At 39.6% G+C, this 144,179-nt stretch overlaps 1 protein-coding gene across 2 annotated transcripts; it reads left to right on the forward strand.

Annotated features, from left to right (window-relative positions):
• Positions 1-5,222: 5,222 nt before the first annotated feature.
• LOC126175777 (uncharacterized) lies at positions 5,223-113,807 on the forward strand. 2 transcript variants are annotated; one of them, XM_049922751.1, is made up of 9 exons: positions 5,223-5,354; positions 5,972-6,214; positions 19,894-20,056; positions 48,908-49,082; positions 51,591-51,847; positions 69,211-69,283; positions 77,821-77,943; positions 88,170-88,266; positions 112,600-113,807. In XM_049922751.1, exons 2-9 carry the CDS (start codon positions 6,000-6,002, stop codon positions 112,649-112,651), a joined length of 1,155 nt encoding a protein of 384 aa, XP_049778708.1. In that variant the 5' UTR covers positions 5,223-5,354; positions 5,972-5,999; the 3' UTR covers positions 112,652-113,807. The 2 variants fall into 2 exon arrangements, with proteins under 2 accessions (XP_049778708.1, XP_049778707.1); XM_049922750.1 differs by lacking the exon at positions 5,223-5,354 and adding an exon at positions 5,481-5,663.
• Positions 113,808-144,179: the final 30,372 nt, after the last annotated feature.

Here is a 144,179-nt window from a genome sequence, read left to right on the forward strand (position 1 = left end):
CGAGCCGCGAGCTGTATTACTGCATGAGCCGAGACCGCAGAGACCAGAGTGACACCTGAGTCGCTTTGCTCAACGCTCTGGCTAGAGTCGAGACGGTGGGGTGAGCGTTGAGCGGGCGAGTTCCGAGGGTGGGGGGAGCGGTGAACTCACCCGCTCCGAGACAAATCGTCCGTTCCCTTGCGAGCATGTTTTTGCAAGTAGTTCCTATGTTATCCGCTAGGTGGCTCTCTGTCCTGTTGCTCACATCAACTGCCCAGAGGGCAGGACGTGCGACTGAAACGATCGCCGACAGAGTGCGATGCGAAGTTAAGCTGCGCCAGACACTGCACACGGCAGACGACGCACAGAGACGGCACGGCATATGTGAAACACAAAATCCAATGGGGCACTGCACAATGCAGGCAGCCAAGGTAGAAGCAGGGCAGAGGCCGTCGCTGGCTGTGTTGTGTGGCGTGCACTGTGCTCTGACCAGCAGAGGTGCTGCTGATATGCTCCGTCTCTCTCTGCCATGGGAAACGTTTGGAGCTACCGTTCTTTTTTTCTGAATCACTGATTGTTCACTCCTTTGAAAGATTCAACTCTATGAATTAGTTCAAGAGCGGATCCCCCATCTCTAGTTAGGGAGCGAGCACATCAACTGGAACTCGCCACTGTGTTCCTCAAACCACTCCATCACATCCCTGGCCTTGTGACATGGTGCATTACCCGTCAGGAAATGTGATCGAATGAAGGGGGTGTATGTGGTCTGCAATCAGTGTATGATACTCCTTGGCCATCATGGCGTCTTGCATGAGCTCCACTGGACCTGTGGATGCCCACATGAATGTTCCCCAAAGCATAATGGAGCTGCCATCAGCTTGTCTCCATCCCTTAGTACAGGTGTCAAGGAGCTGTTCACATTGAAGACAAGCGATTTGTGGCCTTCCATCGGCATGATGAAGAAGGTACTGGGATTCGACAGACCTTGCAATGTTCTGTCACTATGCAAACATCTAGTGCTGATGGTCACATGCCCATTTCAGTCATAATCGCCAATGTCATGGTCTTAACAGCTGCCGACACCCAATATTACGAATGTTCAGAGCACTAAGTGAATAGACACATTGTACTCTGTCCAGCATTAAATTCTGAAGTTAGTTCCGCCAGTTTGCTGCCTGTCCTATTTTACCAGATTATGATTGACATCTGTAATGAGAGGTGGCTGCTCAACCCCGTGACATCAGGACATTTTCACCTTAGTTTAGCCACATTTTGAAGACACCACAGCAATACGCAAACACCCGACCAATCGCGCAGTTTCCAAAATGCTCACATCAAGCCTCCAGGCCATCACAATCTGGTCTCGGTCAAACTCAGACAGATTTTGCACCTTCCCCATCCTACATGCAGACACCATGCTCACAGATACTATATGCATCATGTACGTGTCTGACTAGTAGTCATTCCTTGCCAGGTGACAATGCTATCACCTGGACTGGTTTATATCGACAGCAGGTCGGTCGCCATAATGTTCTGGCTGATCAGTGTATAGCATATCTGCAGGTGTGACTGCCTACTGGGTCCGAGCCTCTTGCAGGAATACAGAGCTCAGCGCAAACAAGTAGGTAAATGAACGGTGTAGGTACTAGCGTGTGACAAGTTGAGAATATGGGTCGGCCAGTAAGCATGTCTGGATGGCGAAGTTGGTTAAGTCAACCGCTTGCATTAAGTGCGAGATCCGAGCTTCCATCCTGGTCCAACAGAAATAATAAACTTTTGCCATCAAATTATTTTGATGCCTGACTGGGGTTAGCACCATTTTTTCCTTCAAAATTACTGCAAATATCATTAAACAGTGTGTAAAAGTAGACTTGATTAGCCTGTCACCCAAAAATTGTGTTGATCAATGAAATTATCACCCAAAATGCGATGGCTGCTTCTCTTTTAAGAAATTTGCCCAAAATTATTTAATTGTCATCTTAAAATATGCATTTGCTCATGCACTATCAAACAATGAAACACATACAATTAAAGGAAAAACATGCATTATTTGAATTCCATCTTTTGTTGTGATGCACTTTATTTTATTTTAAAACAATGCAGAATAGGTTTTTCCAATTCTTTGCTGACCGGCGGAGCTCTGCACCTTGAGGCACTGAGCTAGCAATCCCTGGCTTTTGGGAGGTGAGATGTTTGAATCCATACGCTGGCAACCCTGGAAATGATTTTCTATGATTTCCCATTTATGATTTAGGCAGATGTCATGTTTGGTCCCTTACTACAGGTCACAGTAAATTTATTTCTTTTCCGACAGATTCCAATTCTCTTACAGGGGCAGTCTCTCTGCTTAAATGAAAAGAGCTGCAATGAAGGTGAGCGAAACATGTCCTCAAAGACTCCCAGGCCCCATCACTAAAGGCCATACATTGAAATGCGGCTACCAATCATCATTTTGTACTATGTCTTGTATCTGTACACAAAGATGGCTCATTCATGGAACAGAAATAACCATGTCTTCAAGTTTTACTGCAAAAATGATGTTCTACTGTGAAATGCCTCATTTGTAATATACTTGGGAAGTGAGTCAAACCGTATAACTCTAAAGTATTTGGAAATAAACGCCACATAAATGACAACATATGTTGTACATTCCTGAGGAGTTTATTAGCATCAAAGCCTGTATAACCACGTATGTTTTACATTGATAACGAGTTTATTAGCTTCAAAGCCCGTATAACCATATAAGTCAGAACTTATTTATGAGGTCACATGCTTTAGAAGTCTAGATGAAACTAATACTTTAATTAATGTTAAGGCCTCAAAATTGCATCAAATAGTATTTGTATACTCAGCTGTACTATATAATTTATTCAATCCAACATTAAGATTCTTGTGCTTAGTGATAGTTGACCTTATATTAAAAGACTGAGGTGTATTTTGTTAGCAAACACACAATACAGTATATTCAAATTTTAATTTGATACTGTTGAAAATATACATTGTATTTTTTTTTAAGAAAAGCTTTTCTTGCTTAATTTTATAGGCGAGATACTATATGAAAGCAGATTGTGTACATACAATTAGTATACAAAGAAATGTGGTTTCAGAATAAAATAAAAAATGAGCCTTTTTTTAAATAAATAAAAAAAAGAAGAAAAGAGGTCCTCTTTAACAAATCAGACCCCCCTTCCCCCCTTTTTGACAAAATGTTCAGAAAAAAATGGACACTTCACAAACCGGAAAAACCTAGTATCCCATTACTACAATATTACATCTACATGCATAATTTGCAGTCACACTTAAGTGCCTGGCAGAGGGTTCATCAAACCACCTTCATAATAATTTTCTATTATTCCAAGCATGAACAGCGTGCAGAAAAAAGAACACCTATATCTTTCTCATGAGCTCTGGTTTTCCTTATTTTATTATGATGATCATTTCTCTCTATGAAGGTCGCCGTCAACAAAATATTTTCACATTCTGGGGAGAAAGTTGGGGATTGAAATCTTGTGAGAATATTCCACCTCAACAAAAAACACCTTTGTTTTAATGATGTCCACCCTAAATCCTGTATCACGTCAGTAACTCTCTCTCCCCTATTTCACGATAATACAAAATATGCTGCTCTTCTTTGAACTTTCTCAATGCACTCTGTTAATCCTATCTGGTAAGCGTCCCAGACCGTGCAGCAGTACTTCACAAATGGACAGACAGCGCAGTGTACACACTCTCTGTAGTTGATCTGTTTTATTTTCCAAGTGTTCTGCAAATAAAACACAGTCTTTGGTTTGCTTTGCTACAAAATTTTCTATTTATTCTTTCCAATTTCAGTTGTCCATAATAGTAATTCCTAAGTACTTAACTGAATATACAGCCTTTAGGTTCGACTGATTTACCATGTAACCTAAGTTTAACGGATTCCTTTCAGCACTCGTGTGGATGACATCACACTTTTCATTATTGAGGGACAAATACCAATTTTTGCGCCACGCAGTTATCTTTTTAAATCACTTTGCAATTTGTTTTGATCTTCTGATGACTCTTGAAGTCATTCTTGGGATAGTTTGCATATATTTTCAGGTGTCTGGCAGTTCAACAGTCTTAGTAACAACTGCAGCTGGTCATACATGATACAAATACGTACCTGGGAGCAAAAATTAGTACAGATTTAAAATGTGGTGATCATATACCCTCAGTCATAGGTATTGCAGGTGATAGAATTTGACTCATTGGTCTATGATTGAGACTACTAACAAAACACTCTTGCAACCCATCCTAGAATTTTGCTCAAGTGTATGGGAGCTGTATCAAATAGGAGTAATACTATACTGAATATATACAGAGAACGTAAGCAAGAATGGTTACGGTTTGCTCACCCACAGGAGTGTGTCACAGAGATGTTGAAGAAACTGAACTGGCAGAAACTTTAAAATTTATGCAAATTATCCCAAGAATGCCTTCAAGGGACAGTTTTAAATGATGAATCTAGGAACATACTACAACCCGATACATATACTTCCCAAAGGTATCACAAGGACAAGATTATGTCAATTACAGTGTGCAAAGAGGCATTTTGTTTTCTTACTGCCATCCATACAAGACAGGAATGGAATAAAAGTCTTAGAATATGAAGGCCAGAATACTACTGAAGCAATCTTTGATGTACGATGGTTAAGAGCTGCTTTAGGTATTTTAAAAAGTGGTTGTCACTTTCAGGTTAGGCTACTACAGCTAACAATAGGCTGCTACTCATCTGCTATAGCGCGGAATAATTCATTGGTGAACACGACTGCTTCATTTCCATTAGATAACGGTGTGTGTATGTGCGTTGTTAGTTTGTGAACTTCGAAATTTACTGGCCTACATGTTCACATTTCCTAAAATGATTGTACTGGCTGCCAATGGAAGAGTTGAAAACAGTTATTTGCCGGCTCAACACTTGAAAACTTCGCACATTTCGTACGATGTCATTATTTAAGACATGTCAAGAAATAACTTTAACTCATAGAGTAACGGTGACATTATACTTTACTCTCGCCCTAGATTTCTGATAGGCAGATAAGTATTTTTATGCAGAATATATCATCACAAACAATACGAATTACACACTCCTTCGTACTGTCTTAATTTCGAATTGCCCCAACTTCTTCGTGTACAGATCGATCATCACGCGCTTGCGCTCAACTATCGAACAGAGTCAAGGAGGCTATTCGATATATCAATCAGCTGTTCCTTATACGGGAGGGAACAGTTCAAAAGACATCTTTACGCTCCATTTCCGAAGACAATTCACCTGTTGCCATGGTAACAAGACGCAACTGGTCATCGTAACACACTGGCTTGAATCACCTTCCAAATATTAAGATTGGGTTCGGGTAAGTAAACGAAATAATTTTCTAATCGAAGAGTGCGGAAGAGACATCGAAGTTTGTCTGTAGTCAACCCAAGCCTTGCTTTTTTTTTAATCAGGAGAAAAAAAGTAACATTTGCGTATGGTGTTTGGCAGTGTTTTACGTGAAGTAAATATGTGAGATAGCACAATTAACAGAAAAAAATGCAGTTTTCAGACGATATTCGATAGCAAATGAGTATTTTACATTCGTCAGTGGAAAAAACTGCTGGACTTACTCATCCCCACTACTTTTGATGAGCGTGATTGACTTTTGGTCAAACCTGAATAAGATGTATGACATTAAAATTTAAGTTGTTATTTTATTAAAGTGTATAAAGTTTTTGGTGGTCAAAACGATTTAAAAATGCCATATAAATGGTATTTTGCGTAGTTTTCGCCATAAGGCAACAAATAGATATAAATTACTGTGGTAATGTGATTGTTACTTTTATATTCCATTATAGGTTACTGAGTTTCAGTATCATATTTATTCCGAAGTACACCTTTTATGAATAAATTGCTGAAGGTATAGTAGTTGTTAATTAATTTTTGTTGCGTTGAAACAGCTGCCAGAATTTATAAATGTTTTTTGTTATGCAGACTACCAGGGGAAATTCCCAAAAGTCCGATGGATCTTGCTGAAACCATGAAGAATATAGTTGCAAAGGGAATACAAACTGAGATGGGCCCTCCATTTGCTGGTGCTGGTTATGTGACAGAAAAGTTGTACATGCTGCTTCAATTATATTTGCAAAATAAAGGATGGAATCCATCAGTGGAATTGTTACAGTGCTTCAGCGAATTAAAGGAAGCATCAATGCTACCAAGTGCTGCCTACTTACAGTAAGAACTGTCTTATTTATAATAAATATTTTCCTGAGTTTGTTTTACATTTCAGAATTGAATTTTCATAGATATCTTTCATCACAAAGTTGTTTTCTTAAAATATTCTTTTTTTTAATGGATGATGATGTAAGGAGAACAGGACGATTGCTCCACCTCACACAGACTGCTGGGGGGGAGGGGAGTAGTGTTGCGGAGTACCATCTATCTTCGTCATGCAGTTCAGTAAAATAAACGCATACTTGTGTATTGTGCTTATTATTGAGCATTTACTAAACTAATGACCTACAACACGAATTTTCAGACCAGTTTATACTAACAGCGTGAGATGAACATTTACAAGGAAGGGCAACATGAGTAATCATGGGAGAGCATCATGGAAATGCCAAAAACTGGGAATTGACATGTACAAAAATACATTCTGACTATCACATTCCATATGCAGCTGAAATGAGAAGAGAGTATCTCTGCTATGCGCAGGACAATGGTTTGCAGAGTGTGAATGGATATGTAGAGGTTATCTTGTAATACTGTTCGACTAATACCTGTGGAAAATGTATTATGAAGGAACATGGAATAGTCAGTGTCTGTTTGATGACCTCAGCCAGCAGTTGAGAAAACATTGATCATGAAAGGAACCTGTGTAGGTCTGAGTCCTGGACTTGCACTCAGTCCTGCATCTTTTCAGGTGGATACAGTCTGACATGGACTTGTGGGTTAAGAGTTCAATGAGGTAGGGCAAGAATGTATCAACATAGACTTGGCTTATTAAAGAGTAAAATAAATTTGTTCCCAGTTAAAAGTTTTATATTGCATCATTCACAGCATATCTAATTACCATTCATTGTGTGATGGCTGTTATTCTGTGTAATAACTGTAGTCTGTTTAAAATTATGTGACATTTAATGCCTTGGAACTGAGTTCCCTCAAATATAGCTGTAATCATCATCACAAACTATCCACCATTGCCAAGTTAGAGTAGTGCAAAACAGCTGACACATTGGGAACAAGTGTCATTGAACGATTGGATGATGCATGATCAGCAGTCGTATGCTGGACCCCATAGTGCATCTACTGAAAGTGAACCCCTGCGTTTCACCAACTTTGAGACATAGCATCTGTGGCAGTAGTTACTCTATAGAAAAAAACCTAGGCCATATTTTACAGCTTCTCATGCTCTCTTAAGCAAAATAATGAAAAAAAAATCTTGAGTAATTTTCATTTGGATAATTTGAAGTAAAGTCAGTCAAAAGAAGTGGATGCAAAAAAAGTGAAATTTAGCTTTTTATATCACTGGAAGTAATTGCAGGATAAACGTCGAACTTTTCATGTTGTAACTTACCAGTCAAATGTCTTAGAATACAAAATTTCATTCTCTTACTGCTTCCCAGTAGTTTGCATATTGAGGGTAAAGTTGACGATTTTTATAAAAACACCAGAAAAGGAGTATTTTCAGCCCACTGTACAAAAAAAGTTTTCCACAAACTCTTGTAGGCCTTAAAGCATTTTCATTAGTAAGCCCGTCTTCTAAACCACCAAAAAAAACTAGATTTAGTTTTGCCAAGCAAGCATATAAAGCCCTAAAATACAATGACAGGTTAAGAGGTGCATCGAAAATGCACTTGTATTCCACTACTACTCAAAGTAAGTATGACATTTTTTATTGTGTTATGCAATTGTTTAGTATTCTCCGGTGGTAGGTAATGTAGAAAGTCTTGATGACTAGGAAGTGAGGTCAAGTCAGAAGAATTGGAAAACTTAAAAAACCTGGTGTCTTTTGTCACAACTCATTGTGACATATTTCAGCCTGTTTTTCTGCTATAATAACTATGTAGTTAAACTGGTTATAAACTTCAAAGTTTAATTTTGCATTTCCAAGGCAGTGGACATCATGGTTGTAAAACTGTTGTATAACAGCTGTACCACACATCGTATAAACTGCCTTCAAGTTGTAAACCACTGTCACATTGTGTAAATTTTGGTGAAGTTCATAGCAGTCTGCCTCGCATTCTTTCTGGAGATTGATATTACAGAGAATTTTGAGTACGTCTTTTTTATTGTGCAATACTGTTGATGTGTCAATTTAATTCTAGTTTAAAGTACAGCATATTTTGTGTTCACATAGTTTGCAATTTATGTGGCTCATTAGTATACTGATGAAAAATGATATAAATGTGCTGCTATTTCTTGCCATGCTGGCTTGTCCACTCCTTGTTTCTTTCTAATTATGAAACCCAGCATCTGGACCATTCCATGTCAATTACACACACGCAGTGTACCTTACCATTCTAGATTTTCTTAAATTTATTACACTCATTGTGGCTACTGAGATTAAGAAAATGCCAAATTTCAATTTTTTATTTCAAACCATTTCTTAAATATGGCTATGTAAAATTTTCAAAAACTGTCCAAAAAAATTACTCTAGAAGATGTCCTAATTGAGCCATAGACCTGGGAAAGGAGTTATTTTGCATCATTTTTATGCTCTTTCCAGTGTTATACAACACAACATAGGTTCTAATTAATATTTTTTTTTTTTTTTTTTTTTTTTTTTTTCAAAATACAGATTGAAATTTTGATTAATTTTTTTTCCAGAAAGTACAAAATCTGAAATTTTGATAATATTTCCATAAATACTTAGTTCCATTGTAAATCACGTGGCAAAATATAAATATGGGATGGTGATGGATTCATTGTTAAAAAATATTCCTGACATGGTTTTCACTAATGAAGTTGAACCTTCATTAACCATTACATCTGGGACCATGAGATGGTTGGAAAGCTGTGAATGTCAGATAATAGGAGGACAATGAAATGAGTCATTTACAGAGCTTAAAACAATGTCGTAAATCAAAATTAAGTAAGAAAATTACCCTTATTTGAGGGGGGGGGGGGCAGCAAAAACATAGCTTTCATGTTGCCTTATTCAAGTTAAGACACAGGGGAGTGGCATGGGGCTTTATCTAGCACTACAGTTGCACGGGGTGGTAGTAGGTTCTTGGAATTCGAGTATTTTTTGACAGCCAGGACAAATGCACCAAAAACAATTCTTTAAAGAAATTACCATTCGTCCAAGCACTTTTTTGGGCTGTCGTCCTATGCAAGTGGTGAGGCTGTGGCTAAGGCAGCGTTTTATAGTTTAACCCAGCCTCATCAGTGTTGTATACTTATCAGCTACCAGTTTATTTTCCAATGCTCCCCCCCCCCTCCCCCCCCCCCCAACTAACTCCCTAACAGCACAATCATCATCGGCTGAAAGTTTTTCACCTGAAATAGCAACTTGCCCAACATTATGACGATTTTTACACCAGTGAACCTAGCTTTCACATGTTTCTAATTGGTGACAGGTGTAAAATCAATCGCTAATGCTGGAATGCTATTTGGCGTGGCGCACAGACCAATGATCAAGACACATGGTCGTATAAGCCAAAGAGAGTTAATCAGAGGTTGGATAATCAGGATTCTACCATAGTCCCATTTTTTACCAAACCTACTTTAACAAATAGGAATTTAATTAAAATATACAGAAAGATAACTAAACTATCAGAAATATCAAAATACCATCATCTTAAAACAAAACCAATCAGCATATTCTATAATTAAGTTCAGCTTACTTTAATTTGATACAAAACTAATAGCCTGTTAATTGGTTGAATAAAAATGTTGGACATTGGACCTATAAATGCAAATTTAGATAAGGCATGAAAAAGTTTAATTATTGATGTAATAGCTCTGTTCCATGTTGCTTGGACCAAAACTATTAATTACGTGATGCTTGTTTTTGAGTAATGTGTATCTTAATACAGTTGAATGCAACACAGTAGAAACTAAGAACAATTTCTAAACAACTATCTACAAAATATAAGTTAATACTAACCTGAGGAAAAAGTTTGAGTTGAAATCAGTTTCCCAAAAAATTGTTTTGGGCCTTCACAGATTAAATTTTTAAAAAGCCAGTTTGGTTTGGCTTGCATCACTTTCAACAAGAATATATGTTCTCCTAGCCGGAGTAAATGGATTTACTTTTGTGAGAACATCCATAACTAACACCCACACCACACCCGCATGAGTAGGGTAGGAGAGCAATGTAGATGGTCTACGTGGATAAAGAAATGTTATTTTCGTTTCATTAACTTCTTCACTCAGTTTTGTCATACTCAATGGTGGCATAGAATGATATATCTCGTAATTTCGATTTGTCCAGTGATGTAGTTACCTCCCACTCCCAACTCTGCACATCATATGAAAAGTATTTCACTTTTAGGTGATGTAGAGTTGGGAATGAATGCATGAAATTGACGTGTTCTTTTGGTTGTCAACACTTCTTCAAGCCAGCTTTTTAAGACCATTTTGGAAGCAGCATAATATTCTACAGTGGGATAGGCGGAATATATTTTTGTTGCGTTATCGTTCAAATAGCCTCATAGGGTTTGTATCTGGTTGGTATGGCCTTTGCAAACTTGGACGATCTACCAGTATCTTAATGGAACCCCCTACTCCATCACACGCCCTTCCCATGTGCTGTGGCTGAAAAGTGCCACTCGATTTTTATGTTGAAGTCTTCCTCATGAAGGCAAAGGTTCAGAAAGTTTTTCTTATTTTTGTACTGAGCAGCGGAACATCGGAAAAATAGTAAATCTTTTTTGAAGCTTTTGAAATTTATTTGTTGAATATGAAATTAGCTTCTTTTGAAAGGCATAAACAGCAATTGCATTGTGCTCTAGACAATCAGAAACGATGACAAAGCTCACATACTCAGTTTTGTGTAACTGTTTGTAATTAATAGCAAAAGGGTGTTTAATAATCTGCTGGCTAGTCCAGTGGTAACTGTGAGCTTCATGCTGTAGAAGCATACTGTAATTTTCTTAAAAATCACATGTAACAACAAATTCCAGTTCATTAAGATTTTGTTTTGTGGAGTTAAAAAATACTCTTTGCTGCTCGGCAATGAAGTTGTGCTGAACCAAAGAGGATGTCATGCTACAAAATAAAGCTGTAAAACCTTCAGAAGTTTTCTGTATGATTTTCAGATTACAATGGTCAACAGACAGCCACTGCCAGAACTCGAGTCATTTAATCAGATTTTCATCAAGAGAGACTTGTAAAATTTTACATATTTCAGTTTCTCTTGGGCAATAGTCACAATTTCCCAAGTTGCAATCAGTTGATCATGGGTTGCAAAGCATTTTTGCAATGCATTGCTTGTAATTGTTTAAGTTGCCATTTGTTACTGCTTTTAGTTTTTCATTTTCTGTTATTTTCTTTTTTTGTGTGTGTGTGTTGTTGAGTTGTGTGTACGCATATGGAGTGTGCGCCACTCTGTCCAGCTAATATGCAGTGTTTTGGTCTCAACCCAGCAGTTTTAGAAAAAAACTTCCTGGCAGATTAAAACTGTGTGCCGGACTGAGACTTGAACTCGGTCCGGCACACAGTTTTAATCTGCCAGGAAGTTTCATATAAGCGCACACTCTGCTGCAGAGTGAAAATCTCATTCTGGAGTTTTAGAAAAACCTATTGTTATGGTAGGAAACTTGTCTTTAAAACGCCTGTGAGCTTCTTTAAGGTTGCACAGAATTTTTTTTAATTTCCATTTGGTTCTGTAACCATCAGACAGTCTTTAATACCTGGTTATCTTAATCTTTTTCATAAATTGAATTTACAGGTTTGACAGTTTCTATTGGTAAACATTTCCCTGGTCTTGGGTTTGGACCATAAACTTAACATTTTTTTGCTGAACTGTGTAATTAACAGCATCAAATTCGCACAGTATCCACCTGATGCTCCAATTTTTGTTAAAATTGTGTGACTCATTAGTTTTTTCCTTAACATTTAGAATTAAAAAAAGTTTGTTGTAAGGTTTTGGAGAACAAATTTGTCAATTTCAGTATCATTGTCTGATAAAGGAGCTTCAGCAACAACAAAAAGTTTTTTTTCCGTTGACAAGGATGTGGTTTTTTCCCTTTTTTTTCAGATGGGATCTAGTGTAGTTCTTGAAGTGATGTGTTAAGTGTTCAAACAATCGTTGAAATTGTGGTGAAGTCTGATTCTTCATCTGGAATGATTATCTTATATCCCGAAGAAACTTCATCTTCAACATCTTTATCACTGATTGGCTCTGTATTTTTCAATATTGTTTCATCTTTCCTACGTTTATCACAGATTTTCAATTAATAGTATATTAATTTAAATTGTGTAAAATTAAAGTAAGCAATCAACTGAATTTAATTATACAGTATGCTGATTGGTTTTGTTTTGAGACGATGATATTTTGATATTTCTGTGTTTTATTTTTTATTTTATTTTATTTATTTATTTATTTTTTTTTCCCCTGTCTATATTTTAATTAAATTCATAGTGATTGAAGATAGGTTTGGCGAGAAGGAACTACTAGTGAAAAACAAGTCAGGAATAATTTTTTGTTGATAATGTACCCATCATCATCCCATATTTATATTTTGCCACGTGTTTTACAACAGTACTAAGTTTTTATTGACGTATTTTGAAAATTTTAAATTATGGACTTTTTTGGAAAGAAATAAAATTTTAAAATTATATTTTGAAAAAAAAAATTTAATTAGAACCTACACCATGTTGTATGTCACTGAAAAGAGCATGAAATTGCTGCAAAATGACACCTTTCCCAGCTTTATAGCTCAATTAGGGCAGCTCCTAGAATGATTTTAAAAAAGTCTGTTCCTGCTATTTTGGTCAGTTTTTGTAAAATTTTACGTAGCCATATTTCAGAAACAATCTGAAATAAAAAAACTGAGATCTGTTATTTTTCTTAGCCTCAGCACCCACTATGAATATACCAAATTTTGCAAAATCTGAAATGGCGAGGTAAAAATTTTATTTAAAGTGTGTTGATCTGACGTGGAATGGCTCATCCCCTTAGCTACACCCGATAGTTGTACAACCGCACCCACACAGAATTCCTAGCCTGATGATATGAGGAAAAATCAGAAAGTCTTTGCCCTTTTCCCAGCACTGGACCTTTCCTGGTTTGTGCTAGCCTTATATGCTGGTAGGTCCACCACATGACACTACTGTCAGTTGTTAAAGATGGTGGTTGTGCTTCACTCGTCCACAGCGTTAGAGCAAAGAAGTGTGATTTGTTTTCTATGGGGCTAGGGATAAATGCCCATCAACATCTACATGGAAGTGCAGCCCAAATATGAGGAAAACTGTCTCACTTTGACAACTTTAAGGTGGTGGTGGTGTTGTGAATCCGACAAAGGCTGTGAAGCCATGCATGACAGTGATTGATCAGGGAGGATGTGTTCTTCATTGACTAATAACATTTCCCACGTGGATGCAATGGTGAAAGCAGATTGGAGTGTTCTCATCACAGCAATTTTCCAGGAGCTTGGCATATTTTATGGGACTGCTTACAACTTCGTTCATGGGTCGTTGAGGTGGGTGCCTAAGCAGTTGGATGATAAGATGAAAGGCAAGTGCATGATGTCTTCACTGAATCATCTGGAACGGTAATCCAAGGAGGGTATAGGTTTCCTGGACCCCATTTTTACTGGCAATGAAACATGGATAACTATGGAAATGTCCTGATTTGCCTATGACCAAAAAGTTCCATTCAGCACCATCTGTTGGGAAAGTGATGTTAATGGCATTCTGGGGTAACCATGGGCCACTCCTGCTGGATTTCATGCCACGAGGAGCAACCATCAGTGCCGACAATTGTTGTTCCACACTGTCTAATCTGAGCGCTGCCATCAGACAAAGGTACCAAGGGATTCTCGATGTGGCCAGAGTGATTTTGCTCCACAACAATGTGAAACCACATATGGCAACCAGAGCTGCTGAGAAGCTATGGGTATTTCACTGGGAGATTCTGGACCACCCACCATACAGTCCAGACCTCGCCCGCAGTGATGTCCACGTTTTCAGACCGCTGAAGAAGTTCCAGGCATGATTCACATGTAACGATGAAGCCAAGACAGCAGTCCGCCAGTGGTTCCATAGTCAGTCGGATGAATTCTACCACAGAGGCATCTCAAATTTAGTGCTGTGGTGGGACAAAAGTGTGAACTGGTGTGGGGACTATGTTGAAAAATAATGTAAGGTACATAAAATAGGATGCATATTTGTCATTACCTGTATGTATCTTACTCTGGATAATAAAAAATAAGAGCAAAGACTTTCTGATTTGCCCTCGAAGTGTCTGAGGCCAAAGTTAGAAGAGGTCTCTTGTAAGATCCTAAGCTTGTATTTCCTTCAGTTTATTTGAATTTTCTAGAAGTTTCATTAATTTGCCATAGTATGTATGTGCTATATATACTGCTGGTGAATAATGTCATGGCTGCTGCAGTAACTGCAAGAATGTGCTGTTCCAAAACCCAGTACATCTACTTCTGTTCCAAAACCCAGTACATCTACTTGTCACTCCTAGAAGGCCAATAAAATATGTTTCCTGGGCCATGTGAGTACATAAAGCTTATTAAAGCATCGTTCTGCTTATTAGAAGCCTCTCAGACATTTCCAATCCACCTCTCTGTTTTCATAAATTTGATTTCATTTAAAAAAAGAAGAAATTGAATGAAATTAAGCATTACAAGAAGAGAGGTTTTTAACATGGGTATACTGTAACAGGAAGTATAGAAAATAATCTTGTATTTTTTGCCAACTGATGAAATAATAATTCAGGTCGGCACTATTTCAAATGCTGCTTCACCTTTCCTGCCCAAAATGAGAGACAGGAGTGAAGGAAATATATTAGCATTGGACCTCCAGCCAGGACAATATGCTGCATGCATTTATGAAAAAGGGTGATGAATTGGAAATGTCTGTGGGACTTTTTCTGAGCAGAAGGATGCTTTAATATGCTTTATACACTCACAGGGCCCAACAAATTCATGTTACTGGCCATCGAGGAATGACAAGTACTGGGTTCTGAAACAGCACATTATTACAGTTATTCCAGCATCCTCAGTGACTGTTGGCCGACAGTGTATATAGTATTTATATTCTGTAACAAATTAATGAAATCTGTAAAAAAAATTCAAGTTGCTTGAAGGAAACATAAGCCTAGGATCTTGAAAGAGACCCCTTCTAGCTTTGATCTCTGACACTTAACAAAATGTATCATAAGTATTGAGATCTTGCATAAAGGAACCCTTATCAGGTTTGAGAACATGTGGTAAACGAACCACGCCATGGATGCTATTGCACAGCTGTCAGGTGTGTCCTTGATGGCAATGGGAAAGTTGCACAAGTCACACCAACTCCCAAGAAAGGAAATAATCTGCTGAACTAACTTGCCCATATCACCAGTTCTGATTTGCAGTAGGATTTTGGAACATATGCTGTGTTTGAATTTATTGACAAATACCCAACACAGATTCCAAAAATATAATTCTTATGAAACACACCTAGCTCTATATTCTCTTGAAGTAGTGAGTGCTATTGACAGAGGATGTCAAATTGATTTTTAGATTTCCAGGAGGTTTTAACACTGCTCCTCGTAAGTGACTTCTAATCAAAATGCATGTCTGTGTGGAGTGTAAATGGATTCATGAGTTCCTGTCAGAAAGTTCACAGTTCATAGTAATGGGCAGAAAGTCATAGAGTAAAACAGAAGTAATACCTATAATTTCCCAGGGAAGTGTCTTAGACCCTCTTCTGTTCCTGATCTACATAAACAGTTCAGGTGACAATCTGAGCATCCCTATTACAAGGGGCATTCAGTAGGTAATGCAACACCTTATTTTTTGTTTTTTCCTGACCAATTTCAACTGAAAAAAAAGCAGGTGTTTTTTTTTTTCAAGACTTCGTAGAATATTCCCACTTCGCCCCTATATTTTCATGGCATTCCAGTAGGTGGTGGCACTATACATAGCCTTCAGGATGGCGTTTTTAATTGAGATTCGTTCCAAGTATAGAGCTGTCATTGAGTTTCTTTTGACAGAAAACCTAAGCGTTTCAGATAGTCATAGATGCCTGCAGAATGATTACGAGACCTAGCGGTGAACAGAAGCACGGTGAGTCGTTGTGCAAGGCATCTCTCATCATCACAACTAGGTAGTGCAAACCGGTCTGATCTCCCTCATGCAAACTGACTGCACACAACTGTGACTCATGCAATGTTGCACCATGTGGACACTTCATTCGAGGTGATTGACACATCATAAAGAAACACCTCGCTGCTCAGTTGGATGTCGCTGTTCGTAGTGGTGACACACATCTCCACCTGTTGGAATACTCAAAGATGTGTGCCCGCTGGGTTCCTCGCCATGGTAAAGTGGCATAGGACCATCATATTGAACGGAGATTATGTTGAAAAGCAGGGTTTTGTAGACAAAAAAATGGGGAATGATATTGTACATTGGAATCTTGAATAATACCGACCTGCTTTCAGGGGAAAGATGTGTTTTATTACTATTGGAACACCCCTCATAGATTACTTGCAGATGATGCTGTCACTTACCATCTTGTAAGGTCATTACATGACAGAGACCAGTTGCAGAATGATTCCGACAACATTTGTATGCTAAAAAAAAAGTGGCAACTGACTGTAAATAATGAAAGGTTTGAAGTTATCCACATGAGTACTAAAGAGAATCTGCTAAATTTTGGTTACACAATAAATCGCACAGTCTAAAGGCTGTAAATTCAACTAAATACTTTGTGGTTACATTTACAAATAACCTAAATTGGTACAATCATGTAGATAATGTTTTGGGGAAAGCAAACCAAAGACTGTGATTTATCGGCAGAACACTTGGGAAGTGCAACAGGTCTGCTAAAGAGGCTGCTTACTGCTTGTCCACCTGTTCTACAGTATTGCTCTGCTGCATGGGATCCACATCATGGAGGGCATCAAAAAAGCTCAAAAAAAAGGGTAATGCTTGTTGTGAGTTATCATGAAATAGATGAGTGAGTGCAGGGATATGAGAGACGAATTGGGATAGCAGTCTTTGAAATAAAATTATGGAAAGGATAGTTGCTACTCACCATACTGCGGAAATCTAGAGTTGCAGTTAGGCACAGCAAAAAAAAGGGAGGGGGGGGGGGGTGAGCTTTTAGCCTACAAGGCCCTCGTCAAAAAAACACGCGCGCACACACGCCAAATCATCTCTCACACAAATGACCACATAGGGTGTGTGTGTGGGGGGTGTCTACTTTCAACAAAAGCCTTGTTGGCCGAAAGCTCACTTTGTGACAGCCTTTTTGTTGTGCTTATCTGTGACTCAGCATCTCCACTGTATGGTGAGTAGCAACTATCCTTTTTGTAATATTGTTACATTTCATCCTTGACTTTCCATTGTTTAGTCTCAATTTTCCATTGGTTAATCCTTAAAACAAAGGCATGATTCATTATGGAAGGATCTTCTCATGAAATTTCAATTACCAACTTGCTCATTAAAGTGTAAAAATATTTGGTTGGTGCCCACCTACATAGGGAGAAATGATCATCAAAATAAAAAGAGAAATCAGAGCTGACACGGAAAGATTTAAGAGTTCATTTTTCCCGTGTGCTATTAGAGAATGGAATGGAAGAGAAATAGCTTGAAGGAGGTTTGATTTACCCTCTGCCAGACACTTAACTGTGAACTTCAAAATACTCATGTAGATGTATGAGGATGCTGGTTTTCTGACTTTATAAGAAACGAGAAGTGGATAAGCCACCAAGGACAATAGCAACACATTTATACAATCAGTCATCTTTACACTCTTGTTCCACATGTGGGTAGGTTATTATGTGAAAAGTTTCAAGTTTACCCCCACATAGTCCCAGAGTCATTAAAGATAAAATTTACCTTTTATTTTTTTAAACATCAATTTTTTTGGCTGACATGACTTCAAATTATCAATATGAAAATTGCTCAAGAAATCTTTTATTCATTTTTTTGTGCTTTTGTCTGAGTAACACAGACGTAGTACTCCTACCCATCAAAACGAGATCCTTCCTTCCCCATTCAATTATTCAATTACATGTCTGCTTTTTTTAGGTTGTTGCATGGAGACAGCATTACCAAGGCATTTACACTTTTCACTGTGCTGTTTTTATTAGTCACGATTTTGTACATGAAATAGGTAATAGTGTGTCCTACTCTTAATTTTATTTGCATAATCTGTTACATATGCTATGATGTACTGTTCGTGCGTGTGCTGGAAGAGAGAGCTGTGATAAAAAGATGTACAGTTTGAAAGATGTTAAGAATGGTTGTATTAGAGAGAATGCATGACACTGTAAAACAGACTACTCAAGTGTGTGTAGTTTTGATTGTTGCTGAAAATGATCTGTATTTTTGAAAATTGTTCAAAGTGTGTGTTATTCAGAGGATTATGGAACATGTACTGTGTTCAATCATTATGAAATGCCTCGAAGCAAACAACCTCTTGACATACAACCAGCACATACTCAAAAAATATCATTTTTGTGAAACACAAGTGGCTCTTTATTCACCTGACATAATAAGTGCAACCTGCATGGGATTTCAAGTTGGTTACATATTTCTAGATTTCCAGAATGCTTTTGACACAGTTCCTCACAAGCAATCCTATGGTGTTTCATTTCAGTTGGGCAACTGGATTCTCAATTTCCTGTCAGATAGGTCACTGTTCATAGTAATTGATGTCAAACTATAAAGTGAAACAGGACTGATATCTGGGGTTCATCAAGGAAGTGTTATAAGCCACCAGCTTTTCCTAATTTATATAAATGATTAGAAGACAATCTGAGCAGCTCTCAGATTGTTTGCAGATGACACTGTCATTTTCTGCCTAGTAAAGTTATTAGAACAAATTGCAAAATGTTTCAGACAAGAAATCTTTATTGTGAAAAAGTGGCAGTTGACCCTAAACAGTAAATAGTGGGAGGACCTCCGTATGAGTACTTAAAAAGTCCATTAATTTTCAGTCACTCAATAAATCACAAACAATTTAAAAGATGTTGATTCAATAAGGTACCTAGTGATTACAATTGTGAACAACTTGTTTGTCCTCTTCTGGAATATTGCTGTGCAGTGTGGGGTCCTTAACATATAGGATAGATAGCACATGAGGAATAAGATCGAAGGAGGTCAGCTCATTTTGTATTATCATGAAATAGCAGAGAGAGTATCACAAATATAATATGTGAGTTTTAGTGGCAGTCATTAAAACAAAAGCATATTCTGTTTTGGTGAGATCTTTTCAGAAAATTTCAAGCACTACCTTTCTTCTCTGAAAGCCAAAATATTTTGTTGATTCCTCCCAAACAGGGAGAATGACAGTTGCAATAAAATAATACAAATCTGAGCTTGTGCAGAAATATTTCTGTGTTCATATTTCCCACATGCTGTTTGAGAGTGGAATGGTCTAGAATAGTCTGAAAGTGGTTCTCTGAACCCGCTCCCAAACACTTAAATGACATAGTAATCATTCAGATGTAAAGGAAATAATTATGTGCAGTATTTTGCTTGGGGACACATTGTCTAGCTGCCTGCCAGTTTTATGTAAATGTCACAGATCCAATATTCAGTCCATAAGTCCTTCCATCATTTTTCATGCTTTAACTTTATTTCCCTTATACAGATTTGTTGTGAATGGTTCTATTTTGACAGCTGGTTGTAAGCTGTGGCATTTTAAAACATGAAACAAACTTTTTGTTAGATCGTAAACATTGTGATTTAAATATAATAAAGTGTTTTTAATGTTACCAGTATGTTATTTAATTTTAGGATGATGGCATCTCGTGTGGCACTAGATGCTCAAGGTCGTTTGATATTGAGAGAGAATGGCAAGATAATCCTGCCTTATGAACATTTCGCCAATGCTGTAATGTTGAAGCATATGAATGGGCCACACGGGCTTCATCTTGGATTGGAAGGAACCATCAGAGCTGTAAGTGTTTTAAATCATTTTCAGCGATACACAGTATCATTGCTTTTGGTTTATATTGGACTTTAATGTCCCGTTTCTGACTTATTGTCTACCTACCTAATCAGGTGAAGAATATTTATGTTCCATGATTGAATAAAAATATAAAAAATTATTCCCAAAAATTGAACTTCAGTTGTGTCAAGTTTTATTCTTAGCCCATTTTAATATCCAGTTAATACAAATGGAAAAAAAGCATAAAATAATGATCAAAACTGGATGTTCAGATTGCATTACAGAACTGTTGGAAAATCTTTGCTGCAATACAGTCAGTTGAGTGAATAAAGATAATAGAAATGACATCATTCAGTTTGCAGCACACTTTTACTAATTAGATGTGTGATTGCTGTGAAGAAGAATGAAAGTCTCTTTAAGCTGAGCTGTAATGTTCTATTTACTGTCAATGCCACCTCCCTCTACACTTCCATCCTCAATGCCCATGACCTTGCCACTATGGAACACTACCTTTTTGAACATCCGACTGACTTTAAACCTACAACCTACTTCCAGGTCACTATGACCAGCTGTATCCTCACCTGCAATTATTTCTCATTTGAAGGCTTCACCTACAAACAAATCTATGGTACAGAACCCCTCACTTGGTTCAGATTCACTGGTGACACCTTTGTGATGTGGATCGTAGGTGAGGACACCCTATCCACATTCCTCCAGAACCTCAACACCTTCTTCTCGATTCATTTTACCTGATAATCCTCAACCTAACAAGCCCCTTCTTCAATTTTGACCTCCAGATCAAACATACCAACCACCAACAATATCTCCACTTCCGACAGCAGCTGCCCATTGCATACCAAGGAGTCTCTTCCATGCAGCCTAGCTACCCGTGGTTGTGACATCTGTAGCGACAAGCAGTCTCTATCCAAATATCTGAATGGTGACACTTAGGCCTTCACAGACCAAAGCTACCCTCCCAATCTTGTCCAGAAATAGATCTCCCATGTCTTATCATTCCACTCATCTCCCACCTCCCACATACACACTGTCCGGTCACAAAGGAGCACTCCTCTCATGACTCACCACCCAGGACTGGAGCAACTGAATCACATTCCCTGCCAAAGTTTCAGTTACTTCTCACTATGTCCTGAAATGAGGAATATCCTCTCCAGTATCCTCCCCACCCCTCCCACAGTGGTATTCCACCGTCCCCTGCTCGCAACCACTTGACTTGTGTCTCATATCCCTGGAACAGACTTAGGTACAAATCCTTCCTACACATCATCCCACTTCCACCTACTCAACTGCAGTACTCCATGGACCTGGCTTATTAAGCGGTGTCCTCAGTGATGTATCAATCATCTTTACTCATGGAGCATTGACAGTGGCTTTCGTTTTTCCACTGACAAACCATTTGTATGAATTTCTGGTGGCACAATAGGTTTCTCCCCCACATCTTGGACCTGTTGCTCTTCCATTTGTTTGAACTATGAAATTTCTGGGGATCATCCTCAATAGGAAACTTCCTTGGTCCTCTCATGCGTCATACCTGGCAGACCACTGTATGCGATCCCTCAGTGTTCTATGTGTCCTCATTGGTACTTTGTAGGGTGCAGATCGACCCTCCTCCATTTGTAGTGGACCCTTGTCCATTCGCAACTTAAGACTATGGGTGCTTCTTTTATTCATCTGCGCGTCTGTCCCTCTTACACTGTCTCAAGACTATCCATCATCATGGCATCCATTTGGCCACTGGCACCTTTCACGCTAGCCCAATTGAGAGTTTGTATGCAGAAGTTGCTGAATTATTGGTGTCCTACCACCATGAATTTCTCCTCAGTAGAAATGCATGCCGTTTGTCTGTCACCAAGTGAGGTGGCACAGTGGTAGCACACTGGACTCGCATTCGGGAGGACGACGGTTCAATCCCGCGTCCGGCCATCCTGATTTAGGTTTTCCGTGATTTCCCTAAATCGCTCCAGGCAAATGCTGGGATGGTTCCTTTGAAAGGGCACGGCCGCCTCCCTTCCCCATCCTTCCCTAATCCGATGAGACCGATGACCTCGCTGTTTGGTCTCTTCCCCCAAACAACCAACCAACCAACCGTTTGTCTGCCCTACTTGGCCACCCATCCTATGCCTCCTTCTTCGATGACTCATTTGATCACCAGTGTGCGACATGTTCCTCTTCTCTATTACTGCCTGGAGTTCGCTCTCGGCTCTTGCTCCTGCAGCTTAACTTCACGGTACCTGCAATTTTCTCAGTGGGTGTGAACCCTTCACCGCCTTGGCTTCATGCAGCAGCTTGTGTTCACCTTGGCCTTCATTCGCTTTCTAAGGACACTACTCCACCCTTGCTCTATCACCTTCATGCTTCGCATGGAATTTCATGATAGTACTGTTGTGCACACTGATGGCTCTCGGACTGACCCTGGTGTTGGGTGTGTCTTTGTTATTGGCACCAACATTTTTTGGTATTCGCTTCTGGAACTCTGCTCTCAGTATTTATAGCATAGCTCTTCACCCTGTATTAGGCCACGCAGTACATCTGGCAACACAGGCTTTTCAATTGCATCATCTCTCAATGCCCTTCGAGGCCTCTGTGTGCTGCTCACCGTCCATCCCGTAGTGCAAAGGTCCAAGAAAGCTATCACTGCTCACTCTTGATGGAACCACTATGGCTTTCATGTGGGTTCCTGGTCACATTGGTTTGACAAGAAACGAGGCCACTGACGCTGCTGCCAAGGCTGCAGTCCTCGTACCTCAGCCTGCTAGTTCTGTTAGCAGGTGGTGTCATTTTGGCATCATGACTGGTCCCCCCATTCATAGGAATAAGCTCCGAGCTATTAAGCCTCTCCCAGTGGCTTGGAAAACCTCCTCTCAGCCCTTTCACTGCAAGATCATTTTAATTAGGTTGCGTATTGGGCACTGTCTTTTTAGCCATTACCATGTATTAAGTGGTGCTCCCCACCACTTTGTGATAATTGCACCCAGTTTTTGAGTGTCTGCCATTTCCTTACGGAATGCTCTTTTTTTAACCACTTATGTTCCCGTTTGTGTTTGCTATTTGAGTTGTTGGACGTTTTAGTGAACGACGCGTGGGTTGCCGACTGTGTTTTACTTTTTATACATCATAGCAATATGGCAAAGCTCATTTAATTTTTAGTTCTGGACATCCGTTTCTCTATGACGTATTTTATAAACCTTTCTCTTCGTCCCTGTTTTTAGCTGTCTTGTCTTTTGTTGTTTGGGATTGATGTGTAGTCATTTTGAACTCATTTCTTTGTCTTCGTGTTCTACAGTTTTTCCTTGGGCATCTATGACCCTAGTTGTTTTTGCGCCCTAAAACAAAACAAAACAAACAAACCTACTCCAGTCCTATCGCAGGCATCTCCTACCCCATTAAAGGCAGGGGTACTTGTGAAAGCAGCCGGGTGATCTACAAATTAAGTTGCAATCACTTTGCTGCATTCTGTGCAGGCATGGCAAGCTGTCTGTCCACATGAATGGCCTCCACAAACTATAGCCAACAAACAGCTGAACCACCCAGTTGCTGAACGTGCTGCCCAACATGGCACACTTCACTTTAATGACTGCTTTACAGCCTGCACCATCTAAATACTTCCTATAAAGACTGTCTTTTTTTGAATTGCATGTTTGGGAACTCTCCCTACAACATATCCTTCATTTCTGTAACCTCCTCGGCCTGAACCTTCTCTCCTCTTCCTCTTCCCCTTCACCACCCTCTCTCCCAAGCACAAGTCTCCTGACACTGCACCTAGCAGCCCTATCCTGTCCCTACAACATTCCTGCACACTCCCACAGGCAGCACAGTATCTTCTCATACCCGTACAGTGCTATCCCTCACCCTTCCCACACAATGCATCCTCCTAATGCCCACCACCCACCCTAGTAGATTGCTGCTCATGTCAGACGGAGTCACAGTGAGGCTCCAGCACCCAGAGACAGTGGTAACGTGTGTGTGTGTGTGTGTGTGTGTGTGTGTGTGTGTGTGTTTTTCTATTTTGGAAGAAGAACTTTGTCTGAAAGCTTAATATTTTAGCAGTCTTTTAATTGTGTCTTTCTGTTACTCAACACCGCCTCTGCGTGGTGAGTAGCGTCTGTCCTTCCCATTTTGTTGTTAACGTTCTATTTCTTTTTGATAAGCCAGTTCATTTCTCAATACCTCCAGTATATGATGATTGATTATCTTAACTCCTGTTATTTCTAAACCACATCAGATCTAGCTAAAAGAACACTGCTTGTCAAAAATCACATAGTCCTTTGGCACGTCTTACTGTATAACCTACTGTATGGAGGTAATCAAAGAAAATCGCAGTATTCTGAGGTTGTAGAATTGTCCTGGAGTTGTACAAACCCAGGATGTAAGAGAAAGGTATAAAAAAGTAGATAACAACAACACATACAAGAAAAACTCACCGATACTTCGAAGTCATGGTATAGATTTTACAGCCTGAAACAGAAATCGGATATTGCAGATCTGTGCATGAAATTCAGCTTTTCAGAAGTTAATATAGAGAGATTGTGGTTGGCAGTCTAGAGAAAGAAAGATGTTAGAAGATAGTGTACTGACTGGAGTGGGTTGCAATAGAATAAAAAATATAGGTAGATTTGATAGAAAAACTGTAGTGATTTATGTTACAGAAATCAAATGAAGAAAGTGGCAAGAATAATGAAGAGGAAAAGCCAAATAACAGTAAAGACCAGAAAAGTTGTAACACCAAAGAATGGTATCAAATTAGTTGATATAATTGAAAGAAAATCAGTATAGACATTATGTGTACTTGAATGAACCATCATATCATACCAAAATTGTCTACAGCTCAGAAATCTTTTTTCACCAACATTGTTTTACCACCCCAGATATCTGAGCATACTTCACGAACAGTCTTTTACTTATCAGGATTCAGGAGTGGCTTTCTTGCGCGTCTCTGTTGGACCAAAACCCAGTTAGAAAGGACAAGATGGTGGACCGTTTAGCCTTAGCATAACATTATATTCTGCTAATATATCACTCTGAATCAAATTATGCAGTGAAATGAAATTTTATGACAAATTAAAATTTTCTGCCAGTTCTAAACTTGAACTTTTTTCTTTAGTGGTCATTGTTGTGTAAGCAGGGCTGTCAAGGAACATCTCTGGAGCAACTCAAAACTTCAGTCAGCCACTACCAACCCCTTCTCCCACCCACCCCCTTCCATCTTAACTCTCCAGATATCTCAGATATCATCAAACTAATTAATTTCAATGAGCCATTTAACATTTCCCCCTTTTTAAAGAATGGGCTCACCATAGGGTTAAGTTTGTTTTCCAGTAAAACCAACACAAGAAGTAAATGTGGGCACAGTGAAATACACAAGTGACAGAATGATGAAGGTTTGGCTGAGGACAAGTAGTGGATTGAAGGACTTCATCTAAATATGTGCATCACAGACAGGAAATAAAGAGGAGAACATAGAAGACTGCTGAGAGGAATTTGAGAATGAAATTATGGATGTGGATGTTGATAGTGATGGATGATTTAATGTCTAGGTGGGAAATGAACAGCTAGGGAATGAAGAGATAATTGGTTGTATGAAAACGGGAGAAACAATATAGTGGAGATGCTGAGTCGCAGATAGGCACAACAAAAAGACTCACAATTATAGCTTTCGGCCATTAAGGCCGTTGTCGACAATAGACACACATACGCACACAAACATTGCAGTGTGTGGTTTCAGTTGTCTGAAACTGCAGTCATGTGGGCGAGTTGCATTTGTGTGTGTGTGTGTGTGTGTGTGTGTGTGTGTGTGTGTGTGTGTGTGTGTTGTTGACGAAGGCCTTAATGGCCGAAAGCTATAATTGTAAGTGTGTTTTGTTGTGCCTGTCTGCAACTCAACATCTCCGCTATATGGTGAGTAGGAACTTTCCTTCTCATAATATTGTTACATTCCTGGATTTGAAAATGGGAGAAAGAATGATGAAAAACTGTAGTGAATTATGTTGCAGAAATTATGTGAGTTTTGTAAAATAAATGTATTGACTATTGGTGTATGTGATTCAGTAAGAAAAATAGCCAAAAGATATCAAGATATGGTTGGGGTGAAAGGAGGACGAGGACTACTTCCTGGTGGAAAAGCAAAATCGTTGGGAGTTGATGGGTGTAACTGCATTTCCAGGAGAAGCTTTTCGTGGAGACCATTGAGTAAAGGTGGCAGAGATGAGGATGGGTAAAATGGAAAGAATACAGGCACTAAGGTAGAAGAAAATAAAAGTGTGAAAGCAAGAAGATAGAAAGGTACAGAAAAAGTTTGGTGAGTTGCTTAAGCTTTAAGTCCCAAGTGCTGACTATTGAAATGTGGAAGAGGAACGGGGTAAGTTTGAAGAGACATTTGTAAACTCTGTGGAGAACACCGGTGGCAGGATGTCTGGAAGGATGAAGGATAAGGAGACACCATCAGAGAAATAGCAGGTGAAGGAAGCAGTTAAGAAAAAGAATAACTCATGACAAGAATAGAACAGAGACAAAATTGAAGAAAGCAAATGGAAATACCAGGAAAGCAGAAAGAATTTTAAGGAAGTGGTAGCAGAAGAAATGAGGAAAAGTTGGTGGAATTCATACAAGAGATGGAAAAGGATGTTAATTAGGATAAGAATAAGTCATGTGGAATTAAAAGAAGTAAGAGGAATGAAAGAATTTACACAAAGCTGATGAAAGGAGATGGTGGTGAACTAATACCACAACCAAAGGAGATAAGACAAAGGTGGAAAGAGTACTTTGACAAACTACTAAATGTAAAAATAATTATGAAAAGAGAAGTACAGCGGGAGGATCTGGATGTGAAAAAAAGAGAAAGATAATACAGTATTAGATGCTTAACTAGCAATCAGAAGTATGAAAACGGGAAAGACAGCTTGAATAGATGAAATAAATGTGTAGATTATAAAGGCAACTCTATGTAGTGGGCTGCAATGTTATGTAGATTGCTGAGGTGCATATGTAACAGAACGGTGTGCTCGCAGAATGGGAAAAGTGAACAGTAATTCCAATCTTCAGGAAAGGATACAGAAATGTGTGTGGTAACTATCGAGGGATTACACTTGTATCAAAAGAAGTAAAATAATGAAGAGGATACTGGAAAGGGGATTGAGGGAAAAAGTGGAAGGTCAGTTAGAAGAGGAGCAGTGTGGTTTTTGACATGGTAAATCAATGGTGGGTCCAATCTTTAGCAAGAGATAGTTGATTGAAAGCGACTGGGAGTATGTGAGAGATCTGGAGATTTCTGAACTTAGTAAAGCCATATGTTAGTGTCCCAGAGGAAAGCTTCAGCTGTGTTCAGACCCTAGTTGGAAGAAGTAATTGGTTTTGGAAGGAAATGTGCTTTCACAATAACCCATACTAATGTAAGGAGTCCATAAAAGAAGGTCCTAGTTGTAAATTTTAGTAGTGTCAACTGTAAGCATCGTACAGTGTTAGGAATTCAAGGTCACAATTAAAGAGTTACTCACAGTTTTCAATAAGCTTAAATGCTGGTACTGCTTTGTTGGTTTCCACTTGCAGTGCCACTTACACAAAGTGTCATCTCCTGAACATGGCATTTTGTGTTGCGCAGCTTGCCAAGAGTGACTCTTTAACTTCAGTTCAGTGTGTGTTCCATTTAAAGTTTGTCATCCCCCATGTGACGTAGACATCTTCTGATGGCATAGTCAATTGAAAATGACTGGATGTATGTGTGCAGGGAAAAGCATGTGATGACCAAAACTGTTTGAAGATGATGGTGAAGACTGTGTCATGGCATCTTAACTGATAGTCCTAAGATATCTGTTCAGAAACCAGGTCTTGAGCTTCAATTGCCAAAGACGACAATGTGGGAGGTTTTAAGAGATGTTTACATATGTCTCTATACCAGTTACATTTGGTACTTGCTTTAGAGATAACTTTCTTGATCATGTGTTGTTCAGTGACAAGGCAACTTCTCATCGAAGTGGGAAGGTAAATACCCATAATGTTCTAATCAGGGGTTCAGAACATCTTCGATATCAAAGAGATTCCCCAAAATTAAACATTTCCTGTGTTGTGTCCCATTGTCAAGTATACGACCTCCCCCTCTTTGTTTTTTTGCACTGAAGCTACCGTAACACAGGTGCCTTATTTGAGTATGTTGCAAGAATGGCTCTTTCCGCAAGTAGAAGATGACTTAAACTTTGACAACAAGATGGAGCCCCTCCCCATTGGCATCTTCTTTTGTGGAAGTGGTTGAATGTCGGAAGTCCCTGACTGTTGGATTGCTTGTAATGGTCAGTACAACGGAGCTCTTTGCTGCTGACCTACACATTCACCTGATCTCAAGCCATGCAATTTTTTCCATTGGGGCTTTAAAAAAGACAGTGTCTACATTCTGCCACTACCTAATAATTTGCCAAGGTTGAGACACAGAATTGAAGAGACTGTTGCTTCCTTTGCTCAAGACTTGTTAACCAAATTGTGAGGACAATTGGATTTTATGTTGGATATGTACAGTATGACTAAAGGTGCACATACTGAATATCTGTAGGAAAAAATGGGCTAGTTTACTTTCACTTTGACCTACAATTTGTTGTAAATAGTCTAAATTAAATTATTTTAATATGCCATTGAAACTGGGACATTTGTTGTAGACATCCCATATTATAAATGCAAAAGTAACTCTGCTGATTGCTTTTGCACAACTAAACTGCAAAATCAGTTTAGATGAAATTTTGTATGGAGATAGCTTGAACCCTTTAAAAAAACATAGACTACTGTAGAAAATTTAAAAAAAAAATCACTGAACTTAAAAATTGTTAAAAAAATTTGAATTTATTCGATAATTATTGTATAATGTACAAGGTGAGTCCATAAAATAAGATCTCCAAGGCACTGGAGCTGTGAGGAATGCTTTCACGCAAGCTCTGGCAACACTGACATGTAGCTTGGTTGTCTCCCCTCAAATCCCCACCAACCCGAGTCTACTGCGACACTCAGTCTTGACTGGGCAGCCGTTCGCGATGGAGCTCCCCCTCACTTCTCCTAGCTGCCCTGCAGTGGATTCTTAATCTCCCTGATTCGCTACCCCTGGTGTTAAGAGACAATGCCTCAGTGGCTGACTTAGTATTAGGTTTTATTGATGACCGGGACTTTTACCACTTTGTATAAGAGAGGGCCACTTAACCATATCAGCCCATTGAGGTGTTGGAAGAACACTGTGTTGCCTCCTCTGCTCAGACCAGGCTGTGGCTATCTGGGCTTGGTGATCCATCCCACCCCTTTTATTCTTCCTCCCCCATCTTGTGTGATGTGTATGACTTCTTCATCTTTTGTGTGTCTGTGCTTCTCTTGCCCTGTCAGTGTTGCTAGTCTTTTGTTGGCAGTTTCTGAGTGGTGAGGGATGTATGGCCCCCTCATTGCACGCTGCTTTTGGGGGCTCCCAGCTGCTCCCTGGATGGGGCACATCACCCGCCTTTATTCCTGTATCTCCCTTCCTTCTGTTTTGTCCCTTATCTGGCCTTTGTTGACCTTTGATAGACCTCCGGATTTTCTTCCCCTGGATTTTGTGTGGTAGGTTATCTCTGATGTACAGTCATGTAGAGCTATCTGTTCAAGGAAAACGGGACTGTTGATGATGTGCTACCTTGGTCCCTTTAATCATCCACCCATACTTCTCCTGCCAGATGTGAGTTGCATGCAGTGATTTCTGATTGGAATTTGAAATGTAATTTCAGAGGTTTTCTGCTTTTGCTTATCACTTGTCACCTTCTGCCAGTTCCCATTTTCTATTTTGCACTTCAACCTGTCTAATTCAAGATATACTATTTCTAATTCTGCCTGAAGGGTACAAATCTTTCTTCCCCGTTCTGTGAGTCTCTTGTCTCGACTGCAGAATCTACAGGTCCATGGGAGAGCCCTCATTCACTGGCTTCCCCGCTTTAGTCAACACAATGAAACACCAACCCGCAACCCTGACATGTTTCTCCCATACTAACGAACCTATGGCAACATCCACATTTATCACATGGCACTACTTTTGTGTTTAACAGTAATGGAAATTCCGGGATGGAAGAAACTTAAAATAAAGGAAAGGCAACCACTCACCTAGAGAAGATCAATGCAGGGAGCACAGTAATACATAACAGAAAACAAGCTTTCAAGCACTGCACTTTTTGCCAGCAATAGCTCATACGTATCAACAAAAGCAAAACGAGGATAATGGAATGTAGTCGAATTAAGTCGGGTGATGCTGAGGGAATTAGATTAGGAAATGAGACACTTAAAGTAGTAAAGGAGTTTTGCTATTTGGGGAGCAAAATAACTGATGATGGTCGAAGTAGAGAGGATATAAAATGTAGACTGGCAATGGCAAGGAAAGTGTTTCTGAAGAAGAGAAATTTGTTAACATCGAGTATAGATTTAAGTGTCAGGAAGTCATTTCTGAAAGTATTTGTATGGAGTGTAGCCATGTATGGAAGTGAAACATGGACGGTAAATAGTTTGGACAAGAAGAGAATAGAAGCTTTCGAAATGTGGTGCTACAGAAGAATGCTGAAGATTAGATGGGTAGATCACATAACTAATGTGGAAGTATTGAATAGGATTGGGGAGAAGAGAAGTTTGTGGCACAACTTGACCAGAAGAAGGGATCGGTTGGTAGGACATGTTCTGAGGCATCAAGGGATCACCAATTTAATATTGGAGGGCAGCGTGGAGGGTAAAAATCGTAGGGGGAGACCAAGAGATGAATACACTAAGCAGATTCAGAAGGATGTAGGTTGCAGTAGGTACTGGGAGATGAAGAAGCTTGCACAGGATAGAGTAGCATGGAGAGCTGCATCAAACCAGTCTCAGGACTGAAGACCACAACAACAACAACAGCTCATACATTCGCATACACAACACAGACACCAAAATGCACATTCCCATAGCCACTGCAACCTGGTTGGTTGAGTTAGTTGGTTAGTTAGTTACCTTCCGATGAGTTGCACAGCTAACTTCTAGGCAGCAGGCAGACATGAAACAAAAGAATGTAGACGCCACACAGATATTCGTTGACTGTAAGTTTTATGTACCACAAGACACAAAATGAATGAAAACTAGAAGCCCGATATTTTTTAAAAACAATCTTAAACAGACACTGTCAGGAAGTTATGAAAAGCAGTGCAGTTTATCCAAACCGGCACATTGTGTTCATCAACTGCTGTTGATAATGTCAGACTACTCTGCATGTGCGACTGTCAGCCATGACTGCAAACTGCCAACGTAACATATGTAAATGATATTACACTTTCAGTTTCACATTAAGCATGTTTTTTACATTTTGTGGATGATACAAATATAGGAATAAAAAATAACACAAGTCCTCTTACTGAAAAGGCAACTAATGAGAGATTCGAAAACATCAACAGATGGTTGAAGGCAGATGGATTATCATTTAATTTTGACAAGACTTAGGAAATAGATTTCATTACTTCTCACAAAACTCCAAAGGCTGCTAAAACAAGTTTCTCAAACAATGAAATATAACAAGTAGAACATTACAGACAGATCATAACCTTTGTAGGAAACCCACTGCCTAGAATTAATGAAGCACCTGGGTCAACTATGTGTGCAGCAAACATCATTACTCGTACAGGAGATGATGCATCTTTCCATTCACTAATGACTTATGGAATCATTTTTTGGGGAAATTCGAATTTCAGGGATGGCATTCCATTATACAGAAGTGTGTTACAGGAATCATATCTGTGTTTACCACAGAACTGCAGAAATGCCTTAACAAATCTGTAATTGCAATTCGAGTGTTAGCAGACATAGGCGACATAAAAATGAAAAAGCTTGCATACTTTGCCTACTTTCATTCCATAATGTCATATGGTATAATATTTTGGGGTAACTCTTCAAGTCAAACAAAAGTTTTCAGAATCCAAAAGCGTGTAATATGTATTATTTGTGGAGTAAATTCACGGATGTCCTGTAGAAACCTCTTCAAGTAACTCGGTGAACTAACTACTGCCTCTCAGTATATTTACTCCTTAATGAAATTTGTCCTAAATAATATACCTCTTTTTCCAACAAACAGCTCAGTTCATACATACAATACCAGGAACAAAAATTATCTGCACAAGGACTTAAAAGCACTTACTTTAGTTCAAAAAGGGATCCACTACTCAGGAACAATCATCTTCAATAATTTGCCAGCAAACATAAAAAATTTAATTACAAATACAGATCAGTTTAAAAGGAGCCTGAAAGAGTTACTAGTGGCCAACTTCTTCTACTCCATTGACGAATTTTTTAATAGAAACAAATGATGTATATATTCATACTATTAGTATTGTTTTTTCAGGTTAAAAAAAATTGTCATATGTAGTAACCAAAACCAACTGCGGGAACGCCTTGGACTGTGGATCGGAGCCGCCAGGCGGGGAACCCGCCAGCAGTGAAGCACGCACCACCGGGTAAACACAGGACGAGTCGGGCGACAGACCAACGACAACTGACAACAACCGACCACGACCGACTATGACCGACACAACAAGGAAGAGATAAACAACGGAGGCTTGTGGAAACCACAACACCAAACACAAACAGTAAATCCACTCCGAACCAGAGCCAGGCAAATGTCAACAACGAGCAACGACCAGAATGCAGTACCGCCGAGATAGAAACGAAATCCAAAGGCGAGTACCAGACTGACTGGACTAGGGCAGAGCGGGTCCCTATATACGAAACCGGAGGGAGTGGCTATTGGCCGCTGTCTGCACGTGGCGTAGTAGTGGTGCCCTCGATGCGCGAGAGCCACTGCGTGGAATAGCTGCCGCGGAGGCGGAGCCCTCTATGGGCTGACCACGTCCATTTGTTCTGGCGCGCATTCGACTTCTGCGGTGGAAGGTACTAGATCCCTCCCCCCCAAAATTGGTGCATAGGGGGCAGAAATGCCCCGGACGATGACAAGGCGGGCGGAACGAGGGCACGGGTTGTGAGACGTCTGGAGGGACCACTGGGGGAGGGGAGGGCAGACTGTCTGCGGCATCCAACAAGGTGTCACCAGAGGGCGTCTCTATACCCCGGTGAGGTGGAAGGGGTGTCTGCAGAGCCGGCGAGGAGATGGAAGTTGAAGGGAAGGGCTCCACCTCGAGGGACGTGGGCACCAGGAAGCAGGGAAGGCGGTGGGGGAGGAATCAAGGCAGGGGCCCGAGGGCAGAGTTGGTTATGGTGGTGACGCTCGAGCCCCCTGTGTGTCCGTACGGTCGTCACTTGCCGCCCATGAGCCGCCGTCACCGTAGCGGGCGTCCATGCAGGTGTGCTGCCATAGGAGCAGGCCCACACGGCCATGCCCAGGGCGTAGTGCCGGGAGGGGCGAGAGCGGGGCCCAGAAGGGGATGGTGTCAGCAGGTGGAGGAGGGTCCGAGGTTGTCACCCGTGAAGGAGTTCGGCAGGACTGTGACTGGTCACCGGCGTAGTGCGGTAGGTGCTGAGAAACAAGGTGAGGGCTGAGGTGGTAGCTGACAGCTCCACTGATTTCATCAGCTGCTGTTTGTGAGTGCAGACCAGGCGTTCTGCCGCACCATTGGATGAAGGATGGAAGGGGGGAGAGCGAATGTGTTTGATACCTTTAGCGGAGTAGAAGGTCTAGAACGAGGACGCCATGAATTGGAGCCCGTTATCTGTGACCAACACCAAGGCCTTCAATGGCCAACACCTGGGCCAAGGTGGTGAGGGTGGCATCAGTGGTGGTGGACGCCATGCGGACCACATATGGGTATTTGGAATAGGCATCAATGATGAGGAGCCACATGGAGCCTAAGAAGGGGCCTGCAAAATCGAGATGGATCCTGTCCCACGGTTGGCTGGGTGCGAAAGTTTGTGGAGGACTAGCCTGATGACGCGAACACACTGTGCAACCATGGACCAGGTGCTCAATGTCTCCATTGATCCCTGGCCAATAGACATGTCGTCGAGCCGATGCCTTCATGCGAGACATCCCCCAGTGTCCACGGTGTAATAAGTGCAGGACGCGATGGCTAAAGTCCAGAGGGATGACCACCCAATGGGCGTCCGAGTCCGTGGACAACAGGAGGACGTCCTCCGTCACCGAAAGTCTGTGTGAGACATGACGCCATGGGCTGAAGTCAGTTTTCAAACGTCGGGTAAGTTAGGGAGGCCAACCATGGGTCACATAGTGGAGGACTTGCTGCAAAATGGGGTCCCTGCGCGTGGAAGCGGCGATTTGCGTAGCCATCAGAGGAAATCCATCGAGAGTCTCTCGGCGGGCAGAGTCGATGTGGAAGCACAGGACTTCCTGCTGGTCGAACGCCAGATCGGGTCCTGCTGGGAGACGTGACAAGGCATCTGCATTAGTGTGTTGACTGGTGGTCTTATAGCGGATGGTGTAAGTGTAATTACGCCAGAACAACGCCCAGCACTGAAGACGCTGAGCCGTCCGTTCTGGGAGGTGCGAATGGGGCCCGAAAAGCAACACTAAGGGCTTGTGATCCATGAGGAGGGTGAACTGCGCCCCAAACAGGTAAATGTGAAATTTCTTAACTGCAAAAATAATGGCATGAGCCTCCTTTTTGATCTGAGAGTAATTCCTTTGCGCCGGGGTTAACATCTTGGATGCATATGCCACAGGTTGTTCCAACCCATCCTCATTCCTGTGTGCTAGGACTGCCCCAATGCCATACGCTGAGGCATCGGCTGCCACCACCAAGGGATGATCCGGAGAGAAAGGCGTAAGGCAAAGGGCAGATTTCAGCATCGTCTTCAGGCGGGTGAAAGCCTGATTGCAGGCAGAAGTCCACGTGTAAGGTACCCCTTTGCGATGCAGGCAATTTAGGGGATGCGCGACATGGGCGGCTTGGGGTAAGAACTTTAAGTAATAATTGACTTTCCCCAAAAATACGTGGAGTTCGGATAAGTTTTGTGGACGTGGAAGGGCATCGATGGCTGCGACATTGCGGTCCGAAGGGCGAATGCCATCTTTACTGAGCCAATGTCCTAAGTATTCCACTCCCGGTTGAAAAAAACTGCACTTCTCCAGCCGACAACGTAAACCCGCAGCCTGCAGGGCGTGAAATAAGGTACTGAGGTTGCCCAGATGTTCCTGGCGCATGTGCCCCGTGACTAAGATATCATCGCGGTAATTGACACAAGCTGGTATTGGTTGCGTAAGTTGCTCGTGATACTGCTGGAAAATCGCAGGGGCAGAGGAAATGCCAAACGGAAGACGCTTGTATTTATAGAGACCGAAAGACGTGTTGACGACGACGATGGCCTGCGATTCCTCATCCAACGGCAATTGGTGATAGGCTTCTGCCAGATCAATCTTAGAAAAGTACTCGCCACCTGCCTGTTTAGCGAGAAGGTCTTCCTGTCGAGGAATGGGATAAGTTTCGACCAAAGACTGAGCGTTGACCGTAGCCCCAAAATACCCACAAAGATGAAGCGATCCATTGGGTTTCTTGATGACCACTAAGAGCGTTGCCCAGGCACTCGATTGTACTGGCTCGATAACCCCCGCAGCCTGGAGCCGATCGAGTTCCTGGTTGACGGCCGCACGCAAAGCTACCGGAATAGGCCGAGCCCGACAAAAGCGAGGCCGTGCATTCGGCAGTAAAGTGATGTGTGCCTGGAAATCGGAAGCGCAGCCCAGGTCTGACGAAAACAGAGAGGAAAAGGACGCGCACAGATCGTCTAGGTCCTGAAATGGAACCGTAGTTGAAACGAACTGCACTTCGTCTTGAATCAAAAAGCCAAACCGTGTAAACGCATCTAGTCCAAAAGTGTCCGAAGCCGACGGGTGGTCCACCACAAATAGGGTAAGGGGCAAGGGAACGTTTTTGTAGATGGCCATAACAGAAAACTGCCCACGGAGAGGGATGGAACCGTCGCCATAGGCGGCTGACCTTCGAGAGGGTGGGGACAATTCTGGAGACCCGAGACGTGCATATGTCGTCAGATTGACCAAAGAAACTGTGGCCCCCGTATCGACCTGGAAACGGATATCCTCATTAAAGATGCGTAGGGTGAGGAATAACTTTTGAGCCAATGTGTCGGTCCGAGGGGCGACTGTGTGTAAAGCATGGACGGCTTCCTGTTGGCCTGCAGGGGCGGGTTGAGCAGCTACGACAGACTGCTCGAAGGTGGCCTTCTTTCTCACAGAGCGAACAGGTCTTCCAGCGATGGGGACAGTCAGCTTGAGTGTGGGCCAAGAAGCACTGGGAGCACGACGGGAGGGGGCCACGCGGCCGACGTCAAGGGGCGACCGGCGGTTTGGATGCCATAGAGACGTCAGACAGTGAGGAATCTCGACAGCGGTGCCCTCTGGAGACCGCACCCCGTCGACGGAGGGAAGGAGTGGGTTGGGAAGTGGACTTGACCACTGCCACCTGGGGCCGCGCCATGAGACGTTCGTTTGCCGCCTGAGCAATTTCGAAGGAATGGGCAATACGCAGAATGTCTTCCAACGAGGGGTTGTCCAACTTAAACGCCGCAGTGCGGACCTCTGGATCAGGCTCAGTTGAACGACCACATCCCGAATTAACGAATCTGCATATGATGCCTTGCACTGCTGATTGGTACATGTGAAGTTGCATTTGCGGCTGAGGCCTTGCAAATCCGCCACCCAGGAATGGTAGGACTGACCCGGCTGCTTGTGGTATTGATGGAATTCCAAGCAAGACGCAACCACGTGGTATCGCTGGGAATAATAGTTAGTTAGCAACACACAGATCTCGTGAAAGGAGAGAGCCAAAGGGTCGGCCAACGGTGCCAACTTGCAGAGCAAGAAAAACGTGTCCGGTGAGGCCCAAGACAAGAATAACAACCGCTGCAGAGAGTCATCCGACACCTGAAAAGTTGTGAAATGTTGCTTCAGACGATGCAGGTACGTTTCCCAATCCTCTTTTGCGTCGTTGAACGGTGGGAATGACGGCGGACATGGGAATGTGTCTGAAAGCGGGGCACCTGGGAGAAGAGGTGGGTGGGAATCCCGCTTATTGACCCTGTCCAAGAGCAACTGCAGTGACGTCTGTAAGACCTACAACTGCTGCTGCTGCTGCTGCTGCTGTCGCATGAGCTGTTGCTGTTGCTCTAAGAGAGTGAGCAATTTCTCTTCCATAGGCCAAAACCAACTGCGAGAACGCCTTGGGCTGCGGGTCGGAGCCGCCAGGCGGGGAAGCCGCCGGCGGTGGGGCACGCACCACCGGGTAAACACAGGACGAGTCAGGCGACAGACCAACGACAACTGACAACAACCGACCACGACCGACTATGACCGACACAACAAGGAAGAGATAAACAACGGAGGCTTGTGGAAACCACAACACCAAACACAAACAGTAAATCCACTCCGAACCAGAGCCAGGCAAATGTCAACAACGAGCAACGACCAGAACGCAGTACCGCCGAGATAGAAATGAAATCCAGAGTGAGTACCAGACTGACTGGACTAGGGCAGAGCGGGTCCCTATATACGAAACCGGAGGGAGCGGCTATTGGCCGCTGTCTGCACGTGGCGTAGTAGTGGCGCCCTCGCTGCGCGAGAGCAGCTGCGCGGAATAGCCGCCGCGGAGGCGGAGCCCTCTATGAGCTGACCACGTCCATTTGTTCTGGTGCATGTTCGACTTCCGCGGCGGAAGGTACTAGAACATGTTCCACATCCATGAGGATCTCCTCAACACGGATCTAGGGAACAAAAAACTAATCTAATATAATCTGATCTAATCTCAAGAGCATCATGCACAGACCTTTTCCAAAAACTGGGTATTTTGACAATTAGGATGATTCACAATACACACATTCATTAATGTCCTTTGTCATCACAAATATTTCATTTTTCATAAGAAAAAAACCCTTGCAAGGTTTCATTGAGTTTCTTTAGTACAGAAAGGGGTCAGATACACATGTACACACATTTTTCAGTAACTTACCAGTGCATATCAAATGTCTTGTAAACAAAGTAGTGAAGTTTAAGACTGAATTAAGGAAATTACTGTTGGGAAAGTCCCTCAATTCCATTGAAGAGTAGTTTCAAGAAACTCTAAAATTTAATGTAATATGTTAACATAGAATTAGCACCATAATACAGTAATTCAATGTTATTTCATTGTTTTACATTTTAATTAAATGTGCATCCTTGACTTCTTTCTGCATCGGAGAGACAACTGTCTGTAGGGTCCATGGAATATGACTATTGTCATGTAGCATTTAAGATATTATACAAAAATTACAATATAAACCAGTTATGTGGTAACCTTGAAGCAAAGCAAAGAAGAAAGAATGCAATAGACTGATAAAAATAATTATCTCTAACTTTTATTTAGATGAAGTCACTAATTTGAATAATATGTCTTAATACTGCTTGATAATGTGTCTTAATACTGTGTGGTCCCCCATAAACAAAAATAGGAAAGGTTCAAATAGGGCAGCCCAGAGATAAAATAACACTGTAGAAGGATGCAAAGCGATACACAGATCCATATCATCACATGAAATCAATAACACTTGTAACTAGTGTTATGGTGAGGTAGTAGACAAACTCAAGAATTGCTGAAATCCTGTAGCAAAAAGCTCAGATAACATCCCCAGACCTAGATGGTATATGTACTATGATAATCAAGCATCTTAGTCTGTATATAAAAAGGGAGATGGAAAGATCCCTGGAATTATCACCCTATTACTATTTACTATACCATATCTGTAGTAGAAACTGCCTTCAGAAGAAGAATAGCAAATTTCATAAAGAAAAATATCATATTATATGAGATACATCATGATTTTAAGAATGCAGATCTATGGAAACAACAGTAGAAAACAATTTAGCTTGTGTAGCTGAAGCATTAAATGAACAGAAGAATACGTCTGTTGTAGTCATTGATCTTTGTGAGGCATTGATTGTGTAAGCAAAACAAAAGTAATTAAAACAAAAACTTAGTAATTATGGCATAACTATTATTCATAATATGGGTAAACAATGTAATCGTATGCAGATGACACAGCTCTTATTGAAAGGCACTTAGGATTAAGGATTTAGTTTTTGATCAAGTAAAACCAACCCTAGAAGAATATGCTGAAGCAGTAATTTCATTCTCTAATTTCTCCAGGAATTCCTCAGTGCTCTCTTCTTTCTTTACTGTCTGTGGTGCTTGTACTTGGATATAATCATTCACTACATTACTTGTCCTCAGCTAAATCATCATCATCATGATCATCCTGTCATTTATGTATTCCATTGTGTCCACATATTCTTGTAGAGTTGGTTTTACTATTGCAGCCCCTCCATTTTTGGCTTCTTGTCTACAGCTTCCATAAAGTGTGCATCCTTTCCTCAGTCTCCTCCTTCCTCTTCCCTTCCACTTGATTTTACTAAGACCCACCAGTCATGGTCATCACATTAATAATAACCATCAGTGTCTAGCCATCCACTTCCCATGGTTCACCCAGAACCCCAAGAGCTGCAGGTCACTGCAGGGTATGCCATAACCTTTCCTGAAGCTCCGATTGAAGTATTCCATATGTAGGCTATTATTACAGTGAGCTCACTACTCCCAAAGGCATAGTAAAGCTATTGCCAGCATATATTTAGGCTACCCTGCTCCTAACATCCTACCCATGAACCATGGACCTTGCCGTTGGTGGGGAGGCTTGCGTGCCTCAATGATTCAGATAGCCGTACCGTAGGTGCAACCACAACAGAGGGGTATCTGTTGAGAGGCCAGACAAACATGTGGTTCCTGAAGAGGGGCAGCAGCCTTTTCAGTAGTTGCAGGGGCAACAGTCTGGATGATTGACTTATCTGGCCTTGTAACACTAACCAAATGACCTTGCTGTTCTGGTACTGCGAATGGCTGAAAGCAAGGGGAAACTACAGCCGTAATTTTTCCCGAGGGCATGCAGCTTTACTGTATGATTAAATGATGATGGCGCCCTCTTGGGTAAAATATTCCGGAGGTAAAATAATAACCCATTCGGATCTCCAGGTGGGGACTACTCAGGAGGACGTCGTTATCAGGAGAAAGAAACCTGGTGTTTTACGGATCGGAGCATGGAATGTCAGATCCCTTAATCGGGCAGGTAGGTTAGAAAATTTAAAAAGGGAAATGGATAGGTTAAAGTTAGATATAGTGGGAATTAGTGAAGTTCAGTGGCAGGAGGAACAAGACATTTGGTCAGGTGAATACAGGGTTATAAATACAAAATTAAATAGGGGTAACACAGGAGTAGGTTTAATAATGAATAAAAAAAATAGGAGTACGGGTAAGCTACTACAAACAGCATAGTGAACGCATTATTATTGCCAAGATAGACACGATGCCCATGCCTACTACAGTAGTACAAGTTTATATGCCAACTATCTCTGCAGATGATGAAGAAATTGATGAAATGTATGATGGGATAAAAGGAATTATTCAGGTAGTGAAAGGAGATGAAAATTTAATAGTCTTGGGTGACTAGAATTCGAGAGTAGGAAAAGGGACAGAAGGAAACATAGTAGGTGAATATGGATTGGGGCTAAGAAATGAAAGAGGAAACCGCCTGGTAGAATTTTGCGCTGAGCATAACTTAATCATAGCTAACACTTGGTTCAAGAACCATGAAAGAAGGCTGTATACATGGAAGAATGCTGGAGATACTAAAAGGTATCAGATTGTATTGTATTTTTTATTGGTCCTGTTGTCTACATAGCAGCTTATGCATAAGACATTGGGCAAGTCAAGTTATAAATGTACAGGCTGAAAGTCATTTCAAGGCATACATATTTAAGGTTACAATAATGCACTTTACACGTAAGTATTTATATAACACATTTCATAAATTTAAATATTCTTCAGTGGAGTAAAAGCAGTGCTGCTGTAAATATGTCTTCAGAGATTTTCCAAATGTATTGACCTCTGTGATAGCTTTTATGTTTTCAGGAAGTTTGTTATAAAGCTTAACTCCCATGTGAAAAGTATCTTTTTGGCACAGTGCTGTGCTGATTTGAGTCATATGTAAGTTTCTGTTTTGTCTGGTAAAGTGCTCATCTATATCAGTTTTTTTGCAGTCTCCGGTCCTTGCCTATTACATTTAATTTAAAGAACAAAAGGGTTTCCATAATGTATACACATGGTAATGGAGGAATACTAGATTTCTTAAACAGGGGTTTACAAGAGTCTCTAGGCTTGCACCCAAACAAGATTCTAATGGCCCTTTTTTGTAGTTTAAAAGTGCTATTAGCTGTTTTAGAGTTTCCCCAGAAGGTGACCCCATATCTAAGACGAGAATGAAAGTACGCATGATATGCATTCAATACTGTTTTCTCACTACAGCCTGATTTTAATGAACAAAGAAGGTAACATGTTTTGCTCAGTTCTGCATTGAGATATTCAATATGCTTATTCCATCTGATGTTACTCTGCAGCCCGAGTCCTAAGAACTTGGTTTCAGTATTGTTACCAACTGGTTCATCATTGATAGAGACTGATGGGATAAACATGCCCTTGTTAGGAACATTGTGGAATTTTAGAGCAATGGTTTTCTTACTGTTTATTACAAGCTGACTACTCTGTGCCCAGCTGCTAAGTTGTTTCGTGACCGTGTTTACTGTCTGCTGTAACTGTTCATCGTCGTCTCCTTTTAGTAGAATCGTAGTGTCATCTGCAAATATGATTGTTTTGTGTGCATCAAAATTTAAGCTTAGATCATTTATGTACAGGAGAAACAGAAGGGGGGTCCCAATACTGATCCTTGGGGTACATCACATTTATTTTGTTTATAATTAGATAAGTGATTAGATACAGTTTTTAGTTCAATATTTGTGTGCTTGATGCACACTGCCTCCATACGATTAGTCAGGAAGGAACTGATCCACTTGTCGGACAGACCTCGAATACCATATCTTTCTAGCTTTGATAGCAGAATTTTATGGTCCACCATGTCAAAAGCTTTTGACAAGTCAATAAAGATTCCTATTGTTTCCTGTTTTTTGTCCATCAGGTTTAGGATGGAATTGATGCACTCATAGACAGCAGTTGTCATTGACCTCTTATTTCTGAATCCATGTTGTTCATTACATAGGATGCTGTTTTTATTTATAAATTTCATAAGTTTCTCAAACATAACTTTTTCCAGTACTTTAGAGATGCAGGAGGAAATTGTGATGGGTCTGTAGTTATTTACATTGTCTTTATCCCCCTTTTTGATGTTTTCAACACATCGGGGAAAGTGCCTGCCTGAAGTGAGCAGTCGCATAAGTGTGTGAGTACTTCAATTAGGTTTGATGCGCTCTTCTTTAACATTGTTGCTGGTATACCACCAATACCTGCCGATTTGGAATTTTTTAGTCTTTTTATTGCTTTAGCTACTTCATCTTGTGAAACAGAACTGATGTACATTGATCCTCTACATGCACTTATTTTATATTCATTTGCCTGGGTGCTCTTAAAGTTTGATTGTAACATATTATCAGCAACACCTGTGAAAAAGTTGTTAAATGTGTTGGCTACTTCTAAGGGTTTGTTACTTTTTTATTTTTATGTGATAGTGTTATATTTTTGCAAGGTTGTCTGTATTCTCCACATTCTTTTTTTATAACACTCAACATAGCCTTTGATTTATTAGCTCAATTATAAATGATTTCATCATTATGTATTATTTTTGCTGCTTTTATTGCTTTTCTTAATATTTTGGAGTATTTTTTATAGTATGCGTGTACTACAGGTGAGGAATTTTTTGAGTTACATATTTCATGAAGTAGTCTTTTCTTCGGGCATGAAACCCTTACTCCCTTTGTGATCCAGCTGTTTGTTCTAGAGTTCCCCCGTATGGTTAATGTTTTCAGTGGGAATGCAAGCTCAAAGAAATGGGTTAATGTATCAATGAAAGTGTTGAATTTTTCATTTATAACGTTCATTTTGTACACTCCTAGTCATTTTTTCTTTCTGTAATAAGTTGTTGAAGTAGTTTACATTATGCTGATTGTAACTTTGATATGCTGTTCTGAGAGACATGTTGTTAATAATACTGCCTTGTACTTTTATGCTTAATATTTGAGCAAGATGATCACTAAAACCTGCATTGAAAATTTTTAGTGAAGTGTTGTGTAAACTCTTCTTGACTAGAAACTGATCAAGAGCTGTTTGGCAAGTTTCTGATACTTGGGTAGCTGCTTTTACTTCAGCCTTTAAATTGTAGGTCGTTGCAAGGTTCAAAATGGTCTTCCTATTTCCACTATTCGTAAGGAAGTCAATATTGAAGTCACCACAGATTATTAATTCACAATCCATTTTATTTACTTTATTTAGCATGGACTCCATTATGTTTAATAAAAGTTCAAAATTCCCGGATGGTGATCGGTAAACTGTAGCAATAACCAGGTTGAACTGAGTAATTTTTATAGCTGCAATTTCATAATCCTTTTCGACATTTGCCCTAGTTAAGTCAGGTAGTGTAATAAAATCTACATTATCCTTCGTGTAAATTGCTACCCCACCCTGCTTGCTGTTTTTCCTGCAGTAGTAAGCAGCCAAGACAGATTTGTTTATTTTCGTATTCTGGATTAATTCTGGGTTAATTCTGAGATATGTGTTAATAGTACGTTAATTTCATCGATCTTATTACGCAGGGATTGCATATTATGGTGATAAATTTTTAGTTCGGGCGTATTCACGATTTGGTAATTGGGAATCATATTTACAGCATCACATACCTATAGTTTAAATTAGGAACGTGAGCAGTGTTGTATTTTTGTTCTTCTTTCTTGTTTATTTTGTTTTCCTCGCTGTTATTGGAAGGATGTTCAGCAAGCTGATAGATTGTTCTATCCCTTACAAGTCATTCTATAATTATAACACTAACACGATCACAAACAAACCTTTTCCCTTCATAGTTCAAATGCATTCCATGCTTCGTGTGCAGATTTCGATGCAGCTTGCTTATATCCAGTACATCGCACTTAGCGTATTGGGAACACTGTTTCCTTATTTTAATGTTTGTTTTCCGAATTTCTTTGCTTACACACGAACTATAAATCAGATCATGCCTATGAGGAAGTGTGGCAACTACTGTGTTTCTGCATTTATTAGCCTGTAAAAAATTCTGCAGCGTTTTCACGCAAACCTCAGCTTCATTTTTTGCCACATTGTTTGAATCCATTATACAGACGATAAAGTCATTTTCTTGCATTAATTTCGTCTGAGAGTTAACGTCTACAACATTTTTACATCCCACTCCCGGTTTCACTACACTAGTCACTGAATGAAATAGTGAAGGCAGCAGAGGATCAAGTAGGTAAAAAGACAAGGGCTAGTAGAAATCCTTGGGTAACAGAAGAAATATTGAATTTAATTGATGAAACGAGAAAATATAAAAACACAGTAAATGAAGCAGGCAAAAAGAAATACAAACGTCTCAAAAATGAGATCGACAGAAAGTGTAAAATGGCTAAGCAGGGATGGCTAGAGGACAAATGTAAGGATGTAGAGGCTTATCTCACTAGGGGTAAGATAGATACTGCCTACAGGAAAATTAAAGAGACCTTTGGAGAAAAGAGAGCCACTTGTATGAATATCAAGAGCTCAGATGGAAACCCAGTTCTAAGCAAAGAAGGGAAAGCAGAAAGGTGGAAGGAGTATATAGAGGGTCTATACAAGGGCAATGTACTTGAGGACAATATTATGGAAATGGAACAGGATGTACATGAAGATGAAATGGGAGATATAATACTGCGTGAAGGGTTTGACAGAGCACTGAAAGACCTGAGTCGAAACAAGGCCCCCGGCCCCGGAGTAGACAACATTCCATTAGAACTACTTACGGCCTTGAGAGAGCCAGTCCAGACAAAACTCTACCATCTGGTGAGCAAGATGTATGAGACAGGCGAAATACCCTCAGACTTCAAGAAGAATATAATAATTCCAATCCCAAAGAAAGCAGTTGTTGACAGATGTGAAAATTACCGAACTATCAGTTTAATAAGTCACAGCTGCAAAATACTAATGTGAATTCTTTACAGACAAATGGAAAAATGGGTAGAAGCCGACCTCGGCGAAGATCAGTTTGGATTCCGCAGAAATGTTGGAACACGTGAGGCAATACTGACCCTACGACTTATCTTAGAAGCTAGGTTAAGGAAAGGCAAACCTACATGTCTGGCATTTGTAGACTTAGAGAAAGCTTTTGACAATGTTGAATGGAATACTCTCTTTCAGATTCTAAAGGTGACAGGGGTAAAATACAGGGAGCGAAAAGCTATTAACAATTTGTACAGAAACCAGATGGCAGTTATAAGAGTGAGGGACATGAAAGGGAAGCAGTGGTTGGGAAGGGAGTGAAACAGGGTTGTAGCCTATCCCCGATGTTATTCAATCTGTGTATTGAGCAAGCAATAAAGGAAACAAAAGTTCAGAGTAGGTATTAAAATCCACGGAGAAGAAGTAACAACTTTGAGGTTCACCGATGACATTGTAATTCAGTCAGAGATAGCAAAGAACTTGGAAGAGCAGCTAACCGGAATGGACAGTGTCTTGAAAGGAGGGTATAAGATGAACATCAACAAAAGCAAAACAAGGATAATGGATTGGAATAGTCGAATTAACTTGGGTGATGCTGAGGGAATTAGATTATGAAATGAGACACTTAAAGTAGTAAAGGAGTTTTGCTATTTGGGAAGCAAAATAATTAATGATGGTCGAAGTAGAGAGGATATGAAATGTAGACTGGTAATGGCAAGGAAAGAGTTTCTGAAGAAGAAAAATTTGTTAACATCGAGTATAGATTTAAATTTCAGGAAGTTGTTTCTGAAAGTATTTGTATGGAGTGTAGCCATGTATGGAAGTGAAACGTGGACGATAAATAGTTTAGACAAGAAGAGAATAGAAGCTTTCAAAATGTGGAGCTACAGAAGAATGCTGAAGATTAGATGGGTAGATTACATAACTAATGAGGAGGTATTGAATAGAATTGGGGAGAAGAGGAGCTTGTGGCGCAACTTGACTAGAAGAAGGGATCGGTTGGTGGGACATGTTCTGAGACATCGAGGCATCACCAATTTAGTATTGGAGGGCAGCGTGGAGGGTAAAAATTGTAGAGGGAGACAAAGAGATGAATACACTAAGCAGATTCAGATGGATGTAGGCTGCAGTAGGTACTGGGAGATGAAGAAGCTTGCACAGGATAGAGTAGTTTGGAGAGCTGCATCAAACCAGTCTCAGGAGTGAAGACCACAACAACAACCCCTAACATGGAGAGCAAACACCTTTTATAGCTGCGCCTGTGGAGTGCATGCACTATAGGTAATGTGATACAGAGATAGTTGTTCTGCTTTTTCCAAATTTAGACTGCTGTGTTCTCTTCAGTGTCCAAAAATTCTGACCGTCTTCACCTGTATCCTTGGCAAAAGGCCCTTACGGGACCAGTCTTTTTTTTGACGTGGGTGGTACTCCTCCTCCTCCTCCTCCCTCATTACTTGTAAGGTGAGACCCCAGGCTTGGGAGGGCGGAGGTAATTCCTCACTAGATTAAAATCAAATGACATACGTCTTGAAATTGATTGTAGTTTTGGATTCATACAGGAACATACACTTCATCTGCACATTGTATCAGAGCTGCTGACCATACATTGATTTTACTAATCCACATTACACTTCCCCCGTTGGCTGAAAGTTGTTCCCCCTTCACATTTTTCTGATTAAATCTCCCAAAGCAGATTGAGCCTAACTCCAAGATAATAGTGAAGCAGTTTCTTATCTTGTAGTTTGCCTTTAACAAACGTGTTCATGCATCTCATTCTTTGATGCACATAAGGGAGAAAAGGCTTATTATTTTAGTTGCGTTGGAATAAAACTTCTAAGACTGTAGAGACCTTTTTCTGCTCGCGTATTATATTATGTTGAGTATCAGTTATCTGCTTTTTCCTTGTTACATTATTATTATTGTAATGATTATTTTTGTTGTTTCTTTCTTTCTTTTCTCAGACGTTATGTCTGGTCAAAAATGAAAAGTGACACGGACCTTGATGAAGCGTGACTTCCTTTTAACTGTACGGTATATGTTATATTGCATTTAGGAACTTTCGGGTGATTGAACGTGTATCAATAATTACGGATTTCTGTAGTTGTATATATAAGTTTGGATGTATCTGTATTTCATTGACGTACTGGTGGATATTGTGTGGTATGACTCCTGTAGTTGATAGTACAATTGGTATAATGTCAACTTTATCCTGATGCCACATGTCCTTGACTTCCTCAGCTAGTTGGATGTATTTTTCAATTTTTTCTCCTGTTTTCTTTTGTATATTTGTTGTATTGGGTATGGATATTTCGATTAGTTGTGTTAATTTCTTCTTTTTATTGGTGAGTATGATGTCAGGTTTGTTATGTGGTGGTGTTTTATCTGTTATAATGGTTCTGTTCCAGTATAATTTGTATTCATCATTCTCCAGTACATTTTGTGGTGCATACTTGTATGTGGGAACGTATTGTTTTATAAGTTTATGTTGTAAGGCAAGCTGTTGATGTATTATTTTTGCTACATTGTCATGTCTTCTGGGGTATTCTGTATTTGCTAGTATTGTACATCCGCTTGTGATGTGATCTACTGTTTCTATTTGTTGTTTGCAAAGTCTGCATTTATCTGTTGTGGTATTGGGTTCTTTAATAATATGCTTGCTGTAATATCTGGTGTTTATTGTTTGATCCTGTATTGCAATCATGAATCCTTCCGTCTCACTGTATATATTGCCTTTTCTTAGCCATGTGTTGGATGCGTCTTGATCGATGTGTGGCTGTGTTAGATGACACGGGTGCTTGCCATGTAGTGTTTTCTTTTTCCAATTTACTTTCTTCATATCTGTTGATGTTATGTGTTCTAGAGGGTTGTAGAAGTGGTTATGAAATTTCAGTGGTGTAGCCAATGTATTTATATGTGTGATTGCTTTGTGTATTTTGCTAGTTTCTGCTCGTTCTAGAAAGAATTTTCTTAAATTGTCTACCTGCCCATAATGTAGGTTTTTTATGTCGATGAATCCCCTTCCTCCTTCCTTTCTGCTTAATGTGAATCTTTCTGTTGCTGAATGTATGTGATGTATTCTATATTTGTGGCATTGTGATCATGTAAGTGTATGGAGTGCTTCTAGGTCTGTGTTACTCCATTTCACTACTCCAAATGAGTAGGTCAATATTGGTATAGCATAAGTATTTATAGCTTTTGTCTTGTTTCTTGCTGTCAATTCTGTTTTCAGTATTTTTGTTAGTCTTTGTCTATATCTTTCTTTTAGTTCTTATTTAATATTGGTATTATCTATTCCTATTTTTGTCTGTATCCTAGATATTTATAGGCATCTGTTTTCCATCGCTTCTATGGAGTCACTGTGGTTATCCAATATGTAATCTTCTTGTTTAGTGTGTTTTCCCTTGACTATGCTATTTTTCTTACATTTGTCTGTTCCAAAAGCCATATTTATATCATTGCTGAATACTTCTGTTATCTTTAGTAATTGGTTGAGTTGTTGATTGGTTGCTGCCAGTAGTTTTAGATCATCCATGTATAGTAAATGTGTGATTTTGTGTGGGTATGTTCCAGTAATATTATATCCATAATTTGTATTATTTAGCATGTTGGATAGTGGGTTCAGAGCAAGACAGAACCAGAAAGGACTTAATGAGTCTCCTTGGTATATTATTATTATTATTATTATTATTATTATTATTATTATTATTACTACTACTACTACTACTATTACTATTATTGCTGTTGTTATATCACAAATTTGAGGCAGTAGGGTTTTCTGGTTTCGTTGCATAGGTGTATACAATCACAGTTATTGAAAACTAAAATTTGTTGTTGATAAGGTGCACTCTGGTTGCAGGTAATGGAGTCCTATACAATTGGAAGAGAATGTTTTGGAATGGAGAAAGAATTTATCGTGGATGTGGTCCAGAATTGCCCAAATGCTGCTTGTCGTTATTACAAGAACCAACTTGAACTAACACAGAAGGGCATGCACCTTAGTGCACCTACATACATCCCTGATTCAGCAGGAGGTTTGTATTAGCGGGCTGATATGTGTGCTATTGTCTACAATGTGTGACAAATGGAACAATTTAGTTGGCTACACCAATATCTGTGGCATATACTGCAGCTGTAACACATCTCTTCTCATCCTATACTAATCATAAATAATGTATCTTCATTATCCGTTTTCTGTGAGTTGCTGACAATAGTGTTCTTAACTTTTGATGTAACTGATTGGCATACCCCCTATTGTTCACTTTACTTCAAAGATATGTAGAATACTTCCTGACAGATTAAAAATATTGAGGACTGTGACTCAGAACTGGAACCTTTGCATTTCATGGGCAAGTGCTGTATGACTAACTATCCAAGCACAATTCATGAACCTCTCCCACAGCTTTACTTTCCTCAGTACCTCTCTCCTATGTTCCAAACTTCACAGAAGTTATCCTGCATGCCATGGGATGAGCACTCCTGGAAGAAGGATACTGCGTAGACATGACTTAGTCACAGCCTGTGGGAGTGTTTCCAAAATGGATTTTTACCCAGCAGGAGATGAGGTATTGTTGGAAGTAAAGCTGCGAGAGTGGCAACTCAATTTGTAGAGTGCTTGTCCGCAAAAGGCAAAGGTCCCATTTTCAAGTATTCCAGCACACAGCTTTAATCTGCCAGGAAGTTTGAATAGCACAGTCTCTACTGCATAGTGAAAATTCATCCTAGTATGTATAGTAGTTTGTCAGTTTTTAATATTGTCTTAACGTAAATAGCCTCTTGGATGTAAGGCATATGTTATGTGGCTGCAGTACAGTATTTGGGAATTAAATCTTCAAACTTGAGGAGGTAGTCACCATTGAACATTCAACTTTGGGATTGCAGATCATGAGTAGAAATGGATCAAGTTCAGTAGTATTATGCACAAGCCGTAGACAGGTATGTGCAGAGCAAAGTTGTGAGGATGGGAAAGAGCCACCTTGTTTTGACAGCCATGTTGATAAGCTACTCCAAAAGCAAAGGAAACCTCACAAATCGTTATTGGTTTCATTCTTTACTGAGTGTCTTTAGCTCCATCGTAGTTCCAGAGAAACCTGTTGGTTTCAGGTGTTGTACATGTTCCTCATAAGTCAGCATGTTGTACACAACATTTGAAATTGACTAGTTGCTCTGCAATTACATTGAATCTGAAGATGTTCAGTAAGGAATGAAGCTAGTGATTGATAAATCTGAGAATAGACTGCATTAAAAAAGTTATAAAAATTGAACTGTTTCTATTGATTTTTGAATTGTCATTTATTTTCATAAGTAAAACATTGACTTTAGGTAATACCATGCATATCACTTCAGAGGCTTGTTGCTGCCTTCTCACTCCTTCCTGGAGTGCAGCCTTGTATGGAAGTCAAACATGGGAAATGAGCAGTTCAGACAAAAAGAGAATTGAAGCTTTTTCTGAAATGTGGTGCTACAGAAGAATGTTGAAGATTACATGGCTAGATTGTGTAACTAATGAGAAATCACTGGAAAGAATTGGGCAAAAAAGAAATTTGTGGCATAATGTGACTAAAAGAACTGAGACATCAAGGAATTGTCAATTTATTGTTGGAAGGTCATGTGGGGGATTAAAATTGCAGGAGGAGACCATGAGTTGGGTATAGTGAGCAGGCTCAAATGGATGCAGTAGTTATTTGGAGATGAAAAGATTTGCAGAGGATGGGGTAGTGTAGAGAGCTGCATCAAACTGTCTTCAGACTGGGTTTACACAGGTTAGAATGCTACAACAATGGCCCCAATCATGAGAGAAATAATGAGCTGCCGCAATCATTTAAAAACACAAGTTTTTTGTTTTAGAGAAAATTCTTAGTCAGATTTTGGGACACCTACTCCTTGTCGCTCATGACCAGCTTTGGGTAACCTCTGGCAAGTCTGTATTTCTCACTTGGAGTGCATTTCTCAAAGTTAAAACTTTGCAATGGTGCCAGTGATTGTTATTTCTGTTAGCTCTCACCCCACAGACTCAGACAATGCCAGTTGTATACATCGCTTTTTCTAAAGTGTAGACTTAGCCTTCAGTGTATTAGTTAGTCTGATTGCAAATAAATAGTGTCAATCAGACATTTGAGTATACTTTAGCCTCCTGCTGCAACCATCCTGTGGAATCCCAAAATCTGCACCTCCAATAGATGCCATATGACACTGTGTGGTGCTGATCCAAGCAATCAGCCTGCCTTGGCAGGAAGTTTGTCTTCTGGAATTTGCTCCTAACCACTGAGAAACTGCAGACTGACCTGTAACCACCTGTTTTCTCACAACATGTTTTGCATTGTAGTAAAGATTTTTATTGGACAGTACTCGCATTTTTGTAAGTTACAGTCGTTTTTGAACATAGGGAAAATACATGACTGTAGATTATATTCATTATTTAAACATGTGCTGTTTACAAAGTGTCTAAAGCTAAGGTTCAGATGACTTTTATTTTATATTAATTGAATTGAAATTACACTTAGCAGGTTTATTCTTAAGATTTATTTTCTGTCTCCCTTCAGGTACAAGCCAGTTAAATCCTTCAGTTCAAGAGGCTGCTGCAAATTTACTGAGAAGTGCTGCATATCCAAGTTCAGCAGCAGGAGCAGAATTCGGTGTACCATTACCACTGCATCACCCAGTGGAAATGGGAGCAGATGCTGCAAATAAAAAGGCTCACCACAAGCAGCAAAAAACCTATGAGCAAGTTGATTCAAAATTAGCAGACTTTTTAAGGGCTAATCTTGAAAATCTTGAAGGTTTCTCCAGTGCTAATAAGGTAAGGAAATATCTCTTTCACACACATACTGGTCATTTGATAAATGTCAGTCAGTTAGCATCCAAAAGTGTAAGTATAGAAGGATGAAGTGTGCCATGCTGTTATGTAACAAGTTTTCTCAAGAACTTACCGTGCAGCAATGCTTTTAGGATATATTTTCATTGCTTTAAAATTGACATCCACTCCATTTTACTGTATTCAGAGAATTTCAGCATCAAAGAAATCCCTCTCTGATAGCATATTTTCACAGGTTCCACGGTACCATCAGGCCCAAAACTATTCTGTCTCAGAATGAGTCTCTTCGTAAACAGTTCACAGAATGCTAGTTTAAAGCAAATATTGAATATACAGTGGTGGGTTAATACATCTAGTGTATACCTATTAAACATTAGAAAGCTGGGTTAAGCAACAGAACTGTGTATGGACATAATTCTTAATGGTCTGTCCCCCTCCCCCCAAACAGTTGCAATGTTGAGTTGTTTCTTGGCAGCTGTTGTACGTGATTGATGTCACATACAAATGAATAAATTGTTATTACTTAAAAGAAAAACATTTGGAAAACTTCACAGAGACTTTAGAATGATTATTTTTGATAAATAAACTTACATGTACTAGTGTGAGTCCTGAAAATTTTAGGCTTTTCAGATGCAAATAATAGATTTCAGCTATCAGTTGTCCTTTTTAAATTTTATTGGCAGATCTAGAATTCAGCTAGAAACTAGCCATTCTCGATGCACTGTCGTTTTTGATCAATGCATGTAGTGCCTGTTCATTGGGCTTCATCCACAGTTCATTGCCTACTCAATACTATTCAATGAACTAGGAATGAAGCCCAACCAACAAGCATTACATGCATTGATCAAAAACGATAGTGCATTGAGAATGGCTAGTTTCTAGCTGAAATCTAGGTCTGCCAATAAAATTTAAAAAGGACGACAGATAGCTGAAATCTATTATTTACAAGTCAATATAACAGTTGCTGCATGCAACAGCCTTCTGAATGGAAGGTAACCTGATTTTTCAGATGGATATTACAGGTTTCACCCAACATTAAAGTTGACAAAATTGATAGTATCATGATGAAAGATTGAGATTATTGAGTTGGTAGAAAGTTCAATAGAAAAGGTCAAGCAGTTCTTCATATCCTGTGAGGTGGGTGCCATGTTTGTTGACTCAATATCATATACAGGGTGATCCACTGATAGTGACCAAGCCAAATATCTCACGAAATTAGCACCAGACGAAAAAATAAGAAGAATAAATCTGTTTGAGCGTGATGGGGAAAACAGATGGTGCTATGGATGGCCCACTAGATGGTGCTGCCATAGGTCACATTGATAGAAACTGCAATTTTTTTTTAAAGAGGTACCCCCATTTTTTATTACATATTCGTATAGTATGTAAATAAATATGAAAGTTTGATTTGGAACATTTGTTTTGCTTTGTGATGGATGGTGCTGTAATATTCCAACAAGTATAATATGCCTCATCCATCTAGATGAACAGTTGGTAACAATGTGGTTTTTTAAAATTAAAACACAAAAAGTAGTTACGTTTGGACTTTATTTGTGTTGTTTCAGTGTGATACATTTACTTTTGTAACCTTATCATAAATCATGGGAACTCTGCGTGAGTGACTGTAATAACCTCATTAATGTAATAAATGCTCAAAGTGATGTCCTTCAACTTCAATGCATTTGACAATACGCATAACGAAATTCCTCTCAACAGCAAGTAGGTCACCTTCAGTAATTGTTTATATAAGAATATACAGCCTACAGTTGCAGGTTAACTTTATCGATAAAATTAACTTGCAACTGTAGGCTGTATATTCTTATATAAACAATATCAGTTGCTGTCGCTGCATAAAATGTTAAAAATTATGAAATTCAGTAATTGTCTCACATGCATTGACAATGCACTGACCCATACTTTTTAGGCATTGCCGGTGGATCATCATAACAAATATCTTTCAATTTTCCCCAAAGAAATAAGTCTGGCAATGTAAGCTCAGGTGAACGTGCAGGCTATTATATGGTGCTTCTACGAGCAATCGACCTGTTTTTAAATATTCTATTTAATACCGCTTCAACTGCACGCGTGCTATGTGCCGGACATCCATCATGTTGAAAGTACATTGCCATTGTGTCATGAAGTGGAACATCTTGTATTAGAATTGGTAAAACACTAATTAAGAATGGCATACATTGCACCATTTATATTGCCATCAATAAAATAAGGGCCTATTAGACGTCCTCCCATAATTCCACACCATACATTAACCCACCGGGGTCACTGATGTTCCACTTGTCGCAGCCATCGTGGGTTTTTTGTTGCCCAGTAGCACATATTATGCTGGTTTGCATTACCTCTGTTTGTGAATGACACTTCGTCACTAAATAGAACTCTTGAAAAGAAACCTGTTACTGCCTTGTAATTTATTTTGTGCCCAGTGGCAAAAACTTACACGACATTCAAATTCATCACCATGCAATTCCTGGTGCGTAGAAAAATGGTAAGGGTGAAATGTATGATGATGTACAATTTTCAAAACCAATGTGTTTGAAATTCCCAATTCCCGCTCAGTTTGTCTGCTACAGATGTGCGGATTAGCTCCAACTGTGGCTAAAACACTTATTTGGGCATCTTCATTTGTTGTAGTTCTTGGTTGCATATTCTTCTTTGGCTGAAGACTTCTGGTTTCTTTAAATACATTAACTATCCGATGAAAGGTCCAGGCACTTGGATGCTGTCAGTCAGGATAACGATCAACATACATAACACAAGCGTGTTGGGCATTTTGATCACAATAGCTATAAATAAACACCATCTACCTTTTCTGTGACTGTTAAACATTCCATTTTAACAAGATTATGTATACGCGTAATTATTATGACTAGACAAGCGTATTATGGTACCTAATACAAGTAATGAATTGCGCACAGTGCTCTCAGATGTGTTGCTACATTTGTGAGAAGCGCCACCCATCACAAAGCGAAACAAATGTTCCAACTCAAACATTTCTATTTATTTACATACTAGAGAAGGAAAGCTGCTACTCACCATATAGCAGAGATGCTGAGCCGTGATAGGCACAATAAAAAGGTTCACACAATCATAGCTTTCTGCCATTATGGCCTTTGTCAGCAGTACACACACACACACACACACACACACACACACACACACACACACACACGTGCGCGCAAGCGCAACTTGCACACACATCTGCAGTCTCAGAGAGCTGAAACTACACTGCAAGCAGCAGCACCAGTGCATGATGGGAGTGGCGACTGAGTGGGGGTAAGGAGGAGGAGGCAGGGGCGGGGAGGGGGAGGGATATTATGGTGGTAGTGGCGGACAGTGAAGTGTTGCAGTTTAGTACCTCCGTCCATATCGAACCTACTAACCACCAGCAATACCTCCACTTTGACAGCTGCCACCCATTTCATACCAAGAAGTCCCTTCCGTACAGCCTAGCCACCCATGGTCGTCTCATCTACAGTGACGAGCAGTCCCTCTCTAAATATACTGAGGGTCTCATCCTCCCATCCTTGTACAAAAACATATCTCCTGTGCCTTATCTTTCCAGTCTCCCACCACCTCCCAAAGTACCTCAGTCTAGCCACAGAGGAGCATTCCCCTCGTAAGTCAGTACCATCCGGGACTGGAGCAACTGAATTACGTTCTCTGCCAGGGTTTCGATTACCTCTCGTCGTGCCCTGCAATGAGAAATGTCCTACCCACCCTTCCTACCGTGGTATTCCACCTTCCACCGAACCTAGACTATACAGGGTGTTACAAAAAGGTACGGCCAAACTTTCAGGAAACATTCCTCACACACAAAGAAAGAAAATATGTTATGTGGACATGTGTCCGGAAACGCTTACTTTCCATGTTAGAGCTCATTTTATTACTTCTCTTCAAATCACATTAATCATGGAATGGAAACACACAGTAACAGAACGTACCAGCGTGACTTCAAACACTTTGTTACAGGAAATGTTCAAAATGTCCTCCGTTAGCGAGGATACACGCATCCACCCTCCGTCGCATGGAATCCCTGATGCGCTGATGGAGCCCTGGAGAATGGCGTACTGTATCACAGCCATCCACAATACGAGCACGAAGAGTCTCTACATTTGGTACCGGGGTTGCGTAGACAAGAGCTTTCAAATGCCCCCATAAGTGAAAGTCAAAAGGGTTGAGGTCAGGAGAGCGTGGAGGCCATGGAATTGGTCCGCCTCTACCAATCCATCGGTCACCGAATCTGTTGTTGAGAAGCGTACAAACACTTTGACTGAAATGTGCAGGAGCTCCATCGTGCATGAACCACATGTTGTGTCGTACTTGAAAGGCACTTGTTCTAGCAGCACAGGTAGAGTATCCCGTATGAAATCATGGCGGTGAATCGAGGAAGTACAGTACATACTGACGAAACTAAAATGAGCTCTAACATGGAAATTAAGCGTTTCCAGACACATGTCCACATAACATCTTTTCTTTATTTGTGTGTGAGAAATGTTTCCTGAAAGTTTGGCCGTACCTTTTTGTAACACCCTGTATACTCATCCATCCTTACACAACCCCTGCTCCCAATCCCTTACCTAATGGCTCATATCCTTGTAATAGACCTAGATGCAAGACCTGTCCCATACATCCTCCTACCACCAACTACTCCAGTCTGGTCACTAACATTACCTATCACATCAAAGGCAGGGCTACCTGTGAAACCAGTCGTGATCTACAAGTTAAGCTGCAACCACTGTGCTGCATTCTATGTAGGCATGACAACCAACAAGCTGTTTGTCCGCATGAACAGCCACCGACAAACTGTGGCCAAAAAACAAGTGGACCACCCTGTAGCTGAACACGCTGCCAAACATGATACCCCTCTTCTCAATGACTGCTTCACAGCCTGTGCCATATGGATACTTCCCACCAACACCAGCTTTTCTGAATTGCGCAGGTGGGAACTTTCCCTACAATACATCATACATTCCCATAACCCTCTTGGCCTCAACCTTCGTTAGTCACTATCCTCACCCATCCAGCCCCCTCCCTGTTCCCATTCCAGCACTACACAGCTGTCATTTCACCGCCACACCCAGTCTTTTAATTTCTTTTATTTTTATTTCTCTCCTTTCCGCTACTTACCCTCTCCACCTTCTCTCCTACCCTCCATCTAAACTGCAACACTTTACTGTCCGCCACTCCCACCATACTATCCCTCCCCCTCCCCACCCCAGCCTCCTCCTTAACCCCACCCAGTCGCCACTCCCATCATGCACTGGTGCTGCTGCTCACAGTGTAGTTTTAGCTCTCTGAGACTGCAGATGTGTGTGCAAGCTGTGCTTGCGCGCACGTGTGTGTGTGTGTGTGTGTGTGTGTGTGTGTACTGCTGACAAAGGCGAATCTTTTTATTGTGCCTATCGCGGCTCAGCATCTCCGCTATATGGTGCGCGGCTCAGCATCTCCGCTATATGATGAGTAGCAACTTTCCTTCTCTCGTATTATTTACATACTACAGGAATATGTAATAAAAATGGGGGTACCTATTTTAAAAAAATGCAGTTTCCATCAGTTTGACCTATGACAGCACCATCTAGTGTTCCATCCATAGCCCTATCACGCTCGGAACAGATTTGTTCTTCTTATTTTTTCGTTTGATGCTAATTTCGTGAGATATTTGGCCTGGCCACTGGCATTGGACCACCCTGTATATTCCAGGAAAAACATTTGAAAATTATTTTGGAGGAAGTTGAAGCATAATCTGAAAATTTTCTGGTGTCTTTATGTGGCTGTGGGTGATACATGAATCCTTGATTACATCCCTCAGATGGAACCCCAGTAAAAAATTGGGTTGGGGAAGTTGGAAGGACATTGAAAAAACTGAAATCCATTTTTTAACTGGGAAAAGACTAAGGTATTGTAGTGATTGACTGTTTGGGAAAGAGTAAAACATTGAGAGTAGTTTATTATGCAGCATTATTAGATCGTTGCATAGTGTGTTGGAGCCAAAACAAAGCAGAAGAGAGGTACTTGTGGAAGTAAAGCTGTAATGGTGGGTTTTTAGTTGTGCTACTATAGTTTAGTCAGTAAGATCATTACTCATGAAAGTTGAGATTCCAGGTTGGAGTCTCAGTCTGGCACACTGTTTTCATCTGCTTGAAAGTTTCAAAGCCCACACTCTTCACTGCAGAGCAATAGATTCAATCTGAAAACAGCCCCCTGGGCTGTGGCTAAGCCATTTCTGTGCAGTATCGTTTCATCCAGGAGTGCAAGGTACGCTGAAGAACTTTGAAGTTTTGAAAGTAGGAAGTGGTACTAGTGGTGTAAAGCTGTGAGGGTCACCTACATAGTAAGAGCATTGACAGTAAAATGCGTGGTTCTGGATTTGAGTCCCAGTCTGCACACAGTTTTAATTGCCCAGAAAGTTTCAAAAGTGATGAGATTAGCTTGTAAAAACATTGCTGTTTCACCCAATCAGCGAACGTGCCTACATGCTGGCCATCACGAAACCATAAATGCCGAGCTGACTCCAAATTGTTTTGCATAAGCCATATTACACCTATTTGGTGCCATATGTTTGCCTGTTTCCTTGGTATCCAGCTTTGATCCATACATAGTAGATGGTTATGTCATTCTCTTCTATATTGTTGGGTCTATTTTACTGTTTGTAGAACATGGAGCTCCTCTTTTATGTTACTGTTCTTGTGATCTTCTAATTTGTATGCTACCGAAAGTCTCATTTCCCCACTGTAATTCTCAGTAGTTGTTTCATCATTTAAGTTTATACTTCAGATCCATAGACGGTAAAGGTATGGTTATAATATTATAAAATTAGTATTGTCTCTTTCCAGGGTTTATTCAGGAGCATTCTCTTAATTGTGCCTGACATGTGTAAGTACTTTTGTAGTTTCTTTCCAGGATCATTATCATAAGTATATGAGATATCACAGCCAAATAGGTCTTTTATTTTCCATGTTCTACTGTTATCAAGTTTTCTAGGATGCCCAAAAGTGGCAGCTCCACCACTTAGCCACCCTGGCTACAGGTCAGTTACTTGTAACTGGGGAAATAAATCATTTACCATTCACAGTCACGGAAATAAAAACCAGACAGACTTATTAGGCTTCAAGTATATGGTTATTGAATATGCCCAACATCCTTTTTGCAGGTGTATCCTCTTTCCAGTATTTTATTATTTAATAGGTTTCCTTAAACTTGTAACAGTGGATTCATTAACCAGCACACGTGTATGTAAACAAGAGAATGAACATAGTGGCACAGCTTAAAAACACACAAACACACACCCTCCTGACAGAGGTATGTTGTCTGACAATATTTCTCTGTGGGTATGCTTGTTAAGGGAAAAAAATGTGTGTGTGTGTGTGTGTGTGTGTGTGTGTGTGTGTGTGTGTGTGAGAGAGAGAGAGAGGGGGGGGGGGGTTTACTGGGGAGCACACTAGAGGGTGATATGGGGAATGGATGCAAGTATTCTGCAGAAGATAGTAAGTTCATGTTCTCAGCTATTGTTTTGTGTTCTGTTTTATGTTTCTATCCTGTACTCGTTACTTAAATAATTAATGTAAGTGATGTTTGCATTCCATCCAAGTGTTTCCATGCAGCTTTCATCATTTTTGTTGACATTACTCTACCATATGTTTAGCTAATTGTATGTGAACTAAAACTACATATTTAACACTTTGAATACTGGCCACTAAAAAGCATGTTTGGTCTAGAAAACTGGCCATTTATGCCATTGTTTAAAGTGTCACTGGCATGTATGTAATTGATATATCTTCAATAGTAATAGATACTAAAAACAGACCAAGCATCAAGATTTATTTTTCATTTTTACTTTAGTTCTTTGATAGATGACTAATTTTGAAATAATGATGACAGAAAATATAATTATCCTTCCAAAAACAGTGTGTGAGATGAGTTATTGAGCAATTTCTTCCTCTCGAGTTTCCGTAATTTCTTGCTCAACATATTGCACGGTAAATGTGACATCATAGGAGAATAGCAAAAAAAAAAAAAAAAATGCAAAACCTATTGAGTAAATGCACGAAACTGCAACACATATTGGCTCAGTCATTCGTAACAGGAGCTTTTATTGCATCTAATGTTCCTTTCAAAATAGTTCTATAAATTGACAGCAGAAGGCAGCATCCATCAAGGGGCAGGTGGTGAGACAACTGTACTTTGTTCCCATATGGGTCTCAAATGAGTCCAGTTTTTGAAAGATAGGTGGTTCATGCATCAAGAAAATCGCTATACTCAGGTGCAGACTTTTGAACAAAGTGTTTGTGGCGTGAGCCATCCTCAGGCTTAGTATCCAAAGAGTAAAATGTGACAAATCATATGGTGCTTTTGACTCCTTCTTTTTTCACCAGGCATCATAGTGATTTTACACAAGTCAGCTTCAAGCTCCAGTGTTGTATATGTAAATAGTATTCTCAAAATAAAGTTTTGGATGTTCCTAAATGATATGGTCGCACACATTAATCCATATGTCTAAAAGCTGATACATTATTGTTGCACCAAATGTTATCTTTTCAGCAAACCTATGAGTATGATTTTAAATTCTTTGAAAGTTGTGTTCCATGATTAAATTTTAAATGACTGTTTAATTATACTCATGTTCCTTAAACTGTCAGCAATATTTTAGCAAACTGTGGATACTGAAGCTACTCAGTTGTTGCTAACCACTGTTAAAACATCACAATGTTTGCTTGTTTCACTCGGCAGTGCCATATCCATACTACCATAAACTTTCTCCTAGAGATGTTGTGCAGGGTGATTTGTTCAGTGCTGACTTCATTCGTATTACTGTATCACTCTGGCTTTAGTTCTTATGTGCCAACAGCCTTGCCACAGTGGTTCGCATCGGATCGCTGAAGTTGAACACTGTCGGGTTGTGCTAGTACTTAGATGGGTAATTGTTTGTTCTACTGAGCGCTGTTGGCAAGCGGGATGCACTCAGCTCTTGTGAGGCCAATTGAGGAGCTACTTATCTTAGAAGTAGCAGCTCCAGTCAAGAAAACTGAAAAAGGCCAGGAGAGCAGTGTGCTGACCACATGTCTATCCGCATCCATTGATGCTTGTTGGCAGAGGATGACAGGGCGGTTGGCAGTACTGTTGGACCTGTTCAGGCAGAGGTTTAGTTTTTACGTGTTTGTAGTTCTTCTGTATTATATTGTTGTCATTTGCAGCCAAGCTGTTGTTCCTTAACCATCTTTCTGCTTACTCGGTTGTTGCATAAATTTTCTATTGCATCTCAGTCCATTGTAACATTTTTTAAAAAAGAGTCTGTTATCATTTACCTGCAACATAGGCTCTTCTTCAGTTAAGTGGTTTTGTAAATCATTTGTAAATATGAAGAATAGCATATGAAACAGTGGAAATACCAGGTAGGATTATCAACAATGTAGGATCCGGCCCGAGATGCTGGTGTTGGCAGTCGTGTATGCATGAGGTGTGCTTGCTTGTGTGTATTATCAATGGTGTGTGGTTCTCTTTTGCTGATGAAGGCTGTGGCTGAAACCTTTATGTACATGTCTTTTAATTATGCCTGTCTGCAACTTAATGTGTCTTCTTTCCCACATTGAAGAATAGCTTATGCCTTAATGCAGAACTTTGATGTACTCTGTACCTTGCAAAGCATTCTGTGTTTTCATAGCTCATTTCTGCTTTACACCAACCGATGCAGTGGCACAGTGATAAGATACTAGACTTGTAATCAGTAAGAGAGTGGTTGAAACCCCAAGCCATCCAGATTTACATTTTCTGCAGCTTGCCTAAATCATTTAAGAGTGTGGTAAATGCTGGCATGATTCGTTTGAAAGGATCCAGCCTTTTCCAATCTAAGTTTGTGCTCCATATCTTATGACCATTCTTTGATGTTACATTAATCTTCCTTCTTTCTACCTTACAGTGCATGCTAAAAGAGACATACTTAAAATAGTTGTAAGTGACTCCCTGAAAACATACAAACACAATTTTTTAAATCAGTAAACCATTGTTCGTAACACCAAAAACTTTAAATAATTATACATTTGTCCACAGATCAAGTAATTGTGATAAATGATGTTATGACTAATCTTCAAAAACACCAAGCAGCTGTTTCACTTCACCTGTTGGTTCTGAAATGATTTTGTGCATTAATAAGTAATTTAGTCTGATTCAGAAAACTTTGAGATCAGAGAGATTTTTCTGCCAGCAATATTAACCAGCTGGTAACCTTCCCCCCCCCCCACCCCCCCCCCCCACCCCCACCCCCACCCCCCACTCAGTTTTGTCATGGAAGTTTCCATGAAGAAAGAATGTTTGATATGTTCAGAGGTAAAATTCACAAGCACCAAATCAGGCTTAAGAGGTTTGAGGAAATTAATTTCTGTTGTGTCCTTGCATATGCAACCAATGTTGCTGTGTATCTGAACATCATTGGCAAGCATATCCAACACCAGAAAAAAAATGTAGCACCTTTAAGGACCATGTTCAGTGGCACAAGGGTATAAGATGTGCATCCTGAGAGGTTATAGTGCTGGTGATTTCTTTGTTACTGTCATTGGTGATGAGATGGGACCCTGGAGGTCTGCCTGTGCACCCTCTTTTTTGAATCTGCAAGCAATAACAGTGCTGAGTTTAGGGGTGAAAATAGTGTGAAACATTCATTCTAGGGTACAACCACGCTTCGCCAACAAGTTTGTACTCCGGTTGAATAATTTCAGGCATTTTAATAGGGCTGCATTATGGGGCTGCTGGAAGCTGGAGGGACATATCTGTGGGTTGCTGCACATGTTGGGCACAGTGTATCGGTGGTGTGTCACTGCTTTTTGCAGTGGTCTGTTGCACATTCTCACATTTGTAGACTAGATTCTGGACATCCAGACAGAACAGATGCTTCCTAAGATTCTCACATTGTGAGTTCAGTAGTGACTACCCAAACATCATCCATGGAAGAAATTAGGGCACATGTTGCACATGATTTTTCACCAAGGACCATTGGGAACTGTGTGCTTGTAGGAAGACTAAGATCGCATGTGCCACTGGCCGGCCACCACTGACACCACGACACTGCCGAGCATGGCTACTCTGGTGTCATGAAAGCATTGATTGGAGAGTGGAATCTTGCTTTGTTGTCTTCAGTGATGAGAATAGGTTCAGTCTATTTGTGATAGATGTTCACGTGTACGATGTAGACCAGGCTTTTGGAGTGTGAAGGGGGGAGGGGGCATCAGTCACAACTTGCAGTCACAATGTTTCTGCCGGACAAAATAGCCAGTGCCTGCTACTTTGCACAGGTTGTGCAGTTGTTATCCCTGTGCTACTGCCATATCTTCAAGAGGAAAGTGATGTGCTTTTTCAACAGGACAGTGCCCCTCTACATTTGGCTGCTGAATGCAATGTGCCCTTCACAGTGTACAACAGCTGCCCTGACTGGAAAGATCACCACCCGTCTGTTGCCAATTGAACATGTATGGATCATATGGATGTGGGAACTTACTTGTTCTCCAGAGTCTACTGGAACCATTGCCAAATTGCAGCAGAAGATGTAAGGTGCTTGGGACAGTCTATCACAGGATGCCATTAGACACATTTATGATTGTTTGCATGCAAGAATACACAGGCCTGCATTGCCATCACAGGAGCCGGTGATGAGGGGGGTGGGAGGGGGGTTACTCTGTATATGGATGCAACTGTTTGGTTTGGGCACCGTTTGCTGTGATGTGTGTTTCATTTGGTCTGTATTTGTTATGATTTATTACTACAATGATGAACTTACTTTCACATCACTTCAATAAAATGGCCTGTCCTTGACAGTGTAGCCTTTTTTTGTCTATCAGTGTCCTATGATTTATTGCTGATTACACAAGCAATTATCACATCTCCCCAGCAATATGTCTTGCATGCTCCTAAACACTTCACATGACCTTTCATTGAACAGAGTTTTCTCAGATTTGTTTTTAAAATTCTTCTTGTTAAGCTTTTAAATAAAGTCCTGAGTTACCTCTTTATTATTATTATTTAATAGAAACTTAGAATCAATGATTTACTTGGGCAACTTAAGAACAAATATATGAAAAATAAAAATCTTGATTATATCACTTCAGTGCTGGCAATTGAGTGTAAAGTCACTAAAGAACATCGAGTCCAGTATTTATATCCAGACAGTTTTAGTTTTGGTTGAGATGGTTTCTACTAGATATTGTTTTGAGTTTTTACACATTTAGATATTCAAAAACAAAATTTATGCCTCTGTCTTGTATTGTTGTTTATGCAGTACATTCAAAAATGGATAGCAATAGTTATCCTGAGTCTGACATTGAGTTTAGCAGGCCCGAAAATGATGAAAAATGTTTTATTGGAGACTGTAAGTATGCCTGTTTGGTGAGTGATACATAATAAATACATCTTCTATGCTCCAACTAACTCCTCCAAGATTTCCAAGTGCAAGAAGCCCTGCTGTTCCATTAATGAAAAACTGTACAGAGGATGTCATACCATATGTGATCAATTCATTGACAATGATTGATCAATATCATTGTCACAAGAGACAAGCAGGCACAGTAAAGAGCAACATATTTTCAGTGGAATGACATATCAGCAATGAAATGTGAGTGTTAATGCTTTTGTAGTACCTCAAAGTACTGTGATAAATCCCAACAATCGAGTGTATTTGACAGATTGGACAAAACACCCGATACTTGCTACAGTGATGTTCTGACAAGTGCTGGGTTTTTCTCATTTCTGGATGCTGAAAAAAATGCCTCATTCTTTTTCACAGCTCTGCGTATGATCCTGTGAACCATCCACCAGCAATGCTAAACAAAATTTGACCTTTACTGGAACATCTCAATAACAAATTCAAAAGTTTGTGCCTCCCAGATAGATATATAGAGAGTAATGAGAGTTTGATGTTGTATAAGACAGATTTCAATCTTCCACTAAAAAGGGTAAGATTTGGAATTGAGACATTCTTGGCATGAGAGTCCCATAGTGAGTATGTGTGGTCTTGCATTATATGTGCAAGAAAAGGTATAAAATGTTATGTAATGTATAAAGCCATAACAGATTGTTGTGATATTGATAAAACTTCTTCTGAATAAAGGTCATCCCCTTGCATAACTACTTCACATCTCCTAAATTCATCGACTTGTTTGTTCAGAGAACTGATATGTATGGATTTGGACTGCCATCCAGAAGAGACATGTCTCCATCATTTTTTTGTTAGAAAATTAAGGAGGAGGAAATTATGGGTTTTCAGAAGGTAAAAGTGACAGCAATTTGTTGGAAGGACAAGAAAAAAGTGTATATCTTGACCAGTATTCACAATGCTGAAGTGAAAGCTGTAAACAAAAGACACAATGAGGGGCTGAAGCCAGCAGTAGCCATGGCATTTGACAACACAATAGATGGAGTAGACAAAGTAGATCAGCTCTTAATTATCAACCCACCAATGCGTAAAAGAGGAAAGAGATGTTACAAGAAAAAATTTTTCATCATATCGAACTAACTTTGTGGAACACACAAGTGCCGTTAAGAAAATGAGGTGACAAGAAAAATTCTCTCGAGTTTCATGTTCTTATTGAGAATATTATCTCAAAACACCAGAAAGAGTTCACTTAACAAGCAGCAGGTCACCTGTCTTCAATCAACAGTGCCAGGCAACTGATTCTCCAACCTTGGCCATCATTAATTCCACCCACTGCGAAGAAAAAACATGTAACATGGATTTAGGTGATAAAAAGCTGAGTTTGGGATGGTGATTTGAAGAAGGCAAGAAGGGAATCAAGATACTTTTGTGAAGTATGTGATGTCACACTATACATTGTTTCCTTCTTTCGTACTTACCAGACAGCTACAAATATTTAGAGCCATTGACAAAACTAATGATTAGACTTCATATCTGTACAGAAAGTAAAAAAAAAAAAAAAAAAAAAAAGAGCTTTTAAATTCTAGAAAACTCTGCTCAGTGTATAGTGCATTAGTGTAACTGGGATCTTATTTATGGTGTCCTTTAAAAAATTTGCAACTTGTTATTTTAAGCTGTGAAGGGTACCTATACATTCTATATGCGAGATCATTCATTAAATTATGTTTTTTATTAATAAAAAAATACAGTCCCTTGGAACACACTTTGTAAGCAAAATCCGTATGTTAACAGACTGATAGTATTAAATCAAGAAGTCCATTGCAACTTTCTGACATTTCATCTTCTAATTAGCATTTGTTTAAGACATACTGTCAAACTTCAGTCTGACAAATGAATGTAGAATTGCCTTTTAAATTTTTTGAATATGAAATGTAATTGTGTTATTCATGATTAAGCACTGCATCAACACATACCACCTGTTCTTCAGTCTCTCTTGATGGTAACCAGTTTGGTCCTTCTTTGTAAAGATTCACACATCTTAAACCAAACATTTATTTCCTTATCTCTGTAAGTTGCTTGGATTTGATGATGAACAGTCAGTCGCTGTCATGCCTCACAATACTAAAACCAAATTGCTGCTCAAATGCGATGTTTGAGCACACTTCAATTCTGTTCACCTTTATAAACACCTGCCACCATTTTACTCACATATTTAAAACTTTATTTAGTATGGTTATGTGTTTTGTTCAGAGCACACTGCAAAGTTTGCGTCTTCTGTGCTGCCTTAGACCAGTTATTTTTTTATCTTTTCTTTCCTTGGTTAATTGCCTAAACAGCTCTGTTTTCGTAGAATGCCTTCCCTTGGGTTGTCAAAAAAACTTTTGAATCTTAATCTGGTTGATAATATAGCTTGAAGGTATTTTCCTAGGAATACCTGCAACCATTAAAACACACAAAACCAAATTCCCTACAGTGGGAGGTGAATAAATAACACACTTTCATCTGACATCGTGTAAAAGAGCATCAACACCACACTGTTGCAATTATTCACCAATAAAACTCTGTTTATGGATAATCTATCACACATGACTTTCAATTAGTTTAGAAAAAAAATCTTTGTATTCCCTTAACCTCAAGGTAGGTAGGCCCCTCTCAATCTGGGGTTCTAGTGACCTCTCTCTCTCTCTCTCTCTCTCTCTCTCTCTCTCTCTCTCTCTCTCTCTCTCTCTCTCTCTACTTTCCATTCTTCCCAATTTCTATTTCCATCCTGAGGAAGGAACTTGAAGTTTCAAAAGTTGGGTATAGTTTTTCTTACTTTTGAATGTGTCTTCTGAAGCCATTCTGTCTCCTTGCAATTTTACAGCTTTCTTATTTGAATTTTTCTTTTGATGTAATTAGAGAAAATGCACTTTATTTGCCTCCATCCATAAGAAAGAAACTCTTAACTCCAGTAGTTCATTTTGGTGTTAATTTTTTCATCTTCACTTTGTCATTTAACATGAAAAGCCATTTTATCTCATTCTTGTCAATGTGATACAGGTGTTTATATTTTACTTTTACAGAAATAAAGATTTAGTAACTACCTGTGCTGTTAAGAAATGTATACCAGTTAAGTACCATATTTTAAAGACTATAAGACACATCTTAATTTTTATCAGTTTTTTAAATAAATTTTGCAATTTTTTTCTTAGATTGCAAAGCTAGACTAAAAAATAAAAAAAACTCTTAGTTTATAAAACCGAACTGACACTTAAAATCTCTGAACATCATCATCTGAACTTTCTTCTCCCTCTTCGTCGTCATCATTCTCCTCTTCATATATAAGATGGTCTCCACTGCCATTGAGAGCATTACTTATGTTGAACTTCTTGAAAGATTTAAAAGTAATACCTTCTCTCATTCTAGACCACAACTGTTTCATCCACTGACACATTTGTTTGATTGTAGCTCATTTTAAAGCTCCCTTCAACATGAATTCATGTTGAGTTTCATCCATCATCCATTTGGTTCATTACTCTCTCATGTACACTTTTAATAGTTTGTTTATTGAGATATCAAGATGTTGCAATTGTGAAGTAAGTCCTCCCAGAATGACAGCAAGCCTTGTATTTCCTTTTCTCAATTTCTCTTTCACAAAATTATTCAAATGACTACTAAACTGATTTAGCACAAGAAGAGAACTCTTCTTCAATAAAGCACCTTTCCTTTTCTTCCACTCTCTGCTCATCTCTAATTTCATAGCAGCCTTCTCCATCCCACTCTTGTCATGTACATGAACACCACCACCTGGCAGTATTTCAGAAGATTTTGGCATTGTTTCACACTTGAAAATGATCATTGGATTAAGATGAGCATCATCAGCTTAACATGAAAGGGCAACACTGTAGTGCATTTTTTCATGTTCACTTGTTTTTGTAGTTACAGTTTTAGTACCTTTCATGACAACAGTTCTGTTACTTGATACATCAAATGTCAGAGGAGTGTTGATCATAATCGCTATATGGTTTAGTTCCACACTGGTTTTCTTTCAGTGTTGAATAATAAATATATATTCTCTTTTCATACTCTTGTAGCATTTTCTGAGATATTTTGGTTTTGATTCACATGCTAAGTCAATGGCACTTCAAATCTGTAACACCAACTAAGAACACCCTTAAAGTCTGTTAAGTTCCACTGTAGTGCTAGCTTACGAGCGTGTATTTGAATCATTTTTGTATGAATTCCAGTGCCATTTTGACAGTGTCCTTGAGTCTATTTCAGTATGTCATCTTCTAGTTTTGGCCATTTTGCACTCAGTCCTCTATTTGCACATCTCAGTCCTCTATTTGCACATAGTCTTCCTCATTCTTTTCAGTTCTTACTAGCCTGCGAATCACGAATGGTGTTTTTCTTTCTGTTGGTGGAGGGCCGAAATGCCGCTCTGCGGCTCTTGTTTCCATGTTCTTTTACATATACTGTTACTTTTCAATTTATAGCCCACATCATATGAATACCTTTTATTTTTTTCCATTACAAAATTAGCTATTAACAAAAATATTGAACTGTTACTGATAACGTAAAGCACTTTCAGTTCAAGTTCACTGGCACTGTAGATTGCAATAGCCATGCGAATATATGGCCATTTTTAAGACTGGTGGGAATTTTAAATCAAATCAACTAGATATTTTTATATTAATTTTGAGTACAAGATGCACCTGAATTTTGGAGGCAATTTTCCGAAGAAAAAAGTGCGCCTTATAGTCCATAGAATATGGCAATGTCTCAGTGCTTTTTCATTTGGTCATTTGTGCTTCAATACTTCTCTGAATTTTTACATTTTGGGAGAAATTTTTGCATTTAGTATGTTGTCAAATTTTCATAAGTAAATTTGGAAGTGGTTTATTAAAATGACATTAAGCTTCATTCTTCCTGCAGAGCAGAATACATGAATTATACACTGTCAGATACTTTAGAAGAAATAATTTTGCTTTGTTTTCAGGATCTTCTAGCCCTTCATAATGGAGCTTGGCCCAACAGTGATATGGATAAAAGAACATCCTCTGGTTCTGATGGTAAAATTAAGTATTTTGAATTTTTGTTTACAATTGTGGTAAAGGTACATGAAATGTAGTACCCATTAAATGTAACAAAATGTAGCCAAAATTTGAAAATATTGCTATATTATATATCTGGATGATCTGTAGTATATTATCATGGAAGTGTTCTCAGCAAAGATAGCCCATCTAATTTTAAAATGGCTAAAGAAAGAATATTACTTGTTATTTTAAATGAAATCAGGTACAATTGACGAAAAACATCACCAACTTAACCTCATATTTTAAGGAGAAAAAAGTACATTTGCAAGATATCAGCCCCAGCATTGGTTCCTGAGTGAGTGAAAATTTAGGCCATGATTTTGAAAATATGCAGTTATGGCCTGAAAGTACAGCTTTTAATCATTTGCAGGCACTGATTGTTTGTCACTCACTCTGCCCCACTACAGCTACATAATGCCTGAGTGCAAAGTGCTGTTTAGTGGAGTGAGTAAGAAGTTTGTGTTCATAATGTGGGTGAACCAACAAGTGACAGTGCTTTGTTCATTGTGCCCAAGTGCACAGTTTCTAATCTGTGGCTGATGCCAGAGATCTTTCGGATTTGAACACTTTGTCACGATACTCAAATGCACTGTAAATTAACAAAATGAATGAATGCATCATTAAAGAAGTAGCGTAGTGCTACTTAATTTTTTAACATCACTGTTGTGCATTATTTTCTTTGTATTCAAAAGCTGATGCTGCATTTGTGGGATTTGTGCTACTCTTCAACAAGAATGGCATGATTAAATTGTAAATCGAAAATCAGTACATGGAAAAGATAGATTACTACTTACCATAAAGATGACACGTTGAGATGCAGACAGGCACTACGAAAAGCTTTTGACCAAAAAAATGCATTCTGGTCCAAGCTGCTGGAGTGTTGGTCATGTGTGCATGAGGTATGCTTGTTTGTATGAATAAATGTTTGTGAGTGCTTTCTGAAGAAGATTTGGCCAAAAGCTACTGCGTAAGTGTTCTTTCGTTTTTCATGTTACGATTCAATGTCTCATCTTTACAGTGAGTATCAATCTATCTTTTTCTTATATTTTTGATATTCCAACATGGAATTCCCATCATTTGTATGTTGTTAACTTCATTTCATAATAATTATTCTCTTGTTATGAATATAATAGAGGGAAACATTCCACGTAGGAAAAATATATCTAAAAACAAAGATGATGAGACTTAACCAAACAAAAGCGCTGGCAGGTCGATAGACACACCAACAAACACAAACATACACACAAAATTCTAGCTTTCGCAACCAACGGCTGCTTCGTCAGGAAAGAGGGAAGGACAGGGAAAGACAAAAGGATGTGGGTTTTAAGGGAAAGGGTAAGGAGTCATTCCAATCCCGGGAGCGGAAAGACTTACCTTAGGGGGGAAAAAGGACAGGTATACACTCGCACACACATACATATCCATCCACACATATACAGACACAAGCAGACATATTAAAAGTCAAAGAGTTTGGGCAGAGATGTCAGTTGAGGCGGAAGTGCAGAGGCAAAGATGTTTTGAATGACAGGTGAGGTATGAGTGGCGGCAACTTGAAATTAGCGGAGTTTGAGGCCTGGTGGATAACGGGAAGAGAGGATATATTGAAGGGCAAGTTCCCATCTCCGGAGTTTGGATAGGTTGGTGTTAGTGGGAAGTATCCAGATAACCTGGACGGCGTAACACTGTGCCAAGATGTGCTGGCCATGCACCAAGGCATGTTTAGCCACAGGGTGATCCTCATTACCAACAAACACTGTGAGCCTGTGTCCATTCATGCGAATGGACAGTTTGTTGCTGGTCATTCCCACATAGAATGCATTACAGTGTAGGCAGGTCAGTTGGTAAATCACGTGGGTGCTTTCACACGTGGCTCTGCCTTTGATCGTGTACACCTTCCGGGTTACAGGACTGGAGTAAGTGGTGGTGGGAGGGTGCATGGGACAGGTTTTACACTGGGGGCAGTTACAAGGGTAGGAGCCAGAGGGTAGGGAAGGTGGTTTCGGGATTTCATAGGGATGAACTAAGAGGTTACGAAGGTTAGGTGGACGGCAGAAAGACACTCTTGGTGGAGTGGGGAGGATTTCATTAAGGATGGATCTCATTTCAGGGCAGGATTTGAGGAAGTCGTATCCCTGCTGGAGAGCCACATTCAGAGTCTGATCCAGTTCCAGAAAGTATCCTGTCACAAGTGGGGCACTTTTGTGGTTCTTCTGTGGGAGGTTCTGGGTTTGAGGGGTGAGGAAGTGGCTCTGGTTATTTGCTTCTGTACCAGGTCGGGAGGGTAGTTGCGGGATGCGAAAGCTGTTTTCAGGTTGTTGGTGTAATGGTTCAGGGATTCCGGACTGGAGCAGATTCGTTTGCCACGAATACCTAGGCTGTAGGGAACGGGACATTTGATGTGGAATGGGTGGCAGCTGTCATAATGGAGGTACTGTTGCTTGTTGGTGGGTTTGATGTGGACGGCCGTGTGAAACTGGCCGTTGGACAGGTGGAGGTCAACATCAAGGAAAGTGGCATGGGATTTGGAGTAGGACCAGGTGAATCTGATGGAACCAAAGGAGTTGAGGTTGGAGAGGAAATTCTGGAGTTCTTCTTCACTGTGAGTCCAGATCATGAAGATGTCATCAATAAATCTGTACCAAACTTTGGGTTGGCAGGCCTGGGTAACCAAGAAGGCTTCCTCTAAGCGACCCATGAATAGGTTGTCGTACGAGGGGGCCATCCTGGTACCCATGGCTGTTCCCTTTAATTGTTGGTATGTCTGGCCTTCAAAAGTGAAGAAGTTGTGGGTCAGGATGAAGCTGGCTAAGGTAATGAGGAAAGAGGTTTTAGGTAGGGTGGCAGGTGGTCGGCGTGAAAGGAAGTGCTCCATCGCAGTGAGGCCCTGGACGTGCGGAATATTAGTGTATAAAGAAGTGTAATGGTTACAAGGATGGTTTCTGGGGGTAACAGATTGGGTAAGGATTCCAGGGGTTCGAGAAAGTGGTTGGTGTCTTTGATGAAGTATGGGAGACTGCATGTAATGGGTTGAAGGTGTTGATCTACGTAGGCAGAGATACGTTCTGTGGGGGCTTGGTGACCAGCTACAATGGGGCGGCCGGGATGATTGGGTTTGTGAATTTTAGGAAGAAGGTAGAAGGTAGGGGTGCGGGGTGTCGGTGTGGTCAGGAGGTTGATGGAGTCAGGTGAAAGGTTTTGTAAGGGGCCTAAGGTTCTGAGGATTCCTTGAAGCTCCGCCTGGACATCAGGAATGGGATTACATTGGCAAACTTTGTATGCAGTGTTGTCTGAAAGCTGACGCAGTCCCTCAGCCACATACTCCCGACGATCAAGTACCACAAATCCGGATACCAATCCTCGCTGCGATGGAGCACTTCCTTTCACGTCGACCACCTGCCACCCTACCTAAAACCTCTTTCCTCATTACCTTAGCCAGCTTCATCCTGACCCACAACTTCTTCACTTTTGAAGGCCAGACATACCAACAATTAAAGGGAACAGCCATGGGTACCAGGATGGCCCCCTCGTACGACAACCTATTCATGGGTCGCTTAGAGGAAGCCTTCTTGGTTACCCAGGCCTGCCAACCCAAAGTTTGGTACAGATTTATTGATGACATCTTCATGATCTGGACTCACAGTGAAGAAGAACTCCAGAATTTCCTATCCAACCTCAACTCCATCGGTTCCATCAGATTCACCTGGTCCTACTCCAAATCCCATGCCACTTTCCTTGACGTTGACCTCCACCTGTCCAACGGCCAGTTTCACACGGCCGTCCACATCAAACCCACCAACAAGCAACAGTACCTCCATTATGACAGCTGCCACCCATTCCACATCAAATGTCCCGTTCCCTACAGCCTAGGTATTCGTGGCAAACGAATCTGCTTCAGTCCGGAATCCCTGAACCATTACACCAACAACCTGAAAACAGCTTTCGCATCCCGCAACTACCCTCCCGACCTGGTACAGAAGCAAATAACCAGAGCCACTTCCTCACCCCTCAAACCCAGAACCTCCCACAGAAGAACCACAAAAGTGCCCCACTTGTGACAGGATACTTTCCGGGACTGGATCAGACTCTGAAAGTGGCTCTCCAGCAGGATACAACTTCCTCAAATCCTGCCCTGAAATGAGATCCATCCTTCATGAAATCCTCCCCACTCCACTAAGAGTGTCTTTCTGCCGTCCACCTAACCTTCGTAACCTCTTAGTTCATCCCTATGAAATCCCCAAACCACCTTCCCTACCCTCTGGCTCCTACCCTTGTAATCGCCCCCAGTGTAAAACCTGTCCCATGCACCCTCCCACCACCACTTACTCCAGTCGTGTAACCCGGAAGGTGTACATGATCAAAGGCAGAGCCACGTGTGAAAGCACCCACGTGATTTACCAACTGACCTGCCTACACTGTGACGCATTCTATGTGGGAATGACCAGCAACAAACTGTCCATTCGCATGAATGGACACAGGCAGACAGTGTTTGTTGGTAATGAGGATCACCCTGTGGCTAAAAACATGCCTTGGTGCACGGCCAGCACATCTTGGCACAGTGTTACGCCGTCCAGGTTATCTGGATACTTACCACTAACACCAACCTATCCGAACTCCGGAGATGGGAACTCGCCCTTCAATATATCCTCTCTTCCCGTTATCCACCAGGCCTCAATCTCCGCTAATTTCAAGTTGCCGCCACTCATACCTCACCTGTCATTCAAAACATCTTTGCCTCTGCACTTCCGCCTCAACTGACATCTCTACCCAAACTCTTTGCCTTTTAATATGTCTGCTTGTGTCTGTATATGTGTGGATGGATATGTATGTGTGTGCGAGTGTATACCTGTCCTTTTTTCCCCCTAAGGTAAGTCTTTCCGCTCCCGGGATTGGAATGACTCCTTACCCTCTCCCTTAAAACCCACATCCTTTTGTCTTTCCCTGTCCTTCCCTCTTTCCTGACGAAGCAGCCATTGGTTGCGAAAGCTAGAATTTTGTGTGTATGTTTGTGTTTGTTTGTGTGACTATCGACCTGCCAGCGCTTTTGTTTGGTAAGTCTCATCATCTTTGTTTTTAGATATAATTATTCTCTTGATTAGATACATACATTTTGATTTTCAAGTATTATGTAAGTACTGGTGCAGAATACCAGTATGAGAATATTGTGAAAATTATATTGGACACATATTATGTGTTTGATGTTGATATATTACATACTCATTTGACTTGCCTCTTTTGTGTGTAAAATAACATGTTCTCTGACAAGATTTCAAAAAGCATTGGACACACGGCAATCTCCCCCCTTGTCTACCCTCGCCTTCAACATCCTGTGGGTAGGAAGGCTCTGGTCATCACTCTGTTGTACAATACTTAGTACTGGGGCATTAGGCAGCAGCAATGGGACAGAGCAAATGACAAACAACAGTGTGTGCAAATGTTTAAAAGCTGCAATTTGAGAAGGTCGTAACTGTGTACTATCAGAATTATTGCCCAAATGGTGCTGATATCTTGCAGGTGTGCCTTTTTTTATAAAATTGTAAAGTGACAAAAATGTGATATGAAGTAAGGTAAGAAATTAAAACAGTGATGATGATTAGGTGATCAGCCATACTGAGTGTAATAAATAGAGGGGTTTTGAACAGAGTGACACATACTGTTATTTATGCAGAAATATCCTTTGCTAGTTTGACACACAGTAGCATTGCATTTCTGACCAGTGGGGTAGATGAATGTAGCTATGTTGACAGAACTGTACTGATGTAAGTATGAGGGCATGTTGGCCTTGCCACAGTGACACTGGTTCCCGCCAGATCACCGAAGTTAAGCACTGCCGGGCTGGGTTAGCACTTGGATGGGTGACCATCTGGTCTGCTGAGCGCTGTTGGCAAGCAGGGTGCACTCAGCCCTTGTGAGGCAAACTGAGGAGCTACTTGATTGAGACGTAGCAGCTATGGTCTCGTAAATTGACATAAGGCCAGGAGAGTAGTGTGCTGACCCCATGCCCCTCCATATCTGCATCCAGTGATGCCTGTTAGCTGACGATGATATGGCGGGTGGTCGGTACTGTTGGGCCTTCATGACCTGTTTGGGCGGAGTTTGTTTTATGTTTGAGCTCCTAGTAGAGGTAGCAAGAAGGGTATTATTCCTCTTTCTACGAAGTATTAGCTCAGAATGTGACAACTGCAACTTGTCTTTTACCTCTTTGTAACATTGGAACGTAATAATGGCAATAGAAATCATTAAATGGAGTCACCATTAACCACATGAGACCTACAATTCACAGGCATTGATATTACTGCAATTTAGGAAATATCACAAACACAAGAACAATAAAAAAACAGGGTTTTGTAGTAGTGCAGGCAGTGATGCTTTGAAGCTTTCCATCATGCAGCTTCCTGTAGCATACTGTCATACATTTCATCACTACAATTAAGGCCTAGCTCATACATCATAGTAACTATTAACTGTAATTGAAGCAGACCTTGTCCTAGCACATCCTAAATGAATCAGTTAACAAATCTGCTATCTTGAAAAGGAACGTTATCAACATACGAATATAGTAAACTGTGTGGTCATATGCATTGGCCATGCTGTACAGGAATGACTGGTGGTGTTGCCTACAAAACCTAATATACATATTACTGGGCCACCTTTACATTCATAAAAACCTTACATATGAATAGGATTTATGAGTGCTCTTCTTCCTCAAATCACAATGGGTGTTTCTCTCACCTTACCAAAGTGTATTGCCTTCCACTCGTCATTAGTGTTCACATATTAGTGCTGGTTTTATTTGCTATCTATATGTCTTCAAAAGCTGGAGCATATATTATCATTAACATTAGAACAATATTTTTCACAGAAGAAAGTTCATGACAATTCCAGTTGCAACATTCTATACACCAATCAATATGCAATATTGCCATGTGTGGAGCCCATATTTACAAAAGTGCTTAGTGATTCTTGCCAAGACCAGCAAAGGTTGAGAGTCCCATGACCTGCTAGGTAGCCCTGGATTTTTTTTCCATTGTTATCTGTTTGTATCAATGGTTTTGATGATTTACTTTCTCTGTAGTTCTTTTGGGGATTCTGATATGTGTTGTGCATAATACACAATATTCCTTTATCTGTACACATAGGTGTCACATTACTGTTGTGGCTGCAGGTCCTGCTGAAATATCTTGTTATGAACCAGCCATCCACCTTGGGGTACAGTGATTTAAAGGAGAAACCACAGTACAGTCTTCCTTGGTGAAACAGTTTTGGAAAAAGAGGTTTAGTATTTGGCTTTCTCCCAGTCATTGCAAAACAAATGAATAAATCTCTCCATCACCGTGTTGGACAGTAGGTACAAAATAATGTGTGTATTATGTTAATGAAAATTGTTGAGAGTTGCTTTCCAAAGCTTGTTTATTGTTATTCTGAGACAGGTGGACCATTGGCAGATGTATTATGATGGCAGCGTTTAGTGCGTGTGTCATTACCTGGCAATATATACAATGTGCTGGCAATGAGGCCTTCTGGAGGCACATGCTTAGGGCGAGAGAACATTGGCATGCATAATAGACAAAGATGATGGAGGTGGTGGTGGCTCTGTGGAATCGCTGGCTCTCAATCACCGACACTCCTTGCCTCCAGTAGCAAAATCCTGAGGAATCTTTGAGCTGTAGTGAAGGGTCTTTCGCAAAGGATATCACTAAAGCCACCCATTTTAGGAGGATGTCTCCCGTATCATTCTGCAAAATTTGTCATCAGTCAAATTATTTAACAGCAAGTTTCATAGCTTTTCATGCTAAAAAATACATATGCACTTACCAGACAAGTTTTTCTTGGAAAGCATTCCATTGTTATTGTTTTAGTTTCTCTGGCACCTGCAAGCACTGTGTCAGCTCTTTCATTGAAAAATTGTGTGTATTCTGCAAATTATGAGCGTTCTTTTAGGTAGGCAAAACAGTCTGTGTGTGTGATGATCGCATCTGGTCAGACAATGTGATGACTTTCACGGTCCAGCTCCAGTCTCGCTTTTGGCTCAGGGCCTCCTGTCTTGCATTTGGTGCCCTTTCTGGCCAAAACATTACAAATGTTGGATCTTCATAGTAGAACTTCTTCTATTTCTTCACTGTGTTATTGAAATGTTCTTACTTGATAGTCCTAATAAATCATTGGTTACCTCATTATGCAATACATAGTGATGCCTGTGTGTTCCCGATTAGAATGGCAATTTTTAATGTTGATTCAGCTTCTAAACTGATTAGTAGTAATAGCTCATGTACTTTTCATTAAATAACCATCAGTGGAAATTGATGCAAGGAATCAAACGTAGTCCAGTCAAAAGTATCATGTTCAGAAAAGACACTCAGTGCTTAATAAATGAAGTTAAGGTGATAGTGGTTTTCATGTATCTTGTGTGCTGTGTAGAACTGAAACTGCTTACACATTACCAAATGAACAACCACAATATTTTCATATTTGAGTGTTGTTCTCATTTTTGTATTTCTATTTTGTTTTGTTTTTAGGGGGACAGGAAAAAATAGTCAGGGCATTCACTGAAATAATGAAAAATATGTCTCGAATGAAGACCTGTATTCGACCAGCAATGTGCAAACCATATGGGAAACAGTCTGAAGCACTACAAAAAAGTAAGTATATTTTGGCATGTAGTTAGTAAAATCTGAGTTACAAGCTATCATAACATACAGAAAAGAAATAATGCACATGCTTTCTAATCACTGAAACTAGAACAGCACAGGTTTTAAAGAAAAGGCAAAGTATTTTTAAATTTTTAGAACATCTTCAGAATTAAAGGATAGGTTGAAAAATATATCTGAATAAGACTGTGCCATTCTAAGAACAGATACCAATTAATTTTCATTTCCTTGCTGACTGTAGACAGTGTGACTGTGGAAGAATTTCTGTAGACTGGGTGTTATGAAAAGAAGGTCTCATTTGATGAACTGAATGAATTTTTCTCAGCACCAACAAACGCCTGTGCTGTAGTGAATTATCACCTGCTATAATCCTCAGACTACGTAACTAACCAAGACACTTTCCACATAAAATGCATTATGACAAGTACCACAAGAAAAGCCATAATGAGAATAGCTTCTGAGGTGGTAGGCAACAGGGATATCAAAGTAGCCCTTGTCAGGAATTTTGCAGATAGCCTAGTGCCTGTCTCAAAAGACCTGTTTAATTCTCCTCTCATGAATGGAACATGTCCCACACCACAAGAAATCATAGTCCAGTCTGTCACTGAGACTGAAAACCGAGAGTCATTTTACGATTACCAACCAATGAGCATAGTACCTGGGATATATCATTCATGATCGATTAGTGAACACTAACACAAAAACTATCGCTCCATCTTTTGTAAACACCATAGCACAAACACTGCATTAATTAAGGTAATTAATGACCTCACACAATGATGACCATGACATACATTAATGGTGATGGGGATTGGTAACAATTGACATGTAGCGTTAGTCTTTGACCATCAATACATAATACATAATAATAATCAATAATGAGAACCATTCACTACAGGGGGGTAACAGTTTAATTAAGTAGGGGGGTAAGGTGGGTTGGTGCAAAATGCTGCTCACTTCGCAAGCGTACCAGCTAGCTTTTTAAACACCCAATTGTTTTGTGAACATCACACCCCAAAAATACAGTCTTGACTAATTTGGCTTCTTCCTTACCACATTTGAGCTGGAGCCATATCAACAACTGTAATAGGACTTCTGTTCATGAAATAAACTGCAGTTTAAACTGCATTGCCCCACATTTTGTTTCCAACTTTGGAACCAAACAACATGGATGTTACATTATTTGTAATAGTGAGATTTATTCTTTCTGCCTTATCATGCAGTTGAGGAAACTCTTTAGTTAATCACTGTACTTTTGTTTTTACACTATTCCTTAAAGTCAGATTTTTCCTGTCTTCAGACTGAAATGAGCTTCACTTTCACTTACAAATTTCTTGATGTGTTCATCTGTTTCACCTTTCCTATGTAAAAGATACACTTTTATGACATCAGGGCATGTTAGAAAATATTCTTCATTGAAGTAATTTGGTGGACATACCTTCACCTTATGTCATGTGAATAATCTCAAGGGGTCTCATTGCTGTATGCCTCCCAGTATTGAATGGTTTTCTAACTTCCTTTGCCATGATACATGTTTCACAACAAGGCATTTCATCTTCTGACACAATTTTGTCCACTCCGCCACACGGTTCTGGCATTTTTCCACCAGGTAATTGAAATTAAAATGTGTTGCGACACATTTGGCAACAACACCTGTTACGATTCAACTTCACCAACAAGGTTAGAACACATGAAATTTCACTTTGGAACCTTAATTTTTATATCTTCTTGGCTCTTCACATGTGACATAATTTTCCTTTCATGTTGCATGTGTTCATTACTACCACTGTCTACAACAAACTTGATATCTAAATCAAACAATGGAGAGTCCAGGACAGAACAACATCAATATGGAAAGGATAAGGGAGGTGATATGTTGAGTCATAGAAAGATAAAATGATAAAGACAGCTAAAATATTTAAGCTTTCATGCAAAATTCCTGTTCCAAAGTAGAAAGCACACACATTTACACAAGTAAAACTCTCAAACACATGGACACTGTCTTGGGGCACTGAACCCTGTCTGCAACTGCATCTGATGTGAGCAGCAGGCTACTAGGGTGGTTGGTGGAGGTAAGGTGGCAGCGTGGAGTGGGGAGGGGGAGGGATAGCAGGGAAGGGAGGGAGAAGTGTTAGTGATACCTGAGGGAATGTGCAGGGATGATTTGGAGACAGGATAGGGCTGCTAGGTGAAGCATCAGTAGGCTGTGCTGAGGGAGGGGAGAGGGAAAGAAAAAAGCAGAGTATGGGAAGGGACTTTCAGGTGCTTTGGCAGGATATAAGGCAGGCATAGTACTGGGGAGGGAGCAGAGAAGAGGATAGATAGATGAAGAACAAGGACTAGCAAAGGTAGAGGCTAGAGGGATTGTGGATACGAAGAATACAGGGCTATTACAAATGATTGAAGCGATTTCATAAATTCACTGTAGCTCCATTCATTGACATATGGTCACGACACACTACAGATACGTAGAAAAACTCATAAAGTTTTGTTCGGCTGAAGCCACACTTCAGGTTTCTGCCGCCAGGGTGCTCGAGAGCGCAGTGAGACAAAATGGCGACAGGAGCCGAGAAAGCGTATGTCGTGCTTGAAGTGCACTCACATCAGGCAGTCATAACAGTGCAACGACACTTCAGGACGAAGTTCAACAAAGATCCACCAACTGCTAACTCCATTCGGCGATGGTATGCGCAGTTTAAAGCTTCTGAATGCCTCTGTAAGTGGAAATCAACGGGTCGGCCTGCAGTGAGCGAAGAAACGGTTGAACGTGTGCGGGCAAGTTTCACGTGTAGCCCGCGGAAGTCGACGAATAAAGCAAGCAGGGAGCTAAACGTACCACAGCCGACGGTTTGGAAAATCTTATGGAAAAGGCTAAAGCAGAAGCCTTACCGTTTACAATTGCTACAAGCCCTGACACCCGATGACAAAGTCAAACACTTTGAATTTTCGGCGCGGTTGCAACAGCTCATGGAAGATGATGCGTTCAGTGCGAAACTAGTTTTCAGTGATGAAGCAACATTTTTTCTTAATGGTGAAGTGAACAGACAATGTGCAAATCTGGGCGGTAGAGAATCCTCACGCATTCATACAGCAAATTCGCAATTCACCAAAAGTTAACGTGATTTGTGCAATCTCACGGTTTAAAGTTTACGATCCCTTTTTCTTCTGCGAAAAAAACGTTACAGGACACGTGTATCTGGACATGCTGGAAAATTGGCTCATGCCACAACTGGAGACCGACAGCGCCGACTTCATCTTTCAACAGGATGGTGCTCCACCGCACTTCCATCATGATGTTCGGCATTTCTTAAACAGGAGATTGGAAAACCGATGGATCGGTCGTGGTGGAGATCATGATCAGCAATTCATGTCATGGCCTCCACGCTCTCCCGACTTAACCCCATGTGATTTCTCTCTGTGGGGTTATGTGAAAGATTCAGTGTTTAAACCTCCTCTACCAAGAAACATGCCAGAACTGCGAGCTCGCATCAACGATGCTTTCGAACTCATGGGAGGAACTTAATTATCGGCTTGATGTCTGCCGAATCACTAAAGGGGCACATATCGAACATTTGTGAATGCCTAAAAAAACTTTTTGAGTTTTTGTATGTGTGTGCAAAGCATTGTGAAAATATCTCAAATAATAAAGTTATTGTAGAGCTGTGAAATTGCTTCAATCATTTGTAATAACCCTGTACATTGTAGGCAGGGTTCCAAGTAGTGCAGCTCAGAAAATTTTGTATTAGTAGGAAGAATCCAGATGACATAGACTTTGACAGCAGTCGTTAAGGTGAAGTACATCATATTAGGCAGTGTATCAGCAACTGAGTTGTCAGACTGCCTCTGCACAGTGGTTGCAGCTTATTTTGTAGACCAAATGGCTATTCTCACATGTGGCATTGCCTTTGGTGGGGTAGGAAATGCCCTTCACAGGGCTGGAGTAGGTGGCAGTGAGAGGATGTATGGGACAGGTCTTGCATTTAGGACTGTTGCAGGGATCTGAGTCATGAGGCAAGGTATTGGGAGCAAGAAATGGACAGTGATATTGCATAGGGTTGATTGGTGATGGAATACCTCTGTGGGAGGTGTGGGGATGACATGCCTCTTTTAGGTCACAATGAAAGTTAGTCAAAACACTGGTGGAGATTGTGATTCAGTTGCTCCAGTCCTGGGTGGTACTGAGTCACGAGAGGAGTGCTCCTTCATGTTTGGTCAATGGATATTGGGAGCGGGGGGGGGGGGGGGGGGGGGCAGTAGGTGACTTGAAAGGCAAGGCGTAGGACATTGTTTCTGGGTGAGATTGGGAGGGGTAATTTTGGTCTGTGAGATCCTTGGCACATTTGGAGAGGGCTGCTCATCATTACAAATGCAACAACTAGTGTTGACTAGATTGTATCGAAGGGACCTCTTATCATGGAATGGAAGGGAGCTACCAAAGTGGAGGTATTGTTGGTAGTTGGTAGGTTTGATGTGGGCAGAGGAACTGATGTACCCATCCTTAAGATGGAGATTGACATCAAGGAAGGCAGCATGTTGGATTGAGGAGGACCAGGTGAAGCAAATGGAGGAGAAGGTGTGTTTCTAGGGGTATGCAGATAGGACCTCATTGCCCTCAGCACTTGTCATGAAGACATCAGTGAATCTGAACCATGTTAGGGGTTGGGGTTATGGGCAGTAAGGAAGGATTCCTCTATATTGCCCATGAATTGGCTGGTGTAAAATGGTGCCTTGTGGGTGCCCACTGCTGTGCCACATTTGTTTGTAGGTGTTGCCTTCAGAGGAGAAGTAATTGTGGGTGGGGATATAGTTGGTTATGGTGACTAGAGAAGATGATTGTAGGCCTGGAGTCTACTGGATGTTGGGAAATGTAGTGTTCTGTGGTGGCAAGGTAGAGGGAGATGGCATACATAGTGACAAGCAGGGTGCCAGGTGGTAAAGGAACAGGACCTGTGGAGAGGCAGTAGAGGAATGGTTGGTGTGTCTTATCCAGGGGACTGGGTTACAAGTAATAGGATGAAGGTGTTAGTCCATGAAAGCACAGATTCCCTCTGTGGGGGACAGTAACCAGCCACATTGGAACATCCTGGATGGTTGAATTTATGTACTTTTAAGATGCATGTAGTAGGTAGAAGTGCGGAGAGCAGTGGGGAGAGAAGAGACTAAGGTGAGAGTTTAAGGGATGGACATAGGGATTTGAGGAGGGACTGGAAATTCTGTTGGATTTCAGAAATGGGATCGCTGTGGCAGGATTTATAGGTGGATGTGTCTGATAGCTGACGGAGTCGTTCCTGCAGTTCATTACCACAGTGATGGAGTCTTTGTTGGCATGTAAGATTATATGGTTGGGATCCTTTTTTAAGTGGTGGATTGCGGTTCTTTCTGAGGGTGTAAGGTTGGTTTCCATATTGAGAGATTTGGGGAATGATAGTGGGGCAAGATTTCACGTTAGGAAATTTCTGGAAAGTTGACAGGTATGTTTTGGGGGCAGTGGGGATGGATCACAGTTGGATGGAGGAGTAAATTGAATCTGGCAAGTTTCAGTATTGGATTGAGTCTGACTGATGGGATCGATGGCATGAAAGTGTTTCCACTGTAGGGTCTAGGATAAGGAGAGAAGACCATTAACTAGTCCAGTATTATTTAATTGAGGAGTGGGGCTAAGGGAAAGGCCTTAAGAAAGGACTGATACTTCCACTTTTGGAGGACAGATCCAGGTCTGTGTTGTGGGTCTGAAGTCTTAGTGGAAGGAGGGATTGCTGTCAGAGATGAGTAATTTGCAGATCATTCCATTTTAGGGAATTCCATGAGTCAACAACAATGTGGAAATGGTATGTGAGACTGCATTCTAGCTCAGGGATATGGAAGTTTTTCTGTATTGGCACAGATGGAAGAAGCAAGGATCCATCATAGAGAATAGAAAATACATAAAAATATGTGGGAAATACCACAAAAAGGATTAAACAGATGAAGTACAGTGGGAAAAAATGAAACCTAATTGAGTAAGGCCTATAGTGAAATACAAAATGAACTCAAATCAATGTATAAACAAAATGAGGTCAAAGAGAAAAATAGATAAGAAGACAATAATGGTAGGATGTAGGTAGGTAGGTAGGTAGGTGGTTATGTGTGGTGAGAGGGGCAACAGGTTTAATTGGATTAGGTGAGGCCAGTTTGTGTGAAATTGAATAAGGGAAGAGAATGAGGGAGGGGAGGAATGGGGTGGTTAGGTGCAGGGTGCACCAATGTCTGTGTGGCACAGTAAGGTACAGAAAAACTCACAAGGGTGAAGGGAGATAATGATCAATTTGTAAGGTCCAGGAATATTTATATGAGCAGGAAGAATGTGGATCACAAGATGCTGCAGATACAGATAATAGTAACAAAGGAAAACAGCACTGGATTGTGAGATGGAAGGAAAGCCATTAGGCAAAATCAAACAGTGGAAATTTCAGGATGGAAGAGCAACAATATGGAAAGGAAACACACACACACACACACACACACACACACACACACACACACACACACACACTAGGCCATTGTCTCCAGGGACTGAGGCCCGACTGCGTGAGAACAGGACAGGACGGCACGGCATGGCACAGCACAGCACAGCACAGCTAGAAAAGGAGAAAGGACTTGGCAAGATAGAAAGTGTGTTTAGTGCTGGAGCAGAAGTAGGGAAAGGAGCAGGCAGGTATCATGGTATCTATTTTATCAATTTTCTTTACGTGCTTTTCTGTTGTAAATACTCCTGGGAGGGGGAGAGGGGGGGGAGACTGCCTTTGCTGATTTCTTCATTTTCTCATGTTCCTCTTTGTAATATTTTGCAGCTGGATGATTTGTGTTTTTGCAGTACTGACATAGAGGCAGTCCTTTTATTACCCAACCCCCTCCCAGATGACATTTGCACAGGTAGAGCATTGTGTTTTGTTCTTGTTACTGCTAAGTATCATTTTACTTTCACTGACATAGTGATCTAAACATCCACATTCAAAACACCTCCTAATTTCCCATTGTTTTTATTCTGATGTTTATTCTTGTTGGCTGCAGCTTTGAATGCAATACATGTTTTATCTTTATTTTTCTTCATTTTATCTTCTTTTAGTGACGTGTTGAATAAAGATTTTTCAATGTTTCCTCTTCCTTAACAGTAAAGTCCCAAGCTCTTCCAAATTGTTTATATTCATCTGGTAACTTTGTTATTATCCATGCATCAATGCTATTTTCTCAGTATTCCGCCCCAGGTGATTCAGTCTTGAATGCTAGGGTTTGCACTTTAGCAATAAAGGACATCGTAATTAGATTTATACCACATTCAGAGTTGTAGAACTTTGAAGGCGTATCATACATTTCCATGGATATTTCATGGGTAACAAGTGTTTTTTTTAACATGATATCTATGGCCCTCAAAATGTAGTATTTTGCAAGCGTCTCTTTCTGTTCCCACATAGATATTGCTGGTAAAATATCCAACAAGTCCCTTTACCATGAACATCACATTTATTCTCCATAATCGAAAACTTGTAGCGTCTTTTAATTTGAGAACTCTGTTTAATGCTGTTCCTTCTGCTGATCAAGCCAAAATATAACACACAATGTACAGATCATCTTACTGGGAAAGCCAGTCGTTTTACACTCACAAATTCTCACTTTTCTTACTTTCCCAGATTTCCAGCTGTGCAGTGCCCATAACTTGTCAAGGTATCTGATTGTAAAATCTGGTGATTTTCTTTAATTGTTTCTGACACTACACAGGATTTCTTTTTTTAAAGAACACATAGAAGCACTTAGCTACAAAAAAAGACTGGTTTCATTTTTTATTAAAAAAACAACCAACTGATGTTACCAACTTATTAAAGAAACATTGCTCTTATACCAACTGTGGCCTTACATTAACAGGTACTTATATTTTTGTTGGCTGATGGTTAAGTCAGTTTGTTCTAGAGATGTTACTGGAAGGTAACTCCAAGATTTTCTGTAATAGTATGAATAATGAATAAATAAACAAATAATATACATATTCTGTGAATCATGCAGTACCAGGGTTGCCATAAGTTCTGGAAATCAGGGAATTTCAAACATCTCAGGAAAATTTGGAAAAAAAGAAAAACACTGGAAAATCTTGTTTTCGTCTCAGTAGATGAAATGGTTTGTTTACTGAGATGTCATGCATCGTCGCTGGGTGACACAACTGAGTACATGTACCACTTCCTACTCCCTCATTCTTGCTGCTTCTCCCCTTCCTACCACTCCCCTCAGCTTGCAGTCAGTGCTGCCACCACTTCTTGCCACTAGCCTAGCAGCTGCCAACAAGAGGCAGGGAGGCATGAGGAATGGTTTATTTGGATCTGATTCTCAGAGATTGTCGAAACAGCTGCTGGAGATGGTGGTCATGTGTGCATGAGTTGTATTTGAGTGATTATGTGAATATATGTGTTTGTTTGTGTGTGTGTGTGTGTGTGTGTGTGTGTGTGAGAGAGAGAGAGAGAGAGAGAGAGAGAGAGAGAGAGAGAGAGAGAGTGTGAGAGTGAGAGTGAGAGAGTGAGTGGTAGTGTGCGCGCGCTCGTTTTCTGGCAAAAGCTAAGACTCACAATTTAGTTGTGAAAGTGTGATTGTCTTTTCTGTGCCTGTTTGTGGCTCAGTGACCATCTCTACAGTGGGTTGCTACCTATCCTCATTAGTATAGATTCTCAGAGTATTTGCGCAAGTTATCTGTTGCATGGATTGATCACCACAGTCTCATTGCACCAACATGGTATCTGTGACACATGAATAGCCGGCCATATGAGTGGACTTCCATGATGGGACAAACCCACAGGCCATTTTTGTGGGTATGTTTAACAAATCCGGCCTGCCGATCTCAAGCCCACTTAGCACTTAGCTTCCCCACTAATGTGAAAGCCCTGCAAGCCTCACCGATCTGCCCTCAGGCCGGGTCTGTTTGTGTGTGGCATAATGCGGCTAGTTTTCCTGGTTTATCCAAGGTCCCAGGACAGTGGTGCTCCTTGACAGGCCAGAGGCCACAAGCGATGGGTTTCAGGAATTGCGAGTGTCTCACCACAAGTACATTGTTCAGTGCGGTGTGTTATAGACATTTAATTTGTTCTGGTACATTTTGGCACTTCGAAAATAACTTATATATTAGAAAGTATGGACAATAAAAAGAAGAAAATTGTGGCAGTCACTCGCTGTTTGTATGCTATGTACTCATTTATTTCTCAAAAGAAAAATCAGACAATATCTGTAAAATAATAGACACAGCGCCGTGGGTAATAACTGACAATAACTGAACATAGTAGAACCAATATTTTATTTGTGGTCACCTGTAGTACTGATTTACATAACTCTTCCCTGCCTTATATACTTCTTTCAAGGGGCCTACTGTTTTCTGAAGTTCTTTTTGAAATCAGTGAAGGTATGTTAAATCTGTATTGTAGCTCCAACGAAATGTGTATTTGTGTCACCAAATGTGTTTCCTTTTATTGAAGTAACAATAGTGGTCTTAATGAAACACATGTACCATTTGGCTTGCTTTCTCCCTCAAAATTTGTCTGGTATAAATGCAGAAACTTGTCGATCAGGGAAATACCATGGAATTTCACATGGGGAAGTTTGTGGCACTCCTGAGTACAATTGACTAATGGCCTATCTTAACAGATTGAACTGAAATCAGCATATCTTTTCACTTGTTACTGTTTAATAGATAAACGGCTGATACAGCTCATTACTTTTCATGATTGCTGAACATTTTATGCCACCGTCTTTCAGTGATGCATCATTGGTTTGAGTTATAGCCACACAGTTAATTGTCCCTTTAAACACACACACACACACACACACACACACACACACACACATACATTTCAGTACACTTGAAGCTCTTTAGTCACTATCAAAAATGTGTGTGTGTGTGTGTGTGTGTGTGTGTGTGTGTGTGTGTGTGTCTTTGTACTATCTTTTATCATTTAATAAATGGAGATAATTAGTGATATATGTTGTTCATATTGAAAGTTACAATCTGGTTAACTGCATTACTCCTAGCATAGTGTGTGCACAATTTTTGCATTACACCAGGAAAGTCATATGCTGTTTTTTGGATAATATGTCATGCTGAGTATAATCACATTGGTTAATTGTATGCCTAGAAGAATGTGATATCTTATGTAACGACCATTAAAAATGTACAGTAAAACCATGTATCTTTTCTGGATTTACAGCATTGGTAGATACAATTCAACTTGTTCAGTCTCTTCGCTCTTTTCTACCACCTCCACATATTGCTGTTAGCAGCTGGAAAAATGAAGACAAACACAGGTAGGCAGTACCTAACTTGCTTAATTGAGCTGCGTCCTGTCACTGACAAGGTTCCTAATGAGTGTGGCTTTTCTGTAAAATAAAAATTGGCAGTTGCCATCTTCTTTCAGGTTGTGGGCTAACGCTGTTCAATGTAGAATGCAGGACCATATTTAAACATGCTCTTTTTCAAAATGAAAGTGAAGATATCCTAGTTTGTTGTCCAAATAAGTACTAGGTGATGAACTTGTAAATGAATGAAATATGGCACCCCTTTGCAGTTTAAGTGGTACACTGCATTACAGGTATCTCCACAAGTCAGTTTTAGTATGGTTCATTATGATAAAGTATCAGGAAATGTGATGTTGGTGGCTAAACATCCTTTTGCATTGCTCCCTTGCTTGGGTTTGTTCTTGATTTATGTTTAGATCTGGTATATGTGCACCAAGTTCCTTCACTTCCAATGTAAACTATTTTCAGATGTTGCCCAATAAACTTACACTGAATTCATATTCTACTGTTTGCCAGCTAGCAGTATGCTACAGTTATTTACAAGACCTCGACCAAAATACACTCACAAAAAGGATATTGCTAGTAAAACACTTCTTCCCAAAAACACTATCACCAAACAAGGAAATTCTTAACAACTAAACATAATATAACATGTTTTCATGCACTTCTTTCTTTTAATCATTTATGAAACTGTCACTAGGTGCTGCTACTTATGTTACCCTACTGTAATCCACTCTAGTAAGACATTTATAAACTTAGTGGGCCCTTTCTACAGTGGATGGAACTGTGAATGACAAAGAAAAAAGATTTTCAGCACTATCAAAACATTAATATTAAATGTTGATCAATGGCGTATCAAAATATAATAGAGATATACAGAGACAGGGTTTGATAGAAAAGGTGCAGCAGCTCTGATTACACACTTTAATTGTGCGTAGCAGAACATGAAAATTGAGTGGAGGATGGTAGATGACCATTAGGCTCAAAGAACAGAGGCTTCAGGAGGCTACATTTAGCTAACCAAAATTTCAAGATGCAGCTGTAAGCACTCCCTAGAAGTACAATAATATTGCACAATTTTTCCTGATTTGCAATAATATTAAACATCTAGGGGTATGCAGTACTATTGAGACCATCAAGAACTTCCAAAATATTTTGCGTTTCCTGAAAACGCTGTGCTGTCTGTGGACAGTATTGATAATATCCCTGCCAGTCTCCCGCATGGTACAAACTGTGGATATCATTGTGTATTCACTGTTTGTTGTTGTTATGATGTAGAAAATAAGTTCAAAACAAGATGAAAAAGTATTGTGATTAGTGAGTAGCAAAGTGTATGAATGAATAACTGCTAGCATTGCAGGATGTTAGGGTAGACGAGTACAAAAAAGAAATTTTAAGAATTGATTGCATGATTTGTTGGGGAAAAAAAATTGCAGAAAAGCTAGGAAGGACAATATTTTTTGAAAAAAAAAAATCAGTGCACAATTACGAATAAATGTCCATATAGACATTTATGTGTGTGTTTACATTACCCACCCGGATCTAATAGTTTAGCACACATATTACTGCAAGACATGTTTCCACATCTGTGTACCAAATACTGTCAAGTGAAACTGCACGTGTAAATTTTAAGTTTTTGAAAGAATTGCTTGTAGCAAGGTATTCAAGTGCAATAGAAAAGCACTGACTTGTTGGAGTTACATCTCCCATTGAAATATTTTGACCATGGAATTAGAGTGTCAGCAAAATTTTAACCGGTAGGAGGAAGAGGGTGAAGTTTATTTTTTATGTAAATGAGTTGGTCAGGTTTGAGGCGCATCATGCCTCAGGAACTAAATTTTATAGGCTACACATAAAGCAATTATACCCCAGAGAACTGATGATTATCCACTCAGTATTTGTTACGTATACATTACTTTGATACTGTACTTAAAACAACAAACATAAGAATATACAGCAGTTGCTAAAACCATATTATTGTCTCACTGTGATCAGCCACTTAGTGCTACATCATACTCCAGATTCCAAATGTTTGGGGGGGGGGGGGGGGGGCAGGGGACAAAGTACCGAAGTGCACTCATTTTCAGTAATCTATCAAGCATTTTACCATCAACAGACAAATAGTGTTATGATAATCTTTTTGTTTTGTTCAACCTCAGTTCTCAACAAATTTTCGTGAGTGATCATTGACGCTCCTTGGCCCAATTACTCATCCCCCCTTTTTATCTGCTTGCAACAAAGTAGAGCAATTATCGCAGCAGCAGTGTTTTTGTAATCATCACTCCAATCCACACTATCACTGAACAGTGTGGGGAGAATGTCAATAATATTGCACAATGTTGTATACAGTATAAGTGACCATCTAGGGCGACTTTAAGGCTGGCTACTGGCTGTTCGAAAAACATCATTTGATAACAACAGTCCTACAAATGTGTACTGATGTTATTTAAATCCATGTGGGAAGTATTCGAAATTCATCCTGATAATTTAAATTCTGAATCCATTATTGAGACATACATTAGAGTGTATCTTTTGGTGCAGCTCCACCTCAGAACCTTTAACTACGAGCTGCATCTGAATACTGGTAAAGGCAGAAGGGGCCAGCAGAAATCATGAAACTAAAGTTTATCATGTTGTTGTTGTTGTTGTTGTTGTTGTTGTTGTGGTCTTAAGTCCTGAGACTGGTTTGATGTAGCTCTCCATGCTACTCTATCCTGTGCAAGCCTCTTCATCTCCCAGTACCTACTGCAACCTACATCCTTCTGAATCTGCTTAGTGTATTCATCTCTTGGCCTCCCTCTACGATTTTTACTCTCCACGCTGCCCTCCAGTACTAAATTCGTGATCCCTTGATGCCTCAGAACATGTCCTACCAATCGATCCCTTCTTCTTGTCAAGCTGTGCCACAAACTCCTCTTCTCCCCAATTCTATTCAATACCTCCTCATTAGTTATGTGATCCACCCATCTAATCTTCAGCATTCTTCTGTAGCACCACATTTCGAAAGCTTCTATTCTCTTCTTGTCTAAACTATTTATCGTCCATGTTTCACTTCCATACATGGCTACACTCCATACAAATACTTTCAGAAACGACTTCCTGACCCTTAAATCAATACTCGATGTTAACAAATTTCTCTTCTTCAGAAACGCTTTCCTTGCCATTGCCAGTCTACATTTTATATCCTCTCTACTTCTTCCATCATCAGTTATTTTGCTCCCCAAATAGCAAAACTCCTTCACTACTTTAAGTGTCTCATTTCCTAATCTAATACCCTCAGCATCACCGACTTAATTCGACTACATTCCATCATCCTCGTTTTGCTTTTGTTGGTGTTCATCTTATACCCTCCTTTCAAGACACTGTCCATTCCGTTCAACTGCTCTTCCAAGTCCTTTGCTGTCTCTGACAGAATTACAATGTCATCGGCGAACCTCAAAGTTTTTATTTCTTCTCCATGGATTTTAATACCTACTCCAAACTTTTCTTTCGTTTCTTTACTGCTTGCTCAATATACAGACTGAATAGCATCGGGGATAGGCTACAACCCTGTTTCACTCCCTTCCCAACCACTGCTTCCCTTTCATGTCCCTCGACTCTTATAACTGCCATCTGCTTTCTGTGCAAATTGTAAATAACCTTTTGCTCCCTGTATTTTACCCCTGCCACCTTCAGAATTTGAAAGAGAGTATTCCAGTCAACATTGTCAAAAGCTTTCTCTAAGTCTACAAACGCTAGAAACGTATGTTTGCCTTTCCTTAATCTTTCTTCTAAGATAAGTCGTAGGGTTAGTATTGCCTCACGTGTTCCAACATTTCTACGGAATCCAAACTGATCTTCCCCGAGGTCGGCTTCTACTAGTTTTTCCATTCGTCTGTAAAGAATTCGCATTAGTATTTTGAAGCTGTGACTAATTAAACTGATAGTTCGGTAAATTTCACATCTATCAACACCTGCTTTCTTTGGGATTCGAATTATTATATTCTTCATGAAGTCTGAGGGTATTTCGCCTGTCTCATACATCTTGCTCGCCAGATGGTAGAGTTTTGTCAGTACTGGGTCTCCCAAGGCTGTCAGTAGTTCTAATGGAATGTTGTCTACTCCCGGGGCCTTGTTTCGACTGAGGTCTTTCAGTGTTCTGTCGAACTCTTCACGCAGTATCATATCTCCCATTTCATCTCCATCTACACCCTCTTCCACTTCCATGATATTGTCCTCAAGAACATCGCCCCTGTATAGACCCTCTATATACTCCTTCCACCTTTCTGCTTTCCCTTCTTTGCTTAGAACTGGGTTTCCATCTGAGCTCTTGATATTCATGCAAGTGGTTCTCTTTTCTCCAAAGTTATCTTTAATTTTCCTGTAGGCAGTATCTATCTTACCCCTAGTGAGATAAGCCTCTGCATCCTTACATTTGTCCTCTAGCCATCCCTGCTTAGCCTTTTTGCACTTCCTGCCGATCTCATTTTTGAGACGTTTGTATTCCTTTTTGCCTGCTTCACTTACTGCATTTTTGTATTTTCTTCTTTCATCAATTAAATTCAGTATCTCTTCTGTTACCCAAGGATTTCTACTAGCCCTCGTCTTTTTACCTACTTGATCCTCTGCTGCCTTCACTATTTCATTCCTCAAAGCTACCCATTCTTCTTCTACTGTATTTCTTTCCCCCATTCCTGTCAATTGTTCCCTTATGCTCTCCCTGAAACACTGTACAACATCTGGTTCTTTCAGTTTATCCAGGTCCCATCTCCTTAAATTCACACCTTTTTGCAGTTTCTTCAGTTTTAATCTACAGTTCATAACCAATAGATTGTGGTCAGAGTCCACATCTGCCCCTGGAAATGTCTTACAATTTAAAATCTGGTTCCTAAATCTCTGTCTTACCATTATATAATCTATCTGAAACCTTTTAGTATCTCCAGGGTTCCTCCATGTATCTTCTTTCATGATTCTTGAACCAAGTGTTAGCTATGATTAAGTTATGCTCTGTGCAAAATTCTACCAGGCGGCTTCCTCTTTCATTTCTTAACCCCAATTCATATTCACCTCCTACGTTTCCTTCTCTCCCTTTTCCTACACTCGAATTCCAGTCACCCATGACTATTAAATTTTCATCTCCCTTCACTACCTGAATAATTTCTTTTATCTCACCATACATTTCATCAACTTCTTCATCATCTGCAGAGCTAGTTGGCATATAAACTTGTATTACTGTGGCAGCTATGGGCTTCGTGTCTATCTTGGCCACAATAATGCGTTCACTATGCTGTTTGTAGTAGCTTACCCGCACTCCTGTTTTTTTATTCATTATTAAACCTACTCCTGCATTACCCCTATTTGATTTTGTATTTATAACCCTGTATTCACCTGACCAAAAGTCTTGTTCCTCCTGCCACCGAACTTCACTAATTCCCACTATATCTAACTTTAACCTATCCATTTCCCTTTTTAAATATTCTAACCTACCTACCTGATTCAGGGATCTGACATTCCACGCTCTGATCCGTAGAACGCCAGTTTTCTTTCTCCTGATAACGATGTCCTCCTGAGTAGTCCCCACCCGGAGATCCGAATGGGGGACTATTTTACCTCTGGGATATTTTACCCAAGAGGACGCCATCATCATTTAATCATACAGTAAAGCTGCATGACCTCGGGAAAAATTACGGCTGTAGTTTCCCTTTGCTTTCAGCCGTTCGCAGTACCAAAACAGCAAGGCCGTTTTGGTTATTGTTACTGGGCCAGATCAGTCAATCATCCAGACTGTTGCCCCTGCAACTACTGGAAAGGCTGCTGCCCCTCTTCAGGAACCACATGTTTGTCTGGCCTCTCAACAGATACCCCTCCATTGTGGTTGCACCTACGGTACAGCTATCTGTATCATTGATGCACGCAAGCCTCCCCACCAACGGCAAGGTCCATGGTTCATGGGGGGAGAAGTTTATCATTGCCATTGATAATTGATGCTGAAACAAATACTAACAAAGAGATAGAGGGGCTGGCCAGTACTTACCTCAGCTCAGTACAGCCGATAGATACACATAAAACAGAACCAAAGATCTTTGGCTTCCCTCTGACAACCATGCCTCCATCCTTGCTACCCTCCCTGTTTTCCTTTCCCTGTTGCTTCATAACCTGGGTTGTGAGTAACTGAATCTCCTTTCCCTTCTTCCCTTTCTTTCCCCTCTCTCCTCCCCGATGAAGGAACATTTGTTCCGAAAGCTAGGAACATAAATTTTCGGTTCTGTTTTATATGTATCTGTCGGCTGTACTGAGCTGAGGTAAGTACTGGCCAGCCCCTCTATCTCTTTGTTAGTATTTGTTTCACATCTTTATATGAGATTTTCCATTAATCATAATTGATGCTGATGCTGACAGAGTGCATCAGATATACAGCTATTACTTATTTGCCTAAAAGTCTGTGAAATGGTAGAAGAAACTTTTTCCTATTTGTTGTGTTCATGGTCAAATAGCTTTATTTTCTGTAAAGAGACTGGAGGCAGAGAAGTGTCATTGATTTTAGGTTTTATGCTCATAGGATATGTAAGAAAAAGAATGAGGAATGGCTGAAAGCAAAATTCCAAGAGACAGAAGAACTAAAGAAACAGAGTTAGACAAGGAAATTATGTCATGAAATAGGAAAGACGAGGAAAAATTTCCAAGCAACACAAAATGCCTTTAAAAATACATATGGTAAGACCAAAAAATATTGCAGAGTTGAGCAGAATATTTTGAAGATATGCTCAGTGCCAACTCAGACCAGGTTCAAGACATTTACAAGAACAGGAGGAGGATATAGAGGGAGAAAAGGGAAGTAGTGAATAGATCAACTATGCAAGAAATGGAGTCAATGATATGTAAATTGATAAATAACTGTGCACTTGGCGAAGATGGGATAGTGTCAGAAGTTATAAAAATATATAAATACCTGTGCTAATAGATAATATATGGGAAAATGAAAGGATACCAGAAAACTGGAGTAATGTACACTTTATATTAGAAAGGAGAAGAATTAGCTATTAAAAATTTCAGAGCCATAACTGTAGTGAATATAGCGTGCAAGATATTTCCACTGTGCTGAACGAAAGGATAAAAATGTGCACTGAAAGTATCCACACACAACGCAAGTGTAATTTAAAATTTTCCCGGCAAACTAAATATTCAAAAAGATTTCGGGCTTGCAGCCGGTCGTCGTTTGCTTCCATCCATGATATTTCCACTGGACAACTGCTAGCCATCCTCAGGTGAGCCATCGAAGACTGACGAAGACGCCCTCCGTTACGCAATATATAGCATGCAGCGAGTATTCCGTGGATGCGTCAAAATCATATTAACAGACGAACCAAACCACCCGCCAGCAGCGCCCTCGCTGGTGGAACTGCAGAACTCAGCTGTCTTCAACGTTGTCAATTGCCACACCCATCTTAGGTGCAGAGCATTAGAGATGATGGAGTTCCACGCATTATCTAGCTGGTAGCCATTGTCACGGTTCATAAGATTGTCTGTCATGCGAATTTCCACTGATTCTTTTATGACAGAGTCCCAAAAGGATGGTGCTGTGGCCAAAATTGTTGTCTTGTCATACTCCATTGAGTGTCCAGTGGAAATGAAATGCTCAGCAATTGCAGACTTGCTAGGTTGCAAAAGGCGAGTACAGTGTTGATGTTAAGTGCAACGTTCTTCTACTGTTCGCAATGTTTGTCCTATATATGGCATGCCACACTGACAAGGTATTTTATAAATTCCCGCCTTCCGCAATACCAGATCATCTTTCACTGATCCCAGCAGGTCGGAAATCTTCGATGGTGGACAGAAAATCACTTCCACTTCGAAACTGTGGAGGATTCTTGCAATTTTGAAGGAAATGTTGCCAACAAAGGAAAGAAAAGCTAAAGATTTAGTAGGTGTGCTCTCTTCTTTCTCCACTCCCTGTTTCTTTGGCTTAATTGCAAGTGCCTTGCTAATTTGCCTTGTAGAATATCCATTCTCTTTGAAAACCCTCTTCAGGTGGGCAAGCTCTTCAGGCAAACTATCTGCATCTGACACTACATGAGCTCTGTGTACCAGTGTTTTAAGTACACTCATTGTTTGCGATGGGTGATGGCAGTTGGACGAATTTAAATACAAATCAGTATGTGTGGCCTTTCAATAAACTGAATACCCCAGAGAGCCATCAGTCTTCTGTCTAACTAGCACATCCAAGAAAGGTAGGCAACCATTTTTCTCTAATTCCGTGGTAAACCAAATGTTCTCATGAATGGAGTTGAGGTGATCTAAAAACTCCATTAATTTTTCTTCTCCATGAGGCCACACTACGAAAGAGTCATCCACGTACCTCCAAAAAACAGTTGGTTTGAGGGCTGCTGATTCAAGTGCTCTCTCCTCAAAATCATCCATAAAAAGGTTGGCCACCAAGGGAGACAAGTGGCTACCCATGGCAACGCCGTCAGTCTGTTGAAAATATTCTTGGTTGAACATAAAATATGTTGAGGAGAGGGCGTGGCGAAACAGAGCAGTGATTCCCACCTGAAACTTATTGCCAATCAGTGCCAGGGAGTCTGCGAGGGGTACCCTTGTATAAAGAGACACCACGTCAAAACTAACTAAAAGATCAGAAGTACTTAGGCGTAGAGCCCCCAGTCTGTTGATAAAATTGGCCGAGTTTCGTACGTGGTGTGGACATTTGCCTACAAATGGACTCAGCAAGGATGCAAGATGTTTGGCTAAATCGTACGTGGGGGCACCAATATTGCTCACTATTGGCCATAAGGGTAGTCTGTCTTTATGTAACTTTGGAAGGCCATAGAATCTTGGGGGTACACTGCCATGAGGTCTGAAGTGTTTGATCATCTCTGGAGGCAACAAGGAAGAATTCAGGAGTGTAGATGTCTTCCGTTGCACACGTCCTGTCGGATCGTTATCAATCTTCCTGTAGGCAGAATCACTTAGTAGACTGTCATCTTATCCACATACAAACTGCAAGGTAACAGTACAGTTAAACTGGCTTTATTGGCCTTCAGTACCACAACGTCCTCCGCAGAAAGGGCTGCACTGCGAAATCTCCAAGAAGATCCTGACGTTGTAGTACTGAAGGCCGATAAAGGCAGTTTAACTGTACTGTTACCTCGCAGTTTGTATGTGAATAAGATGTACAGTCTACATTCTGCCTACAGGAAGATTGATAACAATCCTACAGGACGTGTGCTACGGAAGACATCTACACTCCTGAATTCTTCCTTGTTGCCTCCAGAAACGATCAACCGCTTAAGATCTCATGGCAGCATACCCCCAAGACTCTATGGCCTTCCAAAGTTACATAAAGACAGACTACCCTTATGGCCAATAGTGAGCAATATTGGTGCCCCTACTTACGATTTAGCCAAACATATTGCATCCTTGCTGAGGCCATTTGTAGGCTAATGTCCACACCACATACGAAACTCGGCTGATTTTATCAATAGACTGGGGGCTCTCCGCCTAAGTACTTCTGATCTTTTAGTTAGTTTTGACGTGGTGTCTCTTTTTACAAGGGTACCCTTCGCAGACTCCCTGGCACTGATTGGCAAGTTTCAGGTGGGAGTCACTGCTTTGTTTCACCATGCGCTGTCCTCAACATATTTTATGTTCAACCAAGAATATTTTGAACAGACTGACGGCGTCACCATGGGTAGCCCTTTGTCTCCCTTGGTGGCCAACCTTTTCATGGAGGATTTTGAGGAGAGAGCACTTTAATCAACAGCCCTCAAATCAACTGTTTTTGGGGGTACGTGGATGACACTTTCGTAGTGTGGCCTCATGGAGAAGAAAAATTAATGGAGTTTTTAGATCACCTCAGCTCCATTCATAAGAACATTTGGTTTACCATGGAATTAGAGAAAAATGGTTGCCTACCTTTCTTGGATGTGCTAGTTAGACAGAAGACTGATGGCTCTCTGGGGCATTCAGTTTATTGAAAGGCCACACATACTGATTTGTATTTAAATTCGTCCAACTGCCATCACCCATCGCAAACAATGAGTGTACTTAAAACACTGGTACACAGAGCTCATGTAGTGTCAGATGCAGAATGTTTGCCTGCAGAGCTTGCCCGCCTGAAAAGGGTTTTCAAAGAGAATGGATATTCTACAAGGCAAATTAGCCAAGGCACTTGCAATTAAGCCAAAGAAACAGGGAGTGGAGAAAGAAGAGAGCACACCTACTAAATCTTTAGCTTTTCTTTCCTTTGTTGGCAACATTTCTTTCAAAATTGCAAGAATCCTCCACGGTTTCGAAGTGAAAATGATTTTCCGTCCACCATTGATGATTTCCGACCTGCTGGGATCAGTGAAAGATGATCTGGTATTGCGGAAGGCGGGAATTTGTAAAATACCTTGTCAGTGTGGCACGTCATATGTAGGACAAACATTGCGAACAGTAGAAGAACGTTGCACTGAACATCAACACTGTACTCGCCATTTGCAACCTAGCAAGTCTGCAATTGCTGAGCGTTTCATTTCCACTGGACACTCAATGGAGTATGACAAGACAACAATTTTGGCCACAGCACCATCCTTTTGGGACTCTGTCATAAAAGAATCAGTGGAAATTCGCATGACAGACAATCTTATGAACCGTGACAATGGCTACCAGCTATATAATGCGTGGAACCCCATCATTTCTAAGATCTGCTCCAGACGAAGACGTCAGAGTACTCCGATGGCCGCAGCAATTGATAACGTCGAAGACAGCTGAGTTCTGCAGTAACACCAGCGAGGGCACTGCTGGCGGGCGGTGTGGTTCGTCTGTTAATATGATTTTGACGCATGCGCAGAATACTCGCTACACGCTATATATTGTGGAACGGAGGGCGTCTTTGTCAGTCTTCGATGGCTCACCTGAGGATGGCTGGCAGTTGTCCAGTCGAAATATCGTGGATGGAAGCTAACAACAACTGGCTGCAAGCCTGAAATCTTTTTGAATAACACAAGTGTTTCTAGCCAAATAGAAGCACTTCTTACTAGCTGTTTGTTACTAGACAATGGAAAATTTTTATGTATGTGACATGAGATATCCATTTCTGTTTGTTAAATTTAAACAAGGTCTACTTTGTATAAAACACTAAAAGAATTGGGCATTTGAGACAAGCTAAGAAAGTTAGTTGTGTTAACAATGAGGGACACGAAGGTGAGAGCATTGTCCAACAGCTTTAACGAAATAGCTTGATAACAACAGTCGTATTCAAAATTCATCCTGCTCTCTCTTTTAACTTAACACTGCATAATATGATACAAAAAATATCTACATCTACATGGATACTCTTCAAATCACATTTAAATGACTGGCAGAAGGTTCATCGAAATAGGTATAGTAATGATGAAATCCAGTCAGATATGTGCATATGCAAATGATATTACAATTGTGGCAAGAGATGGAAAGACAATTAAAGAAAGATATGGAATAATGGATGCAGGAGGAGCAAATTTGGACTCACTGTAATTGAAAGCAAAGCAAAACAAAATATGTGCTACTGTTCAGTTCTAAGGATAGAAGAAAACAGAAGGCCCCTAATGGATGTTTTAAACCTGTCAGCAGCTTCCACTATCTAGGTGTCCTTTTAAACAGCATCAGAGAAAGAATATAAGCAGGAAATAGTGTGTATTATGCAGACTTACAGTTACTTAAGAATTCTCAGATTACAAGAACAATCAAGTTAAGAATATACTATTCCTTTGTATGACAAACTGTTATGTCTGTGTCAGAAACGTGAATGGTGACAGAAGCAGATACAAACAACCTATGGGCATTTGAAAGACAAAGCCTGCAAAACATATGTGGGCCTGTGTGAGAGGCAGAGGACTGGAGAGAAGCTACTGGGTGGTTATAACTAAAGTGCAGCTATTCACGGAGATCCATTATGGGCTGTGATTATCATATGGCAGCAATGCTTGGTAGATATTCTAATGTGTTAATGCAGAACCGATTTACAATGGAAAAAAATTAGTCCCAAATTTGGCCACCAGGTACAAACCTGGCACAGTGAATGCAAGAAAGATGTGTAGGAACATTCCCATGGGAATGGGATGTGGGCAGAAAAATTCAAACAAGTAAGAAAGACATAATCTTGATTTTATTATTAACCCTTTTGGTTCCACGTGATTTTCAAGGTATCAGCTGAAAAGTGCCAGCCGATTTTGTAGTGAATTGCAGAAGTTTGTTAAACTTGCCATAAAATCTGAACCGTGTCTTGTAGAACTGTAATTTTTTTTTCTTCTATAGCTAGTACCTTCAGCTACAGGAATATGAGCAGAGTACACCATTAGGTCTCATACTTCTAAGGAAAACAATATTTGTATTAGAGTTTTTGCACGGGAAAAATCAAGACTTTGGTTTTAAGTCATATTTAGCCACATGTAATATAATTGAACTTAAAATCTGCGTTCATGCTATTAATCTACATAGTATTCTGAACAATATAACAACTGTTTGTGTGTTCCTTTCACATATTTTAGAAAATAATGCACCCAGAAAAACTGATGCGAGAAATGGGCAAAACATCTATAATTTTGCCACTAGTTCCAACAGAAAATAACATAATACCAATCAAGTTTTAGGATCATTTATTGACACATAAATGTTGACCAACACATTTGGGATGTAATTCCTTCTTACAGAGTACACACATTATTCTTGATCGTCACGTCGAATCTTTTGTAGAGCACACAACACAGACTCGCTCCTTCTTTCCCGGTAGCATTTCTACCCTCACTGTGAGTGTGTGTGTGTGTGTGTGTGGGGGGGGGGGGGGGGGTTGCATTTGCACTTGATGTAGTGGGTGCTACGTTTTGTAACTTGAACCACTCCTGGGACAACGTGCAGATGATTTTGCTGTTGAATTTCAGACGTGTGAGTGGTTTCTCAGACGAAGATAGATTTTCTTTATAAAGAATGTAAGCATCTTCCTCCATATTGTGCCAGTGAGGAAGGTTCCCATGGAATACTGTTTTTCCACTACCGGAATTGACGTTAAGAAATTGTCACAGAAAATGTGGTACCCCTTGTTCATGTAATTACCAAGAGCAAGTAATTTTGTAATAACTACATAGCCTAATTCGAGCTCTCTTACCTCCACTGTGTCAGCTTCACATCTTGCTCGATGGTACACATAAAATTCAAGGCAGTAGTTCACCACAGAATCACATAGCATCCAGAACTTTACACCCCATCTGTGGTGATGTTTATTAGGGAGATACTGGATGAGTTGAGAATGAGTTTTAGAGCCAGCAATGCTTTCGTTAACACTCAGCTGTTGATGAGATGTATAATGGTGACGAAACACATTATTGGCAATGTTCAGCATAATATCAAACTTTGCAGTGGGGTCATACGCTGGATGACCAGGAGGGTGCAATTTTGTATTGTCTGTCAAGTGGAAAAATTTTAGGAGCAACTGAAATCTGTTACGCGAAAACATTCGGGAAAACCAAAAATTATTGGTTCCTTTATGAGTCCCATATTTAGTTTTACTGCCACAAAAGCATTCATTTCTGGAACTGAGGTAGGATACCACTTTCTCACACGAGAGTTCACTGATAAGTTTACATTTGCTTTGAGAAATTGTTGAGCATATCAGTTTGTTTCTGTTGTGATTATCGTAAACATTTCCAATTGGCATAGCATTTATTGGTACCTGTTTGGGGCCTGGTAATTCCGAAAACGTGAAGCGGTGAGGAGCAGGATTGTCCAACTCATCAGTTCCAGTTTCAGCAAACGTGTCACTGGGCGCAGTCAATTCTTCAACATCGTCTTCATCGCTGCTGGGTGCAGATTCGGCTATTGATGACTCACATGATGAGATATCACCACTGGACCACTCATAGATCGATCCACTGTCTGAAAAACCTGCAAAATCGTTCTCACTTTCACTACTTTCCGTGGTATACATCGCACGAAAATGAGACTTCTTCCTTGGCAACGCTATAGTACCTTCGAAATGAATGAAAAACAACCTTGTTTTTGGAACTCGAAAATATCGATTATTGGCATCGACAATCGAAACAAAGTACTTGATGACTATCTTTCGACCTGTGTTTGTCTGGACGACATCAGTATACCACGATCTGTGCCTTGGTTTGAAAGAAAAGTGCATGTGAATGGCAGTATGATTAGATCGTACACGGCACTTTTCACACGTACGGCATGATCCAATTAAATCGTATTTGGCACTAAAAGGGTTAACTTCCATTTACACAATTATATACTTAACATGGTGTCTGTTCTTTCAGACATGTCCAAAAGAACGGACACCATGTAAGTATACAGGGTGGTCCATTGATAGTGACTGAGCCAAATATCTCACAAAATAAGCATCAAACGAAAAAAATTACAAAGAACAAAACTCGTCTAGCTTGAAGAGGGAAACCAGATGGTGCTATGGCCCGCTAGATGGCTCTGCAATAGGTCAAACGGATATCAACAGCGTTCTTTTTTTTTTTTTTTTTTTTTTTTTTTTTTTTTTTTTTTTTAATAGGAACCCCCATTTTTTATTACAAATTCGTGTAGTACATAAAGAAATATGAATGTTTTAGTTGGACCACTTTTTTCGCTTTGTGATAGATGGCACTGTAATAGTCACAAACGTATAAGTACGTGGTATCACGTAACATTCCACCAGTGCGGACAATATTTGCTTCATGATACATTGCCTGTGTTAAAATGGACCGTTTACCAATTGCGGAGAAGGTCGATATCGTGCTGATGTATGGCTATTGTGATCAGAATGCCCAAAGGGTGTGTGCTATGTATGCTGTTCGTTACCGTGGACAAAATAATCCGAGTGTCTGGACTGCTCGCCAGACGGTTGCGTTATTTAAGGAAACAGGAAGTGTTCAGCCACATGTGAAACGTCAACCACGACCTGCAACAAATGATGATGACCAAGTAGGTGTTTTAGCTGCTGACGCAGCTAATCCGCACATCAGTAGCAGACAAACTGTGCGAGAATCGGGAATCTCAAAAATGTCGGTGTTGAGAATGCTACAGCAACATCGATTGCACCCGTACCATATTTCTATGCACCAGGAATTGCGTGGCGATGACTTTGAACATCGTGTACAGTTCTGCCACTGGGCACAAGAGAAATTACGGGACGATGACAGATTTTTTGCACATGTTCTATTTAGCGACGAAGTATCATTCACCAACAGCGGTAACGTGAACCGGCATAATATGCACTATTGGGCAACGGAAAATCCACGATGGCTGCAACAAGTGGAACATCGGCGACCGTGGCATGTTAATGTATGGTGCGGCATTATAAGAGGAAGGATAATTGCACCCATTTTATCAGTGGCAATCTAAATGGTGCAATGTATGCTGATTTCCTACGTAATGTTCTACCAATGTTACTACAAGATGTTTCACTGCATGATGGAATGGCGATGTACTTCCAACGTGATGGATGTCCGGCACATAGCTCGCTTACGGTTGAAGCGGTATTGCATAGCATATTTCATGACAGGTGGATTGGTCGTCGAAGCTCCATACCATGGCCCACACGTTCACTGGATCTGATGTCCCCGGATTTCTTTCTGTGGGGAAAGTTGAAGGATATTTGCTATCGTGATCCACCGACAATGCCTGACAACATGCGTCAGTGCACTGTCAACGCATGTGCGAACATTACGGAAGGCAAACTACTCACTGTTGAGAGGAATGTCGTCACACGTATTGCCAAATTCATTGAGGTTGACGGACATCATTTTGAGCATTTACTGCATTAATGTGGTATTTATAAGTAATCACACTGTAACAGCATGCGTTCTCAGAAATGATAAGTTCACAAAGGTACATGTATCACATTGGAACAACTAAAATAAAATGTTCAAGCATACCTACGTTCTGTATTTTAATTTAAAAAACCTGTTACCAACATCCAGACATCGTAGTACAGTTGACAGGTCCTATAGATGTATTCTCTTAAAAAAAAAGAACAGACCAAGAATAGAAGTGCTTATGAATCCACACCAACATCCAGACATCGTAGTACAGTTGACAGGTCCTATAGGTGTATTCTCTTAAAAAAAAAAAAAGAACAGACCGAGAATAGAGGTGCTTATGAATCCACACCAGACAGTCACTTACAGTGACTGGTAACTGCAATGGCTCTTCATGCACAATATGTGGTTTAACAGTATCCTGAAGTCTCAGTTCTGTGTATTCATTGCACCCTGTAGTGTAAAATGTGCCTTGTCATTCCATAAAATTTTGTCCAGCCACATGTCATCAACTTCAATGAGTGTTGCTTGCAGCTCATGAGGTTTCAGTTACTGCACTGTCCGGATCCTCTACAGGTGCTAGTATAAAATACACTGCAAAACTTTGCATACTGTTGACCATGAGACTACCTGGGGCACATGCTGCATGGTCAAATACAGAAACAGCAACCTCACAAATAACAGGACGCCTTCCAGGTGCCACATCAAGCTCACCTGTGCTTTCAAATTTCATTATCACCTGCTTTAAAACATTCAATGACATCTGGTCTCTCCTCGGATCTTTCAGTCAGCTCTCCTCAGAACTTTCAGTTGGCAGTACACTCTCAGTGCAGCACTGAAATTGCTTTGATTTCACTATAATTACATTTAATGGACATGTGCTCATCTTTTATTTACCAATGTAAACTTGTTTTTACTGAATATGACCTGCTCCCACGATTATTTATTGATCTATTACAAGATGGTAATTTTACATCTGGCATTTCATGAGGAGCCAATATTTTTCTTAATTTATGGCCAACTTTGAGCTTGACAACATGTTAAGTGTCCTGCAATATATGTTAAAGACACAAAATCAAATACTTGAAAATGACTTAAAAGGCCAAATCCTGGGTTTTACCGAAATAAACAATAAAACAATCGAATGGTGGTGTGTTCCTTTAAAAAATATTGTATGACAGTTGCTCAGCAACATCAAAAACTGTTCACATAAAACAATGTGACTATGAATCCGTGGCCTATAGTCTCGATAGGTATAATGTTCACTCAGATTATGGCTTGTCAAATAACATTGTGGCTGTCATCCCGTCGTACAAACAGTGTACGGTATCAGATTTGCACTAGTGTCCACAATTAGAACACTCTGTTTCCATTGTAAATCGGTTAAGTATTAATGCAGTAGCATATCTACCAGCTTTCACAGCCATATGATAATTACAGCCATATTGAACCTCCATGAGTAGCTGCACTTTAACTGTAACCATCTGGTACAAGCATGAAATACAAGAGCTTATACAAGGTAACATACAGTAAATTTTATCAAATTTCAAAGAGCATGCTGATTAGGACATGTGGAGAGGATGGCAAATGACAGGACAACCAAACGAATAATGGAAGGGCGAGTGTACTGCACCAGAAGGAAGGACCAACCCGGAGCTAGATGGCCGACAGTATATGGCCAGTCTTATCAAGACAGAGATCTGATGGTGGAAAAGAAAAGTGAAGAAGAGAGATATTTGGAGGCAGATTGTTAAGAAGACCAGCACCCGTCAGGACTGAAGTACCGAAGAAGAAGAAGAAGAAGAAGAAGAAGAAGAAGAAGAAGAAGACTTTATGTAGTGGTGAAGAAATTCTATGAAATCACTGTAAAATCTGTTATGATCAAGGGAAGAAAGACTGATAAGACTGTGACAGAAGGCAGTGTAGGGAATGCGACCTTGGTCCTTGTGTACCATGGTGTCTCAAGAATGTCAGATAAAAATAAATATTATGTCTGTCTGAAATATTTATTTGTGTGTTTCTTTTTTGTGACTTAAGACTGAATAACAGTCCTTTGCCTGATTTGAAGAAAACAAAGCTTTTTCTATTTACAATTTTCGTTGTCACTTGTTATAATATTGCTAAATCTGTATTGTATCTATTTCTCCTCTTGTAAGTGCTACAACAAACAAATCCATATATCTTCTTTAATTTAGTAATACTGTATAATACTGGCCACATATTAAACCAGATGTAGAATTCAGCTCATTTTCCATCAACAAACTCTCATTTTAGAAATGTTGTTCAACCCTTAAAGAGCCCCTTTCCTCTTTCACCAAGTGCCTGCTCTGCATCCCTGAGGCACCAGTTAAATACAGGGTGACAATTATTGAACTATATGGGAAAAAAGTAAATTAGTTACAAACTATGGTGTGCAACACTTTATTCAACATCTAAACTTCACTACAGATGTCTGGATTTAGGTTATGACATGTTCGATTTTTATTGTTTTATTGTTTATTGTTTATTCGAGTATAGATTTAAGTGTCAGGAAGTCATTTCTGAAAGTATTTGTATGGAGTGTAGCCTTGTATGGAAGTGAAACATGGACAGTAAATAGTTTGGACAAGAAGAGAATAGAAGCTTTCGAAATGTGGTGCTACAGGAGAATGCTGAAGATTAGATGGGTAGATCACATAACTAATGAGGAAGTATTGAATAGAATTGGGGAGAAGAGAAGTTTGTGGCACAACTTGACCAGAAGAAGGGATTGGTTGGTAGGACATGTTCTGAGGCATCAAGGGATCACCAATTTAGTATTGGAGGGCAGCGTGGAGGGTAAAAATCGTAGGGGGAGACCAAGAGATGAATACACTAAGCAGATTCAGAAGGATGTAGGTTGCAGTAGGTACTGGGAGATGAAGAAACTTGCACAGGATAGAGTAGCATGGAGAGCTGCATCAAACCAGTCTCAGGACTGAAGACCACAACAACAATAACATGTTCGATCTACCTGCCATAATTGGCGATGATGTGGCACAAATGAATAGCGAAATTCTGCATTACTTGCTGAAGTGTTGGAACGTCGGTGCTGTTTTCGGCTCAGCAATGCCTTTGGTGTTATTGCTATACATCTTGTCGTTAATATAGCCCCACAAAAAGGAGTGGTGTGTGTTCAGATCCAGAGAATATGGCGGCCAATCGAGGCCCATGCCAGTGGCCTCTGGATACCCCAGAGCCAGAACATAGCCCCCAAAGTGCTCCTCCAGAACATCAAATGCTCTCCTGCTTTGATGGAGTCTAGCTCCGCCTTGCATGCCATCGAGGAATATCGTACAGATTATTTCGTGAGTGGACATTGCACACCACACAGTCACACATTGAGGGTGAAGAGACTTCTTGATCGTGAAATGCAGATTCTCAGTCCCCCCAAATGCGCTGATTTTGCTTATTGACAAAACCATCCAAATGAAAGTGAGTGTTGTCGCTAAACCATACATGCATTCACATACTAATTCCCATCATCCTCCATGTCCAACCATGCAGTTTGAACATCCTAACACAAACCGTTCAGAAGTTATGATGATTTTATTCCATATAGTTCAATAAATGTCACCCTGTATATTTGGTGCTACCTCTTCATTTTACATCAATAATTTTCAAACCAGATGCTGATGTCAGTGGAGTCTTTTTATATACAGCAATTAGGGGAAAAAAGGTAATTGATGAGAAGCAAGAGAAGTACACAAAGAGTAAAACTGCACTGAAGTGACTTAAATAAGCCAAGTGTGACTGCAGAACTACGTTTTCCATGTGCCTGAAAAAACCTAATAAATGGTGTGTGTGACCAGGTTTGACGTATGGCAATGCAATATGTGATGGAAAAACAAAAACTATTTGAAAACTGTTGATTGCTCATAGGGCACTGGAGAGACGCATGTTGGGAATTATTAGCATTGATGAGAAAATAAACAAATAGATCAGGGAAGAAACAGAAGCGGAAGATGCGATTGTTACTGAAATGAAAATGAAATGGAAGTGATCAAGACATGTAGCCAGGCAAATGGATTCTAGCTCGATTCAGAACGTTGTTTGCTGTATTCCAAGAGTTAAGGAAGAAAAGAGATGACGACATATTGGAAGATGTGTAGATGACATTAGGTAACATGCAGGAGCGGAATGAAGGTACATTGGTATAGACCATAATGCATGGGAAAGTTTAAATATTCAGTAGTGGATGTCAAATTGAGTGGGGGTGGTTGTGGTTGTGGTTGTGGTTGTGGTGGTCTGTGGATTTTACTAAGCATAGCTTATATTTCAATAGGACTGAGAAATGGTGGTTGCTTAAGTTCATAACTGTTAATACATCATAGTAGCTGGACTCCCTCTTCGACAGACTTACTGTGGCAAAGAAGTGATTTAATATTGTGTAATGGACTGAGTGACCTGAAGAAGTGGATTCAGGTGCCTGATGAGACTTTTTCCGTGATGAAGTGTAGGTGTTGTGTATTAACTGTTACCATATTGTAAAGATTGTGTGTAAAATGTGCCATTGTGAATGGCAAAGGGAGGAACCATAATCTGGTTCAGACACATTGTCTTTTACTCCAAAAAAACACTTGGGAGGCCCATTGGACGTAACTTCAGTGTGATGTTCAGATCACTATCACTGCATTGATTTCCCCTACATATGTAGATATTTCTCTAGTAGCAGAGCTAGCCCATTTTAGGATGAAAGTATGAGGTGTCTCCGCTTCATAGAGATTCCTCTGACAGCAGTTGTCCAGTCTTTCCTGTTACTCTTCCCATTTCCTAAAGCTCACCAGTCCTTTTCCTTCATCCCTCTTCCGTTTCCTTCAACTCTTCTGCTTGAATAGGTAGCCACTGGCTCCAAAAGCTTGCACATTTCTGCATGTTTAAGATGTTTTCTCATGCCTCTGCTTGGTGAGTAGACTTTTTATCTATCCATACTATATATTCAGTAACTGTCCAGCTACAGATAAAGACAAAGCCTTTTAGATGGTGAGGACTAAATTGGTAAAGATAGGAGAGAGAGGAAGAAAAAGGTTATGAAATGAGTTAATGAGTGCTATCAGCAATTCTTTTCATCTAAGATGTGTACGTGACAGGTAGGAGGATTTCAGGAAAAGTTGGAGAAATTCAACTGACTTCTTTGTTGAGTGACACGCTACTCTTAAGAACACCACAAGGAAAAATGAGAGGATGGAGTAATGCTTTTACGGGATACCAATGGAGAGACAAGACTGGGATTTCTGCATGTAGCACAAGTCAGTGGTGGTGAAAGTAGAACTTTATTTCAGTTCTGCCAGTGGTGTGTTTTACAACAGCCCATTCTGCATTGGGTACTCTGTGTTACATTACCTGCTATCCCCAATTCCATTCTAGAACTAGATATAAATCTGCAGAACATTTTCGGAACATACATTGTTTGCACAAACTAGGGATACCAACATATTGTGTGGCTTAAGGCCAAAATATATAATGAAAATACATTTCTTGCTCTGCTTTTAACAAAATTCTGTTTTTGGAGTAAGGTCCTGGCCCATTCAGACCCTGCTCTTGAAACATTGAAAGCATCACTGTATGATAGTACAAAATGGAAAGCCCCAGAAATGCATGAGTACCAATCATATACTGAAAACAAGAAACCTAAGCCAGTTCTGTTCCAAATTGGAGAGACATCACATAATTTTTCATTTATCATAACAGTGATTCCATTACTTCCCCTTACGTATTGTAATAATTTCTTAGTAACTTTGATTAAGGTTCAAGAATCTAGCTATCATAAATTTAATGAGTGCACTAGCTACAATCTGAAGATGTGTGGGTATGAGCTTCATTTTGTAGTCTATCTCATCAACTTCAATTGATGCTAAAGATTGTGGAGCAATGAGTGGAAAGAAAGCCATCTGTGTGTCTTTTCAAGTAGAATTTTTGAATTTCTAGTCTCTCACAATTACAAAACAGAAACATCATGCTCCATTTTGATGATTAACTGAAATGGGTACCATATCTGTAGGATCTTTAGGTTAGATCTTGAAATACATAGAATAGGGGAGGTGGTAAACTATTTGGATTTAACCATCCCTGCCTTTGTGCAGAAAATGTGGTGCCATCACAAATTATTTGGTGTCCACTACTGTCCCTGAAAGAATTTACATCTTCATTAAGGATAAGCCACATATTTACGTTAAATTATACAGTGTAAGAAAAGTCCTGCAGCCTACAGTCTTAAATGAAATTTTATTTTGTTCTAACCCTGAATACTATTTTTAAGGAAACAAACATTGACTTTTGTAAGCAGGAAAACACAGGTGTCTACTTTATAATTTTTGCTGACTGTGTGCTCAGGATTTCATTTCTCAGTGAGTAAATCTTATTTAGATGAAAGAACACTCATTTACAGTGGATTGGTGGCACAAGCATACGGTGTTTGTAACATACTGCTTCACATTTTGTTTAGAATGTTTCATTTGTTCACAGGAGAATACCATTGTGTACAGCCACATCACGTGCTGCTGCTGCTACTACTACTACTACTACTACTACTACCACTACTTCCACCACTACCACTACTGTAGTATTAGTAGTAGTACTAGTTCGAGGTGCATTCAAGTTCTAAGGCCTCCGATTTTTTTTCTCCGGACTGGAAAGAGATAGAAACATGCGCATTGTTTTAAAATGAGGCCGCGTTCATTGTTAATACATCCCAAAGATGGCAGCACCGTACGGCAGATGGAATTTTACTGCCAGTGGCGAGAACGAGAACTGTTTTAAATACTTATAATAGTGATGTTTTCCTTACTTGAATAGCGTGCAATCATTCGTTTTCTGAATTTGCGTGGTGTGAAACCAATTGAAATTCATTGACAATTGAAGGAGACGTGGTGATGGAGTTATGGATGTGTCGAAAGTGCGTTCATGGGTGCGACAGTTTAATGAAGGCAGAACATCGTGTGACAACAAACCGAAACAACTGCAGGCTCGCACAAGCCGGTCTAACAACATGATCGAGAAAGTGGAGAGAATTGTTTTGGGGGATCGCCGAATGACTGTTGAACAGATCGCCTCCAGAGTTGGCATTTCTGTGGGTTCTGTGCACACAATCCTGCATGATGACCTGAAAATGCGAAAAGTGTCATCCAGGTGGGTGCCACGAATGCTGACGGATGACCACATGGCTGCCCGTATGGCATGTTGCCAAGCAATGTTGACGCGCAACGACAGCATGAATGGGACTTTCTTTTCGTCGGTTGTGACAATGAATGAGACGTGGATGCCATTTTTGAATCCAGAAACAAAGCGCCAGTCAGCTCAATGGAAGCACACAGATTCACCGCCACCAAAAAAATTTTGGGTAACCGCCAGTGCTGAAAAAATGATGGTGACCATGTTCTGGGACAGCGAGGGCGTAATCCTTACCCATTGCGTTCCAAAGGGCACTACGGTAACAGGTGCATCCTACGAAAATGTTTTGAAGAACAAATTCCTTCCTGCACTGCAACAAAAACATCCGGGGAGGGCTGCGCGTGTGCTGTTTCACCAAGACAACGCACCCGCACATCGAGCTAACGTTACGCAACAGTTTCTTCGTGATAACTTTGAAGTGATTCCTCATGCTCCCTACTCACCTGACCTGGCTCCTAGTGACTTTTGGCTTTCTCCAACAATGAAAGACACTCTCCGTGGCCACACATTCACCAGCCGTGCTGCTATTGCCTCAGCGATTTTCCAGTGGTCAAAACAGACTCCTAAAGAAGCCTTCGCTGCTGCCATGGAATCATGGCGTCAGCGTTGTGAAAAATGTGTACGTCTGCAGGGCAATTACGTTGAGAAGTAACGCCAGTTTCATCAATTTCGGGTGAGTAGTTACTTAGAAAAAAAATTGGAGGCCTTAGAACTTGAATGCACCTAGTAGTAGTAGCATGTAATGTGACTGTTTGTAATAACGTATTACTAATTTTGTGTTTTGATCTTCCAAAATTGTGTGTTACATTTAGTTCTTTCATTGTTGTAAAAGCTGCAGCCTGATGTTTCTGTTCATTCCAAGCACTGTAAAAGTGGCTTTCACATTTTACAGTGACTGAATATTTCCAGTTTTTCACATACTTACATCTCACTGATTTTATTTAGTACATAAATGAATTACCTACTTGGTTTTCAAATTATTAGATTTCTCAGTTACTACTACTACTAGTAGTAACTACAAAATCTAATTTGAAAACCAAATAGGTAATTCATTTATGTACTAAATAAAATCAGTGAGACAAAAGTATGTGAAAAACTGGAAATATTCTGCCACATTAAAATGTGAAAGTCATAAGACAAACTTAGAATAGTTCAGAGAGATGTGCAAGTTAGGCCTGTAGATGGTAATGAAAGAAACGAGTGAGAATTTCCATATGTGATATTTCTGTAGTATTTGACAGAAGCTGTGTAAGAAGACCACTATCCAGAATATATTTTGTTGAAGTTCTGTGAAATTAATTTTGAATAATTGTTTAATAAATGAGGAAAAGCATTGTTTGTCATTGCTTTTGCCTGTTATTGTTATATTCAATTTTCTTAGTATTGGTTTTTAAAATTTCAGGAAAACTAGTATGGAGGATCTCTGTGATTCAACAGTTCGCAAGATTGACTGATATGATCTGTCATTGAGCCCAATGCGTGCTGAAGCCATAGATGCAGACAATATTCTAGTCAGACCAAAGACTATAGATGAATGAAGGAAATATCTGTGATAGTCAAAAACCTTGAAAAGGCATGTAATGTGACTGTACGTAATAACATATTTCTAATTTTGTTTTTTGAACTTCCAGGATAGTGTGTTACATTTAGTTCTTTCATTGTTGTAAAAGCTACAGCCTGATGTTTCTGTTCATTCCAAGCACTTTAAAAGTGACAAAATCACATTATTAGTGAATCAGTTACTTTTTTGTTCTGTCACATGGCTGTGATAGTGGTCAGCTTTATGTTTGTGTTATTGTCATTTGAACTAAATTGAATCTGTTATATAGTTTATATTCAGAAGATGTTGTAGAGCTCAATGTATTTTTTTGTCAGATGTATATATATCATTATGTGATTTCCTTCTAATTTTTGTAAAATGATATGCACAAGATAATTTTTTTTTAACATTGTGTTATTAAGTAGCACTGAGAAAAATCTTTCTTACAATGTTATTTGAGTTACATTTGAAGTATGAGAGTGAAATAGAAACAATGAATAATTGTCTGGCCATAAGAAGCATACATTTTCAAAACTCGTGTTTCACGTAAAGGTGTATTAAGATCGTCATTTGTGTTTGTGTACGTATATTACCTGAATTCTTTGTATCAAAAGGTGTGTGAGTTAAAGTGATAAAGAGTATCTGGAATACTGTTGATGCCTTTTGTAACTCTGCTGTAGAGTGAGGTGAATTAATGTGATTTTTTTTTTTTTTTTTAGGAAAGAAATACTGTATTCGTAAGTGTTTCATACAAATTCATATTGTACTTGTAGAGTATTTTCTTGCATTTAAGACATCTGTTAAGCAAAATAATATATTGTCAGTAAGTTAAAGATACTTTTGTAGTTACACAGTTCGGTTTTTAAACAAGAAGCACACAACGAATGCCCATGGTACACTGCCAGTTCAATTTACAGATTTTGAATTCACATTTCCCCATGATTGTACACTTTGCCGAACATTCTCGTTGTTTCTAATTTCTCATCCCGATTGCAAACTGCACTGTTACTGCTTATGTCTCTAATGAAGTTGTGTAGAACAAGTATTTTACCACATCTGACTGATTTTTTTTTTTTAAAAAAAGATGCATTCCTGCTCAGGTGATGTGTACTCATTTCACCCTTGAGTAACTGTAATACCATTAACTGAAGATTTGTAGACAAAGATAGACACAATATGTGAATGATCATACATGCCCAAAGAGATGTATTTATTATATTTTTCATGTGGCAGTTTATTTCTTCAAAACTGGCAACAGCTGTGTGTACAGATGTACACACTCAGGAAGTTCAGTTTATATACATACCACTTAAAGTTGGCACCTTGTGTGTTGAAAAATGCCTGTTGTTTGTCTAAAAATTTCAAATGTGTACTAACTATTCTGTTTTCTAGATTTGGTGCAATTTTTAATTATTATTGGATATATTACAATTGAAAAATGAGCTATAATATTTTTTATGAAATGAAATGCATACTTCTTCCCATTTTCAAAATTACCTTGAAGTATGACTTTACCTCTAGATATATTTTTATATGGCTTTGGTAGATAATTAGGGCAAAAGCTTGTCTGTTTTTTCATTATCTGTGATTTTATATTGTTTTAGAATTCTTTTATATGGCATTGGACAATATGTGCAATGGGAAGACAGTTGTTTCTGTGGAAAAAGCTGCATAAAATGTTTAGAAATTGGCTGTTCATCATTGTATAATGCAGATAGTTATGGAAAAGTTTCTCAGGGAAGTAATTTGATAGTAATTTTTTATGACCTTTATATGAGAATCACTTCCCGTACAGCTTTCAGTATGTAATTTCATCACAAAATGTATACATTACATTTTATTTCGTGTTGTGCACTCACGTATCACATATTGATAGTCTTACAACCACTTTTTCAGAAGGTTTTCCAGCATCAAGCTATTGTCATTCAGAATGTGAAAACTGCATGTGTGTTCAGATTATGGACGTTTCTTGGATTGTTACATGATGCTGTTATGACAAGGTACTGACTGTTGAAAGCAGGAACTTTTTGAAACATTAACTAGTTATTTAAATTTATTTTGGGAGTATTGCAGCATGGACTATCCAAAGCTTTTCCTTACTTTGCTGAGCCTTTAATCAGAGATATTGTTTCAGTGGGTTGTTAAACACTCCAGCAATACTAACCAAAAATATGTCAATTTATATCATAACATAATATAAAAATGTAAGTTAATATTTAAAACAACTGCCAATGATAGTGAAATCTTGCACTTATGTGTCGCATAAAGTCACCAATAACAACATTATCATCTCTTAGTTTAGCTTTCAATAATTGTACTCTCTTACTCTTTTCTTGAAAATTTTATTATTTTTAAATTTAACATTCCAGTCCTATAAATCTTGCTGATTCCTGTTACTTAAATGGATGTTTCTGCTAGCCAGATATGTTCTTATGTGTTTACTTAAGAAACAGAGAATACATTATCTGGTTGACTTCTTTTTCCCCCTGTTTAAAAGACATGTGAGTCTCATTTTTATCTGTAGATAATGATAGAAGCTGAAGAAATGTATTAAAATTTGTGCCATGGTCAGGACTTGAACCCAGGTCTCTTGCTTTCTAGGCAGATGTGTTTTACACCACCATAGCAGAATAAGTAACACAGGTGCATGGGCCACACTAGTCCAGTGCCCTCCTTAACACAAACTTTAGTTAATGTCTTCAGCCTATTTTCCCCTTCTTAAATTGTCAGTATTACCGAGGCTCTCCAGTATTGGAATAGACCCCAGCTTTGTACATAATGGGGAAGTCCTGCCTGTGCTTCAGGCATAGGTGATCTGTAGATCTGATGTAATTAAATTTTCCTTGAGACATTCAAGTCTCAACTTCATCTACGATAGTGATAGAAACTGAAAAAATGAATTAAAATTTGTGCCACTTACGTTATAAACTGTGGTGCAATTCCAGTACTGGAGAGCCTTGGTAATATTGATAATTTAAGAAGGGGAAAATAGGCTGAAGGGATGAATTGAAGTTTGTGTTAAGGAGAGCATTGGACTAGGGTAGTCCATGCACCTGTGTTGCTTCTACTGGCTGGCACATCTGCTCAGTAAGCAGGAGATGAGGTTCAAGCCCTGGGTGTGGCACCAATTTTAATTCAGTTCCTGAGCTTCTATCATTATAGTATAGTTAATTTAATTACAGCTATTAGCCAAAAACCATAAAACATAATTTTCTGCACTATTTTATCCCTAAAAGTCACATGACTTGAAGTAAATTTGGTGTACTATATATTGAAGCTTTGTTAACGACCATGATGCCTAAGGATGTGTTTGAGCTCCTATAAATACTGAGTCAACACACATTGACAAAATAAAGATTTTTGTTTAAACGTTACTGTTCAGTGTTTCCCAATCTTTCAAAGGTCGTCACCGCTTAATGAGATCAGTTGTCAATCAGTGTGCCAACTAAGTGCAGCACTAACTAAATTTGAGATAAACAAAACAGATTGTGATCATGATTACTGACGAATAATATTTTGTTTATGTTCAAACTATTATATTCACATATTGTTGAACAAAAAAATTGTGTGTCAGTGCTGCAATTGGTATTACTTATTTCTCACCAGAAAACTATTAGGTTTGCGCTGAGCCACTGCATATCCTGCAAGGCACAAAATTCATTGGGTTACTCACTTTTGTTTTCATTGCTACCATAGTTGAAAGTCCACTTTCAGTAAATGGAATCAGAATTCTTATGGTTTTTTTATGGTAATGAGTACTGGCTATTAGATTTTTTCCAAAATGGTGTCATTTCCATCAAGACATGCTTTCTGTGTGTTGTCTTTGTGGAATCCAAGAAATAGCACTTGTTTCATGTATAAATGAACAATGTTCATTGTTGCTAAATTGTCAGTTTGTGAAAAAAGTGGGAAATCTATTTTGTGCTGTTAAAATATTTACCGTATTTTTTGCAAGTTGAGGTTAGTCATAATAATTGTCCAAAGAATTCCACAAGGCACATTGTATTATTTTGGCTCTGTTGGAGAGTGGAGAACTTACTAACAAAATAGTGATAACTCGGTCATGTAATTAGATGTGCCATGTCAACAACTCACCAAAGGCAGTAAGTTGTTGTCATCACTGTCTGTGGACAACATTCAAAAAGTGTTTTGCATGCAACAGTATATTCCATCCTGGATTTTCCATTGTTTCATTTTGCATACAACTATTTTATAAACTGTAGTTTCCACTTTGTGGGACAATAATCATCATATCAGAAATTTTTTGGGAAGTATTGGTTACTTATATACAGTGCTTGATTTGTGATGGTATGGGCCAATATGTCATACAGTTACGTCTAATGAAAAAACAGGATTGAAATAATGCTTCAAGGTGTCTAAATTAAAATAGCGGAACCTCTTTGTTTACAAATCAAGCACTGCTTATAAATATGAGATTCTTATTAAATAGTGATGAGAAAAAATGATTATTTAAAAATAACTTGGTTAAGTGACACATTCAAAATGAAACCTGTTTTACAAAATTGTTAAGGCTTTTGTGGCCACTTGTTGACAAACTGCCTATTGGCTTCTGTATCGGGTTCTTCGGCCGACGTTCATCTAATGATTTTTCTGACGTTTCGCCAGCACGAGTGGCTGGCATTGTCAAAGCTTCACCCTCCATTGCCGGTGGTGAACTGGTGCTGGCGAAACGTCAGAAAAATCATTAGATGAACGTCGGCCGAAGAACCCGATACAGAAGCCAATAGGCAGTTTGTTGAAACCTGTTTTGTTTTTACCTCTCACAAAAGTTTCATTTTACACCTTACCTCCCAGGAGATAATTGGTATTACGTTGGGAATGACTGATCTAGAACATATGTATTTCAGTTGGCTCTGTATTCATATTTCTCATACTTATGGAGACAATATATTATGCAGAAATTGTTATTGGTAAGATGTATTCAATTTTTCTGCAGCAGATATGTTTCCATTGCCATTGACAATTCCCTTCTATGGCATTTTTGTCTTTGTCACTAGTACAAGTTGCTGTTATAAGTTTTCCTTTATCCCAATCTTTTTCCATGGGTTTTATACAAAACAACTGCAATGAATAGGCCAGTTGACTTACATTAATACAGATAAAATAGTTAGAAAGCTCCAAATTGATTTTACAAACATAAATTCAGGAAGTTGAAACTGCCTTCAAAAATATCTGACAAATAACAATTTTGAACAATCTGCTGTAGCTCTGGACTTGTTTATTTTTCCCTCCCCCCAGAACAAATGTTCCATCAATTTCCATAAAAATTACAGTTTTAATTATGTACATCAATAAGCAAATGTAGTCATTGCTATTAAATTGGTAATCGTTTTGTTAGGAGGGTAAACAAATGTCAGAAGAGTGTTAATAATGCAAAGGGAAGTTTATGTGGGTGGTTCTATATTATGTCCAGTTAATCATTCAGAGTGTGATTTTAACTCAGTTTTATACTAACTTATGTACGGCTCTCTATTTCTGTAGCAAGCTGAGTGGTCCTTTTCTCCCCTATTGTACCTTGTAATTTCTGTCAGTGTCTATTTTATATGAGAACTGTAAAATATATCCATATGACTGTTTCTTGATGAACAAGGATAAATGAATACAGCATAAAGTGTTAGCTGATGAAAGTAGTACCCTGATTTTATACCATTAAATAGTGTCCTTTTAAGTCTCATATCCCCTTGTTGGTTGTCATTTTTATGGAAGAGTGTGTGTGTGTGTGTGTGTGTGTGTGTGTGTGTGTGTGTGTGTACTGACCTTGTGGAAAAAAGAGAGTTATACACCAAAAGAAAAATTTAAATGTCTTTGATAACATGAAAACTTCTACAACTCTTTAACTCATAATGTCGTAAAACTTTCAAACATTTCTGTAGTAATTTAGGGTAGAGAGTGTATAGGTTAAACTGCAGTTTTTTTCTCCAGGAGTCCACGGGTATCAGCCACAGACTGAATTACAGCCTTTTACTGTATTAACTACCATGTTGCAAATGGCACCATAAACTGCAAAAACATTTGGTTTTATTTGTTGCAGTCATCGCTGGAGAATTTGAGGAAAAAGGGCTATTACTTTACCACTAAATTCAAAGTTATTAGTAAACCATAATGATTAGTGTATCAGGAGATCATTTTATAATCTGCATAGTTACACAATAATATTATAATACTGGATGGTCGCATATGCTTTACATATATACTCACGAAGTTTCAGCTGAAAACTTGTCACTTTCCATGACTCAACACAAGCGCAGTTTTAAGAGAATATATATGTTACTGCATTTAAAACAGTAGTGTTAATGGTACTATGCCCTTTTCAAGGTTGGCCTAATGTCATCTAAAGAATTTTTAGAATTGGTAGGTTAATTTAAAGTGTTAGTTATAATTAATGACTTATTAAAAAAACTTAAGCTTTGGAAAATTTTTCCTTTCTTCCTCAAAATGTGAAATAGTGTCTGCTCTGTGTAATTTCAACCCAGAGCTTTTGAAGAAGCATTTAATGCATAAGCATCACATGCAACCTTGTTACATCTTACTATCCAGTTTGTTAAGTAGGGGATTATTGAACTTCCTACAGTTTTTATTTACTATTTTGGTTAACCAGCAGCTGTTATATGCCTCTCTGCATTTTGGGAATTGTCAGTGACTCAAATTAAAATGCTGACTTTAGACTCAAGTCTAAAGTGCTCACCACAAAAGGAAAGAAAACTTATTCTTCCATTTTTACAGGCAGTGTTAATGCTAATGGGAAAGAAGAGATGACATGTTAAAAAGTTTTCATGGTTACAGTAAGTAATTAAAGACTCAAAGTCAAAAATTAGGCCTTGAGAAGAGAACATAATGGCTGAAATATTTCATGGTGATAGAGATTTATCTGATAAGTAAATTAATAACTAAATAATGTGAATGAAGCAATTGCCTTGTCAGAGACAATCTCTCCTCAACAAGACAAGATGTAGAAGATGAAACTAAAGAAATGCGAGGGGAAAAACGAGAGTGATACAAAGATGATAGGTGACTCTGATCAAAATAAAAAATGGTAATAAAAGCAATGAGTGTCTTTGAAAATGTAGTATTTAAGTTCTTTTTTCTATCTTATTTACCTTTCCTTCTATTTGTCTTCTGAAATCTACAACATTCACGTATTATGATTTTCGGCCATTTTCATCCTAATACCATTAGATTTTATAGAATAATATTGTTTTTACATTCTTTTTTTTTTTTGTTAGACATGTGTTCAGGAGTAGTAGGGTTTCAAATACCTCTCTGGCAATCCAGATTTAGGTTTTCAAAACCTGTTAACATGAGACCAGAATGATTGTTTCATAAAGGGCTTGTTCTTTTTCTCCCCATTTTGGGTGCTGAATTTATTGTGGTGTTAACTCTGTAATACCTATATGTTTTATTTGAATAATGTGCTGAAAAGTGATATATTTCATCTATTAGTTAATCCCATGAGTACTAAATCCATTTGCTTATTACTATTTTAGACATAGTTCATATTTTGAAACAATTATAACTAATAAAATGGAGAAAGGTAGCCATGATCAGAAAACACTGCTTCAGTAATAATGGTGCTATTCTTTGTCTTTTATTTTGGTTTTGACAAAAATTTTATCATAGTGTAATCAAAAAACTGAAATAACTTAACATTGAATGTATAAAATGAAACAAAAAAAGCCAATTATGCATTACAACAAACTGTATCCTATTTGAATTACGTACCGTTTTAGCTACCTGTTGGCCCAATAAATAGAAAATGTGTGTGGATAAAATCCACATAAAGACTTGGACTGCTCAGACAGGCCTACCTTCATAGTCTTTCCTTCATAGTCTTTATAAGAGATTTCAGTGTAAATTATGTCATCTCATATTTTGTCTGTAGTTTCATAATGAATATAACTTTTAGTTTATGCTTAACTAAATGTTAGTAGTTGTTCTATAATACACTTTGTTTCAAATAATTAATAGCTTGAAGATTAATGGTATCAATAATACTCTTAAAATCATTCTGCCACTCTTAATTTACAGTGTGCAATTTCTGAAATTGTCTCGTGCAAACATTAACAAAGAAGGACTTCTCCTGTGAACAATGGCATGACACAAACAATAACACAACATACAATACCCATAAAAATAAAATATATTTGTCAACATAAAAATGATTTTTGTCATGATGTTACAAAGGACAGTAAGTTTCAGAGGAAGGTGAGGAACTTTCTGCAATTAAGAATATTCTGCAGCTTACAGAATTTCATCTGTGTAAAATTTATCACACTTTTATATCATTGATGTTAAAATGGTCTATAACAATTATACTCAATATCAAGCTATTTTAATAAACAACTTTTTCTGCAAATAAAAGGAAAAAAAATGGTACAAGTTATACAAATATTGCACTGTGACTTTTCCCTGAAAATTGTTTCTTTAAGTTACTTTATTGTACAAATAATATTAATGTATGTGTAGAATTGAATATTTAGAAGCTATGGTAGTAACAATAAATTCTGAGTGTGGTGAAGTGAAGGAGGTCAAAGTTGTGAGCACACACCGCTCTCTCTCTCTCTCTCTCTCTCTCTCTCTCTCTCACACACACACACACACACACACACACACACACAGAGAGAGAGAGAGAGAGAGAGAGAGAGAGAGAGAGAGAGAGAGAGAGAGAGAGAGAGAGAGTATGGCAAGCAGTTCTATCATGATACAGTGACTGACGCTTTGTCTTGGTGATTTGCAATCCTGCAAAATTAAATATTGCAATAAATATATATTTTAGACTAAGAGGAACCTGCCCATATTCACTACCAGTATTTCATTCTGTATGCAGTAGTGAAAGACACTCCACAAAATATATTGTTATTGATTCAGTTGTGACGGAAGACTTTCTAATATTACAGAGAAATTATAAGAAATTCAGTTAAATGATTTCCAGACTTCATTTTCACATCTTATGTGCTTCATTTTCATTCTGTCTTATTTTTGCCTATTGGGCTATTTATCTCTGCTATTACCAGCCCTGATTTCCACTGTAAGTTTCATATTATCTGTAACTTTCTGTTTTCTTTTCTAGGTTTGTATCAATCTGTTGTTCGTTATCTAAGCAATATTTCATATTAGTCCAGATGGAAAATTTTTGACTACTTTTCTGGTAACCCAATTTTATTATTTTATCGCTATAAGATCACTACTGGATTCAATTTGTTACTTAAATGTAGCAAATAACTTCAGAAATATTTACATTTTTCAAAGACTATACGCAACACAAAGTTCTCAGGAGTCAGTATATCTCTGCGAGGTCATAACCTTCTTCACTTATCTACACATATACTTTTAAACTCAAATTTTGTAATTTTCTTATATGTCCTTGGAGAGTAGTTACACAAATTGATACTGTGTATAGAAATGTTAAAAGTGGCCTGTAACTCATCTGAGGATAACAGCATTCTTTATATTTACCTTTGGATATGCAATTAATGTTAGCTTAAGGCCTATTGTTTTTAATGTTTACTCTGGTTGGTACAAACTAATGTGTATTAATTTTTGTGCATTGTTGATACATGTCTGTTTTCATTGTTCTTGTAGTCTCATTCAGATTATATATGTAGTCAATTAAATATTCAGATATTCAAAATATTTGTCTTTCTGAAATATTCAGGGCCTTTTTACTTGCCACAGAGTTTGCCAATTTAGTAGAAGGTAATGTGAGCTAAGTGACATAGCTTGTGCTCAGTTGTAGCTCAGAGTTTTGTGCATTATTTCATTATATTTATTGTTACTAGTGTGTGCAGTTATGATACATTTAAAAGATAACTTTGCCAGGATTGTTGTCCAAAGAACTACTTCATCTTCTCTTTAGGTGTTTCTTCATTAAGATCTGTTGTTGTGAGTGCCAGTAAGGAGTTATTATTTATTATGAGAAGTGTTCACACAAATTCTCACTCTTAATGTTGTTAAACTTAAGTCTTATTGTTTCATTGTGAATTGTAATGTAATGCAAGTGATGGTTTAACCAAATGCTTACAATGTTACCTGATAACATTTATTTTACCTCCCAGAGGTAAAAATTGAATACTGCTTATATGGAGTTATTTTGTACACCCAAATGTAAATATCAATTGCGAATTTGTAAGTGTGGTGCATTTTAAGAAATGATTGGATTGTAATCGTTATAATTGTCAACAATTACATTTGTTGTTATTTTAATGATGAAAATCCTGCAAACAGGGTTTAAGTGTGTTGCCTTGTACTAAAATCTCTTTATAAATAATTGAATAAATGCTCATTATTCTACTTGTCTATCTCGTCCATGAAATGAAGACTTTTCGGATGTATTGAGTGAATCAGTTCTGAAACAAAGGAATTGCTATGTCTACTGTCTGTTGCATCAGTAGACTTAGTCTTTTTTAGTAATCTCCTTGTGTAAAGATACAATATGTCATTTTTACACCACTGAATGAAATTGAAAGTAGTCTGTTTGTACTTCATATTCGTTTTTATTGTATTGAGAAATAATATATACATATATATATTTGTATACTTAGTTTTCATGCATCTGTTAAGTTCACATATATGAAATAAATGTCACTTCTAAATATTTAATAGGTGTTATATATCACATAAAAATTTTTGACAGTAACTTCATTATACATAAAATATATTTTATGTGAAATGAAATGTTTTGTCTGTAGTTTGTAAAGAGCTTCTTGGAGTTATGTACACAGTTTATGTATCAACAGAGAATAAAAAAATTAAGACTATCGATTAGTTTTGTTAATTTAAGGAACTGCTCCTTCATACAAGGTATTTTGAGAAAAGGGCTACAAATGCAAAATGTGACTTGGCTAAGAACTGAGCGGGGCAGAAGGCTCTTAATTACATGATAGTGAGGGTTAAGGGGACTTACCGGGGTCGATTCTAATATCCATTGTAGACACATCATCCAGCCGTTAACCATTAAGTAACCATTTTGATGTATCACCTTACGGTGAACAAATTTGGATGACCTACTTGGACAGCAAGCAACTTGATCTCTGTTATCAACATTCTAGACTGAAAGCATTACAGGTCATAGATTGAACAACAGCTAAATGACAATACTGACTTGAGGGCTCTGCTGGCAAGTGATTAATAAGGTGAGCTGGTCTTGTTGATCCCTGGTTCTCAGATTTAGAAGCAGCCGAAGTTGGGATGGAACTGCTGCAAACATAGTGTTGCCAAGGTTTGGCACCATTCACATATCACACAAAACTCTTGCGCACCATCGCCAGTGTTCAGAAAGGCCCTACTACCATGTGCAAATTCCTGAGAAAGTCATCCAGAGTGAAAGAATATTGGGTATAAAGGAATGGGGGAACTCTGGCAATAGCTTCACACCATTGGGCACGACGAGCTAATCATAGACCTATATCTTACAGCACTAAGCGGTTGATTAATCAATTCATTTATTCATTCATATACTATGTTTTCATTATGAAGAATATATGTCGAACGAGTCAAGTTGTATAGGCAGATGCAGCTTGAAGTGGTATTCCTCAAGTTATGGATTATAACTGAATCAACAACTCCATAAATGATCTGTCACCCTAATACTATTCTTAATAATTTTTTACCATCATTATCTTTTTATATGGTTGCCTTTCTCGAATTTTCTTGGTGCAGTGAACCTGCTATGGAGTGCCACCAAATCTTGCTGTGAGATTTGTTATCCATCTCTAGAGGGTTGAGGGCTGGAAGTGAATCTCAGACCAGAAGAGAATAACATTTTTCTTCAGCTTTCACTATTTGTGGGCATTGACAGTGCAGGCAGAGCCTCTTGTTCTCTGCCTTCCAAAAACTGCCAAGCCACAATGCCAAAACATAAGTGATCCCTTCATAGCAGTGGAGATTACCATTACCTGTCACACCTTGGTGATGTTCTGTACTTGCTCACTCTGTACAATCACCAAAGATGCACACATAGTGGAAAGTTCTTTAAATGGTAACTACCTAAACAACGTTCCCACATAAGCATCTTTCATATGATTTCAAAAAAAGAAGTGGAACAATGCCATACCACAGAACCCCCCCACTAAGATGCAAGATGTTCTGTAAGATAACTTACTTAACTGATTACAATTCAAGTTTCTTGTGCTGGCCATTTTCACAGTAGCTGTATATAAATTATTGTAGTTCAAAAGAAAAATGTCTTTTGCATGCTGCACATAAAGTTTTTTTTTTTTTCCTTATGCACTTTTCATATTAGAAAATGGCAGTTAAATTGCTACACATTGAAAACAGTGATCACAAGGAAAAGTGCAAATTCTCAACTAGTTTACCATCTGAGAGAAATCAGATTTGACTTAAAAATAATGAATTGGATGCTGATCTGATACCCATGTCTTGTAACTAAGGCAAAATGTGTCTGGGTGCACAAGATAGATCAAAAAACTTAATGAGCAGCATGCAAAATGTGTTTTTCTTTTGAACTACTGTAATTTAATTACAAGCCTGCTATAAACTTTAACTTTTTGTTAAATTATTATCAAAGTAGATCTCTGAAGACCAATCTGAATATTATTCCTTTACAGTACAAAACATACGCGAGTCAGTTCAGTCTTTTCAGTTTATAATTACTAGGTTCCACAGTGATTGCATTTCCATTTTGGTTATGTTTTAGCAGGTATTTGTGCTTACTTAGTCAAAGATAAAGTGATTTTTTCATAGTCTTCTTTCTTTATCCTTTTCCAGTTTCTTAGACCACTATTGCCGTCCAATTGCTCTGAAATTACATTGTTAGATTTTCATAGATGGAGAAAATCCATCAGAGATTGGTCCTATTTGACCAGCCATGATCAGTATTTCATTGCTCTTACTCAAAGGTAACCAGATTTACACTGTCTTTCAATCTTATATAACACCACCAAGTTCTCAAATTTATTGAGATAGAGAAGGTTTGTCTTTTATTTACCATAAGGAGTTACGTGCTGAAATTTTAATGTACACCACTCTGCTTGATCTTGGATCTCTGGTTTGTTGTAAGTCAAACATGTACAGAAACAATAATTCCAAGAATCAATCATTGCCCAGGTTAAGTGTCTCAATCTTTCACTACTTTGGATAACACTTCAACAGTGTGGCTGATTGACACATTACAGCTTCATACCTATATGAGAGCAGTGCTCTTTCTCTCTCTCTCTCTCTCTCTCTCTCTTTACCAAGCCTTCTCTTCCATGTTACTTGTTCTGCATTTGTTATCTCTTATATTTTCATATCATTTATGCACTAATTCCATCTACTGTGGCAGCAGCAAAGCAGCTTGTTTTCCACGCTACCTCCTTATGTTAGTGTGTCACAATCTCCTTTAGAGTTTTGTAGCCATTGGTCTGTAAGTCAGTGTTCACACTGTGAAACATATGTATTTGATTGTGAGTATCTCTGTACTTAATAGCTTATATTGCCTAAACTCCCCTCTAAAATGTGTAAAATACCCTGTCTTCATATGAGGAAAGGAAAGGTAGAAAATCTTACATACAAAAGCACATTTGTTTCACTCAGATAAAGCTTGAAATTTCCAGAACAAAATTTTTCACTCTGCAGTCGAGTGTGCACTGATATGAAACTTTCTGACAGATTAAAACTGTGTGCCAGACTGAGACTCAAACTCACGACCTTTGCCTTTCATGGGCAAGTACTCTAACATCTGCGCTACCGAGGCATAACTAACAATCTGTCCCCACAGCATTGATTATGCCAGTATCTCGTCTCCTACCTGCCAAACTTCACATAAGCTCCTGTGAACCTTACAGAACTAACATTTCTGGAAGGAAGGGTATTGTGGAGACTTGGCTTAACCACAGCCTGGGGGTTATTTCCAGAACGCAGAGCATTTGCCCACAAAAGGCAAAGGTCCTGAGTTCACGTCTCGATCCGGCACACAGTTTTAATTTGTCAGGAAGTTTCGTATCAGCGCACACTCCACTGCAGAGTGAAAAATTTCATTCTAGAAACACTCCCAGGCTGTGGGTAAGCTATGTCTGTGCAATATCCTTTCTTCCAGGATTGCTAGTTCTGTAAGGTTTGCAGGAGAGCTTCTGTGAAGTTTGGCAGATAGGAGATGAGGTACTGGTGGAATTAAGGCTGTGAGGACGGGTCATGAATTGTGCTTGGGTAGTTCAGATGGTAGAGCATTTGCCCGCGAAAGGCAAAGGTCCAGAATTCGAGTCTCGGTCCGGCACACAGTTTTAATCTGTCAGGAAGTTTCAAAGTTTGAAATTGTTACATATGTTCTTTATACTCAAATAATAGCCTCTTCTTTTTACATTCTTGTTTCAGACAAGGTCATTTTGCTTACTTTTACTGAAATAAAATTAGTACCAGTATCTTATCGTCGGTTAATCTCATTCTGTTCAAGGTAAATAACTCCTAGCAATAGTCTTCATGAGTTTGTTGCTGGATCACGTTGTGCAAATTCCACAACATTTCCTCGGAGCAACTGTCCAACATCTTCAGATGATTCAACCTTGCTGTTGGCTAGGTACGACTGATGGTATTCGTATGTCAACGCCCCATTTGTAGAAAATGTGCACGAAGAATGCACAGGCATGGAAATCACGCATGCGCAATGATTTGTAGACAGATGGTGCCATACTCAGACGCCCTCTGCCAAAAATCACAAGGCGGCTCTCCTGCGCCTATGCTATACTACCAGTGCAACCATATGTTACTCGCTAAAAAACTGTACTAGACCAATGTTATGACAGGTCCACTGTCAAAAAAATCTTGATTTTTGCATCATGATTTATCTAATAGCAGCCAATGCAGGGTTCCAGGCTGTGCTCAGTTGAAATCCCGGCACCCCTGTTGATGAGATTTTATCGGCTGTACGGATATGTACTTCTTCCTTAATGACGCGGTCCCAGAAAGATGGTGCTGGGGATAAAACGTCCATCTTTTCATCTTTTCTGGTTGACGAAAACATGTACAACACTAATGTTCATTGCAGCATTCTTGTACTGTGTGACATGTCTGACCTACATGTGTTGCTCCACATTGACAAGGAATCCTGTACACACATTTCCTCTGTCCAAGATCATCCTTAACTGAACCCAACAGGTTTCTCAGTTTTGCAGATGGTTGAAAAACACACGTAATGCCTACCTTCCAAGGACTCTTCTGATTCTTGATAACATGGGACCAAAATATGGCAAAAAAGCCAAAGTGGTGGGTGTCTTCGTATCTTCATTCTGGAGCAGACCTGAATATGTCAGACAGTTGCTCCAAGGAAATATTGTGGAATTTGCATAACATGATCCGGTGGCAAACCTGTGAAGACTATTTACAACATATCAACCGGGAAAGCTTTAAGGGTCACACCTCCCAGCACTGCTTCAAGCCTACGTGAAGGGTGCCATACACATCGCTATCATAAATCTTTAACACTTATTATATCCATTTAATGTTCAATTCTAATAAAGTGAATAACAGGTGTAATACACAGCAACACTTTAGCACCCACGACAAATTTGTACAGCACTAAGCTTATGCTCTGATGCTGAACCATTGATTATACCGGGTGATTGTAATAAAACTGACGGTGTTCCGAGTGGTGCAGTGTGGACAGTATAAATTGCAGGATGCTGAAACAGCGAAGTATGTTAATTAATTGGTGCACTTGTGGAGTATGCTGAAAAAAAGTAATAATTCTGTGTTCTGCCATCAGAAGAACCTATGGTGCTGTAAGTCGTCAGAATGTGATGTGGATGCAGGAAAAGACAAGGAATTATCAAACATTTGATAACGGTGGCTCTCTCACATTTCTTAGGATATGATCACAAGCTACAACCTGAGTTCATCATGGTCTCCCGACTTGGCAATATGCTGTGCTTGTAACATCGTGTGGTGACAGTTGCAGTATATCCAGTGTAACCAAAGTGATATATCATCTTATGCTATACTTCAGATCAGGAAGAGTTTGGATACATCTCTAAAAGATACGATCTTTCAGATATCCCCACAACCAGAAGTGACTTGAATTTAGGTCGGGCGATGTGGAAGGTCACATATCTCAAAACTGCATAGAGATTGTGCATTTGTTACTGAATGATTCTCAATGCACATCTTTCATCTGCCAAGTGACCTTTGATGTACCCTATCTTGCATGAAGATAGTAGTGTGAACATAGTTACGTTCTTGCAAAGCTGGAGTCACGTGTTGCACAAGGAGGTCCTTATAACATGTAGATGTCATTGTACACCTATCAAGCCACGGGGCGAGGGGGGGGGGGGGGGGCAAGAAGGATACTAGGACTGAAAGAGCTTATGAAACCACACCAAACAGTCATAAACTGAATGAAGTGTCTGTTCCTGCAAAATATGTGGTGGAGTAGAGCCTGATATGCAACAGTTTTGTGCATTCAGCACTGTGCAGAGTAAAATGAGCCTCATCTGCCCAAAGAATATTCCTCAGCCACACATCATCCATTTCTATGTGTGCCAAAAAACAAAGGGCAAAGTTATGGCATTGTAGCCCATCTTGGAGCCTGGGTGCACACTCTGGATCTTGTAGGGATACCAGTGTAAAATGCACTGCAAAGTCTTTTGACTGTTGACCAGGGCAGAGACAATTCTCGTACACAGCTCGAGCACTGGCTGCAGGATTTGACGATGCATAGTGCTATATCTACGGAACTTCATCAACAACTGTCATGGTAATGAGCCGCGCATCCCTCTCCCTACTGCACCAACTAATTCATATTTTTATTCAGATTTCTTGATCATATTCTTTCACCCATTTACTGACATGGGGCCTCTTCTCAGCTGTTTCTGTGGTGGTATGACTGCAATGCAGTGTTGCTATTGCTGCCATTCTGATAAAACAACTTTACGAACAGTTCACACTCTTTCTTCTCAACAGCAATTGCTTTTCGTACAGAAAACTTTAACTTTGTTAGCCCTTTCCACCAACAGTCACTTCACAAAAGAAATCAACATGTGTCGCCAAGTGCCAAAAAGCATATTGACAACAAAACAGGAAACATTTCATATTCTGACTGCTTGCAATACCATATTTGCACCTTGTGGCAGAAGAAACTATTCAGCATACTCTGCAAGCATATCGATGAATGAACATACCTGCTATGTTTCGGCATCCTGTGATGTATACAGCCCACAATAAAGCACTTGGAAGACCACATGGCATTTGACACTGAACTTTAAGCTACAGGAGAAAAAAACATATGAATACATAACAATATTAATTATGTTACATAAATATGTAAACTTTTCAGTTTTTTTATTTATGAACCAATAAACAAAACAAAAATTTAAGGCAAAATTCACCTCAGGCAATTCATTCAGTCAAATGTAATTGTACAACTAAAATGTGTAAAAGTCTTTTTCCAGCAATGTGAGGCACACTGCATCCATAATGATTTGTAATGTCCTCTATATTAACTATTGTTAACTTCATCCTGGATCAGGAGATAGAATGCATCGCAAATCTTTACCACCTATGTCACTGTTAATTAGCACAATTCTCCATAATAAGTACCTATGTAACGTAGGATGCCTGATACATCATCACAGAGTTCGCCACTAATAAATTTCCCTCCTCCAACTGATGATACACTACTGGCCATTAAAATTGCTGCACCACGAAGATGATGTGCTACAGACGTGAAATTTTACCAACAGGAAGAAGATGCTGTGATATGCAAATGATTAGCTTTTCAGAGCATTCACTCAAGATTGGCGCCGATGGTGACACCTACAACGTGCTGACATGAGGAAAGTTTCCAACCGATTTCGCATACACAAACAGCAGTTGACCGGCATTGCCTGGTGAAACGTTGTTGTGATGCCTCGTGTAAGGAGGAGAAATGTGTACCATCATGTTTCCGACTTTGATAATGGTAGGATTGTAGCCTATCGCAATTGCAGTTTATTGTATCGCGACATTGCTGGTCGCGTTGGTCGAGATCCAATGACTGTTAGCAGAATATGAAATCGGTGGGTTACGCCCCATGGCTCTACGCTTCATTCAATCCCTGCGAAACCCTACATTTCAGCAGGATAATGCACAACCGTATGTTGCAGGTCCTGTACGGGCCTTTCTGGATACAGATCTTTCACCAATTGAAAACGTCTGGTCAATGGTGGCCAAGCAACTGGCTCGACACAATACTCCAGTCACTACTCTTGATGAACTGTGGTATTGTGTTGAAGCTACATGGGGAGCTGTACCTGTACACGCCATCCAAGCTCTGTTTGACTCAATGCCCAGGCATATCAAGGCCATTATTACGGCCAGAGGTGGTTGTTCTGGGTACTGATTTCTCAGGATCTATGCACCCAAATTGCATGAAAATGTAATCACATTTCAGTTCTACTATAATATATTTGTCCAATGACTACCCGTTTATCATCTGTGTTTCTTCTTGGTGTAGCAATTTTAATGGCCAGTAGTGTAGTTGTTAGTTTGCATATTATGTAATTATAAAATAAGTTTCCCTCATATAATCTGAAAAGCACACATACTTACTGCCACAAACCTTAAACACAAACCCATAATAGTGTCATCATATGTACTGTCACCAGATACACTGCTTTCACAGGTCAAATAGTTGTCATCATCTTAAATACTTTTCAAAATTTGGCTTACAAACATTGTAGACTTGAATATACTCACTAGGACATGCAAATTCTTACTTAAAAGCTACTTCAAATTGAATCAAAGTCTTAAATTTACTTCTGCATTTCGAACTCCGGTTTACTGCTTATCATTATAAATGTTTAACAGTAATGTTAATTTTAGTGGTATCAGCCCAATCCTTGGGTAGCATTTCCTTAAATTGCTTCAAAAAGGCAGATGGATGTACATAACCATCTGATATATACTGTAAACATTCCTGCTGGTTTTAGATTGTACCTTTTCTTGTGCTTTAATGTCCACAAATTTTTGTAACCATCCTTCCAAACTAGTCAAAGCATTCATCTCACTAGTTAATGTCAACTATTTCTCTAACACCTCTACTCCTCCTTTCATATTAGAGATTTTATCATTTAATACCTTAAATCCATCATGTACCTCTTTAAACTGCTCTTCCATCTCCTGTTTTACTAAATCATATTTGGCTTTAATTTCTTTCTATAACTGCTTAGGCAACTTCAGTAAGATAGCTTCTATACTTAGAAATCTTATCTACTTCTGCAGATATTGCTTCTAATCTTTGCCATGATTAAATGTTATTAAATAATTCCTCTTTACTGGTTTTAAACTGCATTTTAATTCCTCCCCTTGCCTTTTTAACTCATCTAACTCTTCTTACTTTTTTAGATTTTCTAATGATCTGGCTGAAGTGCTATCCATGTTGTGTCTAGTAATCAGTATATAATAACTACAACAATCTATACTCCTAAGGAATTGATATCCTATTATTTTGTTTTGATACATACACATAGAATCAATCGAACTTTTTATCTACTACACTTCACAAACAGATCAATGCATAAAAACAGTTTCCACTTGGGGCTTCTACACCTCACCTAATTAGCTGTACTATTGGGCAACTGCATTGCTGAAGTGTTGTACATGGGCAAAGTAATGTCATGATGAACTGCTGTGTAGCCATTTTGATAGTCAGCTGACCAGCCGCCATGCTGCAAAGTGATGACGTGCTACCGTCACTTTGGTCGACTGCCACCAATGCTGTCAAAAGTCTTCTCTGTCCCCATACATGTGGAATCAGCACTCAGAGGTCTCCTGTTTAGTCAACATAATGTTTCTTGATTCATGCATAAAGATCTCTTGCTGTTGACTGGGTTGCTATGCTCAGCTAATTTCTTTTAACTTGTCTGTTGTGACAGTTCACTTATTTGGTTTTTACCAATTTGAAAATTACTTCTTCTTCAATATTTTGGAAAAAAAAAATCTTATTTTAGCACCTCTCATCCATGCCCTTCGCCTTGGCACCAAATGAAGTGTTGTCTTAGTCCTGCCACAGACCTGCCCCAAAATGGAGTTACACCTCAAGTTATGGGTTTTAACTGGCTCAACAATTTCACGAACAACCTGTCAACCTAGTACTCTGCTTAATAATTGGTTATCTTCTTGTATGGTTGCCTTTCTTGAATTTTGCCATGAGACTTTTTTTTCCATCTGCAGAGGGTCAAGGGCTAGAAGAGAGTTCACATCCACGCCAACTCGCCACGAAATGACATAACTGCTTTTAAAGAGCTCTTCTGTATTTGATTGTTCTATGTAACAGTCACAACATTGGTTGTACAGATATTAATAGGAACAGAAGAGAATGATATTTCTCTTCATCTTCTTTCAACTGTTTGTGGGTGTTGACATTGCAAGCAGTGTCTCTTATTCTCTGCCCTCCAAAACACCTCCAAGCTGCGATGCCAAAGTGCAAAGATTACCTGGTGAAAGGTCCCCTCCAGCTGTCAGGTACATCCACTTACAGACCTAGCTGCAGTGATCCCATTCTGGAAATCCAACAGAAATTCCACTATCTCCTTAAAACCATATGTCCATCCCATAATCTCTCACCTCAGTTTATCCCCCTCCTCCCCCTACCACTCCCAGCATTTCTACCTTCTACATGGTTCCTAAAGTACATAAAATCAACCACCTAGGATGCCCCAGTGTGGCTGGTTACAGTGGATGTACAGAGACAATCTCTCCCCGTGTAGACCAACATGTTCATCTATTACCAGTAACCTACCGTCCTATATAAAAAAACAACAACCAGTTCCTCTATCAGCTCTTCACAGTTCCTGTTCCTTTACCACCTGGCACTCTGCTCATCACCGTTGCCACCCCTCTGTACACTAACATTCCCAATTATCGTGTCCTTGCCACTGTTGAACACTACATTTTCCAATGTCTGACTGACTCCAAAGCTCCAACATCCTTCTTGGTTACCGTGACCAACTATATCGTTACCCACAAGTACTTCTCTTCTGAATTCACCACCTACCAACAAATCCATGGAGCAACAATGGGCACCCACTTGGCACCATCCTCTGCCAACCAATTCATGGGCTGTCTAGGGAAATCCTTCGTAACCATCCAAAATGGACACCCTATCCACATTCCTCTACAACCTCACTACTTTCTCCTCAATTTGCTTCACCTGTCCACCCTCAGACCAACAAGTCACCTGCCTGGATGTTGACCTTCACCTAAAGGATGGCTACATCAGTACCTCCAACCACATCAAATCCACCATCCACCAACAGTAAACCAATTCAACAGTTGTGCCACCCATTCAACACGAAGAAGTACCTTCCAGACAGCCTCGTCACCCATGGTCATTGCATCTGTAGTGACGAGCAGTCCCTCTCCAGATATGACGAGGGTCTCAATAAGGCCTACACAGATCAAAACTATCATCTCCACCTTATCCAGAAACAGTCTCCTGCACTCCTGTGCCTTGTTTCCCCAGTCACCTACCATCCTCCACATAGCCAAAGTCTGGTGAGAAAGTGGCGTGCCCCTTGTGACTCAGTACTATACAGGATTGGAGAAACCAAATCATGTGCTCCATTGGGGTTTGGACTATCTCTTGTCAGTCCCTGAAATGAGAAAATTCTCTACACTATCCTCCAGACCTCCCCCATTGTGGTACTGCACAACCCACCCAACCTATGCAATACATCCCTATCCCACCACTGCTCCCAGTCCTTTGCCCCATAACTCATACCACTGCAATAGACCTAAATGCAAGATCTGTCCCATATGTGCTCCCACTACCAACTACTCCAGTCCTGTCATGAGCATCTTTTACTCCATCAAAGACAAGGCCACCTGTGAATGCAAGTATGTGATCTAAAACTCAGTTGCTACCACTGTGTCACATTCTGTGTGCAATGACAACTAACAAGCTGGATGTCCACATGGATGATCACTGTCAAAATCTGGTCGAGACAGCTGGACCACCCAGTTGCTGAGCATTCCACCCGTACAGTGTGTTTGACTTGCTTCATAGCTTGTGCCATCTGGATTCGTGCCACCAACACGAGCTTTTCTGAACAGTGCAGGTGAAGACTCTCCCTGTGATGTACCCTTTGTTCCTGTAACCTACTTAGCCTCAACCTTTGCTGGTCCTTGTCCTCCATTTGCCTATCCCCTTCCCTGATCACACTCCAGCCCTACACACACAAACCTTCTATGATGCCAACACATCTGCATAGTCCTGTCCCCTTCTCTACTTCTCACTTTTGCCTTCTTCCTCCACCCCCCTTCTCAGCGCAGCCTGCTGATGCTTCACCTTGCAACTCACCATGGACCTGCACACTCCCGCTGACAGGACTAACATCTTCCCTACTCTGCTGCCCTTTTCCCTGCCTGATCCACACATTTTCTTTACCCCCACTATTCACCCCATTGAAAATTGCTGCTCACCTCAGACACAGTCAGGCCTTGGTGGCTAGATATAACACCACCATGTGTGTTTGAATGTTTTGTTTTGTCTACTTCTCCTGAAGGGCTTAGTCGTATAGCTAAATTATATTTATCGATCTCTTTCCAATGCCCTTGCCTGCCGCTCAACACCTCCTCTGTACTCTGTATCGTGAGCAGCAATCTATCCTTGGAATATTATTACGTGACTTTGTTAGATTAAGGGTTAAACTGTGGCTATGAACCAGTTTTAAGTTTATGCCCCTGTTCACCTGGGTGTGTTTGAAATTGGTCTGTTGGTGTCATTTATTAATATTAATATGCTTATGTCATCAGCACACATTAAAGTATTGGAAGAATCCTCCAAAGTTTCATGTACCATATTTATCTGATTGGAAGATGGGGGCTTTTTCCCAAATTTTTCAATCAAAAAAATACAGGATTGTCTTATATTCCCAGATTAACTATTGCTGATGTTAACATTTTTACATTGTTTAATGAAGTATGTAGAAGTTGGCTGAAGCTTTTGCTATTGGGGTCATGTGCAGATTTATTTTGATCAATTTGAAAGGGCAGGACAGTGCAAACGACACTTGCATTTGAACAGGCTCAAGATTTCCCAATATGTCAATATGCTCAACACTGTGTTGATGTTGCTCTAACCATCACGTGACACTCGACTCACGTGGCACTAGGGTAAAGGATAAGCAAGAAACTATGAACTAGCGACTACAGTCATCAATATTGCTCTGCTTAAAGTTTGACAGTTTTGAAACACAAGAGGAGATAGCAGTAAATTCTACAACCTTAAAACTTTTGTTTGCAATAAAAGTTCTCATACATGTATGGATGCTGCGTACAAACATCACCTGGTAATGCTGCTTTTTAAGTAAGGATAACATTCAAAAGGGGAAATTTTGTCCTTCAAAAAACATTACTTGATTCTGAACCCATACCAATATCCCATTTGAAACTTCCTGGAAATATCCCATTTGATTATGAGAGGCTGCAAATGAGAAATTTGGTCACTGCTCATGTATTACCAGCTCTTAATCATCTCTACAAAATGGTGACATTCAGATGAAACAAGAAGGAAAATTAATTCAGAATGAAATGTCTAACAAGTGAAATACATCATATTAAACAGTAACTGTTGTCGTGAGAATAAATTACACCAGCAAGACCCATAATGGGAACAGTACCAACAAATGTCAGTAGATAGTGGGATGAGCGAACTAAAAGATATTGCAGTCCGTGTTCCTCAGTTGCTCTAGAACAGCACTATGGAAGGGAAGGAGGTGGAACAATGATACCACCTTGACTGAGAACTAGACAAGTGTGTGTGTGTGTGTGTGTGTGTGTGTGTGTGTGTGTGTGTGTGTGGGAGAGGGGGATAGCGAGTTGGCAGAAAATTACTTCGGGTTGCCAACCATGGGAATCTATACCACGTACTTTGGCTTTTTAGGAACATCTACCACATATAAATTGCAGTTTTCTGAATTTATCTGTAGTCAGAATTGCATTAACTTTAAAACTGGACAAATACTCAACAATAGTCTTCATTTCTGCAGGAGTATTAAAAGTCTAGACAGGGGCCAGTGGTGTACATGTGTGTTTCATGCTGCAATGTTGTCAACACTCACTGCAATATGACAGGAATGAAAATGGGTGTGTCAGTTGCTGGTTCTACGGAGCCTGCAGCAGACAATATATTTGGTGGCAAGAGCCATTGTAACATTCTCAACTCTGTATAGATGAGAAATACAGTATGTATTTGGATAAAAATAGCTGTGTTCTCGGGCCCCATGGTAACCACAACCTTAGAAATCACAACGTATTTGGAAGAAACAGCCAAGTACTTGTAACAACAAAGATGTAAATTTCACTTTTCTGCTATTTGTATGACGGTTAAAAATAATGATACCACAGACAACAGGGTCATAAGCAATAAATATAGAGAAGAAAATGGTCCATAAATGAATGTAGACCATTCCTTTCCATTTAATTTTTATTTCTCCTAGTGTTATCAAAATGTAGCCAGTAAATGGCATAAATTTAGAACAGATGTAATGTTAACTCTTTAGGCAGTATTTTGTGTAAGTAAAACAGTTTGTTATTTTTGATTAGTCAGAATGTGTTAAAAACAAATTTATTGCAAAAAAATAAAAAAAAATACAAGGAGAGAGTCATCTTGTAACCAGGGTCATCTTGTACTTTGGTAAATACAGTATATTATTTATATAGACCAACAATAAAGGGCAGACCATCCACCAAACATTGTGGTACACTATTTTTAATGCTCCTTCATTCTGAATTTAATCTTATTCCTGTTGTATAATTTGCTATTGTCATTTTCTGTTTTCTGTTGTTAATATAAGATTCCATCCATGAAAGGGGAAAGGCATGTAGATCCCATTCCATGGTGGACCAGCTCGAATAGTGGTAGTGCTGATCCTGAGGATGTGAGTCTGCTAGGCATCTGAAGTTGTATCAAGCCAGCTCCAGGGGTAGTAATGGTTGTCTCGAGATGGAAGCTTCTAAGCATGGACACAGCTGGTTGGTGTGTCACACCAACATGGAAGCACTGGCATCCACTGTGAACATTTGTCATCCCTAGGTAGCTCTGAAGACACTCGGTGTCAATCCTGGGTCCTCCGAAAAGTGCAAGCTCAAAATTCTGTGCCCACCAATCAATGGGGGTGATAACTGGGTTGGCATGGCCATGTTGTAGGCCTCAGGAAGTACCAGAGGGTCTGTTGTCAGCAGCAGTTCCATCAGATGGTGCCCTGTATCAATGTTGTCTGTAGGAGGCCAGGAAATGGGTCAGGATCTCAGCAGTTGGTGTGGCTGACAGCACCTTCTCCATCTGCACCTTAATGATGTGGACAAACCACTTAGCTTCATCATTGGAGGCTACATAGAGCAGCACCATTGCCAGATGCATTATGTGTCATTTCTTGAGCAGAAATCCTGAAGCATACTGGTTGAAAATTGAGGGCCAATGTCTGTAACAGTTGTTTCTAGGGGCACTTCAGTGGTGAATATTTTCTACAAGGTGCTTTTCTCTTGACTGCTGTGATATTTGTATTTTAACTACATAAGGAAACTTGGAAAACAAGTCTGTGATAGTGAGACACTTCTCTCCCAGCAAGGGGTTAGCGAAGTCCACATAGACAAGCTCCATGGTCACTCTGTCATTTGATGAACATGGAACTGTTGTGGGGCCGCTGACTTGGTTGATGCACATTTTTAACTGAGTGAGCTGTCTTCTCAATGTCATGTGTGATAATGTGCCAGAAGGCATACCACCTTGCCAATATCATCATGTGTGTCATACCCCAGTGGTCAGTGTGCAGTTGGTTTATGACATGCTGACACTGTTGCAGTGGGACAACTACCAGCAGTCATAATTGTCATCTGATGTCAGCATCAGTAGTCCCTGTATTATCTAGATTTAATTTTTTACAAATGCATTTCATAGGCTGTTTGAGGATAATAATGTCCTCAGCTATATCCTTCGTCATTATGAGAATCGAACAATGAGATTAATGGTTAATGGCCTGTTCTTAGGTGAAATTTTCTGTCTTAAAGAGTAAAGAAATGTATAGGCTTTTTAGCTGCCAAATATGATTTTTTGATTTGCGAGTAGTTGATCTGGATTGAAATGAGCATGCTGAATATGAGCTATACTTATTTGTGCACCAAAATCCCAGTGAAAATAGATCTTAAATTCAGTGCACAATGGTCAAGATCATCAAATGGTACAAGTGTTGATAAAATGTTTAAGTTCTATACTATTTATAACCAAAAGACAAATAACTGTCCATCTCAAAAATGTTTTGTGCCTGACATTGTGGCACAACTAAGAACGTAATCAGATGGCTGACTTGTTTCTACTATGATCTTACTGTGGATTTATTACGAATATCCAGAAGTACGTGGTGCTTGCTGTAAGAAATTAACCTTTGTGATGTTGTATGAAGAGATGGAGATCCACTCTTCAAGAATACATACAGAATCATATTGGTCTAATGGAGTGATGAGAACTGATGGAATGTGAGGAATGTGATGGCATGCAACCAAATGCAAAACAATCTGTCATGGAGCTTATTGTGAAAGTGGCTATTCTTTAAAGCATAGCTGCACATAGTGCGTATTTTTTTGTTTTCTCCAAAAAACTTCCTGCCCCGAGATACAGGCCTCCAAAGATGACATTGCGAACACCATTTTGAAGATTCAAATTTCGGATAAATTCTGAAAATGCTGTATCCCTGTAACAGTTCTAGATTATTTTGTTAAGAGTTTTTTTTTTTATTTTAAAGATAACTGCTTTATGATTATAATGGTATCCTCTGTCTGGACATATCCATCAAAGTTCTTTTACTGTCACCTTTTGAATTTTTTTTATAATTTACAGAAATTTTTTTTTTCAAAAATGCCAATCCAGTAACGTTAGATTTTTTTTGTGTTGATTAGTACCTTGTAATACTAAATTCTCTGTAAAGGAGAGCTTCCACTTTTAAATTGGACAGGTTTTGTTTTAAAAAATCATTTTTTTTAACTTTCAAGGGTAATGTATGTCTTCATTGAAGTTGTTTCTTACTAATTTCTTTGTTACAATGTTTATTTCTGTTGTCTTTGAGGCACTTATTTCTTATTGCTTTCTTTGTTGCAGTTACTTCTTTTCACTTTCATTGTTGCAACACGTTGTAATTTCTTGTCAGTTTCTTTGTCATAGTTGTTCATTGCAGGTTTCTGCATGAATTTTGAACTTTGTGTGGTAACCTTGAAGAACTTACTGGAGCACGTGACATATGACACCTTTGTTGGGCGTGTGAAGTCATTAGTAGTCTGTGACGTAAAGCGAGTGGGATGTTTGTTTCAAGAATGTGGTGACTGCCCTGGAAAGGGAGGACTGTCTTTACAGACACTTGGCCTGGAAGACGTAGCAGATAACTCTGCAGAAATTACATATGCAACATGTTAGGAAAATAAACTAATTAAGAAAACTGTTGCCTTCGTTGATGAACTTGGTAAATGGTCTGTGAAAGCAGTAACTCACCAGCATCTGAAGAAATTGCAACAACAACACATTGTGGAAGTGAAAGGGTGTGTACAGGCTGAAGAACTATGTTTAGTACTTGACTGTGATTTTGCTGAGAACCAGTCTGTAATTCTCCCACAAGAAGTACAAGGGTATCATTGGAGTAATGACCAGATTTCAATTTTTTCAGGAGTGACATATTTTCAAAACAAGACCACAAGTGCTGCATTTATAAGTGATGACCCAGGACATGACTCAGCACATGCTTTGCTAGCAATGCACAAAATTGTTCAACAGCAAACAGGGCCAGAGAAGATCATCATTATTTCTGATGGTTCTCCTAGTCATTTTAAAAATCGTTACCAGCTGTTTGAATTGAGTAAGTCACTTGTGCCAACTGATTGGATATACAGTGCTACTGGTCATGGGAAGGGGCCTTGTGATGGTGTAGCAGGCCTGCTACTGGCCACGGGAAGGGGCCTTGTGATGGTGTAGGAGGCCTGCTGCATGCTACAAAACATAATCTTTCCAGACCAAACACAGCTGTGATTTAGAATGCTGAGGATTTTACAAGAGTTGCAAAATCTGACACCTTCACAGCCCTCATTCTTTTGTCAAAGAGGAAATTGAAGAAAAACAGAAAAAATCAAAATTTTATGGATTGGCATTTTTGAAAAAAATTTTTTTTCCATAAATTATAAAAAAAAGTTCACAACATTGTAGTAAAATAACTTTGACTGATAAGTCCAAATGGAAGATTTCTTTGTAATTATAAAGCAATTATCTTTCAAATAAAAAAACAACAAAATATCTAGAACTGTTCCTGAGATACAGCATTTTAAAAATTTTTCCAAAGTTTATATCTTCAAAATGGTATGCGCAGTGTCATCTTGGAGGGCTGTACGTTGGAGTAGAAACTTTTTTGGAGAAAACAAAAAAATATGTGTTCCTTACTTAGTCCTTCATTTTAACATATGCTAAATTCAATGAGATCTGAGACTATGAAGGCAAGATTTTTCCTAGCCTGCCTGAATTGGTATGGACTGTTCCACATGTTTTTTTACTTACTACTGAATTTTAACATATGCTAAATTCATTAACATCCCAGACTAAGGAGTTAACCTCCCTGCCTGAAGTGATACGAATTATGGCTGTGATAATATGTTTTATATGCATGGATATGAACTGCTCTAACTGGGAATGGTTCTTACATGCAGACAAGGAATCACACAAAAGCAAATTATTTTGACCAGCTATTGATCAAAAGCAGGGCTCATATCATTGTTGTAGTTCTCTTATACCCATTTTTCCACTCTTGCTTACTGTGACATAAATATTGCTTACTGCCCTTGCAAGTTCACACACACTAGAGAGAATCATAGGGAGCAGAGCATCTCTAACTTCTTACAGCATAATAAATAACTTACCAGCCAATTAACAACCCAGATTAATAGTTGGCATAATTTTATATGAGTGCATTGAGGCTTTGATGCTAGTTGATCTCGATACAATTCTCTTGGTACCTCTAATTTCCAGCGATCCTTTCATATGCATTTTCTCTTCAAATCACAAATTGGTCAGAGTTGAAAACAAATGATGGGATAAGTTTATCTCACCTACAAATTTTTAGGGTGATTCCACAGTTTGCTGCGCATCATCAAGGTGATGTTTTGTTTGAAATTTTGTTATCTTACATCTTCCAATCCAGTTTGAAGTTGTGCAACCGTTCACTGCTTTCCTTGAAATCACTGTAATTTATATCATATGCAGTTTGATGTGCATAATGTAATAAGTTACTATCTTGAACATCCCATAAATTGTATCGAGCTTCCTTGAATGCACAAATACCAGTTTTTGTAATAAATGATTAATGGAAAATCTCATATAAAGATGTGAAACAAATACTAACAAAGAGATAGAGGGGCTGGCCCGTACTTACCTCAGCTCAGTACAGCCGATAGATACACAAAAAACAGAACCGAAAATTTACGTTCCTAGCTTTCGGAAAAAATGTTCCTTCATCAGGGAGGAGAGAGGGGAAAGAAAGGGAAGAAGGGAAAGTGGATTCAGTTACTCACCACGCAGGTTATGAAGGAACAGGGAAAGGAAAACAGGGAGGGTAGCAAGGATGGAGGCATGGTTGTCAGAGGGAAGCCAAAGATATTCTACTGTAAGTACTGTGCCAGCTTCAAACCAAAGAGGATGCATACAGAAGTAAAGAGGTATACAGTATAAAGATAAACACAACTATGTAGGATGAAAAGATGCGTGAATGGCTAAAGAGGAAAGGGAAAGAGGAGAAGACTGAAGAGTAAATGGGAGTGAGGTTGTTTAATGTAGGTTCAGTCCAGGGGGGTGGCAGGATGAAAGGAGGGTGGGCTTACTGGTAGTTGGGAGCTCCAACGTCAGGCGCGTAATGGGGCCCCTTAGGGATATGGCAGCAAGAGAGGGGAAGAATACTAATGTGCAGTCCGTGTGCATACCGGGGAGAGTCATTCCATCCAGATGTGGAAAGGGTCCTTCCGGATGCCATGAAGAGTATAGGGTGCACCCATCTGCAGGTGGTCGCTCATGTCGGCACCAATGATGTGTGTCGCTATGGATCGGAGGAAATCCTCTCTGGCTTCCGGCGGCTATCTGATTTGGTGAAGACTGCCAGTCTCGCTAGCGGGATGAAAGCAAAGCTCACCATCTGCAGCATCGTCGACAGGACTGACCGCGGACCTTTGGTACAGAGCCAAGTGGAGGGTCTGAATCAGAGGCTGAGACGGTTCTGCGACCGTGTGGGCTGCAGATTCCTCGACTTGCGCCATAGGGTGGTGGGGTTTCGGGTTCCGCTGGATAGGTCAGGAGTCCACTACACGCAACAAGCGGCTACACGGGTAGCAGGGGTTGTGTGGCGTGGGCTGGGTGGTTTTTTAGGTTAGATGGCCTTGGGCAAGTACAGAAAGGGCAACAGCCTCAACGGGTGTGGGGCAAAGTCAGGACATGCAGGGACCAAGCAGCAATCGGTATTGTAATTGTAAACTGTCAAAGCTGCGTTGGTAAAGTACCGGAAATTCAAGCGCTGATAGACAGCACTGAAGCTGAAATCGTTATAGGTACAGAAAGCTGGCTGAAGCCAGAGCTAAATTCTGCTGAAATTTTTACAAAGGCACAGACGGTGTTTAGAAAGGTTAGATTGCATGCAACCGGTGGTGGAGTGTTCGTCGCTGTTAGTAGCAGTTTATCCTGTAGTGAAGTAGAAGTGGATAGTTCCTGTGAATTATTATGGGTGGAGGTTACACTCAACAACCGAGCTAGGTTAATAATTGGCTACTTTTACCGACCTCCCGACTCAGCAGCATTAGTGGCAGAACAACTGAGAGAAAATTTGGAATACATTTCACATAAATTTTCTCAGCATGTTATAGTCTTAGGTGGAGATTTCAATTTACCAGATATAGAATGGGACACTCAGATGTTTAGGACGGGTGGTAGGGACAGAGCATCGAGTGACATTATACTGAGTGCACTATCCGAAAATTACCTCGAGCAATTAAACAGAGAACCGACTCGTGGAGATAGCATCTTGGACCTACTGATAACAAACAGACCCGAACTTTTCGACTCTGTATGTGCAGAACAGGGAATCAGTGATCATAAGGCCGTTGCAACATCCCTGAACATGGAAGTTAATAGGAATATAAAAAAAGGGAGGAAGGTTTATCTGTTTAGCAAGAGTAATAGAAGGCATATTTCAGACTACCTAACAGATCAAAATGAAAATTTCTGTTCCGACACTGACTATGTTGAGTGTTTATGGAAAAAGTTCAAGGCAATCATAAAATGCGTTTTAGACAGGTACGTGCCGAGTAAAACAGTGAGGGACAGGAAAAACCCACCGTGGTACAACAACAAAGTTAGGAAACTACTGCGAAAGCAAAGAGAGCTCCACTCCAAGTTTAAACGCAGCCAAAACCTCTCAGACAAACAGAAGCTAAACGATGTCAAA

The sequence above is a fragment of the Schistocerca cancellata genome, chromosome 3, assembly GCF_023864275.1.
Source record: "Schistocerca cancellata isolate TAMUIC-IGC-003103 chromosome 3, iqSchCanc2.1, whole genome shotgun sequence".
NCBI classification, from domain to species: Eukaryota; Metazoa; Arthropoda; class Insecta; order Orthoptera; family Acrididae; genus Schistocerca; species Schistocerca cancellata.

Bases quoted from the DNA above. Each gene is read 5' to 3' on its own strand.
- LOC126175777 (XM_049922750.1), top strand. From the start codon at position 5,626: ATGAGCGTGATTGACTTTTGGTCAAACCTGAATAAGAT. The intron at 5,664-5,971 runs GTATGACATTAA...TTTGTTATGCAG, and splicing joins TGGTCAAACCTGAATAAGAT to ACTACCAGGGGAAATTCCCA. The intron at 6,215-19,893 runs GTAAGAACTGTC...ATTTAATTTTAG, and splicing joins CCAAGTGCTGCCTACTTACA to GATGATGGCATCTCGTGTGG.